The sequence below is a fragment of the Notolepis coatsorum genome (assembly GCF_963971535.1).
Source record: "Notolepis coatsorum genome assembly, chromosome: 7".
NCBI lineage: Eukaryota > Metazoa > Chordata > Actinopteri > Aulopiformes > Paralepididae > Notolepis > Notolepis coatsorum.
In genome coordinates, this window is record NC_140171.1 from 131,945,305 (window position 1) to 132,067,200 (window position 121,896).

Sequence of the window (121,896 nt, forward strand, 5' to 3'; positions counted from 1 at the left end):
TCGTGGGTATCATGTGGAACAATGTAAATCTCTGGATTCCTGTGCTGTGATAAAAAAAAATCACAGCAACGGCTCTATTTATAAGGTGTCCCCCACTGTGTGTCAGTGTAAGGAAAGCAGAGATGGAGATGTGCATGTTTGCGTGTGTGAGGAGGAAGAAGACACAGCCATGTCCCCTGGTGCTCACCAAGACTCCATGCCGGTACCGAGCCTGATGAGCCGGGGACAGGGACAGAGCGGGGGACAGGGAGAGAGCGGGGGAAAGGGACAGAACCAGGGACAGGGAGAGAGCGGGGGAAAGGGACAGAGCCAGGGACAGGGAGAGAGCGGGGGACAGAGCCGGGGACAGAGACAGAGCGGGGCACAGAGCGGGGGACAGGGACAGAGCGGGGGACAGGGACAGAGCGGGGGACAGAGCGGGGGACAGAGACAGAGCGGGGCACAGAGCGGGGGACAGGGACAGAGCGGGGGACAGAGACAGAGCGGGGGACAGAGACAGGGACAGAGACGGGGACAGAGCGGGGCACAGAGCGGGGGACAGGGACAGGGACAGAGACGGGGACAGAGCGGGGGACAGGGACAGAGCCGGGGACAGGGACAGAGCGGGGGACAGGGACAGAGCCAGGGACAGGGAGAGAGCGGGGGACAGAGCCGGGGACAGAGCGGGGGACAGGGACAGAGCCGGGGACAGGGACAGAGCGGGGGACAGGGACAGAGCCAGGGACAGGGAGAGAGCGGGGGACAGAGCCGGGGACAGAGCGGGGGACAGAGACAGAGCGGGGCACAGAGCGGGGGACAGAGACAGGGACAGAGACGGGGACAGAGCCGGGGACAGGGACAGAGCGGGGGACAGGGACAGAGCGGGGGACAGGGACAGAGCGGGGGACAGAGCGGGGGACAGGGACAGGGGGTGAGGCAGCGTCGGTCTCGAGGGAACTTTAGGAGGAGACAGGGATTAGACTCCTTTGCAAAATGTGAAATGGAAGAGACAGGCACGGTTCGGGCAAAAACAGGTGCAGGCGCTGGATCATATCTAACTGGGACAGATGAAATGTAGTGCCGAGGGTGAATCACAGTCACACAGTGTACGTCTGCAAGTAATCCAATTGATCTGCACACGTGCGTGAAAAACTGTGAAATACATCAGCTTTTTTTTCCAATGACTTAATTTGCATTAATTTGCATGCAGAGTGAACACAATGTAAAGAAAATCACATGGATTTTCCTGAGGCGTTGCACGTGATCCACATATTGATCATGATTAGAGGAACTCTATAGTAAGACTATGGCCAATAGCGGCAAACGCATAGGTTAAATGGCCGTATTGCTGCACCCACCATCGCAGCCTGTATAGTCAGTGACGCTAAATATTGGTATTGGCCCTGGTATTGTTATCAATGATTGTCGCGCTCATCAGATACAATTTACAACTGATATTGGTGTTCATGTCACTGCATACGCTGGACCTTCTACAAAAAAAATCTCTAATAATGAAATGCATAACGAGACTGAGCATCATCCCATATACTTTACTGTACACACTATACAGTATATGGCCCACTGTGCAGTAAGAGCCGAGTGTACAGTAATTAGTCTCCATCTGGCTCACATTGTGCATTCAGTGAATTCAGAAATATGAGCAGCATAATTAAGCTAAGAGTTGTCTCAAGTGCTTTTCTGATACGCACGCACGCACGGACACACACACACGCACGCACGCACGCACGCACGCACACACACACACACACACACACACACACACACACACACACACACACACACACACACACACACACACACACACACACACACACACACACACACACACACACACACACACACACACACACACACACACACACACACACACACACACACACACACACACACACACACACACACACACACACACACACACACACACACACACACACAGCTTATCATGGAGATGTGTCCTTCATCGCCAGGAAGGCGATTGGAAAATTACAAAATGCTAATTCTCCATTAACTCGCATGGGGTATCCTTATATACATGTCATGCTTTATCAGTGGAAATATGAATCCAGTACATTATTTATTATGCACCAGGTGGGCTTCTTTGAATTACTTTCACCAATGGCGTCTTAATTACAATGTGCATGTTCTTGCAGAATGCCAATGCGATGAGGTGCTCCAGCTTGCTACGCAATCATGTATGACAGATGGTTTTGTTAAGGGGTGAGGCAGTCCAATCAAAATAAACTGTATCAAGCAATCAATCATGAACACAGGGCGGCTGGATTTGATTGTAGCTATTAGCTGCTGTTGTAAATAACAACAACAACAACATAGTATCACAACCAAAGCAGTGCAGATGCACTCAGTTCCCTGCTGCAACACAGTACATTTCGCAGAGTAAATTTTACTCAGTTTTCCAGTACTGTGTGGAAGTAAATCTGTACAGAATTGGCCCTATTCGTAGAGAATTTCTGATATTATTTTTCTGATGTTATGTTAGAAGTGGGTACTCCATCAATGAAGCAATGCCTGAAATCTTAATTTTAGCAGGCTTTAATTCGTTTTTGTGTTGTTGTTTTTTTGTGTGTGGGGGTTACATACTGGCCACAGACATGCTGATGTATTTCAGCTGTCAACTGGGAGCCTTCGTTGAAACTGGGCAGTCGTACTGAGAACTCACTTCACACTTCCCCTTCTGTTTTTGATTGATTATTTCTCTCTTGCTCCCCGAGATGAAACTATAGGAATAATGATGAAAGGCACATGACTAGAACCGCTTTCCCTCAGACGTGCATCAGTCCGTCTTGTTATTCTCCTCCACGACTGGTCCCATACTCTTGATTTGCATGCAGTGCCATCATTGGCTGCCTGAATAGTGCATTTCAACAAGCTGCTGTGTGCTGATTGGCTGCATGCAGAAGAGAGCATCCCTGCCACCAAGAGCAGGCATATAAGGCAGTGCATGGAACCACGGAGACAGACACACATACTAGTCAACCTTGAGGAGCTTTGTCAGAAACCCTTCTACCTGTCTGAATCCACTAGCGTGTAAAGAAGAAGAGAAGTGGAGAAATATACCGCCCCTAAGAGATTCACAGTAAAGTGCTGAGTGAAGATTCTCACGCAACAGCCCTGTAACCAGAGGAGGAAGTTAGAGAGGATACAGGTGCTTTGACAGATTATCAGTATCTCTGCTCTGCAGCATCTGCTCTAACCAAAGCCAAAGCAGCATGTCTCTGGAGGTGAAAGAGAAGACCCAGGTACGCCTGGTGTTCCTGGGCGCGGCCGGGGTGGGCAAGACGGCCCTCATTCGCCGCTTCCTCCAGGACACTTTCGAGCCCAAACACCGGCGCACCGTGGAGGAGATGCACAGCAAGGAGTACGACATCGGCGGCGTCAAGGTGATGGTCGAGATCCTGGACACCAGCGGCAGCTACTCCTTCCCGGCGATGCGCAAGCTCTCCATCCAGAACAGCGACGCGTTCGCCCTGGTCTACGCCGTGGACGACCCCGAGTCCCTGGAGGCGGTCAAGACCCTCCGGGACGAGATCCTGGAGGTCAAGGAGGACAAGTACACGCCGATCGTGGTGGTGGGGAACAAGATGGACCGGCGGGGGGACGAGCGGCGGGTGGCCAGCGAGGACGTCCTGTCCACCGTGGAGCTGGACTGGAACAACAGCTACCTGGAGGCCTCGGCCAAGGAGAACTCCAACGTGGTGGAGGTGTTCCGGGAGCTCCTGCAGCAGGCCAACCTGCCCAGTCGCCTCAGCCCCGCCCTGCGCCGGCGCAGAGAGACCTTCCCCAAAGACATCGGGTTCAAGCCGCCCTTGAACAAGACCAACAGCTGTGTCGTGTCATAACGGGGCAGATGGCGGATGAGGCGCGGCGTCATCATGTGACATACGAGGGCAAGGTGCAAAAGAGGAAAAAAGAAGTGGACAGAGGTGGAGAGAGGGGGGAAGGCAGAGAGAACTGATTCTGACCCGAACACTTCTAGGATTCTGCTCTCGATGGTGCGGATGGAGATGTTGCGAGAACTGAGAGGGAGAGAGGATGGTATTAAGATTTTATACCTTCTGGATGCATTTGATTCAGTGGAGTGACTGAAGAGGGAGGAGGGAAGAGGCGTTTATTACCCACTTAATTCAATGTGACGTTGTTGCTGCTTATTTGGTGACATGATGCTGGTGTTTAGATCAATGTATAGGTTTTGTATCTGCATTTAATGTTCACCTACAATAAGGCGTTTGGACTGTTGCAAATATATAGTGTTTAGAGTGGTTTGTGCACACGTTTTTTCTTTGTAAACATGTTCTCATTTGGATATTCACCTGTAGCAGATCATTATGTTTACATTTATTTTCTATTCAATGTATGTAATCAATGCAATGCAAATGTATAGGCTATAGTGCACAAGCACCTTTCATCTTAAAATGAAACATGAACCTGTTTTTTTTTATATTTGAAATTTGTATGGGTTATTCTCATGGTGTTAGATGTTTTTCATGTTGTTCATTTTACACATATAAATGGAATGTTGATCTAAATGCTTAATAAAAAAAACTAGAAACACAAAAAGCTGATATCTCCTGTTGTCCATTTCAAAGTGTATGTGGCAGACAGGATGGTGTGCCTGAAAGGGAGAGTTAAAACTGTTGCTGCATAGTTAAAGACAATTCATAAATATAAACTAGAGTTAAAACTGTTGCTGCATAGTTAAATCAATTCATAAATATAAACTAGAGTTAAAACTGTTGCTGCATAGTTAAAAACAATTCATAAATATAAACTAGAGTTAAAACTGTTGCTGCATAGTTAAATCAATTCATAACAATAACATAGAGTTAAAACAGTGTCTGCATAGTTAAATCAATTAATAACTATGACTTATAGGTAGAAACTGGTGCTGCATAGTTAAATCAATTAATAACTATGACTTAGAGGTAGAAACTGGTGCATGCATAGTTAAATCATGAGCCACATTTTACATTTGCTGATACAGCAGCTAACTTCAATATGTTAACCATTTGTCTATGCCTGTTGTTTAACAAATACATTGTTAACAAAGTTTACAGATATAAATACAAATAAAAAATGATAATTAAAAGTGCATTCATTTCTCCATGACACATGATAAATCAACTCACTTAATATAACAGTCAGACTTCATTAAATTAATTGCCGGCAGGCTGTGCAACATAAGAGGTTAAGGGATGTTAGAACATTGCAGATTTGAATAAGAGATATGTCATGTTAGCCAATGGTATGGTTGAGGATATACATACGAGTGTATGTAGCTACTCACCTGAGTCTCTGGTAATATATAATGTTTGCTCACCTACAGTAGAGTATCTAGTAGGTACATGGTACACGTGATAATGAAAATGTCCCAAAATCCCATTCAATCTGATTTGCTGCAGCTCAAATGTATCCCCTTGCCCCACTTTGCCTTTTATGTCTTTGTCTGTGTTTTGTGTATTTTTGTATGTTTGTTTTTTGTTTTTGCTGCCATTTTGGCCAGGTCTTGCTCGAAAAAGAGATCTTTGATCTCAAGTGACTACCTGGTAAAATAAAGGTAAAATAAAAAAATTTAAAAAAAATCTTCCTGTACACTTTTCTCTTAACATTATATATTAGTAGGCCATCTAGTATCTGCTAAATGATCATTAAATGAAATGTAGGCAGTTAAGTCAACTGAAATAAATGCAAGTGTGAAGTCTAAAGTTTCTTGATACCATGTCTCATATATTCAGATAAATGTCACCCTCTACTGGAGAAATATCCACACTACATCTTCTCTCACACAGGTTGTACCTGTCTGTATTAGGCTGGTAAAGCTATGCCTCCTAAAGTGTGAAAACGGAAGTACAGGAAGTACCGACTACAGGCTTTCCGGTTTCGACAAAACAATTATAGAAACGTGTGAAGTGCACAATATTTCCTCATTTAAGCCACTGCAACGGCTTTGCCTTAAGAATTTACTACATGACCGGGACGTTCTAGCTCAGGGGTGGCCAACCAGTCAGAGACTAAGAGCCACAAAAAAATGACTGTGATACCACAAAGAGCCACACCATATACCAGCGTTTCTCAACCTTTTTTTTCAGTCACGGCACCCTTCATGTGTTTATAGGTCTCACCCTCTGGCCTCTGAAGTTGCTAATGTCTTTTTTATTTGGGCCTCACAGGGTTAAAAGTACCCTGTGAGACCCACGGTTGCAAAATTACAAAATCACTTTTAGCCATTTAAAAAAATAATGTTTCTTTAAAAAATGTTAAAGGGGAACTATTTTACTATTTCTTTCACTATTTGGGCACTTTTACACAATTCCTGTGAGTCTATGGAACACCTAGGTTTTTTTTCAAAAAAAATGCATTGTTTTGTATTTCTAATCAAGTACTAAAAACCGCATTTTTCTACCTCAAGATCTTAAGCCGTTTTGAGGCTGGGCTCCAACCACTGTGTGGCCTGGTGCCAACTGCCACATCAACTGCCACATTATTATGCAGCTGAGAAATCTCTGACATCACAGATATGCACATTTTCAGATGACTCAGTTCAGTGAGGGTGAATATTGTGAGAGGAGATTTGGAAGAATTCGCCAATATGAGAATTAGAGACATATATCCTATTAATATAAGTCCACATAGCTAAGAAACAATGGTAAACACTGAAAAAAGCCATTTATAAGATAGTTCCCCTTTAAGCACATGTATAGTCAATTGGTCCTGTTGTTCAGCCTCACAATGCTATTTGATAGTAAATGTGTTTATATGTCCCACCCTCTGGCCTCTGAAGTTGCTAATTTCTTTTTAATTTGGGCCTCACAGGGTTAACCTCTTAAGCCCGAGATATACAGTAAAAGTGTATATTTTCAGCATTATGTTTGTTTACCAATTATTTTAACTGTTATTAGTGAAATATAAGATTATAGAAATCTCAGGGCATTGAGTCGGAAACCGGCGCATATTGACAGGAGGAAGTGGCACAGCCAAAAGTGAGTGTAGTCTTTTGAAGGAAGAGACTCAGGGCTTTCAAATTTCGAAAAACTACCCTACCCAGCTCACACCAGCCCCTGTCAATCATCTGACTTCTGGATTTACTTTTTAATTTCTCTTATTTTTTGGGATTATCTCCCACAAACCTGAACGTTATTGCCATAAAACAGAACGCAGTTAGTTTCTCTACCTTTCTGTGAACGTCTTGCAAAAAACGGTGTTGCAATATGATGAAGAATGGTGGAGAAATTTACATTATAAAAAAGATGGCAGAATTCAGTACTGTATCTACAAAACCTTCTGTTTAATCATCTTCCCTTTATTCATTTGCTTAGATTTTTCAGGTCTGGTCAATTTTAGCATGGTGTTATTTACAGTCAAAGATAATTTTTTTTTTAAATAGAATTGATATTCTCCTTTGGTTCATTACAATTTACTCAAGCCTAGTAACAGACACACTATTTCTGACACTGATCCATATATGTCCCTAGATTCAGATACCAAGAACATGCAAATGGACCATTTAAAAAAAATTGTAAATGTTTATTCTACGTCCTTATGGAATGAGTGACATAAAAAAAAAAAAAGTAAAAAAAATAAAAAGTAAAAAAAAAAAATAAAAAAAATTTATTTTTTTTTTATGGATGGAAGAGCCGCACATTGACGGGCAAAGAGCCGCATGCGGCTCGCGAGCCGCGGGTTGGCCACCCCTGTTCTAGCTTGTTTGCCGACAGGATTCGGGAAAAGTTTGGTCCGTTCAGAGGCAGCTTCCAGGGGAAGTACATACACCGAAAATTCTACCCCATACACACTTTCGGCCATAGTGCTTTACCAGTCTTTATCTCACGGAGGAGATAAAACTGGGAACGAGGTTATGTCTGTATTATGCTGAGGAGATCATACCACTTTTTAAGATTGCTTATGGTTTTCACATTAGGGGAAACCGGGGCTAGTTGTAACTTTTTCTTTCATGAGTGAGAGGGTGGGTCATTGGTCCATAGAAATGTAGATAAAGTATCTATGTAGCTAAAGTGTGTATGTACCGGTATGTATGAAAATCCACGTCTCTCTTTAATGGACTATAACACCACATGCTAATCTTCTCTGTATCAATGCATTTTATCACAAGGAGCCATGATGAAGGTCAGGGATTGATATAGAGAAGTTAAACATGGGGTGTTGTAGTCCAATAAAAAACCTGCAACTGTGTGTGTGTGTGTGTGTGTGTGTGTGTGTGTGTGTGTGTGTGTGTGTGTGTGTGTGTGTGTGTGTGTGTGTGTGTGTGTGTGTGTGTGTGTGTGTGTGTGTGTGTGTGTGTTTAAAGAACACTGGCATGGAAGTAGAAAAGTTGATCAGTTGATTTACTGCTTGTTGAAAATTGTTTTTGCTAGTATTAAAGAAATAAAAAATAAACAGGGTGTGAAAGTAGCCCTTTAGGTAAAGTATCTGAAGACCACACACACACAGAAAGGTCTTCTAGGCAATACTAATAGGCCTAAGTAGGTTACGATGCCCCCTTATGCATGTCTATAAATGTAAAAAGATGAATATAAATGTAGTATGTTCACAACATTCATGCTAAAGCAAACACATTATGAGGATGATTCAATACGTTCAGTGCAATTCTGTCAAATTTGTTTCTACTATCAGAGAAGATGTCCCCTAACCTCTGCCCCGTCTGTCCCTGTGTGTAACAAGCACACACACCCTTTGTTGTTAGGAACGTTACCGGTATGTACATCAATACATAACGTAACACAGTGGCCAACAGTGACTATTACTGCACACTATCATGGGCGCTAAGGTGACGTCCTCAAGATGCACGCAGCCTGAAGCAACTCCATTAGCATTGTGGACACAATATGTTCAGACAAGCTTTTATACCCAGATAAGACTTATTTTATATACAGGTGCATCTCAATGAATTCAAATATCAAGGAAGTTTATTTATTTCAGTAATTCAATTCAGAAAGTGAAAATCATATATATAGATTCATTGCACACAAGAGTGAAATATTCTTCTTTCAATGTTGATGATTATGGCTTACAGCTAATGAAAACCCAAAATTCAGTATCTGAGAAAATGTGAATATTACTTAAGATCAATAAGAAAAAGAAAAAAATATATATATATTACAGAAATGTCTACTGAAAAGTATATGCACTCAATACTTGGTCGGGGTTCCTTTTGCATGGCTCCTACAATGCGGCGTGGCATGGAGGCAACCCATATATTTCCTCAATATTCTAATTTATTGAGATGCACCTGTGTATATATATATATTAGTGCTGTCAATAGATTAAAATAAATTAACTAATTAATCTCACAATTTTCTGTAATTAATCTAGATTAAAAATCGAATTTTTCTACTTAAGACCGAAGCTTGTAACAGATATTTACTTGAGTAAAATCATGGAATTAATGTAAAATCAACACAAAGAAAGTATATTTAGATTCAAAGACTATTTTAATAGCTTTCTTTGAATACAGTTTCTCTCCTGTGAAATACAAATGTTCAACAAAACCATCAACAATGACTCAGCTAGACCTCTTTCTTATATCCACGGCGCTACAATTGAAGAGTTTTCACTCCATAGATTAATCTAGATTCATTTATTTTAATGCTTTAATCAATTTAAATTAATCTCCAGAGTTAAAGCATTCATTTTGACAGCACTAATATATACTGATACAGTACTCAAAATATAAAATGTACTTTGACAATCTGCCCCGACAGACATATTTTCCATCTTTGTAAAAAAATCTATGTGTAACTCTCTCTCTCTCATGGCCTGGGCTGCATGCTGCCCTCCCCCATTGGACAATTGCAATATAATTTTTTTTACACTGCAATTGATTGATTGATTGATTGATTGATTGATTGATTGATTGATTGATTGATTGATTGAAAACGTTATTAACAGATTGCAGAATGGGTACAGTACAGTTCAATACATACAATTGTTAAGGGGATGCAGACCAGAGAAAGACTTTCGTCTTGTTTACATCAGGGTCCCCCATTTTCAATTCATCATAACATATATGACATACACGACATACAGATAGACAGTACTGCTACATCTATACATTTATGACATACCAGATTTGCAAATACAGTACTGTTTGTGATACAAATAGAGTCCAGAAAAGAGAGTATATACATTTGACGTAGAAACTGTACATTGGAGGAGGTTGGGTAGGTGGGGTGTGGTTGAGTCGGTGGGGCTGTACATTGGAGGTGGTTGGGTGGGGGGGGGAGGGGTTGGGTACGAGGGGTGGGTGGGTGGGGGACACTGTACAATTGTACAAGCAAAACTTTACATTGGAATATTGACAAAACCATACTTGGCCATTTACGGTACATTGGAGGGGGTTGGGTTAGGACATTTACAGTCCGAATAGTAATAGTAATAATAGTGCTCACTATTTATTCATTTATTCATTGGGAACTTTTTAAACTTCAGCGCCGACTTTCTGTTTGTTTGTTGTATTGGTTGTCCTTTTTATCGCTTTTTATTGTCTTGTCAACTGCACTGAGCTACCGGATACCTGAATTTCCCCAAGGGGATGAATAAAGTATCTTATCTTATCTAAGTGTGTATTGGTGTGAAGTCGTATAGGCTACATCAGGGGTGGCCAACCCGTGGCTCGTGAGCCGCATGCGGCTCTTTGCCCGTCAATGTGCGGCTCTTCCATCCATTACAAAATTAAAATAAATAAATGTTTTTTTTACTTTTTCTTTTTCTTGTCACTCATTCCATAAGGACGTAGAATAAACATTTACAATTTTTATTTTAAATGGTCCATTTGCATGTTCTTGGTATCTGAATCTAGGGACATATATGGATCAGTGTCAGAAATAGTGTGTCTGTTACTAGGCTTGAGTAAATTGTAATGAACCAAAGGAGAATATAAATTCTATTTAATTTTTTTTTTATCTTTGATTGTGAATAACACCATGCTAAAATGTACCAGACCTGAAAATCTAAGCAAATGAATAAAGGGAAGATGATTAAACGGAAGGTTTTGTAGATACAGTACTGAATTCTGCCATCTTTTTTATAATGTAAATTTCTCCACCATTTTTCATCATATTGCAACACCGTTTTTTGCAAGACGTTCACAGAAAGGTAGAGAAACTAACTGCGTTCTGTTTTATGGCAATAATGTTCAGGTTTGTGGGAGATCATTCCAAAAAATAAGAGAAATAAAAAAGTAAATCCAGAAGTCAGATGATTGACAGGGGCTGGTGTGAGCTGGGTTTGATTGATTGATTGATTGATTGAAAAGTTTATTAACAGATTGCAGAATGGGTACAGTACAGTACAGCTCAAGGGTAGTTTTTCGAAATTTGAAAGCCCTGAGTCTCTTCCTTCAAAAGACTACACTCACTTTTGGATGTGCCACTTCCTCCTGTCAATATGCGCCGGTTTCCGACTCAATGCCCTGAGATTTCTATAATCTTATATTTCACTAATAACAGTTAAAATAATTGGTAAACAAACGTAATGCTGAAAATATACACTTTTACTGTATATCTCGGGCTTAAGAGGTTAACCCTGTGAGGCCCAAATTAAAAAGACATTAGCAACTTCAGAGGCCAGAGGGTGGGACATATAAACACATTTACTATCAAATAGCATTGTGAGGCTGAACAACAGGACCAATTGACTATACATTCTTTTTTTAAATGGCTAAAAGTGATTTTGTAATTTTGCAACCGTGGGTCTCACAGGGTACTTTTAACCCTGTGAGGCCCAAATAAAAAAGACATTAGCAACTTCAGAGGCCAGAGGGTGAGACCTATAAACACATGAAGGGTGCCGTGACTGAAAAAAAAGTTGAGAAACGCTGGTATATGGTGTGGCTCTTTGTGGTACCACAGTAATTTTTGTGGCTCTTAGTCTCTGACTGGTTGGCCACCCCTGGGCTACATCAAAGGGCGTAAAACAAACTCTTCCTCTTGTTTCGACCTATAGAGGACAGAGCACTTCACTAACACAACCTTAACTGGGCACGATGGGAGAGAAACACTTAACCCTTTCACTACCACACTACAGAAGGATAACCTGTCACTACCACACTACAGAAGATTAACCTTTCACTACCACACTACAGAAGGATAACCTGTCACTACCACACTACAGAAGATTAACCTTTCACTACCACTACAGAAGGTTAACCTGTCACTACCACACTACAGAAGATTAACCTTTCACTACCACACTACAGAAGGATAACCTGTCACTACCACACTACAGAAGATTAACCTTTCACTACCACACTACAGAAGGTTAACCTTTCACTACCACACTACAGAAGGTTAACCTTTCACTACCACACTACAGAAGGTTAACCTTTCACTACCACTACAGAAGGTTAACCTTTCACTACCACACTACAGAAGGTTAACCTTTCACTACCACTACAGAAGGATAACCTGTCACTACCACACTACAGAAGGATAACCTTTCACTACCACACTACAGAAGGTTAACCTTTCACTACCACACTACAGGTTAACCTTTCACTACCACACTACAGACGGTTAACCCTTTCACTACCACACTACAGAAGGTTAACCTGTCACTACCACACTACAGAAGGTTACCCTTTCACTACCACTACAGAAGGTTAACCTTTCACTACCACACTACAGAAGGTTAACCTTTCACTACCACACTACAGAAGGATAACCTTTCACTACCACACTACAGAAGGTTAACCTTTCACTACCACACTACAGAATGTTAACCTTTCACTACCACACTACAGAAGGTTAACCTTTCACTACCACACTACAGAAGGTTAACCTTTCACTACCACACTACAGAAGGTTAACCTTTCACTACCACACTACAGACGGTTAACCTTTCACTACCACACTACAGAAGGTTAACCTTTCACTACCACACTACAGGTTAACCCTTTCACTACCACACTACAGACGGTTAACCTTTCACTACCACACTACAGACGGTTAACCCTTTCACTACCACACTACAGAAGGTTAACCTTTCACTACCACACTACAGGCTACCTTTCACTACCACACTACAGACGGTTAACCTTTCACTACCACACTACAGAAGGTTAACCTTTCACTACCACACTACAGGCTACCTTTCACTACCACACTACAGACGGTTAACCCTTTCACTACCACACTACAGAAGGTTAACCTTTCACTACAGAAGGTTAACCTATGACTACCACACTACAGAAGGATAACCTTTCACTACCACACTACAGAAGGTTAACCTTTCACTACAGAAGGTTAACCTATTACTACCACACTACAGAAGGCTACCTTTCACTACCACACTACAGACGGTTAACCCTTTCACTACCACTACAGAAGGTTAACCTATGACTACCACACTACAGAAGGTTAACCTTTCACTACCACACTACAGGTTAACCTTTCACTACAGACAGTTAACCCTTTCACAACGCCACACTACAGAAGGTTAACATTTTACTACCACACTACAGACGGTTAACCGCCTGTAGTGTGGTAGTAGTGAAAGGGTTAACCTTCCATAGTGTGGTTGTGAAAGGGTTAACCCTTTGTCGTGTCACAGTGAACGGGTTAACCCTTTGGTAGTGTGGTAGTTAAAGGGTTAAAAACTGACTACACTATAATACACAGTTCCCCTATAACGGAGGAGCGGTTCCTCATACTGTTATTTCAGTATCTGCAGACCACGGTGACAGTTGTGTGTGGAGGTCCACAGTATACACTACATCCCCGGCTCCCTGCATCAGATAGGCCGACTCTGGGGCTTCCTGTTTGGTTTTGAGGAAGTGGCCTGCTAAACGTTCTGCTCTGTAAGTTCCTCTTTCAGTCCGGCTTTTAAACGGTCTTCTTCAACACTCAATTCACACAGACAACAGAGAGGGAGGCTCTGTTGTGTTGTGTGGCTGGACACACACAACACAGCCATGGAGGTGCGTCAGGACTTCTTTTTCACTAATAACGTGGGATTCCAATGGAAGTTGTTTTTCCTCTGAGGTATGACATAATTATGGATATGTGACATTTACAATTGCTGTTCCATTTCGATGTTAACTTGATAATTGTAATGTCTGGTCACCTTTGAAGGAAGTAATATAGAGAAGGATCTTAACTGTATTATAACAATAATTTATGTCTATGCCCCTGGACTTGGTCAAAGCTCCTCAGCAGAGTAACAAGAGCACTGAGGCGTTTTAGAACAAGTTCATGGTCCTGGACAGAACACAGAAGGACTCAATTTCATTCCATAATCACTCACTATGTATTATCTGGAGAGGAAATATCATTTGTCTACTGGAGCCAAAATGGTAAGGATTAGAACGCTAGTGGGTTATAGTTTTGTTCCTGCTATAGAAAACAGGCACAGAGGTGAAGGTGATATTCTCAATATACCAAAATAATTTAACAGAATATGTAAAATGCTAAACGTATATGCTTTAAATTTTAATGTATACATGACTTAGGCATACACTGTGTACAATACAAATAGACACACGAGTAGTTATTTTAGTGCAGTATTCTTTGTATGAGCATCATTAGTGTGGGTCACACGCTCTATTGTAATCTAGATTATGTATTCTTCTTCTTCCGCTTTATTCTTCCCGTTTTTCTGACGGCTACTCCTCCCAGAGCTTTCACACAACAAAAACGTATGTCAAAACGACCGGCCTGCTCCAACTCGATTACTTTTTGGAAAGTTTCACCACACGGTTTGGGGAAAGAAATAGACTTCAAAAGGGCAATTTTGCCCCATAGGAATGAATGATTCTAACTGAAATCTGTGATTGAATTTGATTGTGTATTTGGCTTTGACTTGTTTAATGTAGTGAAATTGTGTGGTTTGTTTTGTATTTTGGCTTCAGAGTAGCTCACTGTCTACCGTTTCTGCCAGCCAACTGCCCACCATACCCCACCCCCTACCCACAGAGGTCCACAATGGAAATAAGCCTTTTGGCTTTATTGTGGTTTTAATCTCAATGATTTTTTAAATGTATGTATTCCTGCTGGGCAGTTTTATATGTATCTTATGAATTCATTCATTCAGTTATTACACAGGTGTTTAGATCGCCACGTTGGATGAATTACCTACTGGTGCTCAAGTGTGACATCTAGGTGGCTGAATGTTATCTATAGCACCTTTACTAAAATAATTCTGAGCATTTAAAGGAGCTATAGATAACATTCAGCCACTAGCTGTTGCACTAGAGAACCAGCATGTAATTTATCCAATCAGATGCATTCCACATTGGGAAATGGGAAAGAGGGAGAGGATACATGCATGCAACATGTAAACATTTATTATGGACCCGCCAACATTTATTAAATTATAAATTCATTAATCAATAATTTTTTGGAAGGAAAAACAATACTTTTATTTCGCACCTTTCTAAAAGCTCTGTGGCTGTATTATTTATAAAAAAAAATTAAATGTTTAATCTACATAAACATGTTATCTATAGCACCTTTAAGTGTGACTGATAATTTATGATAGGTGGCATACTTTCACCATGCTTTACCAAGCAAGAGGCCATATACTGTAACAAAAATAGGTACTGAGAGTTGTTTCTTACCGTTTGTTTATGCAAAACAGTCAGTGCACATCCAAACTACCATTGAAATAAGCCTAATCAATTTAAATATTATGTTGATTTGATTTGACCCTACTTCTTAGAGACCTGCACTGGCTCCCCATTGCCGCACAAATCCGCTTCAAGGCCCTCGACCTGGCATATCGTGCGGCAAAGGCTCCCGCCTACCTCCGGTCAATGGTCTCCAACTGCACACCCTCAAGACCCCTACGCTCTGCATCTTCTGGCCACCTCAGACCTACTCCTATCCGAGCTCCGGGAGGGTCATCAAAGAGAAGCCGCCTATTCTCGGTCCTTGCCCCACAATGGTGGAACGAACTTCCCACCAGTTAGGACAGCCGAAACCCGACCAATCTTTCGCCGTCGACTAAAGACACTTCAATACCTGAAAAAAAAAGAAAAAAAAAAAAAAGAAAAACTAACCCTAACTAACCTACTGTCATGCACTTGTCCTAATATACTAACCTACATTGTAGCACTCAGCACTTTGATGAACGGTGTTACTTCCTGTTGTACCCTTCCTGCTGACTTGTCATACAAAACTTGTAAGTCGCTTTGGATAAAAGCGTCAGCTAAATGACAAAATGTACATGTAATTACAAGCCCATGGTTCAAATAATGACAAAACGTTATTCATCCAAGAAATTTTATTAGCCAAACGCTGATCGGTAAAGTACTGAGAGGGTGAATACATACGTGTTACTCATCTTTCCACATGGGAGGAATTAAATATTAATGCAGTGTTGGGAGTGGGTTTTTGTGCTGTTCGTATTGGTCATTTTTGTGTCTCACAATGTAAGAATAAAGCAGAGCTACAAGTGTCACTTGTTACATACGGAACATAACTAACTTCTGTCAATGTGTTGATCAGCAAAGTCAACAGAAACTAAATATTATGGAATGACTGTTGTGCAACTTCTGTCAATGTGTTGATCAGCAAAGTCAACAGAAACAACATTGTAAAGGAATGACTGAAGAATTGTGGATCCTTGGTCCTTCTACTTCTGTGTGCTTCTTATGTGTCCGAGATGTGTGTGTGTGCGTGCACATGTGTTTCTTTAGTCATCAACAGCGATATTACGGAACAGGTAGGCCATGGACTCTCCGTTGTGAGTGCGTCGGATAGCCTCTGCCAAGATCATGCTGACGTCAACGGTTTTGATTTTTGGACACTGCAGTTTCTGTACCTCGTGAGGAACTGTGTTGGTCACCACGACCTGTGGGTGAAACGGGACAGAGGACTTATTAAGGATTGGGGGAGCCAATAGAATAGTTCCATCTTTCCCCTCCCCCATTGACAATATTCACACAGTGGCCATTTTGCTCTTACAGTATCTCATGCTCAGCAACCTGAGTATGACATAAGCGCAAAATGGTGTGGATAAGTTCAAAGGCACCCCTTAACTAGGGCAATCTAAATGTTATGGAAATCACAATGATGGCCTTGTGCAATATCCAAATCACAGGAGGCTGCAATATTTGCAATATGTGTGTCAAAATACCATTCTAAATTAAGTAGCGTGGTAATGTAAGAAACCATCTTTGTTTGGTACAGCCCACCGTCAAAACCACATCATCAGATGAATACTTAAAAAAAAGAATGTTTTATAGAAAATGAAAATAATGACCACTAATATCATATGGAAATATCTGTCAAAAGAATTATGATACATCGTTCAGCCCTACCCTTAAAGGCCCATACCAGTCTAATTTTGCTAAATTATCTAAATTGTTGTGCGGAATTGAATGCCTTGCAGTAGAGAAACAAAAAATAAGACCTAGTGGTTTTCACAAGGGTGAATTACTTATGGAAAACAACTTTCATGTCTCAAGAGTACTTTACACTCTTTTCCACCAACATCAATGGCAGTGTGAATGACTAAAACACAGACCATGTATACCTACGAACACAAACAGGTAATGGTGGAAAGTCAAAATTAGACTCTTCATTAATAAACTTTTATACAGTACGTATCTCAAATACAGTAGAACCTCGTTGATCTCAACCCCTCAGGAATGGAGGCCGTTCATTAGACTGAAATATTCAGATTGAAATGTGTGAAAACACAAGGGACCTCTCCATTTAATATGAAAATGTTATATAATGTGTGTAGATCAAGGTTATTTCAGTTAACTCAAACTAAAACTAGGTGAAATAAGAATAAAGACAAGACATTAGAATTAATTTTTAAAGTAACTGAAACTATACTGTGTTTGTAAATGATGTCAACACGGCAAGCATGAGAAGGTATTGGTCTATTAACTCAATGGAGACCAAACCCGAGATAAGTCGGGTTAACTTGCCAGCGGTTGGGCGCCAGACCCGAGATTTCTCGGGTTTTGGTCGATATTTTTATTCATTATTCATCCAGGGACCTTGGTGTTAACATAGGGAATGAGTCTGAGGTCGCCAAAGTGCAATACCAGCCGCATCCAGCTAGACGGCGGTATCAAGCACCCTTTGTAACCTTGTATCTTGGCCTGTGTAATGGCCAAATGTCTCCGGTTTCACTTTTCCTTGTCGGCCGAGTAGAGCGGTTCTCCCGGTTCCATTAAAGCACGTCAAATATCCCCAATCCAAATTGTGGTGGGTTACGCCGTGGACCAAATGGACATTGGATGTACCAGATGGCGATCAAACAATTGGAATATTATTTCTGGAATACTCCCGATCACAGGTAAGGACCATCTGACGTACATTTTTGCTTGATCCTGCAATGCTTTTATACCGATCGGGCTGATAAGCGTTTATAGTGTTCAATACGAATGCCGTTACTGACAATCAAATAATCAGAAACGACCCCCCCTTTCATGCATTCATGATGAAACATAATACCTATGACCTAGATGTGATTTGGGAATAGTAGCGTGTACAGGCAAGAAATGGCAACGTCTATAGTAGAATTGACGTATAAGGCTATAACTCAGCATTTCGGGGATTACCCCAGACCGCTCTAAAACCATACTTATATTCACCACGGTATAACACAAGAACGTATGGATGGAAAAATTATTTTTCACATATTGAACAATAGATAGGTGATGTCAAATGGGCCATAGTATTGTATCCATACAGTAGCTATAATATAGAATATAGTTATAGCTCTACAAACAAGTTGACGCACTCCTATCTTTTAAAGCGTGGCCTTGCTATGACGGGCTCCGTCTAATAGCTGGTGCCGAATGAGTTAAGACTAGAATGTCTACATGACTAAGTCAACTGCATTCATAAAGTGATGTGTTTCTGTGAAAACCTCTGAACTTCTTAAATGTTGCCCCTGACAAATACGAATACAAATATTGTAATACAATTCTTTAATATTACAAATATTTTTTAACGATAAAAACTAAACTGAAACTAGCAAATCCACCCTGGAAACGTAACTGAAAACAAAAGAACAATTCAGAAGTAACTATGATATGAGATATGCAGGGCAACAGTGGGTCAGGAGGTAAAGCAGCCGTCTGGTACTCGGAAGGTTCGATTCCCTCCCCTCCCGCGCAGTGTGTCGAAGTGTCCTTGAGCAAGACCCTTAACCCCTAATTGCTCCCGATGTGCAGGTGGCACCCTGCATGGTTGCCTCTAGTGTCGGTGTGTGAATGGGTCAAATGTGAGGAACAGAACTTTTAAAGCGTTTAAAAAAGTTGCACCATTAAACATTTATATCCAACAGCCAGGTAAAATAGCTCTACCTACCCCCTCATCACCCCCCTTTCTGCTATTGCCCCTTTTCCCTAGCCCTCTTGACTTGTGAAGCGACCTTGGGTTTCTTGAAAGGCGCTATATCAATTTGATTTATTATTATTATTATTAAATAAAAGCAAACAAATAATAACTGTCCGGTTCATTGAACCGGTCAGTTTGGAACTCTTGAGGTTGGAATAAATGAGGTTCTACTGTAAGAGAGATGTAGCAGCTAGGGCTGAGCCCAAACGTTCAAACCTTCGTTCGTTACGTTGGCATTCGAATTCTAAATCAACATAATTGTTTTTTAAAGATTTTATTAAAAGAATTCAAAAAAAATGTTTTTCTTATATATATTTTTTTCCTATTCATTCTGTTTAACCAATGGGGGTTTTCTTCACAGTTCCAGATAAAGATTAGGCTACACTAATATTATAGTATTAAAAGAAACTGATTAGTTATATTCATGAAAAAAAGTTGATTTAGTTGTGGTGGGGCTTCTCCCTGGGCTGGGTCTGGGGCTGGAAAGTTGATTTAATTCATACAACAACAAAAAAAATACTAATTTAATCAGAAGTTCGAATCCCAAAAACAGGCTTCGGGGACAGCCTTAGTAGCAGCACAGTAAAAGGATGAGATTAGGGATGTTCAGGGGTAGTGGTGACCTTTACCTCATCTATGGCCGACTCCTCTATGTGTCGCGGTGCCTCGGCAGACAGCAGGCCATGCGTGGCCATGATGTAGATCTTATAGGCTCCTCTCTCCTTCAGGATCTCTGCCGCAGCCACGTAGTCTGCCACGTCGTCTATGATGTCGTCCTAAGATAAGAGTCCACATTTGCAAACCTTGATTTATTTATTCTCGAAAAGACAATTGAGGTCACCCTCATTTTCAATGTCATCGAGACTTTACAGACATTTCAATGCACACGTTTCTACAATATAACAATAATAAATATGAATATCTATATAGTACTTTTTTTTTTTTTTGACTGCAGTCCACAGCAATTAGTATAAAATGAACGTAGGCATAGAATCAGCACACAATTGACAGAATAAAAAAAACAATGCATAAATTGCAGACATAAGAATAGGTATAAAAGACAATAAAAGTAGTGCAATGTAAACGTGCAGACTTAAGAATAGGCATAAAATAAGTACAATGTTGCTCGAAGGGATGTGAACCCCCCCGGAACAGTCAGTCCCCCAAACACCCCACACATCAATCCCTACCAGATCCCCATCCAAGGCACACCCCCCGATAAAGCATGTCATGACCAAAGGAAAACACATGAAAAAGACTTAATACATCTGCCGATTCTATCGATTACGTCTAATCTAGTCCACTAGTCCTCCTATAATGTCATCCTGAGATGGGATAAAAACACTTTGATTCTATTGATCATATCCGTTGATCAAAATTACCACACCTGCAAAACATTCAACATGGGGCATATGAGGAGCCAATAATCAAAGTCAGCCTTCATACCCTATTTTTGCAATATAGCCGTTTTGTTAAAACTATCGAAGAAGGTATTTTTCAATTGTGCAAAATACACACAAAACGCATCACAAAAACGAGTTTCAAGTCTTACCACAATGATGGCGATCCTTCCTCCCACATCGCCGACAACAGTGATGGGCGGCTTCTCCTTCGCCATCATCACTGAGGGACAGAGACAAAGAGATCGTTACTTTCAACATGGCTGTGAAACATAGTATCCCAGGAAAGGATGCGGATATCAAATGTAAATAAGAGGGAAGCAGATTGATTGGGTGAGGGGAAAGCAGATTAGGTTAAAACCTGCAAACATCATGCAAGACGGCTCCACCTCCGCAAGGAGCCAGCTACTACACGACCAATCCCACCAATTCAGGCCTAATCAAATAAATGGCAATAAATGTGGCAAAAATTTGAGTATGTCATCCCTATGAGGCCCATCCAAGGCTGTCTATTGTACTGTAGGTCTTAGCTGTTGTTTGGTCTGGTAGTAGATGGTCTAAATAAGTGTAGAACTGTCCCTTATAGACGGTTTCAGTGGAATTGTGTTGCTAGGGAACAGCTCGGACCCAAGTGTATTTCCTGTCGCAGTTAGAATTAGGAGGAGGATGGCTTCATGGGAGGCTACTCAGTAAGCACTGGGAGGCAATGCTACTTCTCAAACCACCATTGGTCTGCCGTAGGGCTGACCTTCGAATTTATTTTTGGCATTCGAAGCTTCGGGGCCAAGATTCGATTTAAATTCGAAGCTTCGACATTAAAAAAATTAAAACATCAAAATGTTTATTTATTTTTTATGTTGTGGGACTTGTACAGCACTTTGTTCAACTTTGTCAGTGCTGTAAAGTTTATACCTTTTTAAATCTTAGACAAACTAAACACTTTGCTTTCATGAAATATTGTAAGCCGTCATTTGAGGCTTTATAAAAGCAGCACAATGAACACAAATCTGTCAGTGCCGAGTCCGACATCATCTTAAATAACAAACAGCATTGCTTGTTGTAGTTAACAAAGAGAGGCAGAGTTGATGTTGCAAAAAATATATATATACCGGTATATATATATTTTTTATATATATTCAAATTTTATTTTCCCATTCAAATCCCATGCCCATCAAAACGAAGCTTCGAAGTATTTAAGACAGCCCTAGTCTGCCATGGGGGACATTAAAAAATATATACGTGTGGATGGGTGAAACAGAGCTTTTGGAAAATGTTAACATCATAATAACCAGATCCTGTCCACACATATACGGATATTGAAAACAGGGTATTTTCTCTGCAATCAGAACAATGGAGAGATCCCTGCCGCCTGCCGTCAGATCAGTCCATACGAGACACCATTGGTGTGGACAGTCAGTCCATATGAGACAGACACCATTGGTGTGGACAGTCAGTCCATATGAGACACCATTGGTGTGGACAGTCAGTCCATATGAGACAGACACCATTGGTGTGGACAGTCAGTCCATATGAGACAGACACCATTGGTGTGGACAGTCAGTCCATATGAGACAGACACCATTGGTGTGGACAGTCAGTCCATACGAGACACCATTGGTGTGTGGACAGGAATCTCTTTGAAAACAAAGTAGTGAAAAATTTGTTTTTAGAAGTATCTGTGTATCTGTGTACATGTGGACAATGCCAATGATTGTGATCATTTCCTAGCCTGTTCACAGGATTCTCCCATGATTTGTCTCACAATAGCAAGGAGGCCTGTGAAGTGTGAAGTCATCTCGCCTCATGGTGGCGCTGTTCTTGTAAAACTAAAAACATGAAGTACTCCTCGGATTGTCAAAAGGTAGCTTGAGAGAAGAGAGGAGAGAAGAGGGGAGATAAGAGAGAAGAGGGGCGAGAGAAGAGGGAAGAGAGAGGGGAGAGAGAGGAGAGAAGAGGGGAGGAGAGAGAAGAGGGAAGGAGAGAAGAGGAGAGGAGGAGAGAAGAGGGGAGAGGGGAGAGGAGAGGAGAGAAGAGAAGAGGGGAGAGGAGAGAAGAGAAGAGAGAAGAGGGGAGAGAGAGGAGGGAAGAGAGAGGAGGGGAGAGAGAGGAGAGAAGAGGGGAGGAGAGAGAAGAGGGGAGGAGAGAAGAGGGGAGGAGAGAGAAGAGGGGAGGAGAGAAGAGGGGAGGAGAGAAGAGGGGAGGAGAGATAGGAGATAAGAGGGGAGAGGAGAGAAGAGAAGAGGGGGGGAGAGAGGAGAGATGAGGGGAGAGAAGAGGGGAGGGAGGAAAGAAGAGAGGAGAGGAGAGAAGAGAAGAGGGGAGAGAGAGAAGAGAAGAGAGAAGACGGGAGGGATGAAATAAGAGATGAGGGGAGAGAAGAGGAGAGAAGAGGGGAGAGAGAGGAGAGAAGAGGGGAGAGAGGAGAGAAGAGGAGATGGGAGAGAGAGGAGAGAAGAGAGGGGGAGAAGAGAGAAAAGAGGAGGGGAGTGGAGAGGAGAAGAGAGGAGGGGAGTAGAGAGAGGAGAGGAGAGAAGAGAGAGGTGAGTGGAGAGGAGGGGAGAGGAGAGAAGACCAACAGAACATGTCTAGTTCTAGTCGCAGTGTTATAGCTAATATCAATAGCTGACAGGAAATCAAATGCAGTCCATTTAGAATGTTAAATTATAATTATGTTAAATTGAAACCGTCTATAAAGCCACCAGACCTGGGTTGACTACTTGAAATAGAAACTACCGTTTCCAATGGAGTCAATTAGATACGGATTAGGCCCTAATTGATCGTGTTCAAAAGTACACACAGCAACAACCCATGCCATGCCAGATCAAAACCATTCTAGCATCGAGGCAAACTCAGGGTCAGTTTCTAAATCCGTCACAGAACATCCACCCTGGCCCCTGCTACATAAACTGCCATAAAAGGTATAAACCATGGACCTAGTGGAGATGAAGAGAGGTGGCACACAGTGAAACAGGAATTCAAATCAAGCCCCAGCATGAACCTCATATTTTCAAACAAGTTATATTTTCAGGAATTGTCGATGTTCCTATTGACGCCAATATATCTTTGACATTTTACAAAGGAACTATAACATTTTCCCTGCATAGGAGATTATGTCAATTCTGAACATAATTCTGTTAACATCTGTAGATTTTTTTATCCACTTTTTCTCCTCTTGTTTTTTTGTGTTTTTCTCCCATCCCAATTTAGTCGTTGTGCCAATTCCCCCCTCCCCTTCCTGGTCGTTGCTCGCATGTGCCCCCCACCGGTTGGTCTAGGGAGCCCTGAAGTCTATCACATGCTTCCTCCGACACATAGGGGACAGCCAGCAGCATCTTATGAAAAGAAATAAGTTGTATATTTGCCCTTGTTGGACATGAACTGTTTACATCTACAGTATATGTATATATCGGTTTAAAGTTCATACATTTTCAATTTTTTTTTAACTTTTCTAATCCTTGTATTTCACGTTATTTAGTATTTTGTGTTCAAACATTTTCACTCATATCAACATTTCTATTCCTGTATGTAAAGCTGCTGACAACAATGGTATTTCCCCATGATGATAAATATAAAGATTGTATAAGGGGAAATAATTTAACAATATTTGTGGGTAGCTACAAGGTTTCTGCATGAGACTACAAATATGGCCTTCCTTATGTGCACGTCGGCTCAGTCATTGGTATGTTTTGATTTACAAGGCCATTCTTGGTATGGTTCTGATTTATTTATTGTCTCTTTTAAATTTGAATGGTGGAAATTACAATCTCCGTTCGAAGGATTTTCTGCACTTTGCTGTTCCCAAAGTCCGAACAGAAATGGGAAAGAAAGCTTTTAGGTTGTTCCGCACCTACTGCATGGAACAATCTCCAGTCTGATCTGAAGATTCAAAGCTAGGTAACCCTGTATTAAATGTATTTAAGGCTATATGGTGAAGCCTATTGTAACCAGGTTTTATGTGTGCAAATGTTTTATCTGATCATTTTGTAACGTTACTTTTATCTGTAATGTTTATGTGTTTATTTTGAAACGTTGTGTTGCTGCTATTCTTGACCAGGTCTCCCTTGTAAAAGAGATCCTGGATCTAAATTGGGACAAACCTGGTTAAATAAAGGCAAAAAAAAAAAAAAAAATATATATATATACACACCGGTATATATATTTAAAACATATTTTTTAACAGACTCACAGTTGCTGAGCCAGTAGTCTGGAGCCTACAACTCAAGAGAAACTAACCAGGTAACAGGATAGAAATGGGTGAATAGATTATATGAATAAAGAAAAATGTGACAAGCAAATTGAACAACTCAAAAGGCTCAGATAAAAATGGAGCCAGGGTTTGTATGTTGCCTGCAGAACTACACAGTGGTCAAGAGCTGTTCCGCCATCATTGATTTTCTTTGTCTATAGTTCAACAGTTAGTATTATTAATGGACATATAATTTCATAAAGATTTTATAAATGGGGGAATTATAAAGTATATTTTACATTTTGTAATATAGTGACAAGAATTGTTCAAGACATTTTTATTTTCTCGTTAAAATATTTGAGGCCAAGATAATGCCTGCCAGCTACAGATTATAACTTTTGATTGTTGTTGCTGCTAGAATGACATATAACATGTTTGAAGACATTTTATTTCTGGCCAGTTCTTCAGTTTCATATTACTCTCCCAATAAGGCGCATTCACAAGCAGCTGCATGTGATGATCAAGAGGACAAGAGAACACAGCTCACCACATCGTCATCTCAGTCCTGTAGCAAGTCACTCCTTTCACCCCAAAGCAACCACAACAGTATTCCCAACTGAAACAATCCAAGACTGAGAGCTTCCAATTATTAACATGGACACATGGGAGAAGATATATTCATCTCATGACCTAAATATGCCTGGAGGTTTGACCGTTTACAAACAGAGCAGCTCTCTGTTCCGATATACAATGTGAAGTATTTTCCATCCCCTGTCTTTCCTACTATTGGGGTATTGGGATGTGCGTGTCTTTTCTGTGATCGATTAGCCATGTGAATCTCCCATCGCAACCCATCAAACTAGTCCCATGAATTTGTTTACATTTGAAAGCTTCATGTATTAATTTGCGATACTAACTTGACATGTCCTTTCAAAGAACAGGAGGGCCACGCCCCCTCATTGTACCTCTTGTAAATGCTCTAGCCTGCAGTTTTCTATTGTGTATGGTTCAAACGTGTGTCTTGTGACCCCATTTACTGCCTATCTGAAGTCTCCCAGTACATTCGAAACCGGGCCAGAACTCTGACCACAGGACTCAGTGAGTAAACTACTAGCAAGTATTTCATACCACTTAATGTCCAAAGATCTGAATTACGCCCTTTAAAGCTCACCTTTTATAAGCTGAAGAAAAAATTTAGAAACACAAAACTTAGACTGCACGTTGACGAGATCTACACTTCAGCTATCGAGCAATTATCTGCAGTAAAGCAAAGACTTGGGCCTGAGAGAATACAAAAGGGAACGGCTGAGATAACCCGTGAAATCCCTTAATAATCTCAGTGGGAAGCTGGCCTCAATGATTATAATACCTAAAATAAATATCAATAAGTAGCCCCCCATTAGTCCGCCTAGCTTTGATGTAGCTCCGGAGCTAGGTGTGTTGGGGTCAGGCTTGGGTCAAAATCAGCTCATCCGCTATTACCTTTGCATACCTTTCTTGCCGTCTACCAACCTATGTCCTTCCGGCACTAATTATCGTCAAAACATTAGATTTCAACTGGACTCGATAGGCAAAATTATTATGCCGATTACACTATCCATTTGGTTTACCGACAAGCCTAAGACTTTGAACCCAAATTGAACCGACCTGAGTGAGTTGAAGTCTGAGCCCAGCTCGACTGAGATCATCGCATATAATACTGAGCCCGACGAAAGCAAAAGAGTTGGTTGTTGCCAGAAAAGGCTGTACAATTTACGTGAGTGGCAGCTCAAATCACCAACGGGGCGAGAGAGAGCAGGAGAGAAGGAGCGAGCAACCCGGAGGGCAACATACTATGTGTTTTTAGCCTAATGTTTTTGAATTTTTAACTGATTTAGTAATTTTGCTGAAAGCAAGCAATTAGATTTGTATAAATGTTTTAATGTTGGCCACGCTGCAGTCAGTGGATGTTTTTTTGTTGTTGTTGGCCCGAAACTGATGAGATCAGAGAAGCGGAAACAAAATGGTGCAGTCTACATCATTCTTATTGAATGTTATGATCATTTTTATGATTACAATTCATCGTGACAACTTCTCCTCTGTGTCCAGATACGACATGAATTGGAAGCCCTCAGTACGTACACCGGGCCCTCATTCCATGCAGGTAAATATAAAACATAAATCAAACAGAAAGATGTGGGGTCAGGGAGGGGGACCGGAGCATTAGGGTCATACTTGGTAACTCTATGCCAGGGAACGCCACCTGAGGTCTGCCTGTGGGAGCTACAGATACAAAACGGTACAGAACATGAATAATGAGTTACTTACATAATGGAAATGAAATGAATTTAAATACAAAAAAAAGTGATCAGGATGATAGCAATTATAATGTGAACAGGCAGGGGGCACACACAATAACGCATGCAACAACAAACACAATTATTTCATCTTTTATCTGTGAGTGAGGGTGTTGAATCCAAACGCTGCTGTGTTGAGAAGGGACAGATGCTGGGAGAACAAATAAAGAGAGAATGTTAACGTAGAGGGTTGAAAAGAGAGGAATCAGTGACTCTGTAAAGAAGGAAACCTGGTGAGACTGAGTGAGTGTGACAGGGTTCCTAGTTCAGCAAAGGGAGGTTGAGCGACATAAATACAAAGGGTCAATTCAGTGAGAGAAGGAGGAGGGAGTGGTTAGGAAATTCCGCTTGGAGAGGAGGAGAGAGAAAAGAGAGGAGAGAAGAGAGAGGAGAGGAGAGGAGAGGAGAGGAGAGAGAGGAGAGGAGAGAAGAGGGGAGTGGAGAAAGTAGAGTGAAGGGGAGAGAGGAGGCTAGTGGAGAGGAGAGAAGAGATGAGGGGAGTGGAGAGAGGAGGGGAGAGAAGATGAGATAAATCTAACTGGGAGAGTAGAGAGGCACTTTCACTGGCTGCAGTATTTCACAGGAGGTTGCAGTAATGTCAGGGAGGGATGGAGTGTGCCAACACACTCACGTGTGTGTGTGTGTGCGTGTGCGTGTGTGCGTGTGTGTTGCAGGGTCAACACTGGGACACGTCTAGTTTTTTATCAACGGATTTCCAGTTCCGCGTTCGCGTTCTGCGATCTGATTGGCCACTGATGTTTCTGGTCATGTGACATGTGCACCCAATCGTGTGACGCGCCCATTTCCGCCTCGAACAGCCTGCAAACTACCCAACGCCTAGTTTATCACTGGTTAAGCTTAGGCGACTCTTTCGAAGTTGGTTAAGGTTAGAGTTTGGAATCAGGGCTGGTGTTCTATCGCCCTGCTCTAAGACAAACTCTAACCTTAACCAACTTCGAAAGAGTGCCTAAGCTTAACCGGTGATAGAAACAGGCGTCACACGATTGGCGCAGCTGTCACACGCCCAGAAACGTCAGTGGCCAAATCAGATCGCAGAACGCGGAACTGGAAATCCGTTGGTAAAAGTAATCAGGCCACTGGGACAGCCCAGATCCTTGCTCATGTATTAGGCTAGCCTTTCAGCTTGCTTACAGAGAATGTAAGAGAATGTCTGAAAATGTCAGTGTCAAAGGAGGCCAGCCTCACAAATGTCTTACTGGATTAGCCATGTTGTGTGTGTTAAGGGTGAGATAATGGTAAACACAGAATGTTTGACACAATGCACTTCTTTCTGTAGTGCAAACACTGGCCCATTAGAGCTCTATAAAGATCCCCAGGTCCAGCTTTCATCCCTCTGCTTCGTAACAAGAAAATAAAAATCCAAATAAATAAGAAATAAAAGATCTGCTAGTGTTTACAGAAGGGGTGTGTGTGTGTGTGTGTGTGTGTGTGTGTGTGTGTGTGTGTGTGTGTGTGCCTGCGTGCGTGTGTGTGTGTGTGTGTGTGTGAACGTTAAGCAACCGTGTGGTCAGTCAGGAAGCAGGAAACATTCAGTAGAAATAAACTGAAGTTGTGTGTCCCAACCATCTGCAATACTAGGAGGAGGAGGCACCAGAGAAATCCCATCCAGTTCCCGTCTGGGTGTCGATGTACCGACGTGCAGAAAAGGACACTAACAGACCCACACATCCCCCTATAGAGCTCTGATGTCCAGTTTAGGGCTGGGCGATAAAACGATATATTTTAATAATCGATATCAATTGATAATAAAAAAAAATATCAATACAATTCTTTTTTTTGTGTGACCTGCAACAGGGCAGTTTTAAAACTAGAGACAGTGGACAGACTTGTCTTTCTTGCAACTTAAAGTAATGGCTTTGCTTGTCCAAATGACAATACTGACCAAATTGAGATTTATTTTTTATCTACCATTTATTTTGTTTGCTTTCTAATTTAAAATACAGTTTGAAACCGTCTGTACACAGTAGGCTATGTGTGCTAGCAGAGCTAGTCTCCAGTCGCGAGTCACGGTGCACATGTGCGGTGGTTTGTCCACCAAAAAAGCGCCAAAAGATAGAAAAGAAACTAGCAGAGCCAGAACTGTTCAACTCCCCTGGAGCCACAGCCAGCAGAGAAGCCTGTTTACTTTCGCTTTCAAACCAGCTGCAGCCTGAGAACTGGAGTGTGACGGGCTGTAACACTAAAGAGTTGCAAAGAATTGCTGCAAAATAAACATACATCTTTTGTTTAAATTATAATATATATTTTTTTACAATATCGTAGGGCTGACCCCTATTAGTCGAATAGTCGATCGAAAGGAGCCGTAGTCGACTGCCAACCTCTTAGTCGAATACAAATTAAAAAAATAAAAAATATTTATCATTCTTTCCAAAAGAAAAAAGGCCTAGAAGCGTGGCTAACGCTAATGGCACGCATGCCAGTGGCTAACTGCCTAAGAAAACAGGCACAGAGGCACTGAAAGAGGATTTTAACCCATCTAATGAACACACTAGACTAGACAAATATCAAGATGTATCCAATAGTGCAGGGGTTCCCAAACTTTTCAGGCCAGGGCCCAGAAAATAAGGCGTCAGAGAGCCGCGGCCCAATGCACATCGTCAGGCTTTTTTTTTTTATTTTTTTTTGCCAGGCGACCGATTTTTTAAGCCAAATATCACTTCAATCCTATTAAGTTAGTTATTCATTTATATGTGCTATTTATGAGAGGGCTAACTTGTTGCAAAATAATAATGATAATAATAATAGCCTCATTAAAATACTATTGTTGCTTCGGTTGTTTTCAGCATTTTATGTGCATAATCTGTTATTTAGTTTGAAATGTTCGTTGAAATAAGTAGATTTTTCGTTTTTGTTTATTTATTAAGTTAATATAAAACCATATAGTCACATTTTAGAATACAATAGAATAGAATTTTAGAATACAACTAGAAACACTGTCCTGGCCTGCTTCTAAGTTCAGTGGCCTGACAAAAAAATAAAAAATAAAAAAAATAAAATAATTTTTTTTTTTTTTTTTTTTTTTTTTATCTCGCGGCCCACCTTTGGGTCGCGACCCCGACTTTGGGAACCACTGCAATAGTGGACCAATTGCATGCTTTTGCAGAGGACAAGAAGCCTTCAGTCGACTCCTTCAGACATTAAGCACCCCCCACAGCCCAAATGGAATGAAAAAAAAAATAATAATAAATTATACTTTTTTTTTTTTCAAATAATTTTTTTCATAGTCGCCTAATAGTCGATCATCGGCTAATTTCGGCCAATCATAGTCGACTATCCAAATCCTTAGTCGGGGACAGCACTACAATATCGATAATTATAGATATCGAGTGATATGATATCGATATCGTGATATAATTTTTGGCCATATCGCCCAGCCCTAGTCCAGTTCCCGTCTGTGTCAATGTACCAACGTGCATCAAAGGACACCAACAGACCCATACGTCCCCCTATAGAGCTCTGATGTGCCAACTTCCCGTTTGGTTGCAGGACTGTGCACGTCTCTGGCTCAAAGCCTCTGGCGATCATTAACATTTAGCCACGGGAGTCCTACTGTGCAGCAGCCTCGTGGTTTTACTGCAGGACCTCCACCCGGTGTCGTTAATGGCTCATTACCTCTCTCTCTAATCACTACAGATGCTGCACGCCGTCTCACATACAGGTCTGTGTTGCTAGAAAAGACTTTCACACAGACTTACTGTGCATTCATTACTCCACCGCTAAGCCTCACCAACAATTATACCCAACTCTTAACCCTTTCACTGCGACAATTCACAGAATGTTAAAACCCTTTCACTGCCACACAACAGCCGGCGACCGTCGGTTGTGTGATAGTAAAGGGTTAACCGTATGTCGTGTGGCAGTGAAAGGGTTAAACACTCACACACATTAAAAAAAAAAAGAGACTGGCGGCCGGGTAGCGCAGCGGACTAATCGTCTGTCTACCACCACAGAGACAGTGGGATCGAATCCAGCTGTGGTGCCTCCGGCTTGGCCGACCGTCCATACTGACACAATTGGCAGTGTTAGCGGGTGGGAAGCCGGCATGGGTGGGTCCTGGTCGTTGTAAACAGCGACTCCTACAGTTCGGTCGGGGCGCCTGCACAAGAGAAGGATCTGGGAGAGGTAGTGTGACCTTCCACACGTTACACTCTCCCAGTGAGAGTCCGCGCTGCCAGTTGAAAAGAAGTGGTGGGCTGGGTACACATGTGTCGGAGGAAGCATGTGATAGCCTCCGCCCTCCCAGACCGACGGTAGGGGGTAGAGTGCGCAACGACCAGGAAGGCAAGTGCGAATTGGCATAACGACTAACATTGGGATGGGAGAAAAACGGAAAAAGAAGGGGGGAAAAAGATAATAAAAAAAAAAAAGAGACTGACCACCACTCACGTTGTATTCTAGATTTCAGTCATCTCTCCATTCTTGAGCAGACGTGTGGCCGGATGGAAGAAGTACAAATACACCACTCTCTCACACTCAAAACGCACAACTGCACCTGTATGCAAAAGATGAGACCTAGATCCTCCCCCTGTCTGAACCCTGGTGTTATATAAGGCAGTGCAGCCTGCGGACCAGACACACGAGAGCTACAGGGAGAGAGAGCACCACCCCACCAGACACATGAGAGCTACAGGGAGAGAGAGCAGCACCCCACCAGACACATGAGAGCTACAGGGAGAGAGAGAGCAGCACCCCACCAGACACATGAGAGCTACAGGGAGAGAGAGCACCACCCCACCAGACACATGAGAGCTACAGGGAGAGAGAGAGCACCACCCCACCATACACATGAGAGCTACAGGGAGAGAGAGCACCACCCCACCAGACACATGAGAGCTACAGGGAGAGAGAGAGCAGCACCCCACCAGACACATGAGAGCTACAGGGAGAGAGAGAGAGCAGCACCCCACCAGACACATGAGAGCTACAGGGAGAGAGAGCACCACCCCACCAGACACATGAGAGCTACAGGGAGAGAGAGAGCAGCACCCCACCAGACACATGAGAGCTACAGGGAGAGAGAGAGCAGCACCCCACCAGACACATGAGAGCTACAGGGAGAGAGAGAGAGCAGCACCCCACCAGACACATGAGAGCTACAGGGAGAGAGAGCAGCACCCCACCAGACACATGAGAGCTACAGGGAGAGAGAGAGAGCAGCACCCCACCAGACACATGAGAGCTACAGGGAGAGAGAGAGCAGCACCCCACCAGACACATGAGAGCTACAGGGAGAGAGAGAGAGCAGCACCCCACCAGACACATGAGAGCTACAGGGAGAGAGAGAGCAGCACCCCACCAGACACATGAGAGCTACAGAGAGAGAGAGAGAGCAGCACCCCACCAGACACATGAGAGCTACAGGGAGAGAGAGAGAGCAGCACCCCACCAGACACATGAGAGCTACAGGGAGAGAGAGAGAGCAGCACCCCACCAGACACATGAGAGCTACAGGGAGAGAGAGAGAGCAGCACCCCACCAGACACATGAGAGCTACAGGAGAGAGAGAGAGCAGCACCCCACCAGACACATGAGAGCTACAGGGAGAGAGAGCAGCACCCCACCAGACACATGAGAGCTACAGGGAGAGAGAGAGCAGCACCCCACCAGACACATGAGAGCTACAGGGAGAGAGAGCACCACCCCGCACACTCATTCTAATTCCAGGGATACCAGAGAGGAAACGTAAAGTGGAGTTCATCCAAATTGATTCTTCATAGCTGTGCAATTGACCATAATATTCAGGGTGGAAAGGAGGAATCCCATCCTGAGATGATGGGGACATAAGAGCAAAAAAATAGGCGCCGTGTGAATGTGGTCAATAAGTCTTGGAGCCTGTGTGTGAGCGCGACTAATGGACAGAGAGAATAGAAGAATGGAAGTGAAGGAGTGAGAGAGATTAAACCATCAGGTGTGTGTGTGTGTGCGTGTGTGTGTGTGCGTGTGTGTGTGTGTGTGTGTGTGCGTGTGTGTGCGTGTGTGTGTGTGTGTGTGTGTGTGTGTGTGTGTGTGTGTGTGTGTGTGTGTGTGTGTGCGTCTTACAGGGCAGTTCCAGGCCGGGGTGTCCTGAGGTGTGGCGGACAGAGGGAGGAGACTGTCTGCCGTCGGCCATGTCCGACTCTGAACTCTGAGCTTCTCCGTGCATCACGGCCAGGCCTAGCCGCAGCCTCTCGGCATAGGACTGGGCTCTGAAACCCACACACACAAAATATATGATGATCATACAAACCAACACACACAGGTAGACCCATAAACATTAATGCATGGTCATAGAAACCAGTGAACGCACACACTACACAGATACACACAGTCATGGAAAGCTTAACACACTCAGTGCCAGCCATGCGGTGCGCCTTACCCCCCTTGAATGCCACCACCCACTTCAATGATAGAGCTCTCATATTTGCAAACGCATAAACTATGTCTTAAATTATGGCTATGTGTCTAATCTGGCCGTCACTTATCAATGACAGTCAACATTGTCGAAACGGATTGTTTTTTTTTTTAATCGGATCATTTCCGTTTTATACCATTTTGAAAAACACTTGTTTTTTTAAAGTTTCAGGAAAATATAAAGATTCTGTGATAATCGCCCTTTACTGGAATATTCTGGAATACACAAAAAAGGTTGTAATTTTTTGGCCTATTTATGAATCGTTTTCAAATAAACGCTAGATTATCGATAGTATGTGTACTTATGCACACTATAGAAGCGAGCTGACAAATCGATTCTCTCATTTCCTGATCAGCACACACACACACACACACACACACACACACACAGGGCACACGTTGATATCTCTGTGAAAAAAGCTCTGATTATTCTAAGACTGGTCAAATAGATTCCTTACCTCAGATCAGATGTTCTCCAAAAAGATTATTCCAATTCCTGATCGCCATTCCAAATATCGATCGCGTTTATTGATCCAACACTGGGTACTGGAAATATGTATTCCACGCCGTTTTGGGGCTCGGCAATGAATCCGATCCTCTCGGGTGACTTGCCCGAGAAGTAAAATGAGGAAGCAGGACTTGTTCCCCCCATGTGTTTCATTCAATCCATTCCAAAGTGGTGCAGTACCACAGGGAGAGACGATAGGGGGCGGTATTTTCCCAATGGAGCTCAGAGAGAGTTTGCAGCACTAACGTGAGACTAGATTGATGAAATATGAATTCAAATCGCTAATAAAAAAAATATATATATATCTCGTCGCTGGCACTCAACGGTCGGCATGAACTAACGAGAAATCTCGTCGCTGGCACTCAAAGTGTTAACACACGTCAAAGAAGCCTGAACACACTAACATGCATGTTTACACTGTCACACAGTAACATCACAGTCCAGGAATGTAATACACATGGTGTGTGTGTGTGTGTGTGTGTGTGTGTGTGTGTGTGTGTGTGTGTGTGTGTGTGTGTGTGTGTGTGTGTGTGTGTGTGTGTGTGTGTGTGTGTGTGTGTGTGTGTGTGTGTGTGTGTGTGCACACGGATGACACATCATCACAATCCCTAACTAGAAAAGTGTGCTCAGTAGAGTGCAAAGCTCAACCAGGCGGTATGCCTATATTCTGGAGTCAATAGAGGGCTTTCCCAGAAAGAACATCTCACAATCTTCCTGGACACTTTACATTTTTACACTTATTACTGTACATTTGACTGTATATGTCTGTATATTTTTGGATGGATAGTTGTATATTTAAGATTTTAGAATGTATATCCTGGACTGTATTTTATTATTTATTCTTATTTTTAATATTCTTATTTTAGTCCTATTGACTACCTAATGTTTATTGTTGTTCAATGTGAGCAATCTGTAGTGCCGAATTTCCCTCTGAATTATTAAAGGATTTCCATTCTATTCTAAGAAACAATGCATCGCCAAAACCACAAATGATGACCATTCTGGTTCATATAGTCATAATTGTACACAAAATATATTAGACCCATCGGCCTTGTAGTTTGCGAGATTTGCAGACAGACACACACACACCAGTCCTATGACATGAGATAATGGACATACAGTAAACAACATTATGACACAAGTTGAGGACATCAATACTTGCAGGTCCTGCATGTCCCAGCCTTGCTGTTACCTCTTGGCAGCCGACGGGGATTTTGCAACTATTATAGCGTTCCTGTAGTCTGGGATCTGGGGAAGAGGAGATACACGTTTAAACCCTGTAAGGCCCAAATTAAATTGACATTATCAACTTCAGAGGCCAGAATCTGGGACCTATAAACACATTTACTATCCAATAGCATTGTGAGGCTGAACAACTGACTATGTAAATGTGTAAAAAAAAAAAAAAAAAATTGAATAGCTAAACGCTAAAAGTGATGTTCTAACTTTGCAACCGAGGGTCTTACAGGATTAAACCCTGGAAATACACTCCACGTTGAGCACTGAACCACATTTCACCAGTGTGACAAATGCATTATTCTTTTATTTATTAAAAGAAAAAATATATATATAACTCTTATCCGAGTTGGAGCTTTGAGAAAATCAGCATGACGTTTGTCATTTGATTTGAATAATATTTCAAAGTATAATAAAAAGGTAGGCCCTACAGCATTTCACTATTTGTCAGTGAGGCTGAATCTTTTGCACAAAAGCCTCAGCACATCCCCGACACATGTTCCAACTCATGTAGTGAAGAAGAGGAAGCGGAGGAAGCGGAAGAAGAAGAAGCGGAAGAAGCGGAAGAAGCGGAAGAAGCGGAAGAAGCGGAAGAAGCGGAAGAAGAAGAAGAAGAAGAAGAAGAAGAAGAAGAAGAAGAAGAAGAAGAAGAAGAAGAAGAAGAAGAAGAAGAAGAAGAAGAAGAAGAAGAAGAAGAAGAAGAAGAAGAGGAAGAAGCGGAAGAAGCGGAAGAAGCGGAAGAAGCGGAAGAAGCGGAAGAAGCAGAAGAAGCAGAAGCAGAAGCAGAAGCAGAAGCAGAAGCAGAAGAAGAAGAAGAAGAAGAAGAAGAAGAAGAAGAAGAAGAAGAAGAAGAAGAAGAAGAAGAAGAAGAAGAAGAAGAAGACACAGCAGAGAAGTCTCATGATGAATGTAGACGTAAGTCCTTATTAAACATGCTTTATTAAATGTAAAGACTCCCTGGTGGTTTGAAAGCAGTGGTTTTCTAAATGATGGTTCCCCAGCAGGGGGTCAGACGGGTCGAGAGTTCAATTTAGCTAAACATTGTTGGTGATAATATTATTATAATTTATATAGCTTGTATCATGTTAGGCTACATAGCATCACCTGTACAGTGTATCATGTTAGGCTACTTAGCATCACTCTACAGTGTATCATGTTAGGCTACTTAGCATCACTTGTACAGTGTATCATGTTAGGCTACTTAGCATCACCTGTACAGTGTATCATGTTAGGCTACTTAGCATCACTTGTACAGTGTATCATGTTAGGCTACTTAGCATCACCTGTACAGTGTATCATGTTAGGCTACTTAGCATCACTTGTACAGTGTATCATGTTAGGCTACTTAGCATCACCTGTACAGTGCATTATGTTATGTATGCACCCTAAAGCACAGAGAAGAGCAGCCAGTCTCCTTTCGGCGGCCGTGTTAACTGTTCATACCGTCTCCGACCCTGATCCACTCATTCATCAGCTCCCGGTTGGACGACTGTAACGGAGTCCTGTTCGGGGTACCCAGCAAAGCCATGGACAGGCTCCAGTATGTACAGAACTAGGCTGCCAGGGCTCTCACTCACACCAAGCCCTGGCAGCACATCACCCCCACCCTCATCCACCTCCACTGTTTCAAACTCCTGCTCCTCACCTACAAGTCCCTCCATGCCCTCGCCCCCCGATACCTGTCTGATCTCCTCCACCAGCACACTCCATCCCGGAACCTACGATCTTCTGATCTGGGTCTCCTCTCCATCCCTCGCAACTTTCGGTGACAGAGCCTTCAGTGTGGCGTCCCCTACCCTCTGGAACTCCCCCCCCCCCCCCCGAAATCCTCAACGCCCCAACCCGGGACACTTTCACTATTTAACACTTTCACACTTTAACTACTATGGCGCGACCCAGGTCAGTCGCCGTCGGTTTTGCTCCGCAAAGATTGTGCATACTTTTAGCTATTATGTTTCTTTTTACTACTTTTTTTATGGAAACCACACTGGCGGGGACGTCATACGACCACCAGTCACTTATAGACCTAAACTCCGGACTTAAAGAGGAGTTTAGAGACACTTTATGCCAAGATTGGCCACCGGAGATCAGGCGGGAAAGAGACAAAGACGGCGGTAAGACAAAGAAGAAACACAGGGGAAGGAGAAGCGGAATCAGAATAAGGCTAAAAAGATCTGCTTACCGTCCGGCGATCCCATCCATTTTTCTGGCAAATACACGTTCGTTGGAGAGCAGGATGGATGATTTACGGGCGAGGGTTCGATTCCAGCGAGAGGTGAGGGATTGTAACATCATGTGCTTCACGGAGACATGGCTGAAACCAGCGACTCCGGATCACAGCGTCTCTCCCTCGGACTCCTTCATCGTCTTCAGAGCGGACCGTACAGAAGCCTCCGGTAAGAGCATCGGCGGGGGTGTCTGTCTCCTTACAAACAATGGCTGGGTAAGCCCAAAGGAGATTAAGATACTCTCCAGTTCATGCTCCCCGGACCTGGAACATCTGGCCATTCAATGTCGCCCGTTTCATCTCCCCCGAGAATTCACTGCGATCATCATGACGGCAGTATACATCCCCCCCCAAGCGAACACCGCCAGGGCCCTGGCGGAGCTACAGGGGCATCTCAACATCCACCAGATCAAGCACCCGGACGCAGCCATGATCGTAGCCGGCGATTTCAACCAGGTGAATCTGAAGAAAGTGATGCCATCCTTTTTTCAGCACATCGTCTGCTCCACAAGGGGAGGAAACACGCTCGACCACTGCTACACCCCGTTCAGAGCCGGCTACAAGGCAGTACCGGCTCCGCTATTAGCGGGGGCCACAAGCACATTGGACCATGACTCCATCTTGCTTATTCCTGCCTACAGGCAGAGACGACGGCGTCACGTGAGGTAAAGAGATGGTCCGACCAATCAGAGGCCACGCTTCAGGACGCTCTCGAGGACGTAGACTGGGGAATGTTCCAAGGAAGCACCAGTGACGTCAGCGAGTTCGCAGACACTGTTGTTAGCTTCATAGCCGGCTGTCGTGGAGGGGGGGGGGGGGGCATCCGCAGGGGGGCGGGGACGCTCTCTCATTGACGGAACACAGTGTGAGAAGAGCAGTTATACAGGTGAACACCAGGAAGGCTGCTGGCCCAGATGGAATAACAGGACGCATACTTAAGTCCTGTGCTAACCAGCTAGCCCCTGTGTTCACCACCATATTTAATCTATCCCTGGCGGAGTCAGTGGTCCCTGCCTGCTTCAAGATGTCTACCATTATCCCGGTACCAAAGAAATCCACCCCAACAGGTCTCAATGACTACAGACCGGTGGCACTCACCTCTGTGGCCATGAAATGTTTCGAGAGGCTGGTTAAGGATCACATTTGTGCCTCCCTCCCCAGTGATATGGACCCTATGCAATTTGCATACAGGCCAAACAGGTCCACTGATGATGCGGTCTCCCAAGTACTGCACAGCACCCTCTCTCACCTAGACCGCCAGAAGGGGGGCTATGTGAGACTGTTGTTCATTGACTACAGCTCAGCGTTCAACACCATAGTCCCCACCAGACTGGTGGACAAGCTGATCGAGCTGGGTCTGAGCTCCGCTCTGAGCGCCTGTATACTGGACTTTCTGAGTATCCAGGCCCCAGGCGGTCAGGGTGGGGGGTCAGACCTCCAACACCATCACCCTGAGCATCGGGTCCCCCCAGGGCTGTGTTCTGAGCCCCCTGCTGTACTCACTATACACACATGACTGTGTGGCCAAGTTCAGCTCCAACTCCATAGTGAAGTTTGCGAACGACACAGTGGTGGTGGGGCTGATCTCTGACAACAACGAGAAGGCCTACCGGGAGGAGGTTGAGGTACTGGAACGCTGGTGCCAGGACAACAGCCTGCTCCTGAACATTGGAAAAACCAAGGAGCTGATCGTGGATTTTAGAAGAAGACAGCAGGGGACACACACACCACTGAGGATAAACGGGGCCACCGTGGACAGGGTTAGCAGCTTCAAGTACCTGGGGGTCCACATCTCAGAGGATCTGACATGGACAACACACAGACTCAGTAGTAAAAAAGGCGAAGCAGCGCCTCTACCACCTGAGACAGTTAAGGAAGTTCTGAGTATCTGGGAAGATACTCCAGTCCTTCTACTCCGGAGCTGTAGAGAGCATCTTGACTGGAAACATAGATAGATAGATAGATAGATAGATAGATAGATAGATAGATAGATAGATAGATAGATAGATAGATAGATAGATAGATAGATAGATAGATAGATAGATAGATAGATAGATAGATAGATAGATAGATAGATAGATAGATAGATAGATAGATAGATAGATACTTTATTAATCCCCTTGGGGAATTTCAGGGTATCTCGCAGCTCACAACAGTATACAGACATTGACCGTTCCCATAGTTATTACACGTTATGTCTGCATCATGAATTAAAAATAAGTACATGATAAAATTCAATTAAGTCATACCCATCAATATTAATAATAGCGTGATTAGATAAAAGCAGGTGTATAAAAACAGTGTATAAAAACAGTGTATAAAAACAGGTGTAAAAAACAGGTGTAAAACAGGTGTAAAAACAGGTGTAAAAAAAACAGGTATGGAAACAGCACGGCACAGGACGGCACAGGACAAGAAGGCCCTACAGAGAGTAGGGATGTCCCGATCAATTTTTTTTTACTCCCGATCCGATCCCAATCATGTGATTTTGAGTATCTACCGATACCGATCGTTCCCGATCCGATCAAAAAATATATAATAATAATAATAATTTAAAAAAATATATAATTTTTTTTTTATCCCAATTTCTCACATTACATTCACCCTGAATGTTGACGTTATCCAGGTGAAAAGTTAACTTCATTCAAGCGAGGCATTGCAATCGTTGACATAAATCATTTGATGTATAATTAAATCAAAGGAAATGCATTTGGGTCTGAGAGTGTGGCTGGTCTGCCGTTCTGCAGCTGGATACTATTGGTTTGTTTTGGCAAAATTCTTCTGCTCTGTGTGACAATAAATAAATGAATGATGATATGCAATTTAAAACGAAAACTAAGGCCTCGGTATGAGTTTAAGACGTGAACATGGTCATGTTTGTTGAATAAAAAATAAATAAAAATCCTGATTTTTATTTATTTTTTGCTGATCCCGATCTTCGGAAAATCACGTGATCGGCCCCGATCCCGACCACGTGATCGGATCGGGACATCCCTAACAGAGAGTGGTACGCTCAGCCGAGCGTACCACAGGTATTGCACTACCACCCCTGCAGGTCCTATATAACAAGAGGTGCAAATCCAGAGCCTGCAGAATAATGAAAGACCCTCACCACCCCAACAACAGCCTGTTCAAGCTGCTGCGGTCAGGCAAACGCCTGCGAACACCAGCAGCTAGGACAGAGAGACTTCGGCTCAGCTTCTTCCCCCAGGCCATCAGAGCCTTGAACACTGAACTCTCCACACACAAGCACACATGAGCACACACACAACACACACACTGTACACGCTCACACAATAGCAGCCACTTTAACATGAGTATAGTCACTTTAAGAATAGTATACCGTAAATCCTCAAATATAGGACGGGTCTTCTATTTAACTCAGCTGTAAAGAGCACCAGGCTTTTTTAGAGAGAGGCTTATATAAGAGGCAGGCCTTAATAAAAAATGACACTCATGGACATAATCCCTTCATTTTCAGACTTTTATTGCATTATTATTATTATTATTTATATTTTTTAATACGTACATTGTCTGTCTACATTTATTTAGACTAGCATTGGTATTTAAATATTGAGTGCAGTTGAGTAATTGTGGGATTAACGTAATTCACACACTGAAGTTGGAACTGTCTATAATAGGTTGTGGGGTCCGGGGACGGTTTAGCGTGTGGTACCTTCTCGACTTCCTCCATCGAATCGAGTCGTTTACATCCAGGGAATAGCTTTAGCTACTAACGCTGTCATAGCATCATGATCTCTAATGTGTCAACTAGACAACGCCAGCCACTCCTGCCAACGCCATATAGATAGCGAACGTTAACGTTTGCAAACGAAGTCAGCGTCATCCAGTTGACACCACATATCTAGATATTATGACAACGTTAGCTAGCGGCTAGCGCTAAAGCTAACCAGAGGTAAACGTTAATGTACGGTAGTCAGTGTAGCGGGAGGCAGCACTTGATTTCCATTGGCAAGAGTTTATCTCATTCTATATCACGGCACGAAAAATAAAAAATAAATACTTTTTTTGCTACCTTATAATAGAGACCGGCCTGTGTTTGTCTAAATGCATCAAACCCCCCGGCCATTATGAGAGGCCCCTCCTTTATCGGAGGTCCCTCCTCTATTTGAGGATTTACGGTAGTATAACTTGAGATTGTATAATATAGCATTGTATAGCAGTGTACATAAAGACCCAGTGCCTCATCCGTAGCTAACAGTGTATTGCACTATCACAGGACCTAGCATGTCCTACCATGCTCTGTAAAAACTCATGTACATATACCGATATGCCCTACTTTGATTACTTGTATTATTGCACAATGTCGTTCTATTGGATGCTTATTATATTATTATTGTATTATGCACAATCGTTGCGGGCAAGACCCCCCGCATTTCATTGTATACTTGTATGCCGTGACAAATAAAACTCTTGACTTGACTTTCAAAACAGCTCTCAAGACGCATCTTTTCATCAAGGATACACCCACTAGTTAGTTTAGATTATATTTAGGTTTCATTATCCCTCTACCTGCCCCCTCATCACCCCCCTTTCCCCTATTGCCCCTTTTCCCTAGCCCTCTTGACTTGTGAAGCGACCTTGGGTTTCTTGAAAGGCACTATATAAATTTGATTTATTATTATTATTATTATTATAGCATGGCATGGAGAAATGTCTTCTGGTGTGAACAGCTAGGCTCCTGCTCGCTCCAGAATCGACACATCACAGCGCTTCAGTGTCCCAGGCCTTACCTCCTCCTGGATGTACTGTATGAGGAACGGGGAGGCCCTCAGATTGTCAACAGGGAAGCTGAAGAAGCCCTGGATCTCCTTCTGGTGGAGGTCCATGGTGATGATGTGGGTTAGTCCTAAAATCAACAATATGCAACAATCACTCTATTTAGTCCTAAAATCAACAATACTCAACCATCAATCTGTTTAGCCCTAAATCAACAATACTCAACCATCAGTTGGTTTAGCCCTAAATTGGTATTGGTATTTATCATCTTGTCTGACTATGGAGAAAATGGTAAGAGCATTTCCCATAATGTTGGTGTGTTCCGTTAAGGCACATTTCCAATACAATGGAAGACTGAGGGGCGAATTCACAAAGAATGGATTGTGCCCGATAATAGCACCCTTAAATGCATGTGATTTGCACCCGCTATTTGCTCCATCTTAACACTTTGGCTGCCATGGGTTAAATTCATTATCAACCGTAGGTTGCCGGCTCTATTTGTCTATAGAGAAAGTCCCCTTCTTTGCAGGGCTATAACTTTTTAAATTCTATTGCTACATTGCCATTATTAGGGCCCATTCAAAGTCCTATATGTATTGTTCATTGTGTAGCAACGTTAAACTTTTTCATTCACATATTCATAGTAAAGTATGGTCTAATGTATAAGTATGTTTTCATCTCTTTCTGCAGCTTTCTCCAGAACGTGATCTATAGCCCCAAATACATTATATTGATGATGCAATACAGTTTTATGGCAATCAGCGCGATATAAAAAATTCCAACTAGACGTACTTCTAGAAGTTACTACACGTCATCTGATGTTGACCGGATGGGCTAGGGGGCGTTTATAATTCCGTGGGCAGCGTTATACCAATCATCTAATGTGGGTCAAATGTTGATAATAGCAGTTAGTATCGAAGACGGTAACTTTACACGCTAAAACTCACCCCAGTCTCCGCGCGCCGTTGGGCGATCATCGTAGAGTAGAAATTGTATCATTATGGGATGTAGATTTACCCGGTCCATCTCCAGCTTGTATAATGGTATATACGTCCAAATCATGTTGTTTATCGAGTTATTGGCAATCGATCGCTGTGTATTGTGACGAGCTAGAATGCCGGGACCTATAGCGAGTGCCCGGAAGTAATACGGCCGTCCAGCACAACCTCTATGGCACTTCCTGTTAAGCGATTGCGCCGATCGGCCACCAGATGGCGCTCCTGAACCGCCAGAGAGCTCAGTGGGTCCTCCTGGTGGATCTCAGGCCAGCGGAGGGGAAATATGAATCCGGTCCCAGATTTTTTAAATATTGATATCAAAGACGCTGTAAAGCGTCTTCGGCAACTTGAGCATGGCCGGGAATGACGTGTTTAAGCGTTTCCCGGACCTATTAAGGACCTATTCACTGAAGATATTGTGCGAATGACATACTAGCGCATAACACGCCCATACGGTGTGCAATTTGCTCCAGATATCTGGCAGTGCAGTTGGCTCGCGGAGCATCGGAGTGTAATTTGCTCCTGATATGGTAAAATAGTATAAATACTGTCCATGTAACAGGCACATTACTTTGATCTGTAATATCTTTGTGTTTATTTTGAAACTTTGTGTTGCTGCTATTCTTGGCCAGGTCTCCCTTGTAAAATAGATCCTGGATCTCAATGGGACAAACCTGGTTAAATAAAGACTAAATAAGGACAATGCCAGACAGAAAACAGAAGCTTCAATTATCTGATCGCGAATTGGAAGTCCTGACGAATCAATACTGTAGCTCTTCTAGTCCTTGGGCCAAACACTTTTTGGTACCAATTGGGTAGGCACATTTTAGATGTGATTTTCTTATTCCTATACATCCATAGATTGTGTTATGATATGATAGACATTTTGAGTTTGTAGCTTATTAGTGGTAGAAAAAACGGAGTCTTCGCAAAATCCTCCTGCCATATTTTGCTCCCCTTCATAGATTCGCTCGTAGGTCAGGTTGTGGGGGTACTAGTGTCATGACCAATTTGACCATGATCACGTTTTTATGCACCCGAGTCTCCTGATCATGTAGAGATAAACCCTGTCGATCTGATCTTCCTACACTGAGCTATATTACCTTTTGCGCACCTTACCCCTTCATGTGAATGCCTCATTGTTGCGGTATTATGTGGTATGTTTTTATAACCACTAATAAGTTACAAAACCAAAATGTCTATCATATCAAAAAACAACCTAGGGATGTACAGGAATAAAAACAAAATCACATCTAGTCTAAAAAGGTTTTAGCAGACCTGTCCATGTTGCTGAATCTTTCGGCCGAAGTTATGCACTGTGTGCCAGTGAAGATAATTTCAGACTTGGAATACATTTTTAGAGTGAGAAATTAAGTTGTATTTAATGTTTAGTTAAGAAAATTTAACCCACATTCTCATAAACTTTTCATTGACCGTGTTTCCAGCGTCTACTCCTCATGGACCTGACAAAACGTTATAAATTAAAAGTTTATTCTGGAGCATGAGAGTGTGCAGGTTCTATTCTCTTGTAATATTGTGATTATTACCTAACCCAACGGATCACCGGAGACGCTGGCAATGACAGCCCTTATAAATGCACTTTGTTACCACCATTACCATTTATTTGAATTTCAAATAGATTCTAAATAGCGTCACTTTAACCTCTTAAGCCCGGAGCCCTATTTTCTGAAAAGTAAATGGAATATTGCTCCACTTCTACAAGTCCATTTGCATGTTCTTGGTATCTAGGGAAATCGTTGTAAACAGCGACTCCTACAGGTGGGCCAGGGCGCCTGCACAGCGAGGGAGGGAAATGGTGAAGGTAGTGTGACCTCCCACGCGTTACACTTCACCAATGAGAGTCCGCGCTGTCAGGTGAAAAGAGGCTGCTCGCTGTCTCCTATGTATCGGAGGAAGCATGTGATACACTTCAGGGCTCCCTAGACCGACCAGTGGGGGGCACATGCGCACAACGACCAAGAAGGGGAGGGGGAATTGGCATAACGACTAAATTGGGATGGGAGGAAAATACAGAAAAAACAGGAGGAGAAAAAAGTGGATAAAAAAAATATATAGAATAGGAGGCCTATAAATTACTTTATTATAGCCAATTCGCACATTTATGGATTGGGCCAAATCTTATCTTTCAAATGGCCGAGTTCAATTTGGATTTAGTATCACCAGGCGTGCATGAAGAACAGATGAAATCTACTGTATGTACAGTAGGTTTTTTATTCTTGCAAGATCTCCGCCATTTTTAAACTGATTTCAAATCGGATGGTTGCTAAATGCTCAAAATAGGGGAGACAAACTAACTGTGCTCCAATATATGCCAATAATGTTCAGTTTTGTGGTATATAATCCTGAGTAATAAGAAACAAAATTATAATAATCAGGAAGTAATTTGCTTGCAAAAAGCTAGAAGCCTCTGGGAAGTGTAGTTTTGAAAAATTCCAACGCTCATTGAAAGCTCTGGATGTCCTCTTCTCAAAATGACTCAAAATGACTACATTCACAGACGGCCGGTAATAAAAAATTGCCTATTTCCACGATGACAACACATAAAAAAAAACTAAAACCTCACTAATAACACGCGCAAACGTATTGATGAAAATATACATTATAACTGCTGTTGTGACATGGTTATGGTGTTTATTCTTGAATACGTTTGAGAGAAAAAAACGATAATTATGTCAGACAGTCTGGAGAGCTTGATTTATGACGTGATGTCATTTGGGCGGAAGAGGTTAACTGCGTGTGGCAATTAGCACCGATCTTTGTGAATTGGAGTGTTTTTGCAATGAGGTTCATTTGCATAGAAAGAGGCACATGTTCCGCCCATTTTACCTAATTTAAATACCCGCAAAATAGCACGGATGCACAGAAATGCAATGTTGATAGCAATGCAGTTAGCACGGTATTTCACCCTTTGCAAGTGCTTTGTGAATAGCAAGGTTTGTTTTGGGGATATTGGCAGAGGCATTGTGTCAGAAAAAGCCGCCCAATCCCTTTTGTGAAATCGCCCGAGGCAGTGGTGACTCAGCAGTAAAGGTGAAAGATTGTGAAATAAATCGTTTAATATTTTGAGGTGATACCCAATTCTGACAGAACTTGATGAACAAAACACAACTTCATCAATTTTTTTCTTTCTTTAGTAAATTCAGTAAGCAATACCATACATTAGAACAGTCAGTAAACAAAACTCTACCGGCTTTGGCTAGCATGGAGGCTAGCAACTTGCAGACAATGGAGCCCCTCTTTCTCATCTTGCACTGCTTGCTGTAGGGAAAGTATGGAATGACCCCAATGATGTTGTTGGCACAGGAGGTCTTCATGGCATAGGCCATCACCAACAGCTCCATGATGGCTGTGTTCACATCTCTGAGGAACACAAGGAGTTGGTAAAAAACACTTATAGGGTGTGTGAGGGTGTGTGTGTGACATTTTGTTTGTCTCTCTCCGACTATACATGGAGGTGGCGATGGGATAGGTGTGGTAGAGATGAGAGGGGAAACGGGGATATATCGGTTATGTACATTAAATGTGTTTTTGTGAAACCATTTAATGTGCTGGTTCATTTTGAAAAGTTTATAAATATACTGTGTTAAAATTTGTTACGAGAGATATCTTAAACACGCCAACTATTTGGGAAATTAGCTTATTTGCAATCTACCCTGGAGTTAGACAAGCAGATACATACCCTTTTCTTCTCTGTGTATGCATTAGGCTTAGGGAACAGCCACGCTGTTAGCCTAGCTTAGCGCATCATTCACTGGAAGTAGGTGCTTTTTGAAAAACGGGGCTTTTGAGGTGATGAAATCACTGCGCCCAGGCAGTAGTGGCTTGCCAAAAATAATTTCAGAGTATATATCTGCTTAGAAAACGAAAATGTCTGAATTTTTTTAATTATTTCTCCACGTGGTAAATACACAGGTCACAACATGTTTACATGAACGTTTTGGAGTTGTATTTAGAGTGTATTTTGTGACTGTTGGGAACTAGGCTACACTGGCACACCTACTTCCAGTGAATGACGCTAAGCTAGGCTAACGGTGCGGCTGTTCCCTAAGCCTAAAATGCATGCACAGAGAAGAAAAGGGTATCTGCTTGTCTGACTAGTAGATGGCTGTTTTGTTACAACTAAGTTAACTAGTCTACTTTAAGTTCAAGTAGAAGTCTTGTTTATCATTTTTCTAGAAATATATTGTGTTTCTGCATTTCTGTCATGGTCACTTTAAGAATCACAGGATGTAACAGGAAGTGAGGTCATTTCAGTGACAGGTAGCGTTCGGTAAACAGGAAGTGAAATTAATCTCACAGAGAATCAGGAAGTGAAATTAATCTCATGGAGAAATACGTTTTATGGTTCTTCTGAGCTAATCCAGTGACATCTACCGACATTGTATGCCCTGTGGTAGCATCTTGGGTATGCTTTTGTTCTTCACAGTGCTATGTATGATTGCAGATCATTATTTAGGAAAATATGAAAACGTTTTGTGTAATTAGGTCTGTTGAGTAGTATTACTGATGATGAGCACACTATCATTAGTCCCACACGGTCATTTAGTCCATTCCAGAATAAATACTAGATATAAATGCATGTACAATTGATAGGCTACTGTACATATTAACACATTAAGGATCACCCACGAGTTTATACGGGTTTCGGTGCCATGCGTTGTGGACCAGAGGCACGTATATAGCCGTGGCAAGTTGTTATTGTTTTATTCCATATTAATAACCGGATCAAGATCCCCGATCGGCTCTGCAGATCTTCCCTCCTCTGTGGAATCGGCAACATGCAATACCGGCCAGATCCTCTTAGGGGCGCCATCGCTCCACTGCAGTATCATTGTGGGTGAATGGAATTTTTTTTTTACCTTCCAATGGAGGATCATATTACCCTGATCCGAAACGAACATCATGCACCGTGTATTACGTTTCGAATCGCAGATTTCACCATGGAATAAGAGGATTTATCATCAACCAATGGACATATCGATCTACCAGATGCCGATCGATAACGGGGAAATGCTGGAGGGTATCCCACGGGCACACGGTAAGACATGTATCACCTAATTTATAGCCGGATCGGACCTTGCTATGCAACGCAAGCAGTCTATCAGTGAATGTGACTAGTTACACGGAGACTGTATTGGTAATCAATAATACTAATCGACGTCCCCCGCCGCCCCCCTTTCATCCATACATGCTTTGGGACAGCCTGGATCATATACAGTTTGTGTTATTTCTTTAGCATATATAAAACGGAAATGCCGTTGAATATAACGTTAGTAGCCTTTAGCTCCATAACTAGCTTTCCAGAAAATAGATGAGACGAAATCTGCGATAAAGCTTATATTCACTGCGCTATAAAATGACAACCTACCGATGATTTTTTTTCTTCTTTAAGCCATTTTGAAGGGACGGTTTATGCACTCAATTGACAATGAGAATGGACAGATAGCAACACTATAAAGTATAGATATAGCTGTTACAAAACCCACATGTTTATTTACATTCCCCGGTCCTCTAGCCACTAATTAGACTAAGCCCATCGGTCGTCAAAGTGTTAAAAAGGATGCAATATGTTACATTTAGGTTAGAATACGTATTTGATAAATAACATGTAACTTGTAAGACATAGTCAAATATGGGATTTAGTTCGTATTGAAGATGAGGGAAAATTGTTTAAAGCAAGCATAATATTGATTATGTACATTTTGTATGTTTCATAAAGCAAGCATATTATTGATTATGTAAATTTTTGTATGTTTCAGTTTTACCCTTCCTTGCAACATCATTAAACCTGTGGACAAGGATTCAAGTGTCTTCAGAGTCGTGGTGTCAAGAGGGCGTTTATCTGGCTGTCAATTTATATAACTGGAACATATAGTGAGGGCAGCACAATGGCAAATAAGCTAATTTCCCCAAAAGTTGGCGTGTTCCTTTAACCCTTGTGGCTTCCTGGTCGCGTGTACCACTTCCGCAACGCATTTGATTTCCGGGGTTGGCCTGATTGGGCGAGACGGCCACGTGACGCGCATGGCACGCCCCCGCGGCAGCCGCAGTGGCAAGCGCGCTACCGCTGGAGTTCACTTCGCCTTTCACATCGCTGCCGTTGGCGAAAGTAGGATGAGAGAGCGTAGATTTCGCTGTGTATCATTTAATCATTTAACATTTGAAAGACATACATTGTTGTCATACAGAAGTACAGAATACTTTTATCCAAAATGCTTCTTACCGTTACACTGTTAGAGACTGTGCTCGACAAATTAATGACTAATTTGGTCAGAAATAACGTAACTAATAACGTTAGTAAGCACTGCTTATATGCTTATTATGTCTGCGGGGTACAGTAAACGTTTCTCCCGGTACATTCTGAAGAGCACACCGCTGTATGTTGGAGAACCAGCGGTCTTCCGCTCCTCCTCACTCGAGTGAGAGCATGCTTCTTACTGTTACACTGTTAGAGACTGTGCTAGACAAATGAATGACTAATTTGGTCAGAAATATTATGTCTGCGGGGTACAGTAAACGTTTCTCCCGGTACATTCTGAAGAGCACACCGCTGTATGTTGGAGAACCAGCGGTCTTCCGCTCCTCCTCACTCGAGTGAGAGCAAAGCCGTGCACAGCTCAGCCCTGTGTGAGACGTGAGCAGGAAGGAGGAGATGGGAGTCCTTCCAATCGGAATATGTTGTTTCTTTACACATATGTTGGATTATGAATATGTCTTTATAGCTACAAATGAATGACTAATTCGGTCAGAAAGCAGTAACACAACAGTTGCAATGTTGTGTTACTGCTTCTCGACATAAGCCCCAATAAGACCGTCACCAGAGCTCAGCGATGGGCTGAGCTGTGCGCGGCTTTGCTCTCACTCGAGTGAGGAGGAGCGGAAGACCACTGGTTCTCCAACATACAGCGGTGTGCTCTTCAGAATGTACCGGGAGAAACGTTTACTGTACCCCGCAGACATAATAAGCATATAAGCAGTGCTTACTAACGTTATTAGTTACGTTATTTCTGACCGAATTAGTCATTCATTTGTATAGCACAGTCTCTAACAGTAAGAAGCATTTTGGATAAAAGTATTCTGTACTTCTGTATGACAACAATGTATGCCTTTCAAATGTTAAATGATAAATGATTAAATGATACACAGCGAAATCTACGCTCTCTCATCCTGCTTTCGCCAATGGCAGCGATGTGAAAGGCGAAGTGAACTCCAGCAGTAGCGCGCTTGCCGCTGCGGCTGCCGCGGGGGCGTGCCACGTGCGTCACGTGGCCGTCTCGGCCAATCAGGCCAACCCCGGAAATCAAATGCGTTGCGGAAGTGGTACACGCTTCCTGGTCATGATTTCTACTATTTTTCTACTTTCTTGACTTTGTGTGTGAGCACAGCGGTGTCTGTGTTTATTATTATTTCATGAAATTGGGGCCATATCTTCATTTTACATATATTTTCATTATGTCAAAAGATTATGATTTGAAACGCTCTAAAAAAAAGTTAGTCATTTAGGTACCTCCAGTATCCCTAGCGTCACTTTTCATCCCATCCACTTCCATGTTAATAAAACCGCCATAAAACCGCAAGTCTAATATATTTTTTTTTTTATCTCTAATCTCTAATTTTCGATAAATAAACAGAATAATTACACCAGGCATGCAAAAAAAACAATACATACCTTTTAGTAATAGATTAGTACTAACCGGTGCTTATTAATGCTTACTAACGGCTATTTATGACCGCTATTTCTGACTGAAATAGTCAACCTTTCTTTTTTATAATGGCAGATTCTTATTCACAGGAATTTTGTCCATTTTTCACACGCTGTAATATGGTGTCTAAAATGTATAAAATATGATGAATATGGATATGAATATGATTTTTTTCAATAAAAACAGACTTGGTATCAAACAAACACGAATATAAGTAGTTAAAATTCGGAAATATTTGTAATTTGTTACAGATATCTTGAGATTAGGCTATTAATGTTAATCATGGGGAATTTTTTTTTTTTTTAAATAGTAAACGGTTAAAATTATATGGCTTTAAACTAGGGGTGCACCGATATATCGGTCGGGTATCGGTATCGGCCGATAAGTGCCTTGTTGACTGCTATCGGCCTATAAGCTCAAATGTGCCCATAGCAGTCGCCGATAAATAACCATCAATTTGTGTAGCGTCAAAAGGCAAAAAAAATAAAGTTCACTCGCGACCTACCTGCACAACGCCCGCTGTCCCCCACACACACACACAAGCTACTGCATCAGTTACTACTTATGATTAACAAGGCATTCGTTTTGTGGCATTAACGTTATATAGTTAGTGTTACACGGACAATAACATCAGCATATTATTATTACCCATAGCAGCAAGGCATTACTCCGAGTGCGTTCATAGCTCAGTTCCATTCCGTTGCAGCATGAGCTACCGGGAGGCAGAAGACTAACGTTACTGGTGAAAATGTGATTTACGTTGGAATACTCCTTTGCCAACTTGCTGTACTTTGCTTGCAGGTCTGCAGCCACTATTGCTGGATTATGAATAGCCCCAACTTTAGCCAACGTAATGTTATGGCTAAACCTTTAACATTAGTTAACGCTAGCTTTCGGTTAGCTGTTCAATGCTAATAACACAACCAAGCGAACCCATCAGAGCTCCCCATCAACACCGCTCTGTCGGGAGGATGGCATTTAAGAAAGTATCTGCTGTTAAAATGACACAAACATTCGTTTTGTGGCTATAACGTTATATAGTTAGTTACACGTTCAATTACATCAGCATAGTATTTACCCGAAGATAGCAAGCAAGCCGTTCATAGCTCGGTTCCATTCCGTACCCAACTACCCATTCTGCAATCTGTTAATAAAGTTTTCAACCAGACAAATGTATAGAAAGGCTTTGTTTTATTATAACATTTGTTGCAGTAAAATCATTGTGTCTCGTTTGGCCATCCTGTGGAGCGCGCTGGTCGGCGGGCACTGCCGGGCAGCTAACGTATTAGCTTGTTGTGGTTCTGAGTTTGACTCGCATTCTCGCAAGCAGATCAATGGCGGCATGACCCCGAAGTAGAAAATGAATAAACGCTTGCCGATTGGTGGTAAGAACAGCAGGAGGTGGGTGATAGCGGTGTGGCGTAATTGGCCGAATCGACTGTCAATCAAAATGGTTCCATTGCATTGGTTGAAAGCTCTGGTTGAGAGAATAGTATCCCGCTGCAGGCCGCCAGAATGGTTCCATTGCATTGGTTGAAAGCTCTGGTTGAGAAAATAGTATCCCTCTGCAGGCCGCCAGACGATACTGGGAGATAGTGATACCATAAACATATTTCTTGATGTTTCCTTTTTTTAAGTAAGTAAAGAGGCCTACAAATACAAACATACACATACAAATATACAGTAGTTTCATTAAAAAATTAAAAAATTAAAAAAAAAAATTAAAAAAATTACAAATACTTATTTTTTGCCACAAGTATCGGTATCGGCCGATTGTGTTAGTTGAACAATCGGTATCGGTATCGGTGGCCAATTTTCATATCGGTGCACCCCTACTTTAAACATGATGTATCATTTCATCTCTTAAGCCCAGTGAGTGTCAAAATCCTTAGGAAGCCACAAGGGTTAAGAGTATGCAGCCTAGACTTGCATTATTATTATTATTATAGTGTTTATTATTCCATTGTGCTCCACCGTGCCTCAGCCTGCCATGGTACACACCATAGAACACCTAATCTAACCACTCCAGTGACATTGTTCATCTGTGCCACAAACCACATCTCTGTTATGTGCCTTTCATAATATGACATAATCTGCATGAGGCTTGGGAGTGTTTGTCTACCGACCAAGATGGTTAATAACCATGTGTTGACATATATACAAAGTCAGATGAGATGAAACACACACCCTCGTTGATAGGTTGCCGGCCTACGAATCCAGACAGAGAAATGATAAGAGTTGCTGCACATTCTCAAGCTTCCGATGCAACAATGTATTAAACAGGGTTCCCACAGACATTGCTAAATGAAATTCAAGGACTTAAGTATTTTTCCAAGCACTATTTTTTATTTTAAAAGGGCATTTAAAAAACAATACAATTCACTTTTAAATACTGTTTTTTTTTATAGGAAAAAAACCTGATCCAATATTTATGGCTTAAAACTAATTTCCGACAATTAGTTACACTTTAAATAAAAAAATTAAGTATAACCTTGAAAGCTGATAAATGTCTGGTCAAAGAATGGTGATTATGGCATGAGCCAGAACGCACTGCTGAACATGAACGCTACCTGCCCCACGAGATAGGATATCTCTCACAGGTTTTTCCAAAGAAGACTATGCAATCGAGACTCATTTCCTCACCCAACACTTGTCTAGTTCAGGGGTTCTCAAACGTTTTTATACCACGACCCCATTTAATTTAGGAATTTCTTTTGGCGACCCCACACTTTAATGTATTGCGAAATTTCAATGTGGAATTAAGGAATATCAAAATAAAAGCACACGTTGTTGAACTTGATAATGCCTATTTATTAGAACATTTAATTACAGCACTATGTTATCAATAAACATTTATAAAACGAGGCATACCGGTATTTAGCCAAAATATGTTGCCAGAACATATTAAAAAGAAATGCGCGACCCCACTGTCACCTACCCACGAGCCACGACCCCACTTTGGGTCGCGACCCGTAGTTTGAGAACTGCTGGTCTAGTTCTAGTGTACTGTAGATATCAATAGCCAATTGTACAGTTAGACCACAAGCCAAGTCCAGCGAAAACACAGACTGGCTGGTGTAATGCGATAGTGTGTGCACCCATTTTGACCTTGACAGCTTGGTGACACCAGAGGAGGGGCAAAACAGAGAGAGGTCAATGGCCTCCTAGACATGCATGACTATTCATACACTGTCTCAGTTTACCTCCCAGTCCACCAGGGACTGGTTACAGAGTGGCCCCGCAAGGCAAACTGTGCCCACAGAGAGAGCCGGTAGATGCAAATTCCCTCTCCAGACACCTTAAATTATTTTTCAAACAGGAATATCATTGGTTTACAAAAGAAAAATGGGAGTCTTGATTCCTGTCAAATCTCCTGACTCGATTCACCTGCCGCAAGCATCCGTCTTCAACCCTCGTGATTTGATTGCGACTCGACTGCTTCAGATAATCATACATCACTTTTTAGATAAACCATTTTCAGAGGAACCAGTATGACGAGGTCACTCGAGGAGAGCTGTAATGACGAATCAAAAACTGTGCTGTTTTGCCATGGGGGATGCTTAACTTTAGCTTGTGTTTCATGAGGCTATGACAGGATGTAGTGAAATATGACAAGTTGCTCGATGCGAATATGCAGTCACCCATAACCCTCTTGAGACCCGCGGAATTGCTGTAGCGGTTTTAAAGCTCTAGTGAAAAACTGGCATGACATTTTCAAACGGGTCCCCGTGACCTCTCACCAGGGGTGTAAAACGTACCCAGAAATTATATTTAAGTATGGGTAGAGCAGTGTTTACCACAGGACTTTCAGAGAACACTTTTTTTTTGTACATTTTAAAGTTAAATGCATCAATCTGGTGCACTTTGGGAGCAAAATAAAGAGGCTAGATCTATGGTGAACTTTGTGCTCAAAACACAAAATCGACTAGAGCTTCCCAATCCTCTCCTCGAAGCACCCCAGCCGTTCAATGTATTTGTTAAATTCCACCACCAGCACACCTGATTCAACTTAACTAGCCCTTTATTAGTTGAATCAGGTGTGCTGGTGGTGGAATTTAACAAATACATGGAACGGCTGGGGTGTCTCGAGGATAGGTTTGGTAACCACTGGAATAGAGCACACATTTGAGCCATCAAAGAAATGAAGCAAAAGTGGTTACCTGTGTTGAACTGGTTTATTTTTTAGAAAATAAAAAAATATAGTGGATTACTATTACGACTACTACCACTGCCAATACTACTGATACATCCCTATTGGCAAACCTTATATTTAAAAAAAGAATAGTATTGAAAATGCTTGGCTGAAACAGATACCAAAAATAGGAAACAGTTGGCCGAAAACCGAATGGCAGAAAATTATTAATATAAATATATAATGTATTTCTTTTTTGTTCAGCTACCTGATTATGGCAAAAGACATGATTATGGCAAAACTTTACTTAAATAATATCACTTATGGGTCCATAAAACATTTATTCAGCACTTTTGAATGCATACATTAATTCCAGACTGACTGCTGAAATATTGTACAATTTAAACATTTTCTCTTTGCATACAACAAAATGTGCATTAAAGTCAAGTGCATTTTCTTTTCTCTGTAGGATAACTACAACAAAGTGCATTCAGAACAAAGCCAATGTGCTTTAAAACTGCATAAAGACACACACGAGAGGGAGAATAGCTTATAGCAGACTTAATGATGTTACTGTAGTGGCTACGGTCATAATTCACAGCGTTCTAGCCTACATGGAAGGACTGTTGTATTTACTACATCTCCCATGACTCTTAGCGGGGGATGACGTAGCTTAAGAGAGACGAGTGAAAGAGGAACGGAAGCGTTAACTATCTTAACGCTAACGTTAGTCAACACTTTAACTGCCGGGAAACGCTTTACAGCGTCATTCCCGGCCATGCTCAAGTTGCCGAAGGACGCTTTACAGCGTCTTTAATATCAATATTTCAAAAATCTGTGATCGGATTCATATTTCCCCTCCGCTGGCCTGAGATCCACCAGGAGGACCCACTGAGCTCTCTGGCGGTTCAGGAGCGCCATCTGCTGGCCGATCGGCGCAATCGCCAAACAGGAAGTGCTGTGGAGGTTGTGCTGGTCGGCCATATTACTTCCGGGCACTCGGTTTGGCTGCCGGCACTCTGGCTCGTCACAATATATAGCGATCCATTGCCAATAACTCGATAAACAACATGATTTGGACGTATATAGTATTATACAAGCTGGAAATGGTTCATCAGGATAAACATCCCATAATCGAAAACGGTCTACACCACGCTGATCGTCCAACGGCGCGAGGAAGTTCCGGTAAGATTCAGCGTTATCTTTGATCGTGTTCCATATACACATATGAACATATGACCCACACTAGATGATGGATATAACGCTGCCCACGGAATTATAAACGATCCCCCGCCCATCCGGTCATCATCAGATCATACGTAGATCATTCTAGAAGTACATCCAATTGAAATTTTTTATATCGCCCCGATTGCCATCAAACTGTATTTCATCATCAATATAATGCATTTGGGTCTATAGATCACGTTCTGGAGAAAGCTGCAGAAAGAGATGAAAACATACTTATACATTAGACCATACTTTACTATGAATATGTGAATGAAAAAGTTTAACGTTGCTACACAATGAACAATACATATAGGACTTTGAATGGGCCCTAATAATGGCAATGTAGCAATAGAATTTAAAAAGTTATAGCCATGCAAAGAAGGGGTACTTCTCCATAGACAAATAGAGCCGGCAACCTATGGTATATAATGAATTTAGCCTTAGGCAATCAAAGTGTTAAAAAGGTTTTTAACCGCGACGGGCATATAGTAATGGCGAGGATATAAAGCATGTTAAAGACGCATTTATTGGACGTGTTGCTCGCGGAGTTTACATAGAAACAGCACGACTCACAAGAGGAGTTATCACAGGCTGTAGAACGCAGGACTGAAGAGCTCACGTTACATGTCAGGGCTCTACAGTGCGACCATATTGCTCGCATATGCCCCTAAAAATATGTGTGCACGAACCTGAAAAATCAATTACGCGCATGGTGTGCGAGTGCAGATTACAGCCTCAGTCGTCCTTTTTTTTGTTTTTTTCTCCGCTGAGAATCATTAAAAAACTACAAGTCCCACATTGCAATCAAGCCAACGGTCCAATCACAGTAGAGTGACGTGACTGGTTTCATGATAAATAAAGCAAATGACCAATCGGAAGCTCTCATTTTGCATGTTTACGTCCTGAAACTCCGCCATTGCGATCAGGGCTCTGCGTTTTCCGAGACACTAACTTATTATATAGTCTTACCAATAGCAATAGATTTTAGAACACCTAGATTTATCGATAGCAATAGTAAAATAACGGTAATGCAACAAAACGAATGCCTTGCTTTGTTAATCATAACGTTGATGCAGTAGCGTATTATATCGTTGTGTTGGCTGTAACGGACATGACAATAACATAACGTGTACACATTAAAATTGCGATAATCGATTCTAACATTTTCAAATCGATGCAGTTGAATTTTCCCCTTAGGATCGATGCATTGTTACACCCCTACACCAAAGTCACTGGCCCACTGTGTATCTGTGTGTATAATAACTTGGCTAGCGTTATCAACAGCAGAGATGGGCAATAGGGTCCAGCTGCAGCTTCGGACGGCCGGAGTGCAAGCGATGTGACGTAATTGGCAGACTCGACTGTCAATCAATTGTCTACCTGACAACTCATAAACAATGTTTCTGTACTGGAGGTGTACAGTATTTCAATAGGCAACCCTGAAAGGATTATTTTTCTAGAAGAGCAACACTAGCCAAAACATAGGCATAGGTATGCATAAAAGGGGCAAAAGCTAAAGTTAAGTGACTGTTACTTTTGTAGCAGTAGTTTGATTTGATAGTTTATTTGATAGGGACAGCACATGTTAATGAACATCAAGTACAAAATACAAAATGTAAACATGCAGGGTTGTAGCAAGAGCTAATTTACACACATGCACGCACAGTACAAATATACATTTATTTAAAAAAAATTTAATAAACTCTGTTACTTGAAATATTTTCACTGCGCTCCTAAATATTTTTGGGTGCTCCTAAATTTCTTTGTGTGCTCCTAAATTTTTTCATTTAGGAGCACATGTGCTCCTTGGGAAAAAGGTTAGCGTAGAGCCCTGCACGTTGCGCATGTAATGACTGAAGTCGCATTTTGATTATGTCATCACAACAACACGTTAGGTTACGAACGTAACCCTGTTCTTTGACATTCTGTGATATTTTTTCGGTGCTAAAACCCTTTCGGCCGAAAGCCGAAAGTGCCTTTTTGAACCATTTTCGGCCGATAATTTTCGGTGGCCGAATATTCGGTGCATCCCTACTAGGTAATTAATGGGAAACACTGGTACCGTCTCAACATTTTACTCAAGTAAAAGTCAAGAGTATCTGGCTAAAAACACATTTGAGTAAAAGTAAAAAAGTTTCTACTTTTAACACATTGGCACCCGGGCACGGAGATCTCCGTGTTTCGAGTCCATGCGTTGTGGACAGAGGCACGGATATATCCGTGGGAAGTTGTTATTGCTTTTATTCCATTTTAATAACCTATTCAAGGTCGCCGAGCGGCACTGCAGATTTTCCCTACTCTATGAATTCGACAAGGTGCAATACCGGCCAGATCCTCTTAGGGGCGATATCGCGCTAATGCAGTGTGCCCTGTGGCTGAACGGATCAGTCTTATTTTTTTCTTTCAATGGAGATTTCAGTAGCAGGATTCTGGATGTGCATCATGTAGCTTGGATTACGTTTCAGATCGCAGATTTCACCATGCAATAAGGGGATTTATCATCAGCCAATGGACATATCGATCTACCAGATGGCGATCGATAACGGGGAAATGCTCAGGGGAATCAGCCCGGACCACGGTAAGATCTTTTTCACGTAAATTACAGCCCGATCTGGCATTTATTTGATAGCCATCCAGGCGTTCGGCCTATGTGGCTAGTTAGACGAACACGGTTATTGGTAATCAATAATAATAAACGACGTCCCCCCCCCCTTTCATGCATACATGCTTTGGGATCATGTCGATCATATGCAGTTTGAGTTATTTCTGTAGCATCTGTAAAACGGAAATGCCATTGGATATAACGTTAGCAGCTATTAGCCCTATAACTAGCCTTCCAGAAAATATACTAGACCAAATCCGGTATAAGGTTTATATTCACGGCGCTATAAAATGAGAACCTATTGATGAATTATTTTTTTCTTTAAGCCATTTTGAAGGGACGGTTTATAGACTCAATTGACAATGAGAATGGACAGATAGCAATACTATAAAGTATAGATTTAGCTCTACAAAAAGCCCCATGTTTGTTTACATTTGCTGGCCCTCTACCATTATATTAGACGGGCCCCAATGGCCATCAATGTGTTAAATGTACTTTAGTACTAAAAGGTAAAAGTAAAAACCTTTTTTCTGACGATAGCAGGTGTTTAATCAAAGATTCCCGCTTTCTAGTCTAGCACAAGAACCAATCAGCATGGGCAGGTTAATTTTCCATTGATGGGGATTTGATTGGCTTTGATTGGTTTTTGAATAAATAAAATAAAATAATTAATAACGTTAATTCGGCCAGAGAAACAAATATACTAATTAAAATGGTTGGACATGCAAGATTTGTACTTTGTAGGTTTGCATTTTAAATGCAAGGATTAAAAAGTATGTTTTTTTTCTCTGAAATGTAATTGAGTAAAAGTACAAGTATACAAACTAGGGCTGTCTTAAATACTTCGAAGCTTCGTTCGATGGCACAGGCTTCGAACATTAAAAAAAAAAATAATAATAATAATAATATATATATATATATTTTTATAAATTTTTTGCCTCCAAAATCTTGCACCTCCATTCCAATGAAACGAAAGTAAGCGGCGCCTTCCCGCCTCCATTCCAATTAAACGAAAGTAAGCGGCGCCTCGACTCCACCTCTCTACAACAAGCACGTGGAGATTATCTGTGTTGAAAACAACAAGGACATGTGCAGCAGACATGTCGACGAAGAAGCGAAGCAATGCCGTTTGTTATTTAAGACTGTCGGGCAGATTTGTGTTCATTGTGCTGCTTTTTAAAAGTTTCCCAACCAATATAAAAATATGTCTTAATAAAACATGCTTAATTAAGTCGAATTCTGCCTTTGTCTCTATCAACTACATATAAATATTTATATAATTGTTTGCTTGATAGACGAAGGTTGCAACATAATTATGTAATGGCATGTCGTTGGCTGTGAGAGCAGCCCCACTGCACCCAGGCAGCGCAGCCGAGTGAAACCTTGTTGGCTGCGTCACAGTCACGAAAGGGGCTACTTAATTAATTAATCCAATCCACTTTATTTATAGAGCACATTTAAAAACAACAAAGTTTACAACATTATTTTTTACCATTTTTTTTAAGCTTCGAATTAAAATCGAAGCTCGGCCCTGAAGCTTCGATTGCCAAAAAAAGCTTTGAAGGTCAGCCCTAATACAAACCCAATAATACTTGAGTAAAGTACAAATTAGGGCTGACCTTCAAAGCTTTTTTTGGCCGTCAAAACTTCGGGGCCAAGATTCGATTTTAATTCAAAGCTTCGAGAAAAAGATTGTGGGACTTTTACAGCACTTGTCAACTTTGTTGTTTTTAAATGTGCTCTATAAATAAAGTGGATTGGATTAATTAATTAAATTAATGAGTCGCTGCGCTGCCTGGGCGGCTGCTCTCCGTTACACAGCCAACAACATTACATAATTATGTTGCAACCTTCGTCTATAAAGCAAACCATTATATAAATATTTATATGTAGTTAATAGGGGTGGGAATCGCCAGAGACCTCACAATACGATACGATACTTGCGTCACGATACGATAGTATCGCGATACTAAATATATTGCAATACGCTGAGTATTGCGATATTAATATTGCGATATATATATATATATATATATATATATATATATATATATATATATATATATATATATATATTGTTTTCAAATTTAATTTATTACCTTTTTCAACTGCAAAGTAAAACTTTGTCAACATGTTTTATCTAATAAAATAAAGTTCAGTCTGTTCATCTCACTTCAATAATTTTTATTGCAGAACATGGTATTTTCTCAAGCAGACCGATGTAAACACTGTAATCTGTGTTGCATGTACCTGACAAACTGAACTGTTTGTATTACAGTCATATTCCAACTTAACTGAATGCACATGTGTGTGTGTGTGGACTATTGTACTATTACAGGTATTGAAATGAACAACTTCCCTATTCCAATTATTATTATTTTTTATGAATAATTAAATATCGATACTTGGCGTCCCTGTATCAATACAGTATCGCCACGCAAAGTATCGCGATACTACTACGTATCGATTTTTTACCCCACCCCTAGTAGTTAACACTTTGGACACCAACAACGAGTATACTCGTTATTGCCCGCCATGCGTTGTGCGCCAACAACGAGGGAACTCGTTTTTGGGATCAATATTTAATTTTTTCGCCATGGCATTCATAATTCATCCAGCCTCCCTCCGGGACGCAGCTGGACCCTGTTCTGATATTGCAACGCCTCAATACCGCCGCCTGGTGGATTTCGGGCAAGTTACACTCCACGCCAAACCGGAAGTGGCGCTCGGTGCATCAGGGAAATTCCTCCGCCAGAGATATATTGTAACGTGGGTCTAGATACACAATGGAGTGCATTGGGATCGCTTTCGAAACGCAAGAATCAATATGATTTCGCCGTTTATTGCGTCATACAAACAGGAAATGGATCTAGCAGATCGACGTCAAATAATTGGAATATTTTTCCTCCAGTCTCATCGGCGAACGGTAAGAGGAATCGAACGCTATTTTCAGCCCGATTGTTTATCTATTTCACTGCAATCCATCTGATCAACATACTGCATCAACCCATACAAAAAAAAGACGTTACTCACAATCAAGGAATTATAAACGACCACCCCCCCCTTTCCTTCACGCATGATGAAGCATAATGTATACCGATCATATACATTTGAATTTTTTAATATAGCGTGTATAGGAAAGAAACGCCAACAGATAATGTATAATACGCGCCGGGGCCTATAACTCGCGTTTTAGAAATTACTGCTATACTGTCTAAAAACACTTATATTCACGAGGGTGCTAACACGACAATGTATGAATGAAAACATATAACGTTCCCACATCCGGAACGATAGATACCCGATGTTGAATCGGCCATAGTAATGTCGATATAGCTATAATATTTTAAAAGTTATAGCCCTGCAAAGAAGGTAAACATCTCCATAGGGTTACAGCGCTGGCAGACTGGGCACAAAGATGGGCACAATGCCTGGCAGACAATGTGTTAACACTTTGGTTGCCTTGGGTTAAATTAATGATATACCATAGATTGCCAGCGCTATTTGTCTATGGAGAAAGTCCCCTTCTTTGCAGGGCTATAACTTTTTAAATTCTATTGCTACATTGCCATTATTAGGGCCCATTCAAAGTCCTATATGTATTGTTCATTGTGTAGCAACGTTAAACTTTTTCATTCACATATTCATAGTAAAGTATGGTCTAATGTATAAGTATGTTTTCATCTCTTTCTGCAACTTTCTCCAGAACGTGATATATAGCCCCAAATGCATTATATTGATGATGAAATACAGTTTGATGGCAATCAGCGCGATATAAAAAATTCCAACTAGACGTACTTCTAGAAGTTACTACACGTCATCTGATGTTGACCGGATGGGCGAGGGGGCGTTTATAATTCCGTGGGCAGCGTTATACCAATCATCTAATGTGGGTCAAATGTTGATAAAAGCAGTTAGTATCGAAGATGGTAACGTTACACGCTGAAACTCACCCCAGTCTCCGCGCGCCGTTGGGCGATCATCGTCGAGTAGAAATTTTATCATTATGGGATATATTATTACCCGGTCCATCTCCAGCTTGTATAATGGTATATACGTCCAAATCATGTTGTTTATCGAGTTATTGGCAATCGATCGCTATGTAGAGTGACGAGCTAGAATGCCGGAACCTATACCGAGTGCCCGGAAGTAATAGGGCCGACCAGCAAAACCTCTACTGCGCTTCCTGTTAAGCGGTTGCGCCGATCGGCCACCAGATGGCGCTCCTGAACCGCCAGAGAGCTCAGTGGGTCCTGCTGGTGGACCTCAGGCCAGCGGAGGGGGAATATGAATCCGATTCCAGATTTTTGAAATATTGATATAAGGACGCTGTACAGCGTCCCCCGGCAACTTTAGCATGGCCAGCAATGACGCTGTAAAGCGTTTTTAGGCAGTCAAAGTGTTAATGGAGACAAAGGCAGAATTCGACAGAATTTTTTATTAAGACATGTTTTTATATGGGTCGGGACTAGGGCTGGGCGATATGGCCTCTAAATGATAGAGATATTTTTTGGCCATATCACGATACACAATATATATCGCGATATTTTGACATTTCCTCTAAAGCACTTAAAAATGCTTGATTTAACCCTTTGATGCATACAGTCACGCCAATATGATGATTATAATAAGTCCCTGCAAAATATGTTTCCATTATTAAACCATAAAGATGCTTTAAAAAATTATTAAATGAAAATGTACTAAGAGTAGTCTACTGACACACTAATAAAAAAGATTATTTACATCTAAGACAATTTATATAAAAACTATTGGGTGCCTAAGACTTTTGCACAGTACTGTGTTTTCTATCCACTTTAGCCAAACACACACACTACTGTGTGAAAATAATAATCACACACAAAGCCTTACAAAGGGATAATGGCTTATAGCAGACTTAATGATTTTAGAATATTTCAGATAATGAAATGAAATGTTTATATCATCAACTATCCAGTTAGTATTTATACTGTAACGTTTGGCCACTTTAAATCATTGAATGTAGAGAGAGAGAAAGAAATGTGTGGCTGCTGCACCTGGGTGAGATGTGTGCTCTACTGAGCGCACCTTTCTATTTTGCGTTTGCGTTTTGAGCGTATAAGCTGCCATAGGCGATGATGTCACACTCGAATGTAAACACAGGAAATTGAACACACGGAGATTGAAACTGGATGCAAGAAACGAATAACCAATAAATATGAAGTTATCTTTAAACCTCTGTTGTCAAGCGTCGTCAATATAACCCACCCCCTTTTCTCACTAATGGAACTAGTGTCGTGGAGTCCGCTTTGAGCTAACGCTAGCAGCTAAGAGCTATCAGCTAAGAGCTAACGCTAGTTAGCTTAGCCTATTATGGTTTAACTTAGCAGCTAACGTTAGCCCATTGCATGTCATTGAAGGTCCGCGATGGTCTGTGTAATGAAATTACAATTGCATGTCATTTAAGGTCCCCGCTGGTCTGTCTATAATGAAATGAGAGGAACGCTCTGCACTAAAGCAAGTCTCATATCAGCCGCGACAACATATACTCGATGTTCACGATATAGTAATTTACTACATCTCACGTAGAACAAGCCGCGATACATCGAGTATACTCGATATATCGCCCAGCCCTAGTCGGGACACTATAAAGAATACTCGTCAGTGCTGTAAAGTTTAAACCTTTTTAAATCTTAGACAAACTAAACACTTTGCTTTTATGAAATATTGTAAGCAGTCATTTGAAGCTTTATAAAAGCAGCACAATGACACAAATCTGTCAGTGCCGAGTCCGACCTCATCTTAAATAACAAACGGCATTGCTTGTTGTAGTTAACAAAGAGAGGCAGAGTTAATGAGGCGTATGACGTTCGTCCCATTGGAGGCGCAATATTTTGCAGGTGGGAGGGGGGATGAAAAAGATATTTTTTTTAATATATATATTCAAATTAAATTTTCCCGTTCCAATCCCGTGCCCATCGAACGAAGCTTCGAAGTATTTAAGACAGCCCTAGTACAAATCCCCAAAAACAGTAACGAAGTAGAAGTAAAATTACTCAAGTACTTTACACCCCTGCCTCTCACCTCAAGATATCTGAAACGAGCTCCGCCCCACAAGTCTACCCATTACAGACATGCCACCTTTATGCTAATCCCATGCGGTTTTGGGCAAGAACCAATGCAGGTGCTCGCCATCCAATCGCGGAAAAGGGGAATTGCTACAGAAATCTCCAAATGTCAAAGGTTTTTGATACCAAATCAAAAGCATGCATTTTTCTATGATGTTCCTTCGAGGTCTTGGTGTCTAATGTGGTATTTTGGAGGGATTTCTTTACTATATTTAATTATCAATGGTCAAATTCAGTGTAACGAATGGTATCAACCCAAAAATGTCTGCTACAACTTATGAGACATAATTGAGCATGTGAATGGTCATTATACACTTCAATCATAATGTCTATATATGGGCCTCTAATACGTAGCATTTTCATCCGGCCCCCAGACTGAATTTGCTTATTAATACATTTTGACTCGCTGCAATTCAACTGGCCTATGATGCAAATCAAACATACCTCTGTCTCGCTATGCAGCAATACAAGTGTCTCCACTTTTCAAGCAAGTGCACAGTGTTATCTGCTCCTGCAGTGTGTTCCAGTCAATAGCCTAACCCTGCCTTCATGGGTCATTGGAGGAGGACCCAGTATTTAGCCTTCAGTTGTACCTCATGTTTTTATTTACTTTCACGTTTAGCCCTTTCACTAACACACTACCAAATGGTTAACCCTTTCACTGCGACAATACAGAAGGTTAACCCTTTCACTGCCATGTGGCAAATTGTTAACCCGTTCACTACCACACTACAGAAGGTTAAACCCTTTCACTACCACACTACAGACGGTTGGTTTTGTGTAAGATAAGTGAAAGCTGTGGTAGAGAGATGTCTAGGTGAGGGGTATGTTCTATGTGTGTGTATGTGTGTCCAGGACCAGTTTAATCTAGAATTGCTAATCTGACAAGCTATTGTGGGTGAATAACTAATTGACTAATAACTGCTGAGTAAATTGCCAATGTTATGCAAGAGAATCTACATTGTTTGACGACCCATATCAGCTTTTACGGTTTCTTTTCATCATAAGAATTCAGTTAGCATTCAATTGGCACCTGCATTCACTTTAGCTTGCTAGCTCCAGTAGGTTTCAACTTCATTTATTTATTATTTGCTATGTTTTGAAGTGAATACAACTTGGCTTTAAGGCACATTCAATCATATTATCCCCTGCAGTCTGTTGTGCATCCCCCATTCAAGTGTGTGTGTGTGTGTGTGTGTGTGTGTGTGTGTGTGTGTGTGTGTGTGTGTGTGTGTGTGTGTGTGTGTGTGTGTGTGTGTGTGTGTGTGTGTGTGTGTGTGTGTGTGTGTGTGTGTGTGTGTGTGTGTGTGTGTGTGTGTGTGTTAATTTGCAGAAGGTTAAAAATACAAGGCATGGCCCACAGATCTCTCTTACCTGGGAATGCTCTGAATGATGAAGATGTTTTGACCACGAACAGACTCCTTCACATCCACTCTGGTCTCTGCCAACAAGACAAAAAATGCACACTTATCACTTCAGGTTCAAACACAAGTAAGAGGATGTGAAATTAACAGTGGTCGTTTGTCAACTGAAATCATTGGTCAATAGATAAACTGGACCTGAATTTGGACATTAAAACAGGGAAAGCCTAAAAGAATATTTCTCAATCTTACCTCCGTTTGATTCTTGATAAACCACCGACTTGCCCAACTCGACGCCCAAACGTCTGAGAGAATAGAGACAGTTACAGCGGTTACAACATTAGCCGCCCGTCACTCATTAGCCATTAGTCTATTTCAGACAATCTCTCTAGGAAAAACAAACCCAATCAACAAGTATGATGTACTAAATATACAACCTACAGTACTATGCTTGCTAATTATGTTATCATATAATGTAACATAACGTAACGTCGTATAACGTTGAGATTGTCCGAAGGAGTCATCTGCCAACAAAAACATTGTTACATCAGAGAACAAATGTATCCACAAAATGGATCACCATTGAACGTTATTGAAGACCGATAAAATACTTTTGTACCATGGCCTGGGTGAATTTTCTGATTGGCCGTGAGCGTTAAAACCACATTCAAAAATAAATTGAGAACAGCGATTTTACAGTTAAAGAAATCATTTTATGATGTACTTTTTTTCTTTTTTTAATCCAAATTAGGGCATTTGTGTGGTGGTAGGGGAGAGTTGCTTCATTCATGTAGACAGACAAATTACTATCTTTACTGTCATTATTATTCTTTATTTTGGTGTTGTTGCTTGTACAATGTGCATGGAAGTATTGTTTTATTCTGATTGTACAATGATTTTGTTTGAAATATGTTATGTTATTTTGAGGACCCCAGGAAGAGTAGTTGTTACTGTGGTAACAACTAATGGGGATCCTAAATAAACTAAACTAAACTAAATTCACTAACTTACTTGGCATTCTCGAACGGCTTCGTATCGTAAATTCGTTGTAGGATTTATGTAGGATTTACGTAAGTAGGACAGACCGGTGTGCACCCGTGTTTTTTTTTTTTTATATTTTTTTTATTATTGCAAAACAAAAAATTATTAAAAGTCAGTACTCAACACACAATGCATAATGAAACTTTCAGTAAAGGTGGTTATAATATATGCAAGTACAGAAACAGGATAAAACAAAAATAGTCTATAATAACATTTTAGCCGTATACAGTGTATATCCAGCGAAATTACAATTATATAAATGTTAGTATATAATATACCCCTAATACCTATTTTCTAAAACCCTACACACATATGCTCCAGCTCAAACCCCCCCCCTCCCAGACCCCCTCTTGGATAGTACCTCCATTATCCCTCACTCCTAACCAGACACCACCATTATAAGCTAGCTTTTATTCTCTCCACCACTTCTAACCACATTGACATTTTGGAAACCCGTGTTTTTAACAGCTTTCTTTGGGAGAAGTCCTTGGGGATTGCAGTGACTTGTCCGGTACCGGACCGACAATAATTTCACGTCATAAATAGATCAATACAGTCCGTATTAATTCATGTTCTTTTTCAAATGTAGCCAAGAGTAAAGACCCTAACCCTGTCAAAACGGCAGTCAACGGGTATAATTTCAGCACTATGTTTGCTTAGTAATGGGGACGAGGTTCCAGTTCCGGGTCAAGGATGGGGTAGTCGCTCATGGCCACAATGTGACTCCCGTATTTTTATATTTAGTCCTAAAAGCCTCTTTCTATATTTTCAACTCGGTTAAACCTTTTTGTATATACCCCGTTTATGTTTCTACTTATTTTTTTTTGGCTGCAAGAACCACAATGGCGACGAGACAACTGAGAAATGAATCCAAGAAGGACGACGGTCCCACTGATATAACCGCCATTGCTGGGCTAATTGAAGAGCTAAGGCAGGCCCTAACCAGCTAAATCAGAGCGTCCGCTGCCTTGCTCGAATCCAAACTCGACAGCCTCTGGACGTCGGTTAACGACCATGCAGAGCGTCTGACCTCCGTGGAAGACGGCTTGAATACTTGGACTGGCAGGGTGGACGAGCTAGAGGCTAGATGTGCGGCGCTAGAAGAGAACGGTGACAAGCTAAAGGCTAAGCTAACTAACCTTGAATCTCAGAGTTGCCGCTCTAATAAACGCATATTGGGATTGGATGAGTCCATTCATAGCGACCGGCCCAGCGACTTTTTTGCGTAGGTACTGGTTGAAATTCTGGGGAAGGAGGTCCTCCCTACGCCGTCCGAGCTGGACCGGTGTCACAGGGCCCTTACTGCCAAGCCAGCACCCGGTTCCAGGCCTAGAGCGGTTATTGCTCGCCTACACCACTATCGAATAAAAGAGAGGATTATCTGGGAGGCACGGAAGAGGAGGGGAACGCTGAAATACAGAGGGCAACCAGTCCTAATATTTGAAGACTACTGCCCCCAAGTCGTGGAGCAGCGTTCCCGCTACAAAGACGTCATGGCCCCCCGCTACAAGCTAGGACTCAAGCCGTCTCTTCAATTCCCTGCGAGACTTGTCATCACAACCGAGGATTGGGCGAGAAAACATCTTTCATCGTTGAGGACGCCATGGACTTCTTGAAGACCCGGCGTGGAGGGGCCACAACACCAGCCTCACCAGTACCAAACGCGGTAGTAGCTTGATTTTGGGCCGTTAGCACCTCGCTATGGCTAATGCGCCAAGCGTCATATCACTCTATATTTCTTCGTTCTTATAAATATGGTTGACTGTGTGACGTTAAGTGTCGCCTGTATGCTTTATTTTTCTCAGCGTCTGACTTAAGGGGGGGTTGGCCTGGTCTGTTTTGTTTAACTATTACATAATGCCACTTTATTTTGTTTGTTTTTTACGTCCACTATATGCCGGGGAGCTAAGCGCTAGCTTTGTTTAAATGACCTAGGACTTCTATGCGTGTCACTTACGCCTCGTCACGACTTGGCTTAATGCCTCCGTGATGCACTTTTTTTTCCTCGTGTGTGTGTACATATTTTTTCCGGACTGGGGTCTCATGGATCCATCAGCCACGCTCTTCCAGCTACGTTCTGCTAGCCACACACATGGCAAATAGTCGCATTTGCGGCCAGAGGCGTCATCATCTGCTGTTGACCAACTAGGCCGCTAAAATGTCAGACAAACTTTTGCACAGCGCCCACTCCTGACACGGCGGCCTAATTGCGCTATGACAAGGCAGCAAGCTACTCTGTGTGAACCATAGGAAACAACGGACCTGTCAGCAGAGTATCGCCCTCTTCCGGCCTGGTGGATGTACTGCACACGTTTGTCAGGCAGTGCACAGGCTATTTACCCCCCCCCCCCCCCCTTTTTCTCTTTCTCTTGCTATGGTTCCAGTTCTAGGTTTCTTGCATAAACCTAGCCATGTTCTTATAAGGTTTAATGTGAACTTTTCCATTTACTCTACGTTTTTAGGCTTTTTCTTTTCTTTTTTTTTGCTTATGTTTGGGAGTGTGGTAAGCAGCCACTGAGAGTAATCTACTTATGGTAGGTTTGAGGGTTTTAGGCCCTATGGTGAGTCCCTGTGTTGTTGGGGAAAGGCCCACCGGTCCCGCACCTTTATATGTTTTTTATGTATGTTTTATGTATGGCTCAGGACACATGTCTACTACTGAAAATATCTGTTTTATGTATGGCTCTAGGTACATGCTTAGTGGTTAAAATAGGTGAATTTGGTGTGCCCACAGGCCTTTTTAGGTCTGCCCTGTCTACACACCCACTAATATTCTATGGCTACGGCTAACTCTGAGAGCTTTAAGCTCTGCTCCTGGAATGTTCGAGGTCTTCAGAAACTAGCGAAAAGGAAGGCGATTCTGACCTTTTTAAAGAAGGAGAATGTTTCTATTGCTTTGTTACAAGAAACCCATATGGGACCCAACGACACCGCTAAACTCCAAAAGAGTTGGGTGGGACAGGTCTTCGCCACAAACTATTCTAAATTTAGTAGGGGAGTGGCCATACTGATCAATAAAAATCTCCCCTTTAGACTCATAACTTCCTCTTTAGATAGCCAAGGTCGCTATGTGATTATCAAAGGGGTTCTTAAGGGTAAAGAAATGACATTTATGAATGTATACTGTCCCCCAGGCTACTCCCCTGACTTTCTATCCAAAGTATTTAGTGAATTTAATAGCCTGGCCTCCAAGAATGCTTTTGTGGGCGGAGACTTTAACTGTCACCTTATACCGTCTCTTGACAAACTCCCACCCAATTTGGCTCCCGCTCTAGGCAAGCAAGGATGCTCTCCTCCCTATGTACAGACATCAGATTCTCAGATGTCTGGAGAACCCTTTGCCCATCCGAACTGAAGTTCACCTTTTTTAGCGGCCCACATAAGAGCAACAGTAGAATAGACTATTTCTTCATCCCTTCCTCTAAGCTCTTTCTAGTATCGTCCTGCACAATCGGAAGTATTGTTTTATCGGATCACGCCCCTATATATCTGGTCTACTCCTTGTCAGAAGAGAGGGCGCTGTCGAGATGTTGGCGTCTTAACCCATACCTCCTCAAGGATGATATGTTTGTCTCCTATTTCGAATCGGAATTTAAAATGTTCTACTCAATTAACTCACATTCTACGGATAACCCGTCTCTGCTCTGGGAAACATCCAAGGTCTTTTCTCGCGGACTGATTATGTCTTACGTATCATCCAAGAAACACAAGAAAAATGAACAATGCAAACTTCTTGAAACTAGCCGACTAGGGCTGCAACGATTAGTCGACATAATCGACGATGTCGATTATGAAAAATCGTCGACGAGATATTGTTGCGTCGATTAGTCATTAGTCATTTTTAATTTTTTTGCACTACCTATCTTTGTGAAAGTGGCTTCTCAGCTCTGGTCCAGCCAGCTGAAGACTTCTTAGCTTAACATAACAGACCGACAGTAAGTTTTGGGGAACTAATGGGATAACTGGGGATGTTGTTTGGTCCTGACAAGAGTCTCAAAGCAACTCTGAGGTCATGCTCAATGTCCAATCTGTTCCTCTGCTCTGTCTTCAGCTGGACCAGAGCTGAGAAGCCACTTTCACAAAGATAGGTAGTGAAAAAAATAAAAATAAAAATTTTTATATTTTTTTTATAAATATAATTGTTTTTCGATTAGTCGACTAATCGAAAAAATAATCGACAGATTAGTCGACTACCAAAATAGTCATTAGTTGCAGCCGACCTTGAGAATCAACATGTTTCAAACCCAGCCCCGGCTGTGCTTATAGAGCTTACGGCCACCAGAACTGCGTTAAACACTCTTCTGATCCAGGACGCCGAATACTGTCTTAAATTTGCCAGACAGAGAATGTACGAACACGGTGACAAGCCTGGCAGGTGCCTAGCTAAGTTGGCAAAAAAGAGGGCTGACACCCAAGTAATAGCCTCAATCTCGGACTCAAACGGGGTCAGGTCCTTTGACACAAACTATTAATAAAGAGGTTGCCTCTTTCTATGCCCAACTCTATAGGACTGAACGACCCGATGGTGCTCTCTCTGACATGCAAGCTTTTTTCGCTGACTTGCACCTCCCTAAGGTATCGAAAGATCAGAACTTGCTCCTTAACGCCCCAATTACGAAGGAAGAGGCTCTGTGCGCCCTTAAGGGTATGCCATCTGGTAAGGCTCCGGGCCCGGACGGTTTCGGATGCGAAACCGATGCGAAGGAATTCGGTCATATTCTCTTGGATCCCCTGCTGGCAATGCTTAATCATTCCTCTGAGGTTGGGATATTACCCCAGTCCCTACGGGAGGCTAATATTTGCCTTCTCCTTAAAAAGGGTAAATGCCCTGAAAAGTGCGCCTCCTATAGGCCTATAGCCCTACTTAATTCGAACCAAAAATTGCTCTCCAAGATCCTGTCCATGCGCCTAGAAAAGGTGCTCCCTTTCATTATTAACGAAGATCAGACTGGTTTTATTAAGGGTAGGAACTCTACCGACAACATGAGACGGCTCCTTAATATCATCCAAATGACTCGTGAGATAGACCACCCCGCCGCGGTGGTTCTGTCTCTCGACGCGGAGAAGGCATTCGACCGTTAGAATGGCCGTATTTGTTTCTAACCCTCGCTGAATTTGGCCTAGGAAACACTTTTATTGACTGGGTCAAGGTTCTTTACAACTCACGGATGACGGCGGTTCTGACTAACGGGCTTAGGTCTAACAACTTTCCTCTACAACGGGGGAACCCCCAGGGGGACCCTCTTAGCCCTTTACTATTTGACATGGCCATAGAACCTTAAGGCAGTCAGCCACGATCTCAGGTATTAGGGTGGGCGAGAGGGAGCACAAAATCACTCTTTATGCGGACGATGTACTGATCTTTATATCTAAACCTGACTCTTCCATTCCATGTCTAACCCGCATGATTTCCACATTCGGAACCTTCTCGGGGTACAAAATAAACTTTTCCAAATCCGAAGCAATGCCACGTGGGACACTTAAATCCATTCCGATCCTGTCCGAGCCCTTCCCATTTCGCTGGTCACCCTCCGGCTTTGTTTACTTAGGAGTATTTGTGACACCCACCTATGATACATTGTTTAAGGCCAACTTTCCCCCCCTTTTAGACACCATAAGGGCAGACTTAGTTAGATGGGCCCCTTTAACAATCTCCTGGCTGGGTAGGATAGCCCTCGTCAAAATGAACGTACTCCCCAGTAGGGCTGGGCGATATGTAAAAAAATCATATCGCGATAACGATATGATAATGTTATCATATTTCTCTATATCGATAATTATCGAATTGTTATAAGTATAATTTTTTTTTTAATTTTTTTTTAACAACAGATGTATGTTTATTTTGCAGCAATTCTTTGTCATTGCCGCCATCTTTAGTGTTACATCCCCTCACACTCCAGTTCAGGCTGCAGCTGGTTTAAAAGTGAAAGTAAACCGGCTTCTCTGCTGGCTGTGGCTCCAGGGGAGTTGAACAGTTCTGGCTCTGCTAGTTTATTTTCGATCTTTTGGCGCTTTTTTGGTGCCAGGGTTTCCGTTAGATTTTTTTTTTGCAGGTCTGAGTGTCCGGTAGATTTCAATCTACCGGACAAATGGGATAAATTCCGGTCAGAGTTTATTGAGCTTAAAAACAATTGATAGGCCTATATAAAGAATGACATCATCAAGGCATTTATAATATGTTTTAAACCCTTTCTGTTTGATGGGTGTGTGTCACTGTCGGGTGACGTCTGTGACCAACGGAAGGTGAGAATACTCCGTGATACAGGTTGTTCTCAGTCATTCATCCTGGCTGATGTCTTACCGCTAAATGAAGACTCTTACTGTCAGTCTGGTGCGATGGTAAGAGGTATAGAAATGGGGTGTATGCGCGTGCCGTTGCATAAGGTGCATGTACAGTCAGATCTTATCACAGGTTGTTTTCCGGTCGCCGTTCGCCCATGTTTCCCTGTGGAGGGCGTTGAGTTTATCATGGGGAACGACATTGCTGGGGAGAGTGTGATCCCTGTGTTGGAGGTTGAGAACGCTCCATTAACTGACTTGTGTTGTGATGAATTGATTAATAATCACCCCAATGTTTTTTCTGCTTGTGTTGTCACCAAGGCACGGGACAGGAAGCGAACTCAAGCTTTGGCGTTGAGTGACTCTGTCAGTAGCGAGGCTATCGCTGAGGACAGGGGGCCATCTATTGGAAGGATGGAAGAGGTTGCTGTAAGTAGCGTTCAGGGGAAGCTGGTAATTCCCAAGTCTGCTGGCGTTTCACTACCACAGACTCGTCAAGCATTGATCACTGCTCAGCACAGTGATTCCTGCCTATCAAGTTGTTTTGCGGCAGTGGCCAGTGCTACTGCTAGTAGGAAACAGACTTTTGTGATAGAGGGGGTGTTGCACAACTAGACCGGGTGTTTATCGACTAAAGGATTTGAAAGGAGACTTTGGAGAGAAATGGGTAATTTGATACTGTGTGTATCACCCCTTTGTCAAGACCCGTTCAGCTTTCTGTTGATCTATTCAAAAAAATAACGCAAACTGCAATAATTAGTTAGGACATGTTTTGACCTAATCCTCAGAATCTGAGGCGGTTCATTATAGAGCTTTGTATATAATGCAAAGCTTGTCAATAGAGCCTAGTAAAATAGAGAGTACTACATGTGGATTTTTTTTTCTGCTGTAATGATCAAAGATGCTAAAATGGATCGATGGAGCAGGGAGATGTAGCGTCAGTGTTCTTTCGGAATAGCTGCTGTAGATCTTATAGGCAAGGTTTCGTTTTATTGGTTCCTTCTGGAGTTGATTGCTAAATTAAAGGTGCACTATGCAGTTTGAGGAAAGTGGTTTGTTTGCAGAGCCTGCAAGAGACTAATACTTATTCTATCATATTTTATCATAAATTGAAACAAAATCATTTTTTTTAGGCACTGTGAACCGAAAATAAGCCTAGAGTATGTTTGTTGACAAAATTGCAGGCCTGCCTTTGTAAGCGACAGCAGTGAGGTAGTAACTTTTCAGGAAGCTTTCTAGAGGACAGTATATTTATTCAATTGTGACAATGTACCATTGGACATTATTCACTTCTCACAAAAACTGTAGTGCACCTTTTAAACAATGTTTGCCCAACAACCCTGGTAACTCGAGTAGTTAGTATTTTTGAAAGATTTTGGCAGAAGAAAATTATATTTTTGTATTTTCTGTGATATTTTCTTCACTTCAACTTTTTCTCTTTATAGAAAGGTATCAATATGTGAAGCTGTTTTTGTTGACTTGCTGTTGCTGTAGACTCCAGTTAACAATCAGAATTACTTCTACTAAAACCATTGAGGTGTGGAGAAGACTGGAATACAAAGCGTCAAATTGTGTTGCCGATGATATGTGGACATTACATGTAAATGGTGGCACGTGACCATGTGTAGTCTGCTAATTTAGGTATTGCTAAAACTTGTAATAGTGGGGACGCCAAATCAGGGGGTGCATCCGGCTCCCCTGCGCTCCATTCCGGACATGGGGGAACCTTTTGAACATGTGTCTGTCATCTGCCTAAAACAAGGGCGGAAAATCATTACATGTTGACAATTATATGTGGTTCCACCCGTTTCCCGGAGGCGATACCTCTGAGGAAAGTTATTGTTCCAGCCGTTACCAAGGTTCTAATTTGAGTGGCATCATTTTGGATCCTGCCCATGTTATTTTTGTGACGCCATTTTTTGAAAGGGGATGGGCGCTGTGATGGTGCCAGGGCAATGTGCTGATTTTTGTTTCCCTGTGTGCTGTCCTGTTAAGCGCGATGAGATGATTTTTTGTGTTTTATTTGTTTTCCCAGGAAGTTTCCAGTTTGTTGTCTCCTGTTGACAGGACGGTATCGGCGGAGCGGCCTGTCAAAGTAGAGGTTGTTGTTGTTTCTGTTTTCCCTGGGGTGTGGTACTAATCGGATGTTGGGTAATAAGTAATAATGTTTTGCTAACCCTACAGGTTCGCTCTTATGGGGGGAGGTGTGACGTACCTGGGTACGTGGGTTGGTCATTACCATTATTACTGTATTTATGACACCTTCTGAACATCAGGTTAGTATATTTAATGTGTTATGTTTTGTATGTGATGTGTGTGTGTGTGTGTGTGAACATGGGAGCTAATGCTGTCTCTTTTCTCTCCCTGTCAGGTGCTGCCCATTCCTACTGAAGAGTGCTGATTGCCTAATGAATGACAGCTGATGGCAATCACCGCGAGAGGGATGGGTAGCCAAATACCTGACAGCACACACACGTCGGGGCGCCTCATTCTGTCAATTGCCCGTGACCAGAGAAGAGTGAGGTTGCCATTGCTTGCCACTGTGGTGGAATTGATACTGTGCTTAGCTACTGCTTCGGGTGGACTAAAGTACTAGTATAGGTATATAGATATTGTTGGCCTCTGCGCCACTCCTCCATTGGAGTAAGGATTCTCCTGTTGGCTTTAGGCCTAGATCCCACTGAGTGTGGAATTGTACTTTTGGTACCTTTGTTGGGGGTTTCACAGTACCAACCCCTGGCTGGTTGGTGAGTGTCTGTGGGCGCTTACCTAGTTTACTTTATTATTATATTTACCTTGTCTGTTCTCCCCTTAACCTTCTCCCTGTTTGTTAATTGTTTGTGGGTTGTTTTTTCCCTTTGTTGCCTATCTAAACATCAGTGGAGGTTTCAATTCCTACCCGGCATAATAAATATAATTTACTATTTTTGGAACAACGTCTTGTGTTTGTTATTACCTACCTGCCCGGGACTATTTTGAAAACATTTACTGAGAGAGGCTGTTTCTGTTCATGTACAGCCTGCTCCAGATACCATTCGGTGCGGTCGTTAGACTTCGTACATGACAGGCGTGGTCTAAGGATCGGGGGAGTGGTCAACATCAACCAATGAAAGAGGATATCCCTACCGAGTCCAATGGCACAACCCGCAAGTCTCTACGACAAACGGTTCAAGAGATACACTAAGGGGGTGTGGCCTACAGGGGCGTGGTCTAAGGATCGGGGGAGTGGTCAACATCGACCAATGAAAGAGGATATCCCTACTGAGTCCAATGGCACAACCCGCAAGTCCCTACGACAAACGGTTCAAGAGATACACTAAGGGGGTGTGGCCTAACGGGCGTGGTCTAAGTATCGGGGGAGTGGTCAACATCGACCAATGAAAGAGGATATCCCTACGTCCAAAATTGAGATCACTGTCGCAATTTACCCAAGGTAGTGGAAACAAATTATTTCAGCTCCTCCACTCTAACTTGCAATGCATTTCCAATGGGACCGAAATTTTCCTGTTTAAAGTTGATTCGTAGCCAAACGGTGCGTTGAAACTAACTTTCCGAAAAGCAATAGCGCTGTTGCCATAGTCAAGCCGGTCGTTTTGATACCTTTCACGTGTATGGGGCGCGAACGCTCTGGCAGGAGTTGTGTTTGCAAAATCGGTGGAATAAAGAAGCAGAATAATAAAAAGAGTATAGATTACTATAGTGTGGGTGGCAACCTGGCTTCGCCAGGTCACCCACACTAATAATAATAATATTGCATTTCACTGTAGACCGCAGCAGCGATAGAAATATATGGCGAATGTAGCTGTGCATTCACTGTACATGTATTGCAGGACAATGCGTGTACTGCCTAATATCTGTGTTGGTACAATTATATATAAAACGATATATATATATGAGCCTCCTCGGTGAGTTCCAGAACCTCCCTCTTTTTTTTATTATTAAAAATGAAGGTTCGAACGTCCGTTCGCAAAACCCTGACGAAGTTCGAATCCCAAAAACAGGCTTCGGGGACAGCCTTAGTGGGAACAATCGGATAGGTCGGTGCATTCCTGATGTCAACCCTGAGTGCTTTATTGCATGGCTGCTCTGCTCCTTATCTGCTAGCACCGACAACATCTCTTTTGAAACATATGAGTCTCCCTCTATTACACCTTTTACTGTAGTATACATGACGGCAGGCCCACCATGTATAAACACCATAAAAACAATCTTAGCAGCAACAGCTGCAAAGTTGTCCGTCGAGTCCATTTGGTTTCAACAAAATGTGATACGTTTTAACAACCGCAAGCACAAGAGAGCTGGGAGGGGCAAAGTCGTTAGTCATATATACTCTGCCGTTTAAAGTCAGCTGAACAGCTTGAAGGCAAATTGGAACAATCACAGTACTGTGGATATCATTATCACATGCATGTACTGCACATTAGGGCTGCCCCCTGAAAGTCAATGATTTCAGCCGGTCAGAGACCCCTCAGTCGACAGAGCAGTCATTTAGGCCTAACAACAAGAATATATAAAAAGCAAGTATATCACAATATTTCCACAGCTCTCTGATGTTGGGATATTTAGTGAGTAGTATTTAGGGGTGGCATTTTTAATACTACTAGTTTGTACATTGTACTTTTGTAGTACAGTGTCTTTGTATTTTAACCTTTAGTACATGTACATTCTAGGGCTGTCTTAAATACGTCGAAGCTTCATTCGATGGGCATGGGATTCAAATATGAAAAAAGAAATTGAATCTATTAAAAAATATATATATATTAATTAAGTATATATATATATTTTTTTTTTGCTAAATCAACTCTGCCTCTTTGTTAATTACAACAAGCAATGCTGTTTGTTATTTAAGATGAGGTGGGACTCGGCACCGACAGATTTGTGTTCATTGTGCTGCTTTTATAAAGCCTCAAATGACTGCTTACAATATTTCATAATAATAATAATTAGGGATGCCCCGATCGATCGGCCACCGATCGTTATCGGCCGATAATCAGTATAAATATGCGATCGGGGAATTCCGATAATGAGTCATATTCGCCGATCGCGGAAACTGATCAAGTGGATATCTCACTCGCTTGTCTCAGACGCACAGGACCTGCAAACTGCTCCTCCTCCCTAGCCCCGCCCGCCCCCGTGTAGAGTTTGTAAACAAAGAGGTGCGGCTCCTCTGCTCGAGTCTGTAGTGCATTCGACCTGCGCTAACGTTAGCTACCTAGCTATCGTTACTGTTTAAACAAAATTACCCAGTCAACTATTCACGTTTAGTAGGCATTGTCTAACGGTATTTAGCCGGCTAGCTACCGATAGCTCCTGATATCAACAAATGATCCAGAAAATCTAGTAGTCCATGTTCATACCTCCGGTAGCTTGCGTTAGCTTGCGTTAGCTGACGTTAGTTTACTGTTCAAAACGAAATGTCCCATTGAACTAAAGTTCTGTCTTAACGTCATCTAGCCGGCTAGCAGTAGCTACAGATAGCTCTTGATATCAATGTCTTATAACATTGATTTAATGCGTATTCGAGCTGAGGGCTTGCTGAATGTGAAATGACCAAAGCATAACGCAGGGTTCGAAATTAACGGGGGCTTGGGGCATAATGCCCTTGAAAATGGATAAAATGCCCTCGAAAATCAGTTAAGGGGGGCACTTAATGCCCCCGACAGTTTACTAATTATATATATTTATCCGGTAATGGAGCGTCTGTGTATCGTATACGGTTCAGATGACGCGCAAATAAAAAAAATCATTTGGCGGAGCCGGTGTTCTGCACTGGCTGCAGCAGCAGCAGCAGCCAGGTGCTAGTCAGTTTGTGTAAAAATGGCACGCACAATATAAATCAATCTTCATTACGACTTTAAAAACATAGCCATTAACATTACATAGGCCTACACACATCTTGCCATAGCGTTAGCAGTTTGTACAATGTTTGTAGCTGTTAGCTAGCTAGCCCTTCACAACAACAGCTAACACCGTAGCTACTAGCTACTGTAGCAGAGGAGGAAATGGGAGTCCGAGAGGCGGGGTGTTTAAAGACAATGATAGGCGTTTATTCAACATCCAAGAAGGCTAACATACAACTGTGTTTTACTAACTCCAACCGGGACTATTGCCGCTTTCGCGCTGCTTGTTGACGTTATGAACTGCTCCTAACGTGACCGGAGCTGAAGGTGGCGGTGCCACACGCTAAAATGTCCGTGGGGACCCGGCGCCAACCCATAGATAGTTCCAACTCACCGAATTACGTAATCCACCACAGTTGCACTCAATATTTAAATAATGTTAGTCTAAATATATGTAGACAGAAACACAATAATTTCAAGCAGAAAACGAATCTTTCCATTAAGAACTGACAAGCAGGGAATTTAAACATGGTTGACATTGTTTTTGTGTGTTTATATTAATTAAAGAAAGGAAAGTCTAGTGCTGGCTGAGCATATTGTTTGTTTGCACTAAATTAATACTTTGACAAATGTAGCCTATATTTTTCAGTCAGTTCGGTCTTTGTGTGCCAAACATTATTTAAGGCTGTAAACACTGTAAACCTTTTATTTTATTTTTAATAAATGAGAAACATGTTTAGATTTGAGTGTTATAGAAAAAGAAAGCAATACGCTTGGACCAGCACTCACAGATTTTGGTATATTTAATGGCAGCCTGAAACAAACATGTTTCGGAACGATTATGTTCCGAAACATGTTTGTTTCAGGCTGCCATTAAATATACCAAAATCTGTGAGTGCTGGTCCAAGCGTATTGCTTTCTTTTTCTATTATACTCGACGGGATTTCAGCACCCAGTGTTATAATTTGTGAGCGCAGTCTATCTTGACTTTTAGATTTGAGTGTTACATTTTTTTTAATAAAAATTAACGTATATCGAACTGAAAACCGTGACCCCAAATTCGTGATATGAACCAAACCGTCCATTTTGTGAACCGTCCCACCCCTACCGTTTATCATAAAAATTCAGTGCCCCCGAAATACAAAAAAAAGCCCCCGAAAATCAATTAAGGGGGGCAAAAAAAGCCCTTGAAAAAAAATTTTAATTTCTAACCCTGGCATAACGTTACCAATAGGGTCCCGCTGCAGCGCCGGAGAATCCTTTTTGGAGCTGGGCTACTAGAGTACACACAGACAGTGGAGCTGTTTGCAGATAGCGAGCATTTTGACTTGTTGCGTGGTGGCGATGTCTCGCAGATAATACAAGTACAAGTCTAATTATATAATATATATATTTTATAAAAAAAAAAAAAAACGTTTTATATAAAATAATTTTTAATTTCTTTTTAATCAAAAACGATCGGTATCGGATCGGTATCGGCCGATATGGCTCACGACGATCGGTATCGGTGGCAAAAAACGTGATCGGGGCATCCCTAATAATAATAATAATAATTCATTTATTTTGTATAGCGCTTTTCAAAGACCCAAAGTCACTGACAATAGGCAAAAAAGAAACAAAGAAAACAAAGAAACATAGAACCACAGGGAAACGGAGGACAATAAGAATACACATGAACATAAAACCACGAGTAACGGATAACAAGTACGGGAGGGGGCAGGAGAGGAGAGAACGTGGGGCAGGGGGAAATGGTGGCGAGTTGGAGGGGGGTGGTTATGGGTAAGGAAGGTTGAATGCTTGGGAGAACAGGTCGGTTTTGAGTCTGGATTTGAAGGTGGAGAGTGAGGGAGAGTCTCTGATGGTCTGAGGGAGGGAGTTCCAGAGTCAGGGTGCAGCTCGTGAGAATGCCCGGTCACCAAAACTTTTGAGTTTGGATGACGGGACAGTGAGGGAAAGAGTGGAAGAGGACCGGAGGGAACGGGTGGGGCGGTAGGGGAGAAGGAGGTAAGTCAGGTAGGGGGGGGCCAGGCTATGGAGGGCTTTGAAGGTGAGGAGTAGTGTTTTGAAGTTAATGCGTTCCTTGATCGGGAGCCAGTGGAGGGAGTGGAGGACAGGAGTGATGTGTTCGCAGGACCGGGTGTTAGTGAGTGAAAGCAAAGTGTTTTGTTTGTCTAAGATTTAAAAAGGTTTAAACTTTACAGCACTGACAAAGTTGAACAATGTGCTGTAATGTGCTGTACAAGTCCCACAACATAAAAAATAAATAAAAATTAAATAAACGTAAACAAAATTATTTATACATTTTCTATTTTAAACAAATTTATCTCGAAGCTTCAAATTAAAATCGAATCTCTGCCCTGAATCTTCGAATTCCAAAAAAAGTGTTATTTCTGTGAACATCTAGAAAAAAGTCAGTTTTAACATTATCAGAGACCACAGTCTTGAACACACACACACAAGATACATGCACCCTGCACCTTAATAAGATGCTCTCTTCTCTATTCTATTCTATTTTATTCTTCTACTTTAACCCTGTGAGGCCCTCGGTTGCTAAATTCACAGGGTTACACTTGTATAACTTGTATTTTCACAGCCATGACTGACAGCACTTACTGACAGCTTACTATGTTATTCATGTGAGGGCAGTGGCTGGGTGGGTTGTAGGGGGTATTGTTAACGCCAGCAGAAACAGCAGAGGTGTTAATTCTAGCCTTTTCTTCGAGAGGCGTTTTTTGTTTACAAGATTCAAATGAGCACATCTTCTTCAAACATTCTCAGATTTCAATGTATGACACATCATTTGAAAGATTACATTCTGTACTTTCACAATCTGGAAAATGAAAATGGAGACATGTGGCATCAATCGCTGGCCGCGGTCACATATACAGTATAAGGCCTAACAAAAAAAATTGTTTGGTTCCTGTTGGTTGTCAGTTAACCTGTTAAGCCTTTCTTTATCATAAATCGATCAATAGAGACCGTATTAGATCCTCAATTATCATATCATGGGGTATCATTGGAAAGCCACACTCATTGGCTACAACCCTGTGCAAAGATCGCCAAATGATTGATGGAGCTAGAGCCCCGGGAGTCAGGGGTGGTAATTAGGGGTGGGAATCACCAGTTTCATCACGATACGATACGATATCTATTCTTTGGACAACAATACGATATTTTCCAATATCACAAAGTCTGCCACGATACGATACAATTCGATTCAGGTGCCTGCGATCGATATGATATGATATTATGATATATTGAGATTTCAATAGCGCCAATCTGAGAAAGGTATTGCCTGACTTCTATCAGCATGTGACTTGCAACACCAGAGGCGGTAACATCCTAGATCACTGTTACACGCAATTTAAAGGTGGCTACAAGGCTCATTCTGATAGTGGCTTCGGTAAGTCAGATCACGCATCCATTTTTCTTTCACCAAAGTACAGACAGAGAATTAAAAGTACTCCTGTAGTCTCGCGAGAGGTGCAGAAATGGGATGTGACGTCAGAGGATACGATCCGGTCAGTGTTTCACAACACAGACTGGAATGTGTTCCGCGACACAGATAACATTAATGCCTACACGGAGACAGTGCTGGACTATGTTTGTACTAGGGTGAAAGAAACAATCCCCACTACCAAAATGAAAGTTTACCCAAATCAAAAACCCTGGGTAGACAAATCCGTCCGTGAAGCTCTGAGAGAGCGCACCAAAGCATACAACGACGGCCTAGAGGCAGGCAACATGAATGACCACAAGGTGGCGCGATACAACGTAAGGAGGACTGTGTCAGAGGCCAAACGACGCTACAGGGATAAAATTGAACTCCAGTTTGAACAAGCTGACTCTAGAGCTATGTGGCAGGGGCTCAAAACGATGACAGACTACAAAGGCGCCTCCCTCAAACTGAACAGTGACATCTCCTTAGCAAATGACCTCAATACCTTCTATGCGAGGTTTGATGCTGGTAATAACAACACCAGCTCACAAGCCTCGGCAATGGGGGGGGGGGGTCGGCTGCTGATGGAGGCGCAGTGTTCAGGGTAACAGAGCATGAGGTGAGGCGGACCTTTAAAAAAGTGAATATCAGGAAGGCAGCAGGTCCAGACGGCATCCCCGGCCGCGTCCTAAAAGTCTGTGCCGACCAACTGGCCCCAGTATTCACTGACATATTTAACCTGTCCTTAGAACAGGCTGTCATCCCCACCTGCCTGAAGAAGTCCACTATTATCCCTGTACCCAAAAAATCCAAGCCTGCTTGCCTCAACGACTACCGCCCTGTAGCTCTCACCTCCATAGCCATGAAGTGCTTCGAGAAGCTAGTAAAGGGCTACATCTGCTCCTCCCTCCCCATCAACATGGACCCCCTGCAATTTGCATACCGCCCCAACAGGTCCACGGAGGACGCCATATCCCATGTGCTGCACACAGCAGCATCACACCTGGACAAGAGGCAGGGGAACTATGTGAGAATGCTATTCATCGACTACAGCTCGGCATTCAATACCATAGTCCCCTCCATACTCATAGCCAAGCTCAGGGACCTGGGCTTGGGCTATGACCTCTGCCAGTGGGTCTTGGACTTCCTGACTGGCAGACCCCAGGTGGTGAGAGCAGGCAACTGCACCTCCTCATCCATCACCCTCAACATAGGGGCCCCCCAGGGCTGTGTTCTGAGTCCCCTCCTCTACTCCCTGTACACACACGACTGTGTGGCTCAGCGGAGTAGCAATACAATCGTCAAATTTGCTGACGACACAGTGGTGGTGGGCCTGATCTCTGCCAACGACGAGAGGGCCTACCTGGAAGAGGTCAAGGTCCTGGCGGGATGGTGCCAGGAAAACAGCCTCTCCCTGAACGTCAGCAAAACAAAGGAGATGATTGTGGACTTCAGGAGGTCGGGGGTCAAGGACTACAGCCCCCTCAGCATCGACGGGGCACCGGTTGAGAGAGTCAACAGCTTTAAGTACCTCGGAGCCTACATATCCGAGGACTTGACATGGACCACACACATTAACAGTGTTGTGAAGAAGGCACGACAACGCCTCTACTTCCTCAGGCGCCTAAGGAAGTTCCAAGTCAGCCAGAAGATCCTTAAGAACTTCTACTCATGTACAATAGAGAGCATCTTGACCGGCAACATCACCTCCTGGTTTGGGAATAGCACTGCACAAGACCAAAGCAGACTACAAAGAGTGACACGTTCAGCCAAACGCACAATTGGAGGGGGGCTCCCCACCCTCCAGAACATTTACTACAAGCGTTGCAAGGGCAAGGCTAAGAGAATCATTAAAGACTCCAGTCACCCGAACAACTGCCTCTTTGAACTGCTGCGGTCAGGCAAGCGATACAGGAGTCTCAAGGCGAGCACAGAAAGACTCAGAAGAAGCTTCTATCCCCAGGCCATCAGGCTGCTAAACGAACAATGAATGAACACTACACAACAACAACCACCAAACGCACATAGCACACACATCCACACGCACACACTCACTTTAAACAAACACACTGTAGCACCCACTCCACACACTTATAGCACACACCCACTTTAAACAAACACACTGTAGCACCCACTCCCCACACTTTATATTTATGGATGAAGGATTGCACTACAACTCGTACACCTTACTGTAAATTGTACCTAAAATTGTACCTCATCCCATTTCTGCTTTGCACTAGATAGTACTGTACATTAGTACACTGCATAGTATTGTGTATTGTATATTATATGGTAACTCAGAACATTGTACATATGTCTATACCGAACACTGTGACCTCATTTTCTTCTTCTAAATTCATGCTATATTATGTTATTATGTTATTTGATACTATCTTGTCTAGCACAGTCTCTGGAGCGTAACAGTAAGAAGCATTTTGTATGAAAGTATTCTGTACTTCTGTATGACAACTATTAAAGAACTTGAACTTGATATTATATGCCCATTTAACACAATCAGTAACATTTAAATCAACAACAAAAAAAGGCAATGGAAATATCATGACATTTTTATTGTTGATCTCTTCCAGACATTTAAATGAAAAACAATCTATTGTTTTTAATACAAATAGACCTCCTGTTCACTGTTTTTGGTTCGTTTTTCGTTTTTTTTCCGATATTAATATCCTATCACAGCGCTGTATTTTGGCTGGAAAAGGCATATTGGGAGTCAGAAGGTGCAGTACCGGCCAGATCCTGTTAGTGGGGCTATCTTGAGAATGCAGTAACCCCCCCTCCTTCCCAGTCCCTAGTGGACCTCTGCTGCTCTCTCTATCAGCTTAGCTTAGTTAGCTCACGCTAATGCAACGTTAATTTCGGTAATTAACGCGACGTGGGCATAACGCATTTGACCCCTTGTGGGGGAAAAAAACAACAGGCACTTATTTCGGGCAAAATAGGCGGACTCTGAAGCAATGTTGTCTAACGTCTACACGCACGGAGCTGCGCTGAGCTACTGTTGTTGTTGCAGCAGCCAGCCGGGCGGATATGCTCACGAGGGGATTTTCAAAATAAGAGTATCGCAATATGAACATCGATCCTATTTGATAATTGATAATAGATCGATCTGGATCGATGTATTGTCCCACCCCTAGTGGTAATGTGTACTTTTGCGTACTTTGGGGCACGCCTCACATATCGGCATGTAACTCGAGAACTGCTGAACGGATTTTGTCACCTGAAAGGGCAATCGACAGGCAACAAATAGGGCTTTAATTCTATCTATATAATGTATTAAAAGAAATGCACAACCATCCTTCCTGACACAATCAGACAGACCTATACCTTTTAAAAACCCTTTAATGGCATTTATCAGGGAAACTTGGAATCAATCGCACAGAATGACTGGTGATAGCCCATATTTAACTACAAGAGCCTCTATATGGTATAATAAAAAACTAAAGATTGGTAAGAAATCAGTCATATGGGACGATTGGATTAAAAGGGGGATACATGTACTAGGTGATATAGCCGGGGAAGATGGGGTTTTGCCTTTTGAGGATATTAAAGAGGATTTTGATATAGATAATAAAAACTTTTATAAATTCCTACAGATTAGACATTGTATATCGTCATCAATAGGAGGACCAAAGTGTGGCCCGATTACTGCAATTCAAGAAATATTCTATAAAGGATGGCGTAGGAAAGGCGGTGCGTCAAGATTTTATGATGTTATAAGAGAATACAATGCACCCAAATTGGCGGGTCTGAGATTGAGCTGGGAGAACGATGTACGTGAGGATATTACTGAGGAAATGTGGGAGAAACTGGTGTCCAAATGGGGTAAATTCTCTCGGGAGGCGCAATCACAACTTATTTTTTACAAAGTGTTGAACAGAAGCTATTGGACGCCTAGTAAACTGGCCAGACTGAAATTAAGGGACAGTGACATCTGCTGGAGATGTGAGAAGGAGACAGGCACTTTACTGCACATGCTGTACGAATGTGAGAAGGTCCGGAAAATGTGGGATCAAATTGTGATATTCCTAAGTAAGGTTCTGAATGTGAAGATAAATAACGCCCCAATGGCATGTGTTTTGGGTATAGTACTAGGGGTGGGACGATACATCGATCCAGATCGATACATCGATGTAATTATCAACGATCGAATCGGATCGATGCAATGTAATAAGATCGATTCATATCGATACTCTTATTTTGAAAATCCTGTGGAGAGTCTCATATCCGCCCAAGAACAACAGCAGTAGCTCCGTGTGTGTAGACGTTACAGCATAGCATTCTCCCTTTCTGTGTGTGTGCGCGCGTCTTTGGAAAGACCAGATGAGGTCAGAGGAGTTTGATGTTTAAATGTTATTTAAACATAAACAATATAATACATAATAAATGTAGGCCTATACATGATCATGCAACATCAACAAATTGTTGTAGGAACGGTTTGGGAGAGGAAGGTAGGGAGGGGTTTTAGGTTGAGTTTTGAGTTCCAAAAAATGGAGCTTAAAGTTTAAAGCTCAATATATCAAAACGTGGCACTTTACAGTGAACAGGAGGTCTATTTGTATTAAAAACAATAGATTGATTTTCCTTTAAATGTCTGGAAGAGCTCAAAAATACAAATGTCAAATGATATTTTCGTTACCTTTTTTTAGTTGATCTAAATGTTACCGATTGTGTTAAATGGGCATATGATATCATCTCATATCGATTGCAGGCACCTGAATCTAATCTAATCGTATTGTATCGTGAGAGACTTTGTGATATCGGCAAATATCGTATCGTTGTCCAAAGAATCGATATCGTATCGTATCATGATGAAACTGGTGATTCCCACCCCTATATAGTACCGAAAGGGATTAAACTGCCTAAATACCGGGGAATGTGGTATAGAATGGCCATGATATCAGGATGTAGAATTGCATTACGACATTGGAAATCACCTGTTGATATTACTTTTAAAGAATGGATGGAACTAATGTTCCGGACAGCATCATATGAAAGGGTGACGTATAGAGTCGCAGGGAGAGAGGATATTTTCGCTGAGGTATGGGAGAGTTTTCTACACCTGACTGAACGGTCTGGGGACAAATGATTAAGGTGGGATTACAATGTTATCAAGGATGAATATGAAAAAGGGGATCTGATCTGATGGTACTTGTGCTTTATAATGTATTGTGTATGTATGTACATGAATTCTATGTCCGGATGGTGTATCTATGGAACGGTCACTGTCTCTATCACACTCACATGTGCGCAGGTATAGCCGCATACAAGTATCTAGGATACACATATTCATATGTGTACATAATAGGTTTACACACACTCATATACACAAGGATAAGTTATACACGTCAGGGGCACACATACATGCACATACTCACTTATAGGAAATAGGCATACACACACCTACATATACACATAGTTGAAGTATAGGCTTTCACTGACACATATGGGGGATACACATGTATATAGGAGACACACACATACGTAGCTGAGACGCACATATATATACACATCTGAGATATACACTCACATAGGGGACAGAGGCACACATGGATACGAGACACACACAAGAGATAGGAGTACAGTCACATACCTGGAAGATGCACACACACACATATGAGGCATGTACACATGCTTACGTGATACACGTACCCACATACATGTGTTGGAGACATGCGTGCATGCATGTTATCATGCACAACTGAATGTGTCTGGGGCGCTTTCTCTCACATGCAATATATGGAGAAGGGTGGCATCCCGATAGAGGATGCAGCACATACCTGCTCGAAGGTAGTTCGGTCTACATGCAAAGTATATATATCAGGGATGTATACGCATAATGTATAGTATAGTATTTTTCTTTTTTCGTAAGTATTTTTTTATTTTCCATGTCAGTTGTTAATGTATTTGTATGAGTCCTTTACATGTTTTGTATGTTCTTACAAAAAAGAAAAAGGCAAATCCTGGAAATTGCATATGATGATGTGGAAAGAGATGTTTTGAATATTGGAGAGATTTGTGCAAAAAATATCAAAAAAAAAAAAAAAAAAAAAAAAATGCACAACCGAGCCACTAGAGGTCGGCAAAGAATCGTCCACATGTGGGCCCTTGGATGTTAAGAGGTTAAGGCCATGGGTAGGTAGGGAATTAATCTAATTTTTTATTAAAAAGAAATCCCACAGCGACTATGGATAGAGAATTTATTTTATTTAAATGTTCACGACAACATGGATGCATGTACTCTGCCAGCATGTTTAACACTTTCAGTGCCTTTGATTAACATTGATTTACCCCATTGAATGACACCATCCACTTCAATGTTAGCATTAAAAACGCCTAATCTATGTTTTAAATTATGGTTATGTGTCTAATCTGCCCGTCGCTTATCAATGACTTGTTTTCCAGTCAACAGTGTCGAAACGGATTGTTTTTTTATCGGTTCATTTTCGTTTTATAGCATTTTGAAAAGCCCTCGTATCGATAGTATATGTGTACGTATGCACGCTATAGACACGAGCTGAAAAATCGATTATCTTATTTCCTCATCAGCGATCACAGCCAAATCACACATATGGCAAAAGCTTATATCTCCGTGAAAACAGGTCTGATTATCCTAAGACTGGTAAAATAGATTCCTTACCTGAGATCAGATGTTATCCAAAAAGATTATTCCAATTCCTGATCGTCATTCCAAATATCGATCACGCTTATTGATTACAGTGTTGATTCCTGTAAATACATAATCCAGGCTGATTTCCATCCCGCGAGCAGATCGCTCTTGATCAGATCCATCGCCAGCACAAGGAGCGAGTTATCTAAGCGACTGACCTGCAGTTACACAGGGATAGACGATAGGGGGCGCTTTTTTCCAATCTGAGCTCCTGTAGGGGCTGGTGTACCAACGGGAGACTCGGTTGATGAAATATGAATTGAGATCGCTAATAAAAAAATAAAGCGATATTTGTCGTCGTGGGCACTCAATGGGGGGGCTGATAAAACGAGATATGTCGTCCGTGGCACTGAAAGGGTTAATATCCTTATATTGTTGCTTTTATATGAAATGTAGTAGAAACAGCCTTTTTTAAACGAAGAATTGTTACTTTTAGAGATACCTAAGCTTTGGGTATCGGCCGATACCGATACTGATCCGATACCAGTGCATACATTAAAAAAATTTAAAATGTTAAAATTATATAAATTATTATTATTATTATTTTTTTTATATACAGCTACTGTTTTATATATACTGTTTTTTAGTAATAACTAGAAAGTAATGGTATTTATTCAACAACAGGTGATTGTATAGATTTGTATTAGTATCATTAATCAATGAGTATGGGGCTGCAGCACTGCAGATATACCCTACTCCAATGATCCACACAGACATTATTCGTTGCTGCACTTGCTTCCAGAAGGCTCCGTTGAAGTAGCAGAGGATCTGTTGTGATTTTTGCACAATAAATATTCAACATTCTCTTTTGAGACTCCGCCTCAGACTCTTATCATTTGGCAATAAAAGCTAAACATTGTCACCGATATGGCTGTCCGCAACATGTCATTGTGTACGCGAGGTGGTTCAGTGACGACGCTAATGTGAGCTAGGTTAGCTAGTAGGGGTGTAACGGTACGCGGATACGTACTGTACCGCGTCAATGTGGTCCTCCGGTACAGTACGGGCTGTGCACCGTACGATTGCAACGGTATGGTCAACCTTTTTTTACGGAACTTAAATCCCCCCGGCCCCCGTAATTTATCAACAACACTGCGGTCTGCTGTGAGCATTATAAAACAAACGTGTGTGTAACCGACCGTGAATTAAAGTGTCAATGTTTGTCATTTTAACAGCAGATACTTTCTTAAATGCCATCCTCCCGACAGAGCGGTGTTGATGGGGAGCTCAGATGGGTTCGCTTGCTGGTGTTATTAGCATTAGCTGAAGAGCTAACCGAAAAGCTAGTTTTAGCTTTAACATTACCTTGGCTAAAGTTGGGGCTATTCATAATCCAGCAATAATGGCTGCAGACCTGCAAGCAAAGTACAGCAAGTTGGCACAGGAGTATTCCAAGGTAAATCACTTTTTCACCAGTAACGTTATATTGTCTTGTTTCCATCTAACGTTAGCTAATGCTAGCTAACCTAGCTCACGTTAGAGTCATCATTGATCGACCTCTCGCACACAATTAATGACATGTTGCGGACAGCCATATCGGTGACAATGTTTAGCTTTTAGTGCCAAATGATAAGAGTCTGAGGCGGAGTCTCAAAAGAGAATGTTGAATATTTATTGTGCAAAAATCACAACAGATCCTCTGCTACTTCACCGGAGCCAGCATTGTAGACTGAGTAGGGTATATCTGCAGAGCCACTGGGTAGCGAGTGCAAAGTGACTGAGTGGATCATTGGAGTAGGGTATATCTGCAGTGCTGCAGCCCCATAATACAGTATCATTAATCAATCACCTGTTGTTGAATACATACCATTACTTTCTAGTTATTACAAAAAAAACAGTATATATAAAACAGTAGCTGTATATATATATATATATATATATATATATATATATATATATATATATATATATATAAAAAAAGTCTAATTTATATAAATTTTTTTTTTTATTAAATTTCTTTTAGCTCCCCGTCAACACCGCTCTGTCGGGAGGATGGCATTTAAGAAAGTATCTGCTGTTAAAATGACAAACAGCATTGACACTTTAATTCACGGTCGGTTAAACACACGTTTGTTTTATAATGCTCACAGCAGACTGCAGTGTTGTTGATAAATTACGTGGTATCGGAGCGCAAAATTAGAGGGTATTTGCCGATACCGATACCAGCATTTTAGGCAGTATCGGCGGCATTCCCCATACTGGTATCGGTATTGGAACAACCCTAGTTATGTTGGGGACACGAAATTTTTCAATACTTAAATACTGTCTACTTAAATTTCCCTCCGGGGATCAATAAAGTATCAACCTATCTATCTAATAATGAGACAATATGCAAATAAGATAATACTAATAATTGTCACGGTTCCCCGTATGAAAGTGGCTTGCAACTTACTGCTGGTAAAATCACTGTTTATTTCTCGTTTTGCATAGTATTACATTCCTCTTCTATAAACAATCAAAGTCCTACCGTAAGAGCCTCATACGGGTCAATTAAACCTTTTTGATTAGAGTCTTTCCTTCAAGCTAAGTTGAACTGAACATTTCACTGTCAAAAGCGCAAACGTAAACAAGGTTGCGTCGCAACACGGTTTTCAAAATAAAGGTCACATATACAAATACCGTAGTAGGCCTCTCAATTCTTATTAAAAAAAAGTCCCAGATACATAAACATTAATTGGCATAGATCTCTATAAACGGCCCAACACATTGATCACTTTAAGCACACCCTGAAACCAGTAATATCACAAATATGAAGCAGGTATAAATAAATATGTAATAAACCTTTCATGGGGTTATTTACAATAATAATAATTCATTTTATTTATAAAGCACTTTTCATTGTGAAACAAAGGTATGCAGAGTTTCTTGTCCTCCTGATTAATGCAATGGTGTGTGTGTTGTGATGATCTCATTCAAGGAGCACTACAAGCGCCCACACACAGTTTGTTGTGTTTGTTCCATTAGTGATTTACACACTCTCAGTTGGTTCATTATAAAAGATACAAACCTGAAAACAAAAGCACTTAAATGTTAAATAAAAGGACCACAGTAATGAGGCAGGAGGAACATATTTTTTTGCACTGTATGGTAAAATTGTTATTTAAAAATGTGCCCCTAAAAAATATTCTGTGCCCCTAAATTTCTCATTTAGGGGCAACTGTGCCCCTAGTGAAAAAGCTTAGCGTACAGCCCTGCAATACCATGGTCATTTGACAGTAACTATCTTCCGTTCAAGATGCAAAAAAGAATAAATTTTTTCATGAATACGTTCACACGTTATTCCGTGGTGAATATGAGTATAATTTCGGAATGATCCGGGCTAATTCCGGGCGCAACGTTTCGTCCCTGTACACGCTACTATTTTCAAATCAAATGCATATGGATAGGTATCATCATGAAAGGGGGGGGGGGGGGTCGTTTCTGATTAATTGATTGCCAATAACGGCATTCGTTATTACCACAACACACGCCGATCAGGGGGATGGATATGAAAACCATGCACGATCAAGCTGAAATTGGCGTCAGATTGTCCTTTAATACCTGTGGTCGGTGGTATTCCAAAAATAATATTCCAATTATTGATCGCCATCTGGTCCATCCTATGCCCATCTGGTCGACGACATAACCCACCACAACATATTAGTGTTGTCAAAAATACATATCGATACTGAATATTTAAAATGGCTTCGATACTCATTTCCCGAAATACCGATACTTTCTGCAGTATCGGTACCAGCTGGCGAGTGTTCTACAGCAAGTTGTTGACACACTGTTCAGAGCGCGCTTGCCCCTCCGCCTGCTCCAGCCCTCCCCCTCACAGAGTCACAGAGCCGTCTTCAGTTTGTAAATAAACATTTTAGCAGTGCCAGCGCGGATCTCCATAGAGAAATGAAAGAGGTTCGTGACAGCTGCTCTTTCAACGTCACTGTGACTGAAGCATTAAACCATTAACTCTAGTTTAATACATGATACGTTGTCTACTGATGGCGCATAATATCAACAGCTGATTCGTTGTAACGTTACAGCTACCAGCTAACGTTAGCTACTGCTAGCCGTTAGCTCCCTTAGCTTAGCTGGCCACCGTTATGATTACTGCATGGAAACGGAGTAACGTTAACGTTTTAAACGTTATGTCGAGGTCAACCGTCATACAATACTACAGTCGACATAAGGTTAACGTTACCCCGTTTCCATCAAGTGTTTAAATAGCAGCAATCTTGTTGAAAATGTAACGTTACTAAAATGCTCCGAGCATAGCCTCTCTCTCTCTCTCTCTCTCTCTCTAAATAAAAATCGAAACTGTTACTAACTGTAATACAAACAGTTCAGTTTGTCAGGTACATGCAACACAGATTACAGTGTTTACATCTGTCTGCTTGAGAAAATACCATGTTCTGCATTTGCAATAAAAATTATTGAAGTGAGATGAACAGTTATTTTTAAATGTGTGATCTAAAGATAAACAAAGGGTTTTAAAAGTGTTATATTTATCTTCTCTTATAGTACCAGAGAGAAGCTGAGGAGAATCAACCAGCAACAAAAGCTAAATTTGTTAAGAAAAAAAAAAAAATATATATATATATATATATATATATTTTTTTTTTGGTATCGAAATGGTATCGAAGTATCGATACTTTTCAAGGTATCGTATCGAAGTCGAAATTCCAGTATCGTGACAACACTAGTCCCTTTTTTTTTGGTATCGAAGTATCGATACTTTTCAAGGTATCGTATCGAAGTCGAAATTCCAGTATCGTGACAACACTAGTCCCGTATGTGTATATGTGTGTGTGCGTGTGTGTGTGATGTTGAGGAAATGAGAGAATAGATTTCTCAGCTCGCTTCTATAGCGTGCATAAGTACACATGTATATACTATCGATAATCTAGCGTTTATTTGAAAACGATTCATAAATAGGCCGACAAATGACAACGTGTCTAGTGTATTCGAGAATATTCCAATAAATGCCGTTTATGAGGGAATCTTTATATTTTCCGGAAATTTTCGAGAAAACGATAGCTTTTCGAAACGCTATAAAAAGGATATGAACCGATTAAAATACAATCCCGTTTCGACAATGTTGACTGCAAACAAGTCATTGATAAGCGACGGGCAGATTAGACACATAGCCATCATTTGAAACATAGATTACCGGTATGCGTTTTTAACGCTAACATTGAAGTGGATGATGGCATTCAAGGGGGTAAAAAGGAAAACACGGCCGGCACTGATAGTGTTAACCTCTGTCACTCAATAACGTATATATATATACACGTGAATGGCCCCGAAAGTGTTAATTCCCTCCAGGCGCAGTTTTTTGGGTCAGGCGAGTCTAGCGGTTCACCCGATCACATTGAAACGTGTCCAATCATGCCCCCGATGCATGTGTAGTGCTGGTTTATGTTGGGGACACGATGGACACCAATACTGGAAATCGCGATCAGACAATTGGAATATTCTTTTTGGGATACCTCCTAGTAAAGGTAAGGACTATATGACATCAATCCTGCTTTGATCCAACCATGATTTCACATCGATCGCAACGATCATATGTAACGTACGCCAAAACGTATGCCATTGGTGACGATCAAAGCATCAAAAAACGACCCCCCACCCCCCCCCCATGCATTCATAATGAAACATAATACCTATTATATACATTTGATTTGGAAATAGTAGCGTGTCTACTGTCTAGGCAAGAAACGCCAACGAATCACGTAGCGCCCTATAACTCAGCTTTTCAGGAAATATCCCGGATCACTCCTAAACTATACAATATTCACCACGGTATAACATGCAAAGGTATACGTGAACATTTTTATTCTTTTTCACATGTTGAACGATGAATAGTTGATGTCAAATGAGCCATAGTATTGTCTCCATAGCTATAATATAGAATAGATATAGCCCTGCAAACACCGCCATGCATCCCCATCTCTTAGAGCTGTGGCGCTGAAAGAGTTAACAGGCTCCCAGAAAAGTGGCAATTTTTTAACTTGAACTTTGAGGACGACTGCATACTTTTTTTGCAAAGCTTAGCTTTATACTTATAGCACATGCATGAGCCTGGTCTCTTTTAAAAGATAACATTCTGAAGTTACTAATGCAAAAAAGGAAAATAACTTTTAGTGCTAATGAAATAGAGTAACAGAGGTCTGAACTTGAGTTGAACTTGAACTTGTGTAGTGACATTATTCTGTAGTGGTTGCAAGATCCAATATCCCAGCATAGAGGTATAAGCTGGAAACTGCGGTTCCATAGCCTGAAGTCTTATGTAGTACAGGTCCAAATTTTATAAAGATCCGTTCAGAAATGGGTCTTTGAGAGACGTCAGAGTAAAACCGGCGACAAAGAAAAAAGCTCTTCAAAATCCATTTCCTCATCCACCACCGTTCATTCTGAAGTGTGATTCACTTCTGGTTTTCGCTAACTTTCAACTACTTCCTGTATTTGCACCCCCCCCCCCCCCCCCCCCCCCCACACACGTGGGGTATCGTTGGAAACCTACACTCGTTGGCTACAACGCTGAGCAATAATTCTCGCCATCAGCGGATGATTGGCAGTTCTGGAGCGTCTGGAGTCCGGGGTGGTCATCTGACGGGCAGCGCATAAAAAGACGCTTGCCTGACATATCGTCATTGTAACTTGAGAACCGAGGCACGGATTTGGTCGAGTGAGGTGGCGTTCGAACGGCAACAAATAGATATTTCGAACGGTATGTTAAATGTTTGGCGACAGATGCAGCCCGAGCCGCTAGACGCTCGCAAAGTGCCGTGACTTGTGTGCATGCATGTACATGAGGGCCCAATTTCGTGCCGATGCAAGTTAAGAGGTTAAACATTCAAACTGTGATAATATGAAAAAAACATAATGAAAAGATTGTTTGTTTGCTTTTACGCAAATTGCCCTTGGCCGAAATGAGGACTTAAGCGCTGGGCGCGGTCACATTTCCTCTTTTTAGAAGCCCGTTTAGATTTCCTCTTTTTAGAAGCCCGTTCTCGGCGCCCTATGGTCTCAGTGGTTCTCGCGATGTACATGCCTGAACCTAATGACACATTTAATTACCTTGAATGCCATCAAACAGGATTACGAGAGTTGTCAATGCTGGGTCTGCAAAGGTCTGTGAGTGGGAGGTAATAACTGTAGGCAGATTTAGACAAATGCAGCCTTAGGCCTAACAAAATTAATAGTTGGTTTCAGGTTGCCGACCGACCCTGCCGATTTAGGTGCGACCCAATATATTTTATGAGTTTAAAAAAAAAAAAATTATAAAAAAAAAACAAAAAAACTAAAAAAAAAAAATTTAGAATAAAGTTTCATAGAAATCTTAGTCAAACATTTAGTATTATGGATATTAAACATGCTGGCAGAGTACATGCATCCATGTTGTTGTGAACATTTTAATTAAATAAAGAAATTCCCTATCCATAGTCGCCGTGGGAAAGAATAAAATAAAAAAATAAAATAAATTCCCTACCTACCCATGGCCAAACTGACAACCAACCTGAAACCAACTATTAATTTTGTTAGGCCTTATATTTCCTACTGTACTGGTGTCGATGTGTCACACAAATACTGATGACTCATCATAGGTAGGAACAAATTATTCAAAAAGGGATTGAAAATGTTAAAAAGCATTCAAAAGGTTAAAAAAGGCTTGAAAAGCGGTCAGGTGGCGTAACGGAGATTGCGTTCGTCACCAACCCCGGAGCGGCTGGATTCGCCTGTTCGAATCCAGCTCACAGCTCCGGGGTTGTCACCAGCTTGGCTGGCCGTTCACACTAATACAATTGGCTGTATTAGAGGGTGGGAGAAGCTGGCGGGGTGGGTCCGGGTCGTTGTAAACAGTGACTCCTACAGTTCGGTCGGGGCGCCTGCTAAGCGCGGATAGGATCTAAGTGGGATAGTGTGATCCTTCCACACGCTACGCCCTCTCAGTGAGAATCCGCGCTGCCAGGTGAAAAGAAGCGGTTGATTGGCTGGACGTGTGTCGGAGGAAGCACGTGGTAGCCTCCACTCTCCCAGACCGACTGTGGGGGGTAAGTGCGCAGCGACCAGGAAGGGGATTGGGAATTGGCATAACAACTAACATTGGGATGGGAGAAAATCGGAGGAAAAAGGAGGGGAAAAAAGATTTAAAAAAAAAGGCTTGAAAAGGTAATCACAAGGGGCTGTGCTGTGGTGCAGAAAACACTCCCCATGTCCAGGGCATAATTAATTTACCCTGTGTCCCCACGATGGCAGATTTTGCCCAGACCTTTGCACTGTAACAAAACCCTATTCATCTCTGATGGCAAAACAATCCCTGGTAGAGTTGTGCAGTGTTGCCAAACAGGAAGAAGGGGGTAAGCTTCTTTCCCCCTTGCTTGTGTAAGGAGATACAAATGCCACTTGACTGACTGACCAGTCTGCCCAAGCAGGCCAGGGCAAGGATAGCTGCTTTCCCCCACACCCACCGTTGACCTCAACTGAAAGTGGTGGCGGCAGTGGTGTGTGTGAGCTTGGATTTCATTTAAGCACATTCATTATTAAGGACAATTCCTGTTTTGTTTGTCTTAATCAGATGCAAGTTTCAACTGGTTCCATCTGCAACAAAAACAACCCGGGGGGGCCACACACACACAATTATATATTTTCCAATGCACTACGAGTGTGTCTGTGAGGTGTATATTCATTGTAGAATTCATAGTGACTTGCTATGAATCCTCCCTGAGAATCTTCTGACGAGCCCTAGTTTTTATCTTTTTCCCCCTCCTTTTTCCTCCGATTTTCTCCCATCCCAATGTTAGTCGTTATGCCAATTCCCAATCCCCTTCCTGGTCGCTGCGCACTTACCCCCCACAGTCGGTCTGGGAGAGTGGAGGCTATCACGTGATTCCTCCGACACACGTCTAGCCAATCAACCGCTTCTTTTCACCTGGCAGCGCGGACTCTCACTGAGAGGGTGTAACGTGTGGAAGGATCACACTACCCCCCTTAGATCCTATCCGCGCTGAGCAGGCGCCCCGACCGAACTGTAGGAGTCGCTGTTTACAACGACCCGGACCCACCCCGCCAGCTTTCCCACCCTCTAATACAGCCAATTGTATTAGTGTGAACGGCCAGCCAAGCTGGTGACAACGCCGGAGCTGGGAGCTGGATCCAGCGTCTCCGGCGTTTGGTGACGAACGCAATCTCCGCTACGCCACCTGACCGCCAAGGCAAAATATTCTTAACATGCTAGACTTTTCGTCTGTGTGTCACCACGTTGCTGTTCTTTGTCACACTACAAGGGGGAAAAGTTGCCCATTCGTCATTCCCAAAAACATAATCGGGCACGACGAAATCGTGTCAAAATATGGCTGAATTTGTGTAGGCTGATACCGGCATATCACTGGTTAGATCTTCTGCGCCCCAGAGGAATGGTGCCATTGTCAAAGTCAACGTCAGCTTTATTGTCACCTCTCGTAATGTGCAAGACATACAGAGACATGAAATTGCGTTTACCCCTTCCCATGGTGTATAAAAAACAAGATCTAATATAAAGTAACATATAGTACACAATAAATATAAAGTAACATATGGACAGTATACAGGACTATATACACTTTTTTATAGTGGGCATTGGCTGTGGTGCTCTTTTGATCTCTGCCGTCCATGTTAGTAAGAGAAACAACCTGCCGGTCGCCGTCGGTTGTGTGATAGTGAAGGGTTAACCTCCTGTCGACTCGTGTGGCAGTGAAAGGGTTAATTAGCAGTAGCACTCAGCCTGGCCAGGAAAATGTACAATGCAGTGGAAAAAATAACCCCCACCTAGTGCTGAATTTGCGCAAATATAAATTATAAACACAGCGGAACATCCACTACTAGGCCCAACGCAGACCCGACATCGAGTCCCGCTGTCCCGCCGACGGCAGCGACCCCGCCAAGAAGGCCAGTGATGGACATCACAGCCTTGAAATCAGAGTCTGTTGGGTCCACTTCTCTAGCAGCCGTATTGTGTGCTAAACTTCTATTCACACAGCCTATTTCTAGCTTTACTTCTAACCCGGTTGTCATACATTCAATTAGTGTGGAAGGAACCAATTAAGAAGATCCTTCTCCCATAAGGGTCTATCGCAGGCTGCGCCAATTGCAAGAAATCACATGTTTATTCCCTCAATGATGGATAGGGCTTTTGATACCTGGGTTGGAAGAGGTGTGATCTCACTGTCTTATCTCTATATTGACAACAGTTTTGCCTCCTTTGAGCAGTTGGTGCAGAAATGCAATATTTTAATTTCCCAGGTCACTTTAGTCAAAAGCGTCAGCTAAATGACTAAATGTAAATGTAGGGAAATTAAAATTTTGGCCTTCTGCTCACTCCTGGCCAGGAGGCGTGTTGCTTTCTAACAGCGGAGGAGTGCAAGAATGTGACAATTTGACCATGTGACCGTGGCAACGCGGGAGAGCGGCAGTGCGGAAATAGGCTGTCTATTGCCATTCTCTAAGACAAACGCTAACCTTAACCAGCTCCTTAACAGCGCCTAAACTTAACCGTTCTAACCTTAACCAACTCCGAAACAATGCCTAACCTTAACCTTAACCTTAACCATGCCTAACCTTAACCTTAACCATAGAAAGAATATTGCCATTCTCTAAGACAAACTCTAACCTTAACCAGCTCCTTAACAGCGCCTAAACTTAACCGTTCTAACCTTAACCAACTCCGAAACAATGCCTAACCTTAACCTTAACCTTAACCATGCCTAACCTTAACCATAGAAAGAATATTGCCATTCTCTAAGACAAACTCTAACCTTAACCAGCTCCTTAACAGCGCCTAAACTTAACCGTTCTAACCTTAACCAACTCCGAAACAATGCCTAACCTTAACCTTAACCTTAACCATGCCTAACCTTAACCGGCGAAAGAATACACGTTAAAAAAAAATTTATGGGATTCGAACTTGTCAACAACGGACCGCAGGACGGCTGCGCTGCCAGGTGAGCTGAGCTTCGAATGAAAATCATGGCGGATTAGGGCGGTTACATAATGCCGCAAGCTCTGCCGCTCCGCTCCGAGCTCTGCCGGTCCGCTCTGCGGTTGCCGCGCCTGCCGCGGGGCGTGTCGCAGCCAATCAGGGAAAACGCGGAAGCAACGGCAGCACTGCTCCGCTGTTATTAAGCAATAGGCGGCCAGGAGACTCACTATTTAAATGGAAGGACCCAAATCCTCCTACATACAGTCACTGGATCAGAGAAGTCATGTATCATATTAAACTGGAAAAGATCAGGTATACTGTCAAGGATGTATGAGAAAATTCGATACTATTTGGCAACCTTTCTTAAAGACATGGAAGCTGACAGCATGACAATGTAACCAGTTTTTATAATGTCATTGTTTTTTATTTGTAATATTTATCTTCTTTCTCCTAGTGGCTGGCTATTTAAAATATTTATTATGTATATGTCTGGTATTGGGGGGTGAGGACTGAATTTATTTTCTTTCTTCTTTTTGGACCTACTGTATGTTGTGAAAACTTGAAATAAAAAGACCTTACAAAATTTAAACACAGGGAGGTTCCTATTATGTCTAAAGAGCCACCCTCTGTGCAGTGTGTGTGCTAGGGCTGAGCAATTACAAACACATTTTATATTAATTTACCATTTTGGCTTCCAATAATTGTGAAAACAAGATCATCGACTTTTAGGCAGGTCAAGTTTTTGAGCCAGGTCGTGTTTTTGTTGTTCAATTAAATTATATTAAAGTTCCAAGGAAATCCATTGTTAATACAAGTTTTTTTTTAAAGTTAAATAAATGCATGCTGTTTACAAAGTCAATGAGTAATAAGTGTGTGTGTGTGTGTGTGTGTGTGTGTGTAACATAATACACAACAACAAGTCCATCGAGACATGGCGAGATGGGACACCTCTGCCCAGCCTACTTGCATAATTTCTCACATCTACGTGACATGGATCAAATTCCCCCTGTCATCTCAAGTCAACATGAACAACAACAGTCACACACGTTCACTGGCTGATTGATTGGTTGATTGATTGGTTGATTGAAAACTTTATTAACAGATTGCAGAATGGGTACAGCACAGCACAGTACTAGGCTACAGCTCAATACACACAATTGTTAAGGGGATGCAGACCAGAGAAATACTTTTGTCTTGTTTACATCAGGGTCCCCAATTTTCAATTAATGACATTTCTGACATACAGGTATACAGTACTGTTACATTTGTGACATAATAGATGTGAAAATATACAGTACTGTTAAACAGAGATCCCAACAGAAACTATATAAGAGGGGGAGGAAACTGTTTTGATTGATTGAAAATGTTATTAACAGATTGCAGAATGGGTACAATACAGTACAGCTCAATACACACAATTGTTAGGGGGATGCAGACCAGAGAAAGACTTTCGTCTTGTTTACATCAGGGTCCCCCATTTTCAATTCATCATATACTGTACACTAGATGGGGGGGGGGGGGGGGGTGGACATTTACGGGTGCTCAAAACAACATTATTCATGTCACTTCGCTCAAAGCAATCTGCAAAACCATGTACAATACAACACCGTACTCACTCTGTGATCTTCTTGGCCAGCTCGGTGCAGGCGGTGGAGGAGTTGGCAGAGAAGACACGATATCCACTCTTTGAGACGTTCATCTTCGAGTAACCAAAGGACAGCTTTGGAGTAGTTTGAGTGCGAGAGACAAGAGACTTGTGAACCCCAAAACGCCTAACAGGCATGTTTCTTTAAAAACGAATAATGTTGTTTTTGCTATTTTAACGCCCTTTATTAGATTACTAAACAAAATATTATCATCGGCAGCACTAACCTGATTGATGAGATACAAGATTACTTCACAACACTGCAGACGTCGCATGCACTGTCGCGTCTGCAGGAGTCAACAACATCAAATAAATTCAAAATATGAAAAATTAAAAGTCAGAACTCGCCGAGGCTTTTTGGATAAAAGCTGCTAACAAACACAACAACGTACACCTGTCCCTCACATGTAGTCTGGAGCTGATCTACTCTTTGTTCAGGGTGAACAGTCACCGATCGATCGATCGATGACCACAACAACAAAAAAAATGGGTCTAGCACAAAACCGAGAGCAACTAGAAAGCTGTGCCCTGTTTATCTGGACAATTCGAGTGGGTGTAGTCTCTCCGATATACGCAGATATAATGGCTTCCCCAGTCGGGAAAAAAACGTTAGTGAAGTAGACTAGTATTTCGTTGATGCTAAAACATTTAACAGAAGTCCGCTTCTCGGATTCAAACAGTAAACTTTGTTGCAATGCGGTCGCGTTTCGCACCAGGAAAACGCCACGAGCAGTAGTGTGGGTGAGTGACACTTCAGTGATCCAATCAGAGGGGGGGGGGTTGTCGAAATAAAAGGAGGGCAGTTCGGATGTCGTCTCGACCACTCACAGCACACACCAGTCTTCAGAGGTCAAAGGTCAAAAGCACAATGATACATGTGGTTTCATATGTTTTGATGATTTAAAAAATCGTTGCGAGGTTGCAGTGTAGATCAATACAATGGTTAACAATGTGTGGTCCGAGGACCGCCAACCTCCTCCAATGTACAGTTTCTTCCCCCTCAAATGTATATACTCTTTTTTTAGACTATTTTTGTATCACAAACAGTACTGTATTTGTAGATCTGGTATGTCATAAATCTGGATGTAACAGTACTGTCTATCTGTGTCTGTGTCATGTATGTTATGATGAATTGAAAATGGGGGACCCTGATGTAAACAAGACGAAAGTCTTTCTCTGGTCAATTCATAATGACAGATATGTCATGACAGTCTTCAGGGTATTCTTGTTTACCAGAGAGGAGATCCGGTACAAGAATCTTGTTTGTTGGTTGACTTTTTTGATTACATTGGATGCCATCTTGTCACAGGAAAGAGTTTCCTCTAGGATGGAACCCAGGTATGTAGGTACACAATAATTCAATGTCCCCGATGACATCACTGGTGGCTATATACAAACTCTCAATACATTTTCTCTCAATAGCTGTCAAACTAAATGAATGTGTGCAAAATTGTAGATATTTTGGATGTGTGTGAGATTCAATCACAAACTAAATCATCAAGTTTTTGATGAAGTGCCCTTTTAACTGCACAATGGCTGCTAAAAAGAAAAACACAAATGCGTACAATATTACATATTGCAATTTATTAAAATACAAACGCTTAGCTTTTAAAGTTGAAAAATACAATATAACATTATAAAATAAATACAAATCAACATTAATACAATAAAAAATGATATCTTTTGAGAGGGCTAGAAGAACACAGGTGTCATTCCCAAACAACTCCTTGAGGAACCCCAGCCATTCCATATACAGTTTAACCCTTTCACTACCACACTACAGAAGGTTAACCCTTTCACTACCACACTACAGACAGTTCATCTTCTGTAGTGTGGTAGTGAAAGGGTTAACCTGTAGTGTGGTTGTGAAAGGGTTAACCCTTTGTCGTGTTGCAGTGAAAGGGTTAACCTTCTGTATTGTCACAGTGAAAGGGTTAACCCTTTGATAGCGTGGTAGTGAAAGGGTTCATTCTATGTACATGGAGTTGTTAAATTCCACCACCTGTTTGAGCTAATCCCTCATGGAATTGAACCAGGTGTGCTAGTGCGGGAATTTAACAGAACATGGAATGAAACTTGGCTTGACTGTTTGGGAACCAAACCTTAATTATTCTAGCCTTCTTTTGCACAGTACTGAACTTGTACTGGATATATATATATATATATATAATACATAATGGACTGCATTTATATAGTGCTTTTATCCAAAGCGATTTACAAATATGCCTCACATTCACCCACACATTCACATACTGACGGCGGAGGCAACCATGCAAGGTGCCAACCTGCTCATCGGGAGCAGATAGGAGTTAAGTGTCTTGCTTGAGGACACTTCGACACACGGCTGGGAGGAGCCGGAATTGAACCTTTAGATGACCAGATGACCGCTCTAACCTCCCACGCCACTGTTGCCCCTGTATATTTTATTTATCTAAAAAAAAAAAAGTGCATTCTGCCTAAGTAAAGGCATTTCCTTTCTATTTTGTTTTTCATTCTTTCTTTCTTACTCCTTTTCTTAACATGACAATAACTCACCGCCACAACAACAACAACCAGAAGACAAAATGATCAAGGAACAGATTTTGAATACGTTTTGACCAGTCTGATTTTTTACAAATAATAAGGAGTCTTTACACAGAGTTAGAAACAGGTCACAGAATGACTCATCAAATAATAGATTCACTGAAGATACATACAGGCTTGAGGCTCACAAGCTCTTGCAATGTGTCTAGGGCAAGGATTCTCAAAATCCTTTCAGTTTGCATTTATCTGCCTTGGAACAAGGCTTAACCCTTTCACTACCACACTACAGATGGTTAACCGTCTGTAGTGGGGTAGTGAAAGGGTTAACCTTCTGTAGTGAAAGGGTTAACCCTTTGTCATGTGACACTGAAAGGGTTATCCTTCTGTGGTGTCGCAGTGAAAGGGTTAACCCTTTGGTAGAGTGGTAGTGAAAGGGTTCATTTGAGATCAGCATTGTGTGTCATGTATTTCTTGTCGTAAAAAAGTTAAGTAATTTTTCTAGTTATTGTTAGATTATAAGACAGTTATACGCTTATAATAAACTTGTTAACAATTCATAGACTGCTTAAGAACGTTAATATAAGTTTATAATAATAGCCTGGTTAGCCTACCTGTATTGCTGGGTCATGCTAATTCTGAGTCAAGCCAAGGGGCTATTTCTGTTTATATTCCATAGCTTAGTGAAATGTATACATACATACAATATACTGTACATTATATTAAAGGGCAAGTTTATTGTAATTTTGAATATATTGTAGGACATGCAATGTCATTGATAACAATTGATAACAATTGTATATTAATACATTATCTTTGTGTATTTTAGTTTTACAAATGATGTTATTTGAAGAGAACAGACAATAGTAAAGACCATCAACTTTACTCCAGCTTCTGACTTTCTTCCAGTCTTGTTCACTACCTTGTCGACTTGTGTACAGAGTACAGACACACACCGAGGGCAGGATAATAATACAGTTCAATGATCAGAAACAACTGAATGTTTGTATAGTTATCTATCTTCCAAAATGGTTCCTTGTAACCATTGGTAATGGAAATGTCTAATTTCTGTGCAGTGGTAGAGTAGGTAAAACAGAAAAAAAGCATACAGTATTACTGTTCCATTGTTTGTTTGGTCTGTTTGAGGCTATCTTTTATAGAACGTTCTCTTTGTGGCCGTATGTATAGCCGCCATTTACATAAGTAGAAATAAAAATAAAAATAATTAAAGAGCTGTCTAAGTGTGTTTTTTGGGTTCACCACTAACATTGTATTTATATGTAATTTCTTATTAGCATTTTATCAACTTTGACAACATGTAGTGCTCATTCTAGATGGGGGGGCTGCGAAAAGCATATAGTTAACTGTTAATAAGTGCATTGTTATTATTAATTTATTAGCAGTTAACTATGCACTTATTAACAGTTAACCAAGCTTTATTTAAGCTTAATAAAGCAACAAATAAGCGTAGTAAAGGTTTAACAATGACAGAATAGGTAAGTTAGTAAGATTCAATGGTTTTGTAATGTTATTATAAACAATTATAAGACACTCATAAAGCTTTTATTATTCTTAAGCAGTCTATACATTATTAACACCTTAGTGGTTATAACTGTCAACAAATGTGTTTATGATTATATTATTAACACTTAATATAATTTAAATCATGAAGTGAATAAGCATCTTATAAGGACTTGGTGCTTATTACAAGGACCTAATATAAAGCATTACCAGATATTTCAAAGATATGGTCCTGATTGTCATGGAAATCTATCAGACGTAGACTTGTGTCCCTTTTTTGTGTACCAAACCTCAGTTTAATATACCAAACCTCAGTTTAATAGACACTTGTCTATTGTCCTGATGCAGCAGATTTGAACCAATAGATCACCATATCTAGGAGTTTCAGTACATTCCATGACTGACATGAATCACAGCAATAATCAGAGATAATTCATTATATTACCCCTGGGATGATGTGAGGACACAATGAGAGTGTATATTAAGGATATACCCGTAAGATTGGTATGATTGGCATGGGAGAAAACATTCCCATCATCACCAAAGCCACAGCCAGTTATTGTTATTGTCTATAGACCTGGGGAGTGAGGTTCCACATGTGGTTTTCCCCTATTGTGTCCACCCATTGAAGATCGAAACTATATCAAAACAAGTATTACAGACAAACCGCATTGTGTAGGTTCATAATCTTTGATGGAGGTATAGATTATTTAGTTACTTTACTGTTACAACCAATAAAAGGTAAATGTTTTAACTTAATATTTGAGAAAATGTGTTTATATCATAATCTTTACTTGTTTCTATGGTAACTATACCTATAAGCCTTGCCAATCTTCGACCAATCACAAGAGTGCAATTACTTCAACATCTGTATCGCTTGTCAGTCTCGTTGGTTATTACTGCGTTTGCCGCCTTCTTTGTTTACATTGAAGCCATGAATAAAACGTGAAAACTACAGTGTTAACCCTTTCAATACCACACTACTAAGGGTTAACCTTCTGTAGTGTGGTCGTGAAAGGGATTTAACCCTTTTGTCGTGTGGCAGTGAAAGGGTTAACCTTCTGTATCGTCACAGTGAAAGGGTTAACCCTTTGGTAGTGTGGTAGTGAAAAGGTTAAAAGGATCACGTTACTCCCCCAGGTCTAATTCTGTTTTGCACCAGACAGTGAGACAAACACAAGCACTTAGACACACCCACACATCATGCACACATACAGAGTCATGGCCCTCGACAAAAACAGGCTCCTGCAGCAGGGTGTTGTTGCTTTTAGGTCCATATTCTTGTCCGGATTAATTTAAGAGACTAAATGTCATCAGTGAACCATTACTGTATATCATTCAACACTTATTGACTGCCTTGTTCCTTCTCTCTCTCTCTCTTGTCATGGACGGACATACACACACACACAAACACACACAGGCATGTATGCTCCTACACATGCACCTGCACTCTCTCTCTCTCTCTCTCTCTCTCTCTCCACATTCCTCAACCTTTCAGCACCTTCTCCTTCAGCAGGTCAAGTATAACCTGCCTCTCCTGGCTCTCCAACTCAAACCTCCTCTCCCGCTCCTTCCTCTCTGCTCCTAGGCGTTCTCTCTCCAGGATGATCTTATCTGAAAAGCAAAAATTACAAGTGTCATTTAATTTCCCCAGAGTGGATGTCGATAGCACTTTGAAAGCCATCAAAACAAAATATATATATAAAAAAATATAAATACATTACATACATAAATACACATAAACTCGCATATTCACTATAACCTGTGTCACTGTTCTATACCCCCTGCTTTTTGTTTGTTTTGCTATTTTAACTTCACTGTTTTATACTTCCTGTTGTTTGTTTTGTTTTTAACCTCGACTTTGAACTGCCTTGCTGTGTTTTTATGATCTGTAAGGTGACCTTGGGTGTCGTGAAAGGTGCCACCAAATAAAATGTATTATTATTATTATTATTATTATTACATTTGAAAAACTCCGATGTTAGATAGCACTCCGGGTAAGGGGTATTTTGGGTGAACTGTCTCTTTAACACATTGGTCGCCAACAACGTTGTAATTCGTTATTGCCCGCCATGCGTTGAACGCCAACAACGTGGTAATTCGTTGTTGGGATCAATATTTAATTTTTTCGCCATGGCATTCATAATTCATCCAGCCTCCCTCCGGGACTGCAACGGCACCCTGTCTGATATTGCAACGCCTCAATACCGCCACCTGGTGGATGATCGGGCGAGTTACACTCCACACCAAACCGGAAGTGGCGCTGGTGCATCGAGGAAATCCCTCCGGCAGTACTATCTTGTTACGTGGATCAAGAGACACAATCGAGTGCATTGGATCGCTTTCGAAACGCAATAATCTATATGATTTCGGTGTTTATTGTGTCATACAAACGGGAAATGGATCTAGCAGATCGACGTCAAATAATTGGAATATTTTTCCTCCAGTCTCATCGGCGAACGGTAAGAGGAATATAACGTTATTTTAAGCTTGATTGTCCATTTCTTTGTTTGCAATCCATCTCGTCAACATATCAACCCATACTAAATAAAGCCGTTACTGACGATCAAGGAATTATAAACGACCCCCCCCCCCTTTCCTTCACGCATGATGAAGCATAATGTATACCGATCATATACATACATACACATTTTTTTAATATAGCGTGTATAGGAAAGAAACGCCAATCGATAATCTATCATATGCTTCAGGGCCTATAACTCGCGTTTTAGGAATTACAGCAGAAAAGCTTAAAAACATACTTATATTCTCGACGGTATTAACACAACAATGTATGAATGAAAAGATATAACGTTGCCACATCCGGAACGATAGATACCCGATGTTGAATGGGCCATAGTAATGTCAATATAGCTATAATATTTAAAAAGTTATAGCCCTGCAAAGAAGGTAAACATCTCCATAGGCTTACAGCGGTGGCAGACTGGGTATAATGATGGGCATACTGTGTGGCAATCAAAGTGTTAAAGGCCCAATCAATACAAAATAAATAGCAGTGGAGAGATGTTTCTATTCTCTAGTTGACTGACTAAGCTCTTGATACAATGACTAACACTAGACAACAGGTAAATGTGAGTTATTCCAATGTACCTGTTGAATTCCGTGGCTGGGAATGGTTTGTTGACATTGGTAATATTGGGAGTAAAATATACATACATTCTGCATTATGGTTATTCTCCATCTACTGATTAAACTATTCCAGAATGCATGTGCTGCCCCACATTTATATTAATATTTATATCAAGAGATGCCTCAGACATTATTAATTTCTTTATTTACCAGGCACTTATCAAGATAGGGTGGGAAATCTTTGCCTTTCATCTATGCTAACAAGCGCAAATCTGCAAAAGTTGCGATGGCGTACGTATGCATCCACACATGCATGCATGCATGCACGCACGCACGCGCGCGCACTCACTCACTCGCTCGCTCGCTCGCTCGCTCGATCGCTCGCACACACGCGCGCGCGCGCACACACACACACACACACACACACACACACACACACACACACACACACACACACACGCACGCACACACACATTTGCATTCCTCATTGAACCTAATCCCTGCAAGCTGAATAGCTTAATCAACAATCTATCATTTTATTGTGCAGCTAGTGATGGTAACCAAGGAATTCAATGAGGAACAATGCCAACACAATTGTTCAGTTAATTGAAATACCAATACAGAAACCCTTTTCCCTACAATGACACAAGTGTCTTGTGAAGAAAATAAATAACAGATGAAAATCTGAAACGTGAAGGTATTGCTTTAACTTTTGACAAAAAAAACACATTTTCAAATTAAAGGTTATATCTTTTTCTTTTGTGAATCATACTAGATCGTATCAAACTAAACAGAATCAATGGAACTCTTTGAACGTACTCCTCTGGATCTCCAGCTCCTCCCTCCTCAGGGAAAGCTCCTCCTCTCGTAACCGTTGCTCCGCCTCTGAGCGTTTCTCCAGGAAGCTGAGGATCTCGGAGTAGGTCTGGCAGCAACACTGACAGGGTCTCTTGGCCATGGGTGCATGGGTCGACAGCTCAGCCATGTGCTGGTGTTCCTCCTCTGGCTCGGGTGTGGCAGGGACTGTGGTGAGGGGCATTTGGGGATTGGTGGGAGTGAATCATGGTTTAATTGTTGTCCAATTAGTGAATAGAGTGTACAGTGATGCATCCTATAAGGTGAATTGGAGATAAATCTCAGAGCGGCATGGTAAAGCGGATCGAGTTTGGCTAAGGCAGTAGGACAAGCAAATCTATAAACTATGTCGCCATAGTCTAGTTGTGACCAAAAAAAGGGTCATAACCACCTAAATTAATTAAATGCCACAGTAGCCTGCGCAGCTACCCCTTGTACATTCTAACCTCTTGAAGGAATCTATGTTTTTCTTTTTTAAAACTTTGGCCATTCCCCTGGCTCTTTTATGTGTTTATCACATTTATACTGGTCAAGGATGACCGACAGAAACAGGCTGAAAGGGTTCAGATGGGGGGGAAGACACTCTGGGAAAGGCATGGCTGCAGTCGGGATTCGAACTCGCTAAGCCCCAGATCCGTGACGGGCACGGTTGTCCACGGCGCTGAAATAGCGCTCGCGGTACGTGGTGAGCTACTGGAGCTCCCCCGGAATCTATGTTTTTCAATGTGTATATAATGTATATATCGGTGGGTGACAGCATCTGCTATTAGATCTCAGATGAGGAGGACAGTATTTAGTGGTGTGTGTTTTCAAGTTAGACTGGGAAGCCAGTTCTAATAGAGCCATGGGCTCCCAGGTCATCGGCAGCTTGTTAACATAAACACTGATAAGCACTGGTGGAGGCAGGTTTGGTCAGAGCTACGGGGAGAGTTTGACATCGATAGAAACGGACGTTTAGTGTGTTAAAGGTGACCAGCCGTTGCCATGGTAGCGTGTCACATAGTAACGAGAAGAGGGGGCGGGGCCCGTTGCTAGGGGGAGACGTTATGAGATGTGAGTTCCATCCGGGGTAAGTTAGATTAAGACACGACGTGGAATCGAGCAGACGCGCTGATCAGAGACTTTGAAATCCCTCCTCACCCTCGCTGGGTGGGGGAGGGGAAGTGCCACATCATCGCTAGCTTCGGCTAACAGGGAATGGTTGTTGGCTACGACGAGGCCTCAGAACCATTTGACTAATGAGAGAAGAGACGGTGGAGAATAATGAATTTAGTTTTTCTCCAAAGACGGTTCAAGGACATTACAGAATGGGTTACATCCTGTACGAAGCTATGTTTATGAAAAGAAACATCAGGAAAGAGATCACGTTGCAGTGTCGTTTCTTCTGACTACGGATGTACTAACGGGGTTGATACAGTGTGAGACAGCTAATGAGATATCCAAGTAAAATGACACAGCACGGAGGCCAGTCACGGAGCAGCAGGTGACAAGATTAAAGGCTAGAAACACTGTTATCTTACACTCCGCAGTAACCCCTTCAATACCAGAGTTAACCTGGCATTCTAATTCTAACCTCCGCAGTAACCCCTTCAATACCAGAGTTAACCTGGCATTCTAATTCTAACCTCCGCAGTAACCCCTTCAATACCAGAGTTAACCTGGCAGCCTGTACGTTAATGCCAAGCAAGCAGTGCAAAAATGCTTCCGCATTCGTCACCGCACGCTAGTGCGGTAAAGCGCCCTTCTTTTCAGACAAATGCTACCGTGCGTGCACCGGCGGCGGCGTGCTCGCTCAGGTGCGTGCGTGCGCCGGCGTGCTCGCGCGAGGTGCCCGCGCATGCGACACGAGCGGAGCTCAATATATATAAGTCACCGCCCCTTATTCAGTATCCAACAAATAGCTCAATTGGTAAGGACACATGGCTGTGGATCCTATGGCTTGTTTGCTGGCGAGTTCGAATCCCATCGAAAATATTTTTTAACGTGATTTTTTTTTAACGTGTATTCTTTCGCCGATTAAGGTTAGGCATTGTTTCGGAGTTGGTTAAGGTTAGAACGGTTAAGTTTAGGCGCTGTTAAGGAGCTGGTTAAGGTTAGAGTTTGTCAAAGAGAATGGCAATATAATTTCTATGGTTAAGGTTAAGGTTAGGCATTGTTTCGGAGTTGGTTAAGGTTAGAACGGTTAAGTTTAGGCGCTGTTAAGGAGCTGGTTAAGGTTAGAGTTTGTCAAAGAGAATGGCAATAGACAGCCTATTTCCGCGAAAATGAAAGGCGCATTACTGCATGCCACTACGGTAAATTTTTGCACTGCTTGCTTGGCATAAAGCTACACGCAACCTGGCATTCTAACCTCTGCAGTAACCCCTTCAATACCAGAGTTAACCTAGCATTCTAACCCCTGCAGTAACCCCTTCAATACCAGAGTTAACCTAGCATTCGAACCTCCGCAGTGCCCTTCAATACCAGAGTTAACCTGGCATTCTAACCTCTGCAGTAACCACTTCAATAACAGAGTTAACCTGGCATTCTAACCTCCGCAGTAACCCCTTTAATACCAGAGTTAACCTGGCATTCTAACCTCCGCAGTAACCCCTTCAATACCAGAGTTAACCTGGCATTCTAACCTCCGCAGTAACCCCTTCAATACCAGAGTTAACCTGGCATTCTAACAGATATTTTCATAATCGTAATATAAGGTAACCAGGTTATTGTAAATTAGACATTTATTATTATTAGATAATAATTAGACACGTATTTAGACTATCTGTCATCAGAATCGAATGGCAGCCTTTCATTATGTGAATGTAAAAAATTAATAGTAGGGTTCTTTCTCCTACCTGGGGTAGGTGTTCTCGGGGTGATGGTGATGATGGGCTTGTCCTGCTCAGGTACATGTAGCTCTTCCTGAAGTTCCTGGGCTCTTTTCCTCAGCTCTTCTTCCTGATAATAACACGTGTCCAATTACCCATTCATTAATGACTTTAACATGGTTTATTAACACACCTTATTGTAAAGGGTTACGTAATAAGTATTATTATTATCGATAGCTTTTGATGCTATAACGTAATTTTCGCTAGCTGACAATATTACACAAAGATCAAATTGACAAATATCACACACAGTATGTGTAATTCGTGGCACAATTCAAACGGGATGTTGTGAAATAGGGTTCCATGGAGGTCCAGCGGAAGGGGAGTGACTTTATCTATAGAAATGGCATATTATCTCCTGGCATACTATCTCTCTCTCAAACCATTACATAACCACTTCCTCCTAGAGGGTCCGCTTTGTGAACACTAGTGATGAGTGACATAGTAGCACAGATAAGTCCATACTGTGGGCCAGCGACCTCCTAGAGCAGGGGTGGGCAATTATTTTTCCCGGGGGGCCGAATGAGCAACTGAAAATATGTTGGAGGGCCGGGCCAAAATTCCAAACTCAATTATGCATAATATACATTTAATTTCTATATAAAAAGCAGTAAATGGCATTGTTTTGACCCCTGGTAAGAGTGTATTTATGTGTATGTGTTATTATTTGGCAATTAAAAGGTGAGGTTAGCTTTCAAAAATATCATTTATTCAAATAGAATTTATTTCCAAAATGATAAACAAAATGTGAAACATTAATAACAAAGGGCATGTATGAAAAAGTGCTATACAAATAAAGTTATTATTTTGAGTTTCATATACTATTGAAACAAGGATTTTCTTAGCTTTCTAAAGACATCACATCATCTTATAGCCAAAATAAACAAGACATGTCACTGAACTGTGTAAAGAAAAGTGTCCCAGTAGCCTTTTTTACTCTACATGCCTATATTAAACATTTAATGTTTTCAGAACTGTGCAAAAAAAAGAAAAAAAATATCAAGTGTCCCATTTCACTTGTTATATTTCCACATTTTAGTGTTCTTCAGCTCTTTTTTTCATTCAGTGTGATAAATCCAGTCTCTGTTGAGCTTTAACAAGTCCATCAAAGTCAAGTTGCATGTCTGAGGTGGAGATGCGAAGCACAGCTGCCAGATGTTCATCAGTGAGAGAGGATCTGTACCTGGACTTGGTAAACGTCATGACTGAGAATGTCTGTTCACATATAGGTGGATCCAAAGAGAACCAACATCTTCTGAGCATGTCTCCTCATGTTTGAAAAGTTCTCCTCCTTGAGAGCAGAGTAGAACTCTAGCAGTGATGCTGACTTAAAGTGCTCTTTCAGTAGTGAATCAGACTGCAGGTCAATGAGTTCAAGCTGAACATCAGTGGGTGCACTATCAACACTGCAGGTAAAGGGAGAGGAAACCAGCTGCATTTCATCCTCAACCTTTTTGAAATCTTGAAAACGCCTTGAAAATTCATCATGCAGTGCTCCCAACATGCCTTCTTTCAGGGTTTTCATGTGTTTGAGATTGTTGCTGCCTAGTTGCCTTGAAATTAATTGCAACTTTGTCATGAAGGCTTTCACATGCTATGCATTTCATGAGCAAAAATGCCCTTGCCCTGCAGTTGTGTGTTCAGTAGGGATGGGTACCGTTCACATTTGAACCGATACGGTACCGGTACCTGTGAATCGATACCGGTACCCAACGGTACCTTTTTTCTGTACTTTAGTCTCTAAAAATGTTATCTACCTACCTCAGTTGTGAAAAAAGAAATCCAAACTTCAAATAACCACACTTTCGACCGTTTTCGGCTTGCCCCGACTGCTTTGTTGTTGAATCAAGTCAAATCCTAGGTAAGCGTATATTGTGCGTGTGAACGTTGACATGAAAAGAAAAAAGTAAAAAAATAAAAACCGTACAATGCCCAGGTCTGTCCTAGAGACTGCTCTGTTGTTTGTCTTGCTTAACTCCAGGTTTGCTTAGGCTGCATATCTGCCCAGACTGTAGGTGTGTTTTGTTCATAGGTGTGCTTGAAATAAGGCATACATTCATACATACTGTACATACATATATAACCTTTGTTTTTTATAACCTGGTTATACCTGATTCTGCATATCACTCAGCTCTTAGGTGTATTACTGGTGACAGATATGATACTCACCATTGTGTCCTGTTGTGCAGAAAGGCACAACAAACACTGTTTTTTTTAAAGCCCTTATTGGTAAACAACCTGTTTATATCTATTCACTGTTAGATTGGAATATTGGAACATATTCAACTCAATCAAATGACTGGATGGTTCTTAGGGTCCCTCAAGTTTGTTCTGATCTAGGGAAGTCAGCTTTTTCCTTTGATGCCTCTAACGCATGGAATGTCCTTCAACTCTCTCTGAAGTTGGAGGTTCTCCGTTCCCTTGGTATGTTTAAAGGTATGATTTCAGACCATTGTGTGATTACCTGTAACTGTTTTAGCAGATTTTTTAAATTATTTAAAAATAATAATTTATTTTGACTCTGTTCTGTTTAACTCTTTCTCTTAGGGGTGTAACGGTACACAAAAACCACGGTTCAGTATGTACCTCGGTTTTGAAGTCACGGTTCGGTACGGGTTTTCGGTACAGTGGCTTTCCATGTTCCCCTCAGGGGTGATGTAGTGTGCAGTAACTAATTGTACTTGTAGGGCTGTCAACGAATATTCTATATTGAAATTAATAATCGACTTGTAAAGAAAATAAAAAGATTATAATAAAATAATGAAAAAAACAGGTGGGCGGTCGTTAGTGGTTAACATACCGTTGTATTTGTTCGGTACATAGCCGTTCGGTACGGTACGGTACACACTGAAACGGTTCGGTACGGATATGTGTACCTTTACACCCGTACTTTCTCTACCACGCAATAGCCTCATCCTTAGCAGCTGACGCCATCACTGTAAACGGTGGGAGTCGCTCACCTTGTTTGCAGGGCTATAACTATTTAAATATTATAGCTATATGCAATACTATGGCCCATTTGACATCGGGTATCTAAGAAATTTGTTCTTGGTGAAGCAAACACCAATAATAGATTGGACTCGTGTAGCTCTAGTTTCCCCAAGGGGATCAATAAAGGAATATCTTATCTTGTATTTTTCTAGTGTTGCTAGTACTTTACATTGTGGAGGTGGGGTATCTATCTCGCCTCTTCCCAAACTATGTATAAACCACCTGGTACTGGAGTTAGTGTTAGTTACTTTACACGGGGGGTATCTAGCCTCTTCTAAAACCATGTATAAACCACCTGGTACTGGAGTTAGTGTTAGTTACTTTACACGGGGGTATCTAGCCTCTTCTAACACCATGTATAAACCACCTGGTACTGGAGTTAGTGTTAGTTACTTTACACAGGGGTATCTAGCCTCGTCTAACACCATGTATAAACCACCTGCTACTTGAGTTAGTTAGTGTTAGTTACTTTACACAGGGGGTATCTAGCCTCTTCTAACACCATGTATAAACCACCTGCTACTTGAGTTAGTTAGTGTTAGTTACTTTACACGGGGGGTATCTAGCCTCGTCTAACACCATGTATAAACCACCTGCTACTTGAGTTAGTTAGTGTTAGTTAGTTTACACGGGGGTATCTAGCCTTGTCTAACACCATGTATAAACCACCTGGTACTTGGCTCCCTCGCCACTGGCCAGCAGACCTTTCTCAGCCTCCAGCTCCAGAACCTCATGGAGCAGGTCCTCCTTCTGGGCATACAGCCTCTCTGTTCCAAATCTGAAAACACACACACACACACACACACACACACACACACACACACACACAGACACACACGCACGCACGCACGCACACACACACACACACACACACACACACACACACACACACACACACACACACACACACACACACACACACACACACACACACACACACACACACACACACACACACACACACACACACACACACACACACACACACACCATATTTTAAATACTTCATTGGAATCCCACAGAATGCATGCCACACACAAACTCAGGATCAATATTTCGACAGTGACACATGCTCTCATCGTGTGCACAGAACATATTGCCTCTGCGTCACTGCCTGGTCATCCATCATCAAACGACACACACACCCATTACAACACATACCATATACACTGCCATCACAGTACACACATCCGTCATAGTACACACACACACACACATACAGAGGCTCTGTTTTGTAGGAAAACTAAAATGGAGATGATATGGGGATGATAATACCCAGCCAATGGCCATCGTCATAACACTATCCCACCAGATAACAGCATAATACTAAACTCTGAATATAATAATGTGAACCTATACCAACCTGCGCAGACTGGGGTAATCTTGTTTCTTGTAGTAGTCCAACAGCAGCATGGTCCTCTCTCTGCACCTCCTGGCGTCCACCTCAAAGTTCTCGTCCTGCAGGGCTGACGTGATGATCTCCCCCACACGGGCCCAGATCCGCCCTTTATTAAACACATTTCAGTATTATTACACACTAATAAAGGTTGTCCTTGACTGAAGACATTCTTAGTCGGCTAATAGCCATAGGATTGTCAAATGTTTAAATACATAAGGACCTCTTTAAATCTAGTGCTTACCAGAGATGTGCTTGTCATTTTTCAGGAAATAATTCATTCTGCATGGAGAGAAGCATGCAGACCAAACCACCAAGACCACTGTGACCAAACCACCAAGACCACTGTGACCAAACCACCAAGACCACTGTGACCAAACCACCAAGACCACTGTGACCAAACCACCAAGACCACTGTGACCAAACCACCAAGACCACTGTGACCAAACCACCAAGACCACTGTGACCAAACCACCAAGACCACTGTGACCAAACCACCAAGACCACTGTGACCAAACCACCAAGACCACTGTGACCAAACCACCAAGACCACTGTGACCAAACCACCAAGACCACTGTGACCAAACCACCAAGACAACTGTGACCAAACCACCAAGACCACTGTGACCAAACCCGACAATCCATCGACTATGAGGGGGCCGCCCTATACATTAAGTGGTGTTCTTTTTCTACATGTTAAAATAATAGCTCTACATTCTGACAGCCATCACTGATATCCAATGTACAGTTTCTTCATCAAATGTATATACTCTCTTTTTTTAAACTCTTTTTGTATCACAAACAGTACTGTATTTGTAAATCTGGTATGTCATAAATGTATAGATGTAGCAGTACTGTCTATCTGTATGTCATGTATGTCATATTATGTTATGATGAATTGAAAATGGGGGACCCTGATGTAAACAAGACGAAAGTATTTCTCTAGTCTGCATCCCCTTAACAATTGTGTGTACTGAGCTGTACTGTATTGTACCCATTCTGCAATCTGTTAATAAAATGTTCAATCAATCAATCAATCAATCAATCAATCAATCAATATAGAGTGTTTGGTCAGTAACATGGGTCCCCCAGTCCCTCCGCTCTGCAGTAAACAGGAAATAAATGTTTCTGGTATCCCGTTCCCACTTTATCCAATCAGAAGAGAGAACTCCAGGACTGGGAGACCCATGTTACTGACCAAACACTCTATATAATATCAGTGAAGGCCGTCGGAATGTAGAGCTATTTACAGTAACACTTATTTTAACAAAAACAAATACCGCTTACAGCACTTACATTGTTTTACATGGCCTGGCGAAGGCTGTAAGTAGGAGCTAAGCCCATTTATTAAAGGATTTTACACAAGTCTTTGTCTTGTGTCCTTGGATCCAAAGAGCATGTTGAGAGAGAGAGAGAGAGAGAGAGAGAGAGAGAGAGAGAGAGAGAGAGAGAGAGAGAGAGAGAGAGAGAGAGAGAGAGAGAGAGAGAGAGAGAGAGAGAGAGAGAGAGAGAGAGAGAGAGAGGGGGGGGAGGGGGGAGGGGGGGGGGGGGGGAGAGCGAGAGAGAGAAAGAGAGAGAGAGAGAAAGAGAGAGAGAGAGAGAGAGATAGATAGATAGATAGATAGATAGATAGATAGATAGATAGATAGATAGATAGATAGATAGATAGATAGATAGATAGATAGATAGATAGATAGATAGATAGATAAGATAGATAGATACAGTAGATAGATAGATAGAGAGAGAGAGAGAGAGAGAGAGAGAGAGAGAGAGAGAGAGAGAGAGAGAGAGAGAGAGAGAGAGAGAGAGAGAGAGAATAACAGTTTGTTAATAAGGTACTATATCCAACCAGATTCCTTGGAGGCAAAGGGGTTCTGGGCGATGACCTCACGGAGGAGGATGATGTCGTGGCGCGCCGAGAAACGCACCTGGCGCTTCCTGGGGGTGGTGGAGGGCCCGGCCAGGCAGAACCCTGCATGGGGGCAGGGAGAGGGGAGCAGTAAATACAATAGAATAGAATACCCGATAGATGTAGAAAAAAATATGTTTTGTTGTTGTTGTTGCCTAATCATGTCAAATTGAGAGACAGCTGCTATATACAGGTTGTTTTATATCCTATGATGATCCTAAAATGGGAGATTCTAATCTCATATTTTGTGATTTGGGCCCAAGAATCAGAAGCCAGTCTAATTTTGAGATATGTTATTGTTTATTATTATTGATATACATATATTATAATTATAGTATGCCTCATAAATAATGCTAATTAAATACATAGGCCTTTGTTTTGGTTTTGAAAGTGCAGTGCAGAGCTGTCACGGCTGCTACTAGGACTGTAGCCCTTTTTGACAAATGACGTAGCAGTTCATTCGCTTTGCCGTTCTGCCAGGCGAGCCGCACACGTACCCTGCAGGCAGTCACACGCAGTTAGAACATGGAAACAGCAAGACATGTTATTTACATCGCTAGATTCGCTACTAATGCGATCGGCACTAAAGGATGATGATTAATGCCCATGCGGCGTGTATAACAATTACAGAGGTACACAAAATACTGGTATGAAGCCGTAAAAGACAAGTCAGACGTAGCGGTTATTGTCAGTCTCACCACCACCGTTGATCGGCATTTCGACCACTACACGTTCCATGTCTCCATGAATCCGGGATCAGCTGACACACACAAAAGGTTGAGGTCACTCACTGCTGTACACGTCTACTCACCAGTACAGATTTCCTACTGACGTGTAGCTCAACTTGTCGGGAAATCTGGCAAAACTGGCGAGTCGCTGATTTTACATTGCAGTTACTCACGATGGACACAAGATGGAGGCAGATAGCTGTGTTGACTTCGACATGATTCTGAGGCTGTCATCAGAGACGGAAAGCCCCTTTGCTGTCATGTCCTTGAGAGCTGTCAGGAAAAGATTCTTGCTTTCACATTATTTTCGGTGATGAAAATTCATATTTATTTTCAGATTTGTATTTGAACAGGTTTATCTCAAATCTGTTCAATGAAAACATATATAATTTAAGTTGCTTTATTGCTCTATTTCTCCTGGGTCCTGCATAAAACCTTGGTTGCCAAATACATTTATACTTTTCATTAATGAAGAGGAGGTTGGTTTTGTTTGACCTTTCTGCTACGTCGACTAATCTTTAATACAAGGTTTATTATAGATCAGTGGTTTGTATTCCATAATAATAACCTATTTACATCTCAAACTCTGAACAGATTGAGAGAAAGTATAGACTGATGCTGGTCACAACTACTTGACCATAAACATCACTATAGCCTAAACAAAGAAGACCATTCAGATCAGCTCTCAAATATTCTAGGATTTTGAGTCTCTGATCTGCAGTTCTGAATCATGTGTTTTCTATCTAAAGTCATCTACAAGTAAGCTAGCGACCACAGCTGTCCCTATCGTCCACTGTCAACACCTCCATTCCTCCCAGGTGCCAGGCTCCTCATTCACTTCCATTTATTTTTGGGTCTAAATATCATAGTTCTGAAGTCTTTTTGACAGGTTCTACTAGGCAGGCATGATGCACTTATAACACAAGGAGAAGGCATGACACACTTATAACACAAAGAGAAGACATGCATGTCAGGAATGGAGGTAGGTGAGTTCCAATGGGTGAAGGCAATCACAGAGACGGAGAGTGTTTACTCTTGAACAGGTTCGACTTTAATAGTAAGAACACAAGAGTAATTTCTAAGAGAGATAAATGCTAAATAGCACAGGCAGGAAATAAGGTAAATAGGAGCTTATTGGAGGTCCAGAGTTGAACCGTCCGCGTTTTCCCCGAACGCAATTAGTGAAGACCTGACAATGAACAAGCAGAAGACAGGTAGGTTACATAGACACCAAATACCAACATTCCACACACACCCCCGTGACAGCCAATCAGGAACCACCCCTAAGTGACAGCACTAATTGACATGGAAAGGACAGGTGACAAGCCCAGTGACATATGCCAGGAATGTGGGTGGTCACCGACCTCAGTCGCTGTCCAGAACGTAACACATGCACTTATAACACCTTAGAAGAAATACACTTATAACACAAGGAGAAGACATACACTTATAACACCTTAGAAGAAATACACTTATAACACAAGGAGAAGACATACACCTTACCACTTGTATCTATCGCCCACTACAATCACGCGAGCTGTCTAACGCCTGTCCCGTCTCCCTGTCTCCCTGTGAGTTGCTGTCCCGGAGTGTTGACCGGAGTGTCGGACATCCCGCGATGA

General features: G+C 41.8%; 3 protein-coding genes and 1 long non-coding RNA gene across 6 annotated transcripts; 2 read left to right on the top strand and 2 right to left on the bottom strand.

The window, feature by feature from the left end:
- Positions 1–3,227: 3,227 nt before the first annotated feature.
- rasd4 (rasd family member 4) lies at positions 3,228–3,857 on the top strand (the record flags this gene model as incomplete). Its single annotated transcript, XM_084319005.1, has 1 exon — positions 3,228–3,857. The coding sequence occupies one exon, from the start codon at positions 3,228–3,230 to the stop codon at positions 3,855–3,857; it is 630 nt and encodes a 209-aa protein (XP_084175131.1).
- Positions 3,858–13,708: 9,851 nt separating this feature from the next.
- LOC311232056 lies at positions 13,709–16,428 on the top strand. Its single transcript, XR_014619908.1, has 2 exons — positions 13,709–14,012; positions 15,688–16,428. It is a non-coding gene; the product is annotated as an uncharacterized lncRNA (long non-coding RNA).
- On the bottom strand, positions 15,680–103,098 carry LOC311232055 (phosphoribosyl pyrophosphate synthase-associated protein 1-like). Of its 3 annotated transcripts, XM_084318727.1 has the most exons (12): positions 102,622–103,098; positions 102,366–102,469; positions 66,776–66,828; positions 66,537–66,603; positions 46,582–46,754; positions 42,390–42,505; positions 35,365–35,420; positions 33,314–33,459; positions 27,132–27,179; positions 20,884–20,954; positions 19,961–20,107; positions 15,690–16,821 (listed from the first exon to the last, which is right to left on the bottom strand). In XM_084318727.1, the coding sequence occupies exons 1-12, from the start codon at positions 102,667–102,669 to the stop codon at positions 16,663–16,665; spliced, it is 1,188 nt and encodes a 395-aa protein (XP_084174853.1). In that variant the 5' UTR covers positions 102,670–103,098; the 3' UTR covers positions 15,690–16,662. The 3 variants fall into 3 exon arrangements, with proteins under 3 accessions (XP_084174852.1, XP_084174853.1, XP_084174854.1); XM_084318726.1 differs by having other exon boundaries at positions 15,680–16,821; positions 102,366–103,098; XM_084318728.1 differs by lacking the exon at positions 27,132–27,179 and having other exon boundaries at positions 102,366–103,098.
- Positions 103,099–107,921: 4,823 nt separating this feature from the next.
- On the bottom strand, positions 107,922–120,358 carry LOC311231770 (uncharacterized protein; the record flags this gene model as incomplete). The annotated part of the gene is made up of 7 exons (XM_084318393.1): positions 120,245–120,358; positions 119,487–119,609; positions 117,605–117,746; positions 116,911–117,019; positions 113,218–113,320; positions 110,345–110,548; positions 107,922–108,049 (listed from the first exon to the last, which is right to left on the bottom strand). Exons 1-7 carry the CDS (start codon positions 120,282–120,284, stop codon positions 107,922–107,924), a joined length of 849 nt encoding a protein of 282 aa, XP_084174519.1. The 5' UTR covers positions 120,285–120,358.
- Positions 120,359–121,896: the final 1,538 nt, after the last annotated feature.

Coding starts and splice junctions, on each gene's coding strand:
- LOC311232055 (XM_084318726.1), bottom strand. CDS start 102,532: ATGCCTGTTAGGCGTTTTGGGGTTCACAAGTCTCTTGTCTCTCGCACT. Junction 46,755..66,536: donor ATCATTCAGAGCATTCCCAG/GTAAGAGAGATC, acceptor TGTGTTCCTCAG/AGATGTGAACACAGCCATCA. Junction 33,460..35,364: donor TCCCCGTCGGCTGCCAAGAG/GTAACAGCAAGG, acceptor TGTGGGTTTCAG/AGCCCAGTCCTATGCCGAGA.